Genomic DNA, 144,179 nt, shown 5'->3' on the forward strand with positions numbered 1-144,179 from the left:
CCAAACTTTACAGTTGGCACTATGCATTGGGGCAGGTAGCGTTCTCCTGGCATCCGCCAAACCCAGATTTGTCTGTCAGACTGCCAGATGGTGAAGCATGATTCATCACTCCAGAGAACGCGTTTCCACTGCTCCAGAGTCCAATGGCGGTGAGTTTTACACCAATTACAGCCGACGCTTGGCATTGCGCATGGTGATCTTAAGCTTGTGTGCGGCTACTCTGCCATGGAAACACATTTCATGAAGCTCCTGAGGAACAGTTCTTGTGCTGACGTTGCTTCCAGAGGCAGTTTGGAACTCGGTAGTGAGTGTTGCACCCGAGTACAGATGATTTTTACACGCCACGCGCTTCAGCACTCAGCGGTCCCGTTCTGTGAGCTTGTGTGGCCTACCACTTCGCAGCTGAGCCGTTGTTGCTCCTAGACGTTTCCACTTCACAATAACAGCACTTACAGTTGACCGGGGAAGCTCTAGCAGGGCAGAAATTTGACAAACTGACTTGTTGGACAGGTGGCATCCTATGACATTTTTACATTTTAGTCATTTAGCAGACGCTCTTATCCAGAGCGACTTACAGTAGTGAATGCATACATTTAATTTCATTTCATGCATTTTTATTTTATTATTTAAAAAAAGAAATTGTTCTGGCCCCCCGTGGGAATCGAACCCACAACCCTGGCGTTGCAAACACCATGCTCTACCAACGGTGCCACGTTGAATTGTTTTGAATTAATGTCTTAAATCATTTGATATTTTTTGTTGTTGTATTTTTCTCAGTTAAATGTCAGTTCTGAAAGGTCTTGGGCCAGACTAATTCAGAGGCCCAGTTAGTTAGTTACTCCACCAATCACCAGAACTAACGCTGGATTCCTTCCTTTCTATTTCTGACTCTGATCTCAGGGAGTTAGGCTGTTTCCCAAAGGGCACACTGTTCCCTACCTAGTGCACTAGTCCTATATACTGTATGAAGGGAGTAGTGCACTAGTCCTATATACTGTATGAAGGGAATAGAGCTCCATTTGGGAGGCACATCATTCTCCTCAGTGATGTGCTATATGAAGAGCATAGCATGCTGGGTATTGATCTTAGACCTCATTCTCCTCAGTGATGTGCTATCTGAAGAGCAGAGCATGCTGGGTATTGATCTTAGACCTCATTCTCCTCAGTGATGTGCTATCTGAAGAGCAGAGCATGCTGGGTATTGATCTTAGACACTCTTTGATCCGTCTGCATAAGTACAGTAAACACAAGTCCCAAATGACACCCTATTTCCTACATAGTGCACTCCTCCAGGGTATCTGGTCAAAATTAGTGCACTATGTAGGGAATAATTAATCATTTGGGACACACATGCCCTATATAAAACGGGTTTGGCTAAGCTCCCTTCCATTCTAATTGGAATGAATTGAAATAATAATTTCCCCGTGGGTCATATGAGTTTGTAAAATGAAAGGCTTGTGGGAGACGTATTGTCTTCCGTATGAATTCACCATCTGTGGGTCTTCATAGCTGGTTATCTTTCCTTTAAATGTGTTAGTGTCCTCAGGAAGTGGGGTGGTTTAGTGCCTCTACTCTACAGAGCTACGTGATCATACTGCCTGTGTCCTAAATTACACCCTATTCCATAACTAGTGGACTACTTTTGATAAGACCTTTATGGACCCTGGTCAACAGTAGTGCACTATATATAGGGAATAGGGCTCTGGTCTAAAGTAGTGCACTATATATAGGGAATAGGGCTCTGGTCTATAGTAGTGCACTATATAGGGAATAGGGCTCTGGTCTAAAGTAGTGCACTATATAGGGAATAGCATCTGGTCTATAGTAGTGCACTATATAGGGAATAGGGCTCTGGTCTAAAGTAGTGCACTATATAGGGAATAGGGCTCTGGTCAACAGTAGTGCACTATATGTGTTTCTGTTGTTAGCAGGGTTAGCGGTGAGTCTCCCTCCAGACTCACTCTGTCCCTGGGTGTTTCTGTTGTTAGCAGGGTTAGCGGTGAGTCTCCCCCCAGACTCACTCTGTCCCTGGGTGTTTCTGTTGTTAGCAGGGTTAGCGATGAGTCTCCCCTCCAGACTCACTCTGTCCGTGGGTGTTTCTGTTGTTAGCAGGGTTAGCGATGAGTCTCCCTCCAGACTCACTCTGTCCGTGGGTGTTTCTGTTAGCAGGGTTAGCGGTGAGTCTCCCTCCAGACTCACTCTGTCCGTGGGTGTTTCTGTTAGCAGGGTTAGCGATGAGTCTCCCCTCCAGACTCACTCTGTCCCTGGGTGTTTCTGTTGTTAGCAGGGTTAGCGGTGAGTCTCCCTCCAGACTCACTCTGTCCCTGGGTGTTTCTGTTGTTAGCAGGGTTAGCGGTGAGTCTCCCTCCAGACTCACTCTGTCCCTGGGTGTTTCTGTTGTTAGCAGGGTTAGCGGTGAGTCTCCCCTACAGACTCACTCTGTCCCTGGGTGTTTCTGTTGTTAGCAGGGTTAGCGGTGAGTCTCCCCCCAGACTCACTCTGTCCGTGGGTGTTTCTGTTGTTAGCAGGGTTAGCGGTGAGTCTCCCTCCAGACTCACTCTGTCCGTGGGTGTTTCTGTTAGCAGGGTTAGCGATGAGTCTCCCCTCCAGACTCACTCTGTCCCTGGGTGTTTCTGTTGTTAGCAGGGTTAGCGGTGAGTCTCCCTCCAGACTCACTCTGTCCCTGGGTGTTTCTGTTGTTAGCAGGGTTAGCGGTGAGTCTCCCTCCAGACTCACTCTGTCCCTGGGTGTTTCTTTTGTTAGCAGGGTTAGCGGTGAGTCTCCCCTACAGACTCACTCTGTCCCTGGGTGTTTCTGTTGTTAGCAGGGTTAGCGGTGAGTCTCCCCCCAGACTCACTCTGTCCGTGGGTGTTTCTGTTGTTAGCAGGGTTAGCGGTGAGTCTCCCTCCAGACTCACTCTGTCCCTGGGTGTTTCTGTTGTTAGCAGGGTTAGCGGTGAGTCTCCCCCCAGACTCACTCTGTCCCTGGGTGTTTCTGTTGTTAGCAGGGTTAGCGGCGAGTCTCCCTCCAGACTCACTCTGTCCCTGGGTGTTTCTGTTGTTAGCAGGGTTAGCGGTGAGTCTCCCTCCAGACTCACTCTGTCCGTGGGTGTTTCTGTTGTTAGCAGGGTTAGCGGTGAGTCTCCCCCCAGACTCACTCTGTCCCTGGGTGTTTCTGTTGTTAGCAGGGTTAGCGGCGAGTCTCCCTCCAGACTCACTCTGTCCCTGGGTGTTTCTGTTGTTAGCAGGGTTAGCGGCGAGTCTCCCTCCAGACTCACTCTGTCCCTGGGTGTTTCTGTTGTTAGCAGGGTTAGCGGTGAGTCTCCCTCCAGACTCACTCTGTCCCTGGGTGTTTCTGTTGTTAGCAGGGTTAGCGGCGAGTCTCCCTCCAGACTCACTCTGTCCCTGGGTGTTTCTGTTGTTAGCAGGGTTAGCGGTGAGTCTCCCCTACAGACACACTCTGTCCCTGGGTGTTTCTGTTGTTAGCAGGGTTAGCGGTGAGTCTCCCCCCAGACTCACTCTGTCCGTGGGTGTTTCTGTTGTTAGCAGGGTTAGCGGTGAGTCTCCCTCCAGACTCACTCTGTCCGTGGGTGTTTCTGTTAGCAGGGTTAGCGGTGAGTCTCCCTCCAGACTCACTCTGTCCGTGGGTGTTTCTGTTAGCAGGGTTAGCGATGAGTCTCCCCTCCAGACTCACTCTGTCCCTGGGTGTTTCTGTTGTTAGCAGGGTTAGCGGTGAGTCTCCCTCCAGACTCACTCTGTCCCTGGGTGTTTCTGTTGTTAGCAGGGTTAGCGGTGAGTCTCCCCCCAGACTCACTCTGTCCGTGGGTGTTTCTGTTGTTAGCAGGGTTAGCGGTGAGTCTCCCCCCAGACTCACTCTGTCCCTGGGTGTTTCTGTTGTTAGCAGGGTTAGCGGTGAGTCTCTCCCCAGACTCACTCTGTCCCTGGGTGTTTCTGTTGTTAGCAGGGTTAGCGGCGAGTCTCCCTCCAGACTCACTCTGTCCCTGGGTGTTTCTGTTGTTAGCAGGGTTAGCGGTGAGTCTCCCTCCAGACTCACTCTGTCCGTGGGTGTTTCTGTTGTTAGCAGGGTTAGCGGTGAGTCTCCCCCCAGACTCACTCTGTCCCTGGGTGTTTCTGTTGTTAGCAGGGTTAGCGGCGAGTCTCCCTCCAGACTCACTCTGTCCCTGGGTGTTTCTGTTGTTAGCAGGGTTAGCGGTGAGTCTCCCTCCAGACTCACTCTGTCCTTATTCTCTGAAGGCAGTGGGCAAAAGCAGTATCACACTTGCTGAACTTGCTGTGACTTTTCACAATGGTATTTACATTAGCAAGTATTCTGCTAGACCTGTCCTTGAGCTAAAAACTGTCTCCTCTCATGTTCTCTGTCCGTGTGTGTTTGTCCCCTTTCCGTCCAGACGTGCAGCATATAAAGCGCGGGGACATCATCCTGAAGAGGGAGCTGGGAGAGGGAGCGTTTGGAAAGGTCTTCCTGGCAGAGTGCTACAACCTCGTCCCCACCAAGGATAAGATGCTGGTGGCTGTCAAGGTAAGGAGGGATCCCCGAATAGACACAGTACTGTTACAGCTGTCAGTAGGAGGGATCCCCAGAACAGACACAGTACTGTTACAGCTGTCTGTAGGTGGGATCCCCCGAACAGACACAGTACTGTTACAGCTGTCAGTAGGAGGGATCCCTCGAACAGACACAGTACTGTTACAGCTGTCAGTAGGAGGGATCCCTCGAACAGACACAGTACTGTTACAGCTGTCTGTAGGAGGGATCCCCCGAACAGACGCAGTACTGTTACAGTTGTCAGTAGGTGGGATCCCCCGAACAGACACAGTACTGTTACAGCTGTCAGTAGGCGGGATCCCCCGAACAGACCAGCCCTGTGTTCCAGCTATAAGGGTCAGACCAGCCCTGTGTTCCAGCTATAAGGGGTAAGACCAGCCCTGTGTTCCAGCTATAAGGGTCAGACCAGCCCTGTGTTCCAGCTATAAGGGTCAGACCAGCCCTGTGTTCCAGCTATAAGGGGTCAGACCAGCCCTGTGTTCCAGCTATAAGGGTCAGACCAGCCTTGTGTTCCAGCTATAAGGGGTCAGACCAGCCCTGTGTTCCAGCTATAAGGGTCAGACCAGCCCTGTGTTCCAGCTATAAGGGTCAGACCAGCCCTGTGTTCCAGCTATAAGGGGTCAGACCAGCCCTGTGTTCCAGCTATAAGGGGTCAGACCAGCCCTGTGTTCCAGCTATAAGGGGTCAGACCAGTCCTGTGTTCCAGCTATAGGGGTCAGACCAGTCCTGTGTTCCAGCTATAAGGGTCAGACCAGCCCTGTGTTCCAGCTATAAGGGGTCAGACCAGTCCTGTGTTCCAGCTATAAGGGTCAGACCAGCCCTGTGTTCCAGCTATAAGGGGTCAGACCAGCCCTGTGTTCCAGCTATAAGGGGTCAGACCAGCCCTGTGTTCCAGCTATAAGGGTCAGACCAGTGTGTTCCAGCTATAAGGGGTCAGACCAGCCCTGTGTTCCAGCTATAAGGGGTCAGACCAGTCCTGTGTTCCAGCTATAAGGGTCAGACCAGCCCTGTGTTCCAGCTATAAGGGGTCAGACCAGCCCTGTGTTCCAGCTATAAGTGGTCAGACCAGTCCTGTGTTCCAGCTATAAGGGTCAGACCAGCCCTGTGTTCCAGCTATAAGGGTCAGACCAGCCCTGTGTTCCAGCTATAGGGGTCAGACCAGCCCTGTGTTCCAGCTATAAGGGTCAGACCAGCCCTGTGTTCCAGCTATAAGGGTCAGACCAGCCCTGTGAAAACTAAGTCTGTAGTTGTTGTATGATGGCTTACAGTCATGATTTGAAACCTTGTGGAACTAGACTCATTGGGGAGATGCAGGACAGTCTGGACAGCTTGCATGTCAAGGAAACCTCCCTAGAAGAAAGAAACCTTGAGAAACTAGACTCAATGGTGAGATACAGGACAGCTTGCATGTTAAGGAAAACTCCCTAGAACGAAGACACTAATCCTACTTTGTCTTAAATTGGCAGCATCCTATTTTCATATCTTCTCAAAATGACATGCTTTAGAAACAAAAATGAATGTAATTATTAAGAGAAATGACTTGCATATCTAAATTATATTACACAGCATTTAATACATGTCGTCATAACCCAATATAGCCTGTTAATATCTGAATATAGAGAGGAAGCGTGGTAACCTATAGGTCCTGTAGAGAGGAAGCATGGTAACCTATAGGTCCTGTAGAGAGGAAGCATGGTAACCTATAGGCCCTGTAGAGAGGAAGCATGGTAACCTATAGGCCCTGTAGAGAGGAAGCATGGTAACCTATAGGCCCTGTAGAGAGGAAGCATGGTAACCTATAGGCCCTGTAGAGAGGAAGCATGGTAACCTATAGGTCCCCTGGAGAGGAAGCATGGTAACCTATAGGCCCTGTAGAGAGGAAGCATGGTAACCTATAGGTCCTGTAGAGAGGAAGCATGGTAACCTATAGGTCCTGTAGAGAGGAAGCATGGTAACCTATAGGTCCTGTAGAGAGGAAGCATGGTAACCTATAGGTCCTGTAGAGAGGAAGCATGGTAACCTATAGGCCCTGTAGAGAGGAAGCATGGTAACCTATAGGTCCTGTAGAGAGGAAGCATGGTAACCTATAGGTCCTGTAGAGAGGAAGCATGGTAACCTATAGGCCCTGTAGAGAGGAAGCATGGTAACCTATAGGTCCTGTAGAGAGGAAGCATGGTAACCTATAGGTCCTGTAGAGAGGAAGCATGGTAACCTATAGGCCCTGTAGAGAGGAAGCATGGTAACCTATAGGCCCTGTAGAGAGGAAGCATGGTAACCTATAGGCCCTGTAGAGAGGAAGCATGGTAACCTATAGGTCCTGTAGAGAGGAAGCATGGTAACCTATAGGCCCTGTAGAGAGGAAGCATGGTAACCTATAGGCCCTGTAGAGAGGAAGCATGGTAACCTATAGGCCCTGTAGAGAGGAAGCATGGTAACCTATAGGCCCTGTAGAGAGGAAGCATGGTAACCTATAGGCCCTGTAGAGAGGAAGCATGGTAACCTATAGGTCCTGTAGAGAGGAAGCATGGTAACCTATAGGTCCTGTAGAGAGGAAGCATGGTAACCTATAGGCCCTGTAGAGAGGAAGCATGGTAACCTATAGGCCCTGTAGAGAGGAAGCATGGTAACCTATAGGCCCTGTAGAGAGGAAGCATGGTAACCTATAGGCCCTGTAGAGAGGAAGCATGGTAACCTATAGGTCCTGTAGAGAGGAAGCATGGTAACCTATAGGTCCTGTAGAGAGGAAGCATGGTAACCTATAGGCCCTGTAGAGAGGAAGCATGGTAACCTATAGGTCCTGTAGAGAGGAAGCATGGTAACCTATAGGTCCCCTGGAGAGGAAGCATGGTAACCTATAGGTCCTGTAGAGAGGAAGCATGGTAACCTATAGGTCCTGTAGAGAGGAAGCATGGTAACCTATAGGTCCTGTAGAGAGGAAGCATGGTAACCTATAGGTCCTGTAGAGAGGAAGCATGGTAACCTATAGGTCCTGTAGAGAGGAAGCATGGTAACCTATAGGTCCTGTAGAGAGGAAGCATGGTAACCTATAGGCCCTGTAGAGAGGAAGCATGGTAACCTATAGGTCCTGTAGAGAGGAAGCATGGTAACCTATAGGTCCTGTAGAGAGGAAGCATGGTAACCTATAGGTCCTGTAGAGAGGAAGCATGGTAACCTATAGGCCCTGTAGAGAGGAAGCATGGTAACCTATAGGTCCTGTAGAGAGGAAGCATGGTAACCTATAGGTCCCCTGGAGAGGAAGCATGGTAACCTATAGGCCCTGTAGAGAGGAAGCATGGTAACCTATAGGTCCTGTAGAGAGGAAGCATGGTAACCTATAGGCCCTGTAGAGAGGAAGCATGGTAACCTATAGGTCCTGTAGAGAGGAAGCATGGTAACCTATAGGTCCTGTAGAGAGGAAACATGGTAACCTATAGGCCCTGTAGAGAGGAAGCATGGTAACCTATAGGCCCTGTAGAGAGGAAGCATGGTAACCTATAGGTCCTGTAGAGAGGAAGCATGGTAACCTATAGGCCCTGTAGAGAGGAAGCATGGTAACCTATAGGTCCTGTAGAGAGGAAGCATGGTAACCTATAGGCCCTGTAGAGAGGAAGCATGGTAACCTATAGGTCCTGTAGAGAGGAAGCATGGTAACCTATAGGCCCTGTAGAGAGGAAGCATGGTAACCTATAGGCCCTGTAGAGAGGAAGCATGGTAACCTATAGGCCCTGTAGAGAGGAAGCATGGTAACCTATAGGCCCTGTAGAGAGGAAGCATGGTAACCTATAGGTCCTGTAGAGAGGAAGCATGGTAACCTATAGGTCCTGTAGAGAGGAAGCATGGTAACCTATAGGCCCTGTAGAGAGGAAGCATGGTAACCTATAGGTCCTGTAGAGAGGAAGCATGGTAACCTATAGGTCCCCTGGAGAGGAAGCATGGTAACCTATAGGTCCTGTAGAGAGGAAGCATGGTAACCTATAGGTCCTGTAGAGAGGAAGCATGGTAACCTATAGGTCCTGTAGAGAGGAAGCATGGTAACCTATAGGTCCTGTAGAGAGGAAGCATGGTAACCTATAGGCCCTGTAGAGAGGAAGCATGGTAACCTATAGGTCCTGTAGAGAGGAAGCATGGTAACCTATAGGTCCTGTAGAGAGGAAGCATGGTAACCTATAGGTCCCTGTAGAGAGGAAGCATGGTAACCTATAGGTCCTGTAGAGAGGAAGCATGGTAACCTATAGGTCCTGTAGAGAGGAAGCATGGTAACCTATAGGCCCTGTAGAGAGGAAGCATGGTAACCTATAGGTCCTGTAGAGAGGAAGAGGAAGCATGGTAACCTATAGGTCCTGTAGAGAGGAAGCATGGTAACCTATAGGCCCTGTAGAGAGGAAGCATGGTAACCTATAGGCCCTGTAGAGAGGAAAGCATGGTAACCTATAGGCCCTGTAGAGAGGAAGCATGGTAACCTATAGGTCCTGTAGAGAGGAAGCATGGTAACCTATAGGCCCTGTAGAGAGGAAGCATGGTAACCTATAGGCCCTGTAGAGAGGAAGCATGGTAACCTATAGGCCCTGTAGAGAGGAAGCATGGTAACCTATAGGCCCTGTAGAGAGGAAGCATGGTAACCTATAGGCCCTGTAGAGAGGAAGCATGGTAACCTATAGGTCCTGTAGAGAGGAAGCATGGTAACCTATAGGTCCTGTAGAGAGGAAGCATGGTAACCTATAGGCCCTGTAGAGAGGAAGCATGGTAACCTATAGGCCCTGTAGAGAGGAAGCATGGTAACCTATAGGCCCTGTAGAGAGGAAGCATGGTAACCTATAGGTCCCTGTAGAGAGGAAGCATGGTAACCTATAGGTCCTGTAGAGAGGAAGCATGGTAACCTATAGGTCCTGTAGAGAGGAAGCATGGTACCCTATAGGCCCGTAGAGACGAGCATGGTAACCTATAGGTCCTGTAGAGAGGAAGCATGGTAACCTATAGGTCCCTGTAGAGAGGAAGCATGGTAACCTATAGGTCCTGTAGAGAGGAAGCATGGTAACCTATAGGTCCTGTAGAGAGGAAGCATGGTAACCTATAGGTCCTGTAGAGAGGAAGCATGGTAACCTATAGGTCCTGTAGAGAGGAAGCATGGTAACCTATAGGCCCCTGTAGAGAGGAAGCATGGTAACCTATAGGTCCTGTAGAGAGGAAGCATGGTAACCTATAGGTCCTGTAGAGAGGAAGCATGGTAACCTATAGGTCCTGTAGAGAGGAAGCATGGTAACCTATAGGTCCTGTAGAGAGGAAGCATGGTAACCTATAGGTCCTGTAGAGAGGAAGCATGGTAACCTATAGGTCCTGTAGAGAGGAAGCATGGTAACCTATAGGTCCTGTAGAGAGGAAGCATGGTAACCTATAGGCCCTGTAGAGAGGAAGCATGGTAACCTATAGGTCCTGTAGAGAGGAAGCATGGTAACCTATAGGTCCTGTAGAGAGGAAGCATGGTAACCTATAGGCCCTGTAGAGAGGAAGCATGGTAACCTATAGGTCCTGTAGAGAGGAAGCATGGTAACCTATAGGTCCTGTAGAGAGGAAGCATGGTAACCTATAGGCCCTGTAGAGAGGAAGCATGGTAACCTATAGGCCCTGTAGAGAGGAAGCATGGTAACCTATAGGCCCTGTAGAGAGGAAGCATGGTAACCTATAGGTCCTGTAGAGAGGAAGCATGGTAACCTATAGGCCCTGTAGAGAGGAAGCATGGTAACCTATAGGCCCTGTAGAGAGGAAGCATGGTAACCTATAGGCCCTGTAGAGAGGAAGCATGGTAACCTATAGGTCCCCTGGAGAGGAAGCATGGTAACCTATAGGTCCTGTAGAGAGGAAGCATGGTAACCTATAGGCCCTGTAGAGAGGAAGCATGGTAACCTATAGGCCCTGTAGAGAGGAAGCATGGTAACCTATAGGTCCTGTAGAGAGGAAGCATGGTAACCTATAGGTCCTGTAGAGAGGAAGCATGGTAACCTATAGGTCCTGTAGAGAGGAAGCATGGTAACCTATAGGTCCTGTAGAGAGGAAGCATGGTAACCTATAGGCCCTGTAGAGAGGAAGCATGGTAACCTATAGGTCCTGTAGAGAGGAAGCATGGTAACCTATAGGTCCTGTAGAGAGGAAGCATGGTAACCTATAGGTCCTGTAGAGAGGAAGCATGGTAACCTATAGGTCCTGTAGAGAGGAAGCATGGTAACCTATAGGCCCTGTAGAGAGGAAGCATGGTAACCCATAGGTCCTGTAGAGAGGAAGCATGGTAACCTATAGGTCCTGTAGAGAGGAAGCATGGTAACCTATAGGCCCTGTAGAGAGGAAGCATGGTAACCTATAGGCCCTGTCTGAACCCAATGCATTTGAAAACTACACCATGTGGACATTCTGTTCGTCCCCAGAGAAAGTTAGCGTTGGACCCTGGCGTGTTTCATGCAGCCATGTGGGTAATTTCCTAGGCTTTGATTTACGTACGCAAAGCTGGACGAGTTTATAAAAGATGTCTGATTGAATAAAGTCGATCTCACAGCCAGCTGGACTAGTTTATAAAAGATGTCTGACTGAATAAAGTCGATCTCACAGCCAGCTGGACTAGTTTATAAAAGATGTCTGACTGAATAAAGTTGATCTCGTGTATCCTCTACATTCATTAATCAGACAAAGTAGCTATATGTCCATGTGGTCACATCCGGACAAGCAAACTCTAGATCTCAGATGTATTTTTGTCAATATTTAGTCCATGAGGACTTGCCAGACAGTGATGATAAAGTGAGTGCCTCGTCAGTAGCCTCCTGAATCTCATCAGTAAGAGAGATGTTCATTTCGCTCCCTAATTTGCATACTAGTATGCTTTTTTTTGGTAGAAATTATTTGCAGATTAAATGAATAAAATATCACTGCAGGATCAGTAGGTAGTCTAGTGGAGAGATAGTTTCACTGTGGTCCGTCGGCAGCGTAGCCTAGTGGTTAGAGTGTTGGACTAGGAAACGAAAGGTTGCAAGTTCAAATCCCTGAACTGACGAAGTAAAAATCTGTCATTCTGCCCCTGAACAAGGCAGTTAACCCACTGTTCCCTGGTAGGCCGTCATAGAAAATAAGAATTTGTCCTTAACTGACTTGTCTAGTTAAATAAAGGTTAAAAATAAAATATGATAAAAGAAAACAGATTAAATATCACCATCTGATGAAACTAATGCATTTATGAGAAAAAGGTTTTTAATCCCCCTGTAAGAGCTTGATAGTTTGCTGGTTGAAAATACCAACGTAGCATTACAATATCCCAGAGGACACCAAAATGGAGCTTGTTCGGCAAAACAAATCGGGGAAGGGGGAAGGGGGAAGAGGGAAGAGGGGGGGAAAGTCTGTTGTGTTGTCGGATAGGAATGGTGTCTGTTTACATTCAAACACCATCTTCCTCCGTCTCCATTGGAATAGAATATGAAACAGAATATTACTTTATGTCAACGAATTGAAACGAACCCTGCAGTTCTCATCCAGTTATTATCTGTTTCCGAGCGCTCGTAGTTATTATGTTGGAATGACGCCCAGGAAACAAACATTTACTTAATGTGTATCCACAATTCCGTCCTATTCACTATGTAGTGCACTACATTTGACCAGGGTCCATAGGGGCTCTAGGGAAAAAAAACTAGTGCACTATAAAGGGATTAGGATACCATTGTGGATACACTACACTAAGTAAAATGTTTCTCCTCTGGGTCCAGGACAGTTTGTTTAGTGGAGTCACCAGAACACTGTGACCACGCTGTCTGCAGACAGGTGACGCTTTACACTAAAGCCAGAGGGGGTGTGGTTCGTGGCCAATATACCACGGCTAAGGGTTGTTTTTAACCCCTGTGCGGCCTCCATCCCGTATGCGGGACGGACATCCAGCGAAAAATCCTATCCGCATTAGCATAACAAAATTTAATAATTATTATTTTTCAAATTTTTTTTCAAATTATATCGTTTTATAGATACACCTCTCCTGAATCGAACCACGTTGTCCGATTTCAAAAAGGCTTTACAGCAAAAGCAAAACATTAGATTATGTTAGAGGAGTATATTGTAAAAGTAGCCACATAGCCATTTTCCGACCAACCACATGCATCACAAATAACCAAAAAACAGCTAAATGCAGCACTAACCTTTTACAAACTTCATCAGATGACACACCTAGGACATCATGTTACACAATGCATGCATTCTTTTGTTCGATAAAGTTCATATTTATATATAAAAACAGCATTTTACATCGGTGCGTAACGTTGACTAACTATTTTCCCTCAAATGCATCCGATGAAACAGCGCTACAATTTACTAAATTACTATTCGAAAACATTTTTAAAATGTAATATTGTCATTCTAAGATTTATAGATGAATATCTCTTGAAAGCACCTGTCATACCAGATTTAAAAATAACTTTACTGGGTAATCACACTTTGCGATAAAAGGGGATGCGATACTCAGAAAATTAGCTGGTAAACCTAGCTCGGCGCCATCTTGGAACAATCACATATCACATCTAATCTTGTATACTATTGTCAATAATCCCTTACCTTTGATTATCTTCATCCTTAGGCACTTCCAGTAATCCCAGGTCCACAACAAATGTATTTTCGTTCGAAAAAGTTAATCCTTTATGTTCCAATAGCTTGTTGTTGTTAGCGCGTTCTGAAGGCTGCACCAAAAGTTCCGTCGTGCGCGGGACTTCTCTCTCAACAAAATGCATTTTTTTTAAATTTAAGTTCGTTCAAACATGTCAAACGTTGTATAACATAAATCTTTAGGGCCTTTTTCAACCAGAGCTCCAATAAGATTCAAGGGGGACGGTTGCATTGTCTTTCTAAACATTTCGAAAGGGGAGGGTAGCCAGGGGCGCCGGCGTCATAATGGTGATGGCCCTCCTCATGTGACCAATTTCAACAGCGTGTCATTCATTCAGTTTTAACAGTAGGAGACTCAAACCACTTTGTAAAGACTGGGGACATCTAGTGGAAGCAATAGGAAGTGCTCAAGGAACCATAGCTCATGGTGTGATTAATAGGCAACGTGATGAAGTTGAGTCCACAATTCAGAATTCCACATCCTGTTACGATCTGTCTCGGGGTTTTGACTGCCATATGAGTTCTGTTATACTCACAGACACCATTCAAACAGTTTTAGAAACTTTAGGGTGTTTTCTATCCACAAGTATTAATTATATGCATATCCTAGCTTCTGAGTTTGAGTAGGAGGCCATTTAAAATGGGCACGAATTTTTTTCTAAAATCACTGTAGCGCCCCCTATCCTAGGCGAACGCCAAGAGGTTTTAAGCACGATGCAACGTGGAGTGCCTGGACACAGCCCTTAGCCGTTGTATATTGGCCATATATCACAAACCCCAGAGGTGCCTAAATTGCCATTATAAACTGGTTGCCAACGTAATTAATTAATTACAACAGTAAACATGAATGATGTGTCTTACCAGTGGTTTACGGTCTGATATACCAACGCTGTCAGCCAATCAGCATTCAGGGCTCAAACCACCCAGTTTATAATATACTGTTTTATTACCAAATAGATTATATGGCAGCAAACTGGGCAGTTATATTACATGAAAGGCAGTACCAGTCAGAATAGATGGCAGTATATATTACATGAAAGGCAGTACCAGTCAGAATAGATGGCAGTATATATTACATGAAAGGCAGTACCAGTCAGAATAGATGGCAGTATATATTACATGAAAGGCAGTACCAGACAGAATAGATGGCAGTATATATTACATGAAAGGGAGTACCAGACAGAATAGATGGCAGTATACAGTACAGTTATATTACATGAAAGGCAGTACCAGTCAGAATAGATGGCAGTATACAGGACAGTTATATTACATGAAAGGCAGTACCAGTGAGAATAGATGGCAGTAAATATTTCATGAAAGGCAGTACCAGACAGAATAGATGGCAGTATATATTACATGAAAGGCAGTACCAGTCAGAATAGATGGCAGTATATATTACATGAAAGGCATTACCAGTCAGAATAGATGGCAGTATACAGGACAGTTATATTACATGAAAGGCAGTACCAGTCAGAATAGGTGGCAGTATACTGGTCAGTAATATTGTTGTCTATAAGCTGCAGTACCAACAGTAAACCAACCTCCTCTCTGGGTCCCAGAGCCCGAAGGAACCCAACCTGTCTGTTGTCTATAAGCCTGTCTGATATCAATGTGTTTACTACTACGGTAGTACCAGCCGTAAACAAACAGTACTTCGCTTTCTCTCGTCCACAGACCCTGAAACCGACAGCGTGTCCCTTCGGTTCCCAGAGCCCGAAGGAACCCGACCTGTCAGCCAGAAGAGACTTCCAGAGAGAAGCAGAGCTGCTCACCAACCTCCAGCACCAACACATTGTTAAGTTCTATGGGGTCTGTGTGGACGGGGATCCTCTCATCATGGTGTTTGAGTACATGAAGCATGGAGACCTCAACATGTTCCTCAGGTAATTGTAGAGGATCACATGTCGGGGTTTTATTGGGGGGAGGGGTCTAAAGCTAATTTCCTGTATTTTTTACACAATCCAACATGCCGTCTCTATTTAGAACAAAAAGAAAACAAAAATGTCCACAGTTATCAAGCAACGTAAGAGATGAAACTCCTCTGTCTCTCCTCCTCTGTCTCTCCTCCTCCTCTGTCTCTACTCCTCCTCCGTCTCTGCTCCTCCTCTGTCTCTACTCCTCTGTCTCTACTCCTCCTCTGTCTCTACTCCTCCTCTGTTTCTACTCCGCCTCTGTTTCTACTCCTCCTCTGTCTCTCCTCCTCTGTCTCTCCTCCTCTGTCTCTACTCCTCCTCTGTCTCTACTCCTCCTTCGTCTCTGCTCCTCCTCTGTCTCTACTCCTCCTCTGTCTCTACTCCTCCTCTGTTTCTACTCCGCCTCTGTTTCTACTCCTCCTCTGTCTCTCCTCCTCTGTCTCTCCTCCTCTGTCTCTACTCCTCCTCTGTCTCTACTCCTCCTTCGTCTCTGCTCCTCTTCTGTCTCTACTCCTCTGTCTCTACTCCTCCTCTGTCTCTCCTCCTCCTCTGTCTCTCCTCCTCTGTCTCCACTCCTCCTCTGTCTCTCCTCCTCCTCTGTCTCTACTCCTCCTCTGTCTCTACTCCTCCTCTGTCTCTCCTCCTCCTCTGTCTCTACTCCTCCTCTGTCTCTACTCCTCTGTCTCTCCTCCTCCTCTGTCTCTCCTCTTCTGTCTCTACTCCTCCTCTGTCTCTACTCCTCTGTCTCTACTCCTCTGTCTCTACTCCTCCTCTGTCTCTCCTCCTCCTCTGTCTCTACTCCTCCTCTGTCTCTACTCCTCTGTCTCTACTCCTCTGTCTCTACTCCTCCTCTGTCTCTCCTCTCCTCCTCCTCTGTCTCTCCTCCTCCTCTGTCTCTACTCCTCCTCTGTCTCTCCTCCTCCTCTGTCTCTACTCCTCCTCTGTCTCTACTCCTCTGTCTCTGCTCCTCCTCCGTCTCTGCTCCTCCTCTGTCTCTGCTCCTCCTCTGTCTCTACTCCTCCTCTGTCTCTGCTCCTCCTCTGTCTCTACTCCTCCTCCGTCTCTGCTCCTCTTCCGTCTCTGCTCCTCCTCTGTCTCTACTCCTCCTCTGTCTCTCCTCCTCCTCTGTCTCTACTCCTCCTCTGTCTCTCCTCCTCCTCTGTCTCTGCTCCTCCTCTGTCTCTACTCCTCCTCTGTCTCTACTCCTCCTCTGTCTCTACTCCTCTGTCTCTGCTCCTCCTCTGTCTCTGCTCCTCCTCTGTCTCTACTCCTCCTCTGTCTCTACTCCTCTGTCTCTACTCCTCCTCTGTCTCTACTCCTCCTCTGTCTCTATTCCTCTGTCTCTGCTCCTCATCTGTCTCTACTCCTCCTCTGTCTCTACTCCTCATCTGTCTCTACTCCTCATCTGTCTCTACTCCTCTGTCTCTACTCCTCCTCTGTCTCTCCTCCTCCTCTGTCTCTACTCCTCCTCTGTCTCTCCTCCTCCTCTGTCTCTGCTCCTCTGTCTCTACTCTTCCTCTGTCTCTGCTCCTCCTCTGTCTCTCCTCCTCCTCTGTCTCTACTCCTCTGTCTCTACTCTTCCTCTGTCTCTGCTCCTCCTCTGTCTCTCCTCCTCCTCTGTCTCTCCTCCTCTGTCTCTACTCTACTCCTCTTCTGTCTCTACTCCTCCTCTGTCTCTCCTCCTCTGTCTCTACTCTACTCCTCTTCTGTCTCTACTCCTCCTCTGTCTCTACTCCTCCTCTGTCTCTACTCCTCCTCTGTCTCTACTCCTCCTCTGTCTCTCCTCCTCCTCTGTCTCTGCTCCTCCTCTGTCTCTACTCTACTCCTCTGTCAAATCAAATCAAATCAAATTTATTTATATAGCCCTTCGTACATCAGCTGAAATCTCAAAGTGCTGTACAGAAACCCAGCCTAAAACCCCAAACAGCAAGCAATGCATGTGAAAGAAGCACGGTGGCTGGGAAAAACTCCCTAGGAAAAACTCCTGAGAAAGGCCAAAAACCTAGGAAGAAACCTAGAGAGGAACCAGGCTATGAGGGGTGGCCAGTCCTCTTCTGGCTGTGCCGGGTGGATATTATAACAGAACATGGTCAAGATGTTAAAATGTTCGTAAATGACCAGCATGGTCAAATAATAATAATCATAGTAGTTGTCGAGGGTGCAACAAGCACGTCCGGTGAACAGGTCAGGGTTCCGTAGCCGCAGGCAGAACAGTTGAAACTGGAGCAGCAGCATGGCCAGGTGGACTGGGGACAGCAAGGAGTCATCATGCCAGGTAGTCCTGAGGCATGGTCCTAGGGCTCAGGTCCTCCGAGAGAAAGAAAGAAAGAAAGAGAGAAAGAGAGAATTAGAGAGAGCATATTTACATTCACACAGGACACCGGATAAGACAAGAGAATACTCCAGATGTAACAGACTGACCCTAGCCCCCCGACACATAAACTACTGCAGCATAAATACTGGAGGCTGAGACAGGAGGGATCAGAAGACACTGTGGCCCCATCCGATGATACCCCCGGACAGGGCCAAACTGGCAGGATATAACCCCACCCACTATGCCAAAGCACAGCCCCCACACCACTAGAGGGATATCTACAACCACCAACTTACCGTCCGAAGACAAGGCCGAGTATAGCCCACAAAGAACTCCGCCACGGCACAACCCAAGGGGGGGGCGCCAACCCAGACAGGAAGACCACGTCAGTGAGTCAGTGACTCAGCCCCTGTAAAAGGGTTAGAGGCAGAGAATCCCAGTGGGAAGAGGGGAACCGACAAGGCAGAGACAGCAAGGGTGGTTCGTTGCTCCAGCCTTTCCGTTCACCTTCACACTTCTGGGCCAGACTATACTTAATCATAGGACCTACTGAAGAGATAAGTCTTCAGTAAAGACTTAAAGGTTGAGACTGAGTCTGCGTCTCTCACATGGGTAGGCAGACCATTTCATAAAAATGGAGCTCTATAGGAGAAAGCCCTACCTCCAGCCGTTTGCTTAGAAATTCTAGGGACAATTAGGAGGCCTGCGTCTTGTGACCGTAGCGTACGTGTAGGTATGTACGGCAGGACCAAATCGGAAAGATAGGTAGGAGCAAGCCCATGTAATGCTTTGTAGGTTAGCAGTAAAACCTTGAAATCAGCCCTTGCCTTAACAGGAAGCCAGTGTAGGGAAGCTAGCACTGGAGTAATATGATAAAACTTTTTGGTTCTAGTCAGGATTCTAGCAGCCGTATTTAGCACTAACTGAAGTTTGTTTAGTGCTTTATCCGGGTAGCCGGAAAGTAGAGCATTGCAGTAGTCGAGCCTAGAAGTAACAAAAGCATGGATTAATTTTTCTGCGTCATTTTTGGACAGAAAGTTTCTGATTTTTGCAATGTTACGTAGATGGAAAAAAGCTGTCCTTGAAGCAGTCTTGATATGTTCTTCAAAAGAGAGATCAGGGTCCAGAGTAACGCCGAGGTCCTTCACAGTTTTATTTGAGACGACTGTACAACCATCCAGATTAATTGTCAGATTCAACAGAAGATCTCTTTGTTTCTTGGGACCTAGGACAAGCATCTCTGTTTTGTCCGAGTTTAAAAGTAGAAAATTTGCAGCCATCCACTTCCTTATGTCTGAAACACAGGCTTCTAGCGAGGGCAATTTTGGGGCTTCACCATGTTTCATTGAAATGTAGAGCTGTGTGCCGTCCGCATAGCAGTGAAATTTAACATTATGTTTTCGAATGACATCCCCAAGAGGTAAAATATATAGTGAAAACAATAGTGGTCCTAGAACGGAACCTTGAGGAACACCGAAATTTACAATTGATTTGTCAGAGGATGAACCATTCACAGAGACAAACTGATATCTTTCCGACAGATAAGATCTAAACCAGGCCAGAACTTGTCCATGTAGACCAATTTGGGTTTCCAATCTCTCCAAAAGAATGTGGTGATCGATGGTATCAAAAGCGGCACTAAGATCTAGGAGCACGAGGACAGATGCAGAGCCTCGGTCTGACGTCATTAAAAGGTCATTTACCACCTTCACAAGTGCAGTCTCAGTGCTATGATGGGGTCTAAAACCAGACTGAAGCGTTTCGTATACATTGTTTGTCTTCAGGAAGGCAGTGAGTTGCTGCGCAACAACTTTTTCTAACATTTTTGAGAGGAATGGAAGATTCAATATAGGCCGATTAGTTTTTTAGAATTTCTGGGTCAAGATTCGGCTTTTTCAAGAGAGGCTTTATTACTGCCACTTTTAGTGAGCTTGGTACACATCCGGTGGATAGAGAGCCGTTTATTATGTTCAACATAGGAGGGCCAAGCACAGGAAGCAGCTCTTTCAGTAGTTTAGTTGGAATAGGGTCCAGTATGCAGCTTGAGGGTTTGGAGGCCATGATTATTTTCATCATTATTTCAAGAGATATAGTACTAAAACACTTTAGTATCTCCCTTGATCCTAGGTCCTGGCAGAGTTGTGCAGACTCAGGACAATGGAGCCCTGGAGGAATACCCAGATTTTCCCTGCTCCTCCTGTGTCTCTTCTCCTCCTCTGTCTCTTCTCCTCCTCTGTCTCTACTCCTCCTCTGTCTCTACTCCTCCTCTGTCTCTACTCCTCCTCTGTCTCTACTCCTCCTCTGTCTCTGCTCCTCCTCTGTCTCTTCTCCTCATCTGTCTCTACTCCTCTGTCTCTACTCCTCCTCTGTCTCTGCTCCTCCTCTGTCTCTTCTCCTCATCTGTCTCTACTCCTCTGTCTCTACTCCTCCTCTGTCTCTACTCCTCCTCTGTCTCTACTCCTCATCTGTCTCTACTCCTCCTCTGTCTCTGCTCCTCCTCTGTCTCTTCTCCTCATCTGTCTCTACTCCTCTGTCTCTACTCCTCCTCTGTCTCTACTCCTCCTCTGTCTCTGCTCCTCCTCTGTCTCTTCTCCTCATCTGTCTCTACTCCTCTGTCTCTACTCCTCCTCTGTCTCTGCTCCTCCTCTGTCTCTTCTCCTCATCTGTCTCTACTCCTCTGTCTCTACTCCTCCTCTGTCTCTGCTCCTCCTCTGTCTCTTCTCCTCATCTGTCTCTACTCCTCTGTCTCTACTCCTCCTCTGTCTCTGCTCCTCCTCTGTCTCTTCTCCTCATCTGTCTCTACTCCTCTGTCTCTACTCCTCCTCTGTCTCTACTCCTCCTCTGTCTCTACTCCTCATCTGTCTCTACTCCTCCTCTGTCTCTACTCCTCTGTCTCTACTCCCCAGATGGCCGTCCCCTACAGACTGTATAGATGAATGTTAATGTTTCTACGTCTCTCTCCAGAGTCCACGGTCCAGATGGCCGTCCCCTACAGACTGTATAGATGAATGTTGATGTTTCTACGTCTCTCTCCAGAGTCCACGGTCCAGATGGCCGTCCCCTACAGACTGTATAGATGAATGTTAATGTTTCTACGTCTCTCTCTCTCTCCAGAGTCCACGGTCCAGATGGCCGTCCCCTACAGACTGTATAGATGAATGTTAATGTTTCTACGTCTCTCTCTCTCTCTCCAGAGTCCACGGTCCAGATAGCCGTCCCCTACAGACTGACGGAGAGCTGAGTCTGTCCCAGATGTTACACATCGCTACCCAGATCTCAGCCGGTATTGTGTACCTTGCCTCCCAGCACTTTGTTCACAGAGACCTGGCCACCAGGAACTGTCTAGTGGGCAACGGGCTGTTGGTAAAGATAGGAGACTTCGGGATGTCCAGAGACATCTACAGCACAGACTACTACAGGGTAAGGACTCATGTATGGAGGGACTATAGCGTTGCAGAATTCAAGCAATTTTACAAACAATTCAAAGGCTGGCGGTAGCCCCTTTGGACTCAAAGATTTGATAATTTATGAACATCTGTAACTGCCATTTCCTTTAATCTAGAGCAAAAAAAAATGTCCTCATATGATAAGAGGTAAACACAGTGGGGCAGTCCACGAGGTGGCGTAGTGGCCCTCTTGGTTCTCTGTGGAGGAAGTTGCCTCAGGTCACCCATACATCTACTGTTACTGTTTCACTTTGGTGAATTTCTGTTCTTCCCAACAACCTCATGAACGCATGAGAGAGACATCTGAAATGTGTATATATTTCGGTTTTTGTTATTCCACCTTTTATTTAACCAGGTAGGCCAGTTGAGAACAAGTCCTTTATTTAACCAGGTAGGCCTGTTGAGAACAAGTCCTTTATTTAACCAGGTAGGCCTGTTGAGAGCATGTTCTCATTTCCAGCTGCGACCTGGCCAAGATAAAGCAAAGCAGTGCAGTATTCTCAGTGTGTGGTGCCGGTAACTCCTTTGCTCAAGTCATCCTTTAAATGCATCAGGACCATGAAAAGGGCATCAGGATATATACAGAGCCTTCAGAAAGTTTTCAGACCCCTTGACTTTTTCTACATTTTGTTACGTTGCAGCCTTATTCTGAATTGGATTCAGTTATGTGTTTTCCTCTTCAACTTCCACACAATACCCCTTAATGACATCACAATACCCCTTAATGACATCACAATACCCCTTAATGACATCACAATACCCCTTAATGACATCACAATACACCATAATGACATCACAATACCCCTTAATGACATCACAATACCCCTTAATGACATCACAATACCCCATAATGAGGATAATTACATCTGCAGTTATCTGGATATTTAATGATAATGTAGTTATGAGGATAATTACAACTACAGTTATATGGATATTTAATGATAATGTGTTTATGAGGATAATTACATCTGCGGTTATCTGGATATTTTATGATAATGCAGTTATCTGGATATTTAATGATACTGTGTTTATGGGGATAATTACATCTGCAGTTATCTTAATATTTAATGATAATGTAGTTATGAGGATAATTACATCTGCAGTTATCTTGATATTTAATGATAATGTAGTTATGAGGATAATTACATCTGCAGTTATCTGGATATTTAATGATAATGCAGTTCTGGATATTTAATGATAATGTGTTTATGAGGATAATTACATCTGCAGTTATCTGGATATTTAATGATAATGTGATTATGAGGATAATTACATCTGCGGTTATCTGGATATTTAATAATAATGCAGTTATCTGGATATTTAATGATAATGTGTTTATGAGGATAATTACATCTGCGGTTATCTGGATATTTTATGATAATGCAGTTATCTGGACATTTAATGATAATGTGTTTATGAGGATAATTACATCCCTCCAATGGTGCTGGAGGGAGTAGCAGAAACTATAATGGTGCTGGAGGGAGTAGCAGAAACTATAATGGTGCTGGAAGGAGTAGCATAAACTATAATGGTGCTGGAGGGAGTAGCAGAAACTATAATGGTGCTGGAGGGAGTAGCAGAAACTATAATGGTGCTGGAGGGAATAGCAGAAACTATAATGGTGCTGGAGGGAATAGCAGAAACTATAATGGTGCTGGAGGGAGTAGCAGAAACTATAATGGTGCTGGAAGTAATAGCAGAAACTATAATGGTGCTGGAGGGAATAGCAAAAACTATAATGGTGCTGGAGGGAGTAGCATAAACTATAATGGTGCTTGAGGGAATAGCAGAAACTATAATGGCGCTGGAGGGAGTAGCAGAAACTATAATGGTGCTGGAGGGAATAGCAGAAACTATAATGGTGCTGGAGGGAGTAGCAGAAACTAAAATGGTGCTGGAGGGAATAGCAGAAACTATAATGGTGCTGGAGGGAGTAGCAGAAACTATAATGGTGCTGGAAGTAATAGCAGAAACTATAATGGTGCTGGAGGGAGTAGCAGAAACTATAATGGTGCTGGAAGGAATAGCAGAAACTATAATGGTGCTGGAGGGAGTAGCAGAAACTATAATGGTGCTTGAGGGAGTAGCAGAAACTATAATGGTGCTGGAGAGAGTAGCAGAAACTATAATGGTGCTGGAGGGAGTAGCAGAAACTATAATGGTGCTTGAGGGAGTAGCAGAAACTATAATGGTGCTGGAGGGAGTAGCAGAAACTATAATGGTGCTGGAGGGAGTAGCAGAAACTATAATGGTGCTGGAGGGAGTAGCAGAAACTATAATGGTGCTGGAGGGAGTTGCAGAAACTATAATGGTGCTGGAGGGAGTAGCAGAAACTATAATGGTGCTGGAGGGAGTTGCAGAAACTATAATGGTGCTGGAGGGCGTAGCATAAACTATAATGGTGCTGGAGGGAGTAGCAGAAACTATAATGGTGCTGGAGGGCGTAGCATAAACTATAATGGTGCTGGAGGGCGTAGCATAAACTATAATGGTGCTGGAGGGCGTAGCATAAACTATAATGGTGCTAACACATAATGCACTATACTCCTCTATCATTACATCTAACCCATAACGCACTATACTCTATACACGCTATACTGTATCATTACATCTAACCCATAATGCACTATACTCTATACACACTATACTCTATCATTACATCTAACACCAGTCTTGTTAATGTCTTCCTGTTAACCTGTTTCAGGTCGTGAGTGCACACCATGCTGTACTAATGTCGTCCTGTTAACCTGTTTCAGGTCGGAGGTCACACCGTGCTGTACTAATGTCTTCCTGTTAACCTGTTTCAGGTCGTGAGGTCACACCATGCTGTACTAATGTCGTCCTGTTAACCTGTTTCAGGTCGGAGGTCACACCGTGCTGTACTAATGTTGTCCTGTTAACCTGTTTCAGGTCAGAGGTCACACCGTGCTGTACTAATGTCTTCCTGTTTCAGGTCAGAGGTCACACCGTGCTGTACTAATGTTGTCCTGTTAACCTGTTTCAGGTCAGAGGTCACACCGTGCTGTACTAATGTCTTCCTGTTAACCTGTTTCAGGTCAGAGGTCACACCGTGCTGTACTAATGTCTTCCTGTTTCAGGTCGTGAGGTCACACCGCACTGTACTAATGTCTTCCTGTTTCAGGTCGGAGGTCACACCGTGCTGTACTAATGTCTTCCTGTTAACCTGTTTCAGGTCAGAGGTCACACCGTGCTGTACTAATGTCTTCCTGTTTCAGGTCGTGAGGTCACACCGCACTGTACTAATGTCTTCCTGTTTCAGGTCGGAGGTCACACCGTGCTGTACTAATGTCTTCCTGTTAACCTGTTTCAGGTCGTGAGGTCACACCATGCTGTACTAATGTCGTCCTGTTAACCTGTTTCAGGTCGGAGGTCACACCGTGCTGTACTAATGTTGTCCTGTTAACCTGTTTCAGGTCAGAGGTCACACCGTGCTGTACTAATGTCTTCCTGTTTCAGGTCAGAGGTCACACCGTGCTGTACTAATGTCTTCCTGTTAACCTGTTTCAGGTCGGAGGTCACACCGTGCTGTACTAATGTCTTCCTGTTAACCTGTTTCAGGTCAGAGGTCACACCGTGCTGTACTAATGTCTTCCTGTTTCAGGTCAGAGGTCACACCGTGCTGTACTAATGTTGTCCTGTTAACCTGTTTCAGGTCAGAGGTCACACCGTGCTGTACTAATGTCTTCCTGTTAACCTGTTTCAGGTCAGAGGTCACACCGTGCTGTACTAATGTCTTCCTGTTTCAGGTCGTGAGGTCACACCGCGCTGTACTAATGTCTTCCTGTTTCAGGTCGGAGGTCACACCGTGCTGTACTAATGTCGTCCTGTTAACCTGTTTCAGGTCAGAGGTCACACCGTGCTGTACTAATGTCTTCCTGTTTCAGGTCGGAGGTCACACCATGCTGTACTAATGTCGTCCTGTTAACCTGTTTCAGGTCGGAGGTCACACCGTGCTGTACTAATGTTGTCCTGTTAACCTGTTTCAGGTCAGAGGTCACACCGTGCTGTACTAATGTCTTCCTGTTTCAGGTCAGAGGTCACACCGTGCTGTACTAATGTTGTCCTGTTAACCTGTTTCAGGTCAGAGGTCACACCATGCTGTACTAATGTCGTCCTGTTAACCTGTTTCAGGTCAGAGGTCACACCGTGCTGTACTAATGTCTTCCTGTTTCAGGTCGGAGATCACACCGTGCTGTACTAATGTTGTCCTGTTAACCTGTTTCAGGTCAGAGGTCACACCATGCTGTACTAATGTCGTCCTGTTAACCTGTTTCAGGTCGGAGGTCTCACCGTGCTGTACTAATGTCGTCCTGTTAACCTGTTTCAGGTCAGAGGTCTCACCGTGCTGTACTAATGTTGTCCTGTTAACCTGTTTCAGGTCGGAGTTCACACCATGTTGCCGATCCGCTGGATGCCCCCTGAGAGCATCATGTACAGAAAGTTCACAGCAGAAAGTGACGTTTGGAGCTTCGGAGTCATCCTCTGGGAGATCTTCACCTATGGGAAACAGCCGTGGTTTCAGCTGGCCAATCACGAGGTATACTGGACCACCAGCACCTTGCCTGCCTCCCATAGGGCTCTGGTCAAGAGTACTGGACCACCAGCACCTTTCCTGCCTCCCATAGGGCTCTGGTCAAGAGTACTGGACCACCAGCACCTTGCCTGCCTCCCACAGGGCTCTGGTCAAGAGTACTGGACCACCAGTACCATAGGGCTCTGGTCAAGAGTACTGGACCACCAGCACCTTGCCTGCCTCCCACAGGGCTCTGGTCAAGAGTACTGGACCACCAGTACCATAGGGCTCTGGTCAAGAGTACTGGACCACCAGCACCTTGCCTGCCTCCCACAGGGCTCTGGTCAAGAGTACTGGACCACCACCACCTTGACTGCCTCCCACAGGGCTCTGGTCAAGAGTACTGGACCACCAGCACCTTGACTGCCTCCCACAGGGCTCTGGTCAAGAGTACTGGACCACCAGCACCATAGGGCTCTGGTCAAGAGCAGTGGACTATATCGGCAATCGGACGCCATTTCAAATCACATTTGTATTGGTGTATTGATGGTCTTAACTCAAGAGAAGTGACTATATAACACCACATGTAGGAGCACCCCTAGTACCACCACTAACTACCTGTAGGAGCACCCCTAGTATCACTTCCTCTTCCTGAGGCCCGGCCCACCTCTTCCTCTTCCTGAGGCCCGGCCCACCTCTTTCTCTTCCTGAGGCCCGGCCCACCTCTTCCTCTTCCTGAGGCCCGGCCCACCTCTTCCTCTTCCTGAGGCCCGGCCCACCTCTTCCTCTTCCTGAGGCCCGGCCCACCTCTTCCTCTTCCTGAGGCCCGGCCCACCTCTTCCTCTTCCTGAGGCCCGGCCCACCTCTTCCTGAGGCCCGGCCCATCTCTTCCTCTTCCTGAGGCCCGGCCCATCTCTTCCTGAGGCCCGGCCCATCTCTTCCTCTTCCTGAGGCCCGGCCCATCTCTTCCTGAGGCCCGGCCCATCTCTTTCTCTTCCTGAGGCCCGGCCCACCTCTTTCTCTTCCTGAGGCCCGGCCCACCTCTTTCTCTTCCTGAGGCCCGGCCCACCTCTTTCTCTTCCTGAGGCCCGGCCCACCTCTTCCTGAGGCCCGGCCCAACTCTTCCTGAGGCCCGGCCCATCTCTTTCTCTTCCTGAGGCCCGGCCCACCTCTTTCTCTTCCTGAGGCCCGGCCCACCTCTTTCTCTTCCTGAGGCCCGGCCCATCTCTTTCTCTTCCTGAGGCCCGGCCCAACTCTTCCTGAGGCCCGGCCCAACTCTTCCTGAGGCCCGGCCCAACTCTTCCTGAGGCCCGGCCCACCTCTTTCTCTTCCTGAGGTCCGGTCCAGCTCTTCCTGAGGCCCGGCCCACCTCTCTGTAATGATTTATTGATGCAGTATTACAGAACTCCCAGGGGAGGGGTAATCAATGGAATTCAATTAATATTACTCTTACAAAGCAAGTGTATTAGTACAATCAAACTGCCCTTAAGAAATAACCTGTCAAGGGGTGCTCATTCCCCTCGTATTTCATGCACTTGAAGTGTAAATATTTTCTGGAAATTGATATTTTCCACATTTCTAGAAATAAATATTAACCTGTAGTCAGTGAGAACATTTTAGTGTTTTGGAACCAGAATGTATGTAGTGTTAAAACAGGTGTACAATACTCACTGCATCCTCTATCTGTCTCTCTGTTTGACTGATCCCTACACCCTAACCCCTACACCCTAACCCCTACACCCTAACCCCTACACCCTAACCCCTCCTCTCTCTGTCTCTCTGTTTGACTGACCCCTACACCCTAACCCCTACACCCTAACCCCTACACCCTAACCCTTCCTCTCTGTTTGACTGACCCCTACACCCTACACCCTAACCCCTCCTCTCTCTGTCTCTCTGTTTGACTGACCCCTACACCCTAACCCCTACACCTTAACCCCTACACCCTAACCCCTCCTCTCTCTGTCTCTCTGTTTGACTGACCCCTACACCCTAACCCCTACACCCTAACCCCTACACCCTAACCCCTCCTCTCTCTGTTTGACTGACCCCTACACCCTGACCCCTACACCGTAACCCCTACACCCTAACCCCTCCTCTCTTTTTGACTGACCCCTACACCCTAACCCCTACACCCTAACCCCTCCTCTCTCTGTCTCTCTGTTTGACTGACCCCTACACCCTAACCCCTACACCCTAACCCCTCCTCTCTCTGTTTGACTGACCCCTACACCCTACACCCTAACCCCTCCTCTCTCTGTCTCTCTGTTTGACTGACCCCTACACCCTAACCCCTACACCCTAACCCCTACACCCTAACCCCTCCTCTCTCTGTCTCTCTGTTTGACTGACCCCTACACCCTAACCCCTCCACCCTAACCCCTCCTCTCTCTGTCTCTCTGTTTGACTGACCCCTACACCCTAACCCCTACACCCTAACCCCTCCTCTCTCTGTCTCTCTGTTTGACTGACCCCTACACCCTAACCCCTACACCCTAACCCCTACACCCTAACCCCTCCTCTCTCTGTTTGACTGACCCCTACACCCTACACCCTAACCCCTCCTCTCTCTGTCTCTCTGTTTGACTGACCCCTACACCCTAACCCCTCCACCCTAACCCCTCCTCTCTCTGTTTGACTGACCCCTACACCCTAACCCCTCCACCCTAACCCCTCCACCCTAACCCCTACACCCTAACCCCTACACCCTAACCCCTCCTCTCTCTGTTTGACTGACCCCTACACCCTACACCCTAACCCCTCCTCTCTCTGTCTCTCTGTTTGACTGACCCCTCCACCCTAACCCCTACACCCTAACCCCTCCTCTCTCTGTCTCTCTGTTTGACTGACCCCTACACCCTAACCCCTACACCCTAACCCCTCCTCTCTCTGTTTGACTGACCCCTACACCCTACACCCTAACCCCCTCCTCTCTCTGTCTCTCTGTTTGACTGACCCCTCCACCCTAACCCCTACACCCTAACCCTTCCTGTCTCTGTCTCTCTGTTTGACTGACCCCTACACCCTAACCCCTACACCCTAACCCCTCCTCTCTCTGTTTGACTGACCCCTACACCCTACACCCTAACCCCTCCTCTCTCTGTCTCTCTGTTTGACTGACCCCTACACCCTAACCCCTCCACCCTAACCCCTCCACCCTAACCCCTACACCCTAACCCCTACACCCCTAACCCCTACACCCTAACCCCTCCTCTCTCTGTCTCTCTGTTTGACTGACCCCTACACCCTAACCCCTACACCCTAACCCCTACACCCTAACCCTTCCTCTCTGTTTGACTGACCCCTACACCTTAACCCCTACACCCTAACCCCTCCTCTCTCTGTCTCTCTGTTTGACTGACCCCTACACCTAACCCCTACACCCTAACCCCTACACCCTAACCCTTCCTCTCTGTTTGACTGACCCCTACACCCTAACCCCTACACCTTAACCCCTACACCCTAACCCCTCCTCTCTCTGTCTCTCTGTTTGACTGACCCCTACACCCTAACCCCTACACCGTAACCCCTACACCCTAACCCCTCCTCTCTGTTTGACTGACCCCTACACCCTAACCCCTACACCGTAACCCCTACACCCTAACCCCTCCTCTCTTTTTGACTGACCCCTACACCCTAACCCCTACACCCTAACCCCTCCTCTCTCTGTCTCTCTGTTTGACTGACCCCTACACCCTAACCCCTACACCCTAACCCCTCCTCTCTCTGTTTGACTGACCCCTACACCCTACACCCTAACCCCTCCTCTCTCTGTCTCTCTGTTTGACTGACCCCTACACCCTAACCCCTACACCCTAACCCCTCCTCTCTCTGTTTGACTGACCCCTACACCCTAACCCCTCCTCTCTCTGTCTCTCTGTTTGACTGACCCCTACACCCTAACCCCTCCACCCTAACCCCTACACCCTAACCCTTCCTGTCTCTGTCTCTCTGTTTGACTGACCCCTACACCCTAACCCCTCCACCCTAACCCCTCCACCCTAACCCCTACACCCTTACCCCTCCTGTCTCTGTTTGACTGACCCCTACACCCTAACCCCTACACCCTAACCCCTACACCCTAACCCCTCCTCTCTCTGTTTGACTGACCCCTACACCCTGACCCCTACACCCTACACCCTACACCCTAACCCCTCCTCTCTCTGTCTCTCTGTTTGACTGACCCCTACACCCTAACCCCTACACCCTAACCCCTACACCCTAACCCTTCCTCTCTGTTTGACTGACCCCTACACCCTAACCCCTACACCCTAACGCCTACACCCTAACCCCTCCTCTCTCTGTCTCTCTGTTTGACTGACCCCTACACCCTAACCCCTACACCCTAACCCCTCCTCTCTCTGTCTCTCTGTTTGACTGACCCCTACACCCTAACCCCTACACCCTAACCCCTACACCCTAACCCCTCCTCTCTCTGTTTGACTGACCCCTACACCCTACACCCTAACCCCTCCTCTCTCTGTCTCTCTGTTTGACTGACCCCTACACCCTAACCCCTCCACCCTAACCCCTCCTCTCTCTGTTTGACTGACCCCTACACCCTAACCCCTCCACCCTAACCCCTACACCCTAACCCCTACACCCTAACCCCTCCTCTCTCTGTTTGACTGACCCCTACACCCTACACCCTAACCCCTCCTCTCTCTGTCTCTCTGTTTGACTGACCCCTACACCCTAACCCCTACACCCTAACCCCTCCTCTCTCTGTCTCTCTGTTTGACTGACCCCTACACCCTAACCCCTCCTCTCTCTGTCTCTCTGTTTGACTGACCCCTACACCCTAACCCCTCCACCCTAACCCCTGCTCTCTCTGTCTCTCTGTTTGACTGACCCCTACACCCTAACCCCTCCACCCTAACCCCTCCACCCTAACCCTTCCTGTCTCTGTCTCTCTGTTTGACTGACCCCTCCACCCTAACCCCTCCACCCTAACCCCTACACCCTAACCCCCTCCTCTCTCTGTCTCTCTGTTTGACTGACCCCTACACCCTAACCCCTACACCCTAACCCCCTACACCCTAACCCTTCCTCTCTGTTTGACTGACCCCTACACCCTAACCCCTACACCTTAACCCCTACACCCTAACCCCTCCTCTCTCTGTCTCTCTGTTTGACTGACCCCTACAACCCTAACCCCTACACCCTAACCCCTACACCCTAACCCTTCCTCTCTGTTGACTGACCCCTACACCCTACACCCTACACCTTAACCCCTACACCCTAACCCCTCCTCTCTCTGTCTCTCTGTTTGACTGACCCCTACACCTTAACCCCTACACCCTAACCCCTCCTCTCTCTGTCTCTCTGTTTGACTGACCCCTACACCCTGACCCCTACACCGTAACCCCTACACCCTAACCCCTCCTCTCTTTTTGACTGACCCCTACACCCTAACCCCTACACCCTAACCCCTCCTCTCTCTGTCTCTCTGTTTGACTGACCCCTACACCCTAACCCCTACACCCTAACCCCTACACCCTAACCCCTCCTCTCTCTGTCTCTCTGTTTGACTGACCCCTACACCCTAACCCCTACACCCTAACCCCTCCTCTCTCTGTCTCTCTGTTTGACTGACCCCTACACCCTAACCCCTCCACCCTACCCCTCCTCTCTCTGTCTCTCTGTTTGACTGACCCCTACACCCTAACCCCTACACCCGAACCCCCCTCCTCTCTCTGTCTCTCTGTTTGACTGACCCCCTACCCCTAACCCCTACAACCCTAACCCCTCCTCTCTCTGTTTGACTGACCCCTACACCCTAACCCCCCACCCTAACCCCTCCACCCTAACCCTTCCTGTCTCTGTCTCTCTGTTTGACTGACCCCTACACCCTAACCCCTCCACCCTAACCCCCTCCACCCTAACCCCTACACCCTAACCCCTCCTGTCTCTGTTTGACTGACCCCTACACCCTAACCCCTACACCCTAACCCCTCCACCCTAACCCTTCCTGTCTCTGTCTCTCTGTTTTGACTGACCCCTACACCCTAACCCCTACACCCTAACCCCTCTCTCTCTGTTTGACTGACCCCTACACCCTACACCCTAACCCCTCCTCTCTCTGTCTCTCTGTTTGACTGACCCCTACACCCTAACCCCTACACCCTAACCCCTACAACCCTAACCCCTCCTCTCTCTGTCTCTCTGTTTGACTGACCCCTACACCCTAACCCCTACACCCTAACCCCTCCTCTCTCTGTCTCTCTGTTTGACTGACCCCTACACCCTAACCCCTACACCCTAACCCCTACACCCTAACCCCTCCTCTCTCTGTTTGACTGACCCCTACACCCCTACACCCTAACCCCTCCTCTCTCTGTCTCTCTGTTTGACTGACCCCTACACCCTAACCCCTCCACCCTAACCCCTCCTCTCTCTGTTTGACTGACCCCTACACCCTAACCCCTCCACCCTAACCCCTACACCCTAACCCCTCCTCTCTCTGTTTGACTGACCCCTACACCCTACACCCTAACCCCTCCTCTCTCTGTCTCTCTGTTTGACTGACCCCTCCACCCTAACCCCTACACCCTAACCCCTCCTCTCTCTGTCTCTCTGTTTGACTGACCCCTACACCCTAACCCCTACACCCTAACCCCTACACCCTAACCCCTCCTCTCTCTGTTTGACTGACCCCTACACCCTACACCCTAACCCCTCCTCTCTCTGTCTCTCTGTTTGACTGACCCCTACACCCTAACCCCTCCACCCTAACCCCTCCTCTCTCTGTCTCTCTGTTTGACTGACCCCTACACCCTAACCCCTCCACCCTAACCCCTCCACCCTAACCCTTCCTGTCTCTGTCTCTCTGTTTGACTGACCCCTCCACCCTAACCCCTCCACCCTAACCCCTACACCCTAACCCCTCCTGTCTCTGTTTGACTGACCCCTACACCCTAACCCCTACACCCTAACCCCTCCTCTCTCTGTTTGACTGACCCCTACACCCTACACCCTAACCCCTCCTCTCTCTGTCTCTCTGTTTGACTGACCCCTACACCCTACACCCTAACCCCTCCTCTCTCTGTTTGACTGACCCCTACACCCTACACCCTAACCCCTCCTGTCTCTGTCCTCTTCAGGTCATAGAGTGTTTAACACAGGGCCGGGTCCTGGACAAGCCGAGGGTTTGTCCCAAGGAGGTGTATGACCTGATGCTGGGGTGCTGGCAGAGGGATCCACAACAGAGATTAAACATCAAGAACATTCAGAAGGTCCTCTACGCCACGGGGAAAGACACACCTGCCTACCTGGATATACTCGGCTAAGACCAGCTCTACCTGGACGGAGTGAGGTGATGTTCACCCTGGACACTCACCTTCGATCCGTTTTACTTTTCTCTAACCGAAGGTTAAGGTTCAGATTGAGGACGGGAAGCTGATTGGGGACCGGGAAGCTGATTGGGGACCGGAAGCTGATTGGGGACAGGAAGCTGATTGGGGACCGGGAAGCTGATTGGGGACCGGGAAGCTGATTGGGGACGGGAAGCTGATTGGGGACGGGAAGCTGATTGGGGACGGGGAAGCTGATTGGGGACGGGGAAGCTGATTGAGGACCGGGAAGCTGATTGGGGACCGGAAGCTGATTGGGGACAGGAAGCTGATTGGGGACCGGGAAGCTGATTGGGGACCGGGAAGCTGATTGGGGACAGGAAGCTGATTGGGGACGGGAAGCTGATTGGGGACGGGGAAGCTGATTGGGGACCGGGAAGCTGATTGGGGACGGGGAAGCTGATTGGGGACGGGAAGCTGATCTTAGACCTGTACCTTAAGGGGAAACTTTACCCTGGAGTTTAACTAGGCTAAAATCGTCTGGATGTAAATGCTTGTTGGACAGACGGACTGATAGACAACCGTTACCGAGGAAATAAGCGAACTTCCTGTTCCTTCCTGTTCCTCACTGTCAACAGAACCTACACGTTTGGGAAGGACTCAAGTGCCTGATACACTTTTTTTCCATATACTGAATAAAAGTATTAAAAAAACAAACGTTTACATTTTGTTTCCTGATACAGTGGACACACCTGGTCAGTCTGCTGTAGTGGAAAGGTGTTCCTAATGTTCTGTCCACTCAGTGTATATTCTGTGCATTCAGAACCCTTGACTATTCCCACATTTTGTTACGTTACAGCTTTATTCTAAAATTGATAAAATATATATTTTTCCTCATCAATCTACACACAATACCCCATAATGACAAAGTGAAAACAGGTTTTTAGAATTTGTTGTAAATGTATTAAAAATACAAAACAGAAATAACTTATTTACATATGTATTCAGACCCTTTGCTATGAGACTCGAATAAGAGCTCAGGTTCATCCTGTCTCCATTGATCATCCTTGAGATGTTTCCACAACCTGTGGTAAATTCAATTGATTGGACATGATTTGGAAAGGCACACACCTGTCTATATAAGGTCCCACAGTTGATAGTGCATGTCAGAGCAAAAACCAAGCCATGAGGTTGAAGGAATTGTCCGTAGAGCTCCAAGACAGGATTGCGTCGAGGCACAGATCTGGGGAAGGGTACCAACACATTTCTGTAGCATTGAAGGTCCCCAAGAACACAGTGGCCTCCATCATTCTTAAATGGAAGAAGATTGGAATCACTAAGACTCTTACTAGAGCTGGCTGCCCGGCCAAACTGAGCAATCGGGGGAGAAGGGCCTTGGTCATGGAGACGACCAAGAACCTGATGGTCACTGACAGAGCTCTAGAGTTCCTCTGTGGAGAACTTTCCAGAAGGACAACCATCTCTGCAGCACTCCATCAATCAGGCCTTTATGGTAGTGGCCAGATGGAAGCCACTCCTCAGTAAACGGCACATGACAGCCCGCTTGGAGTTTGCCAAAAGCCACCTGAAGGACTCTCAGACCATGAGAAACAAGATTCTCTGGTCTGATGAAACCAAGATTGAACTCTTTGCCCTGAATGCCAAGCGTCACGTCTGGAGGAAACCTGGCACCATCCCTACGGTGAAGCATGGTGGTGGCAGCATCTTTCTGTGGGGATGTTTTTCAGTGGCAGGGACTCGGAGACTAGTCAGGATCGAGGGAAAGATGAACAGAGCAAAATACAGAGAGATCCTTGATGAAAACCTGCTCCAGAGTGCTCAGGTCCTCAGACTGGGGCGAAGGTTCACCTTCCAACAGGACAACGACCCTAAGCACACAGCCAAGACAACACAGGAGTGGCTTCGGGACAAGTCTCTGAATGTCCTTGAGTAGCCCAGCCAGAGCCCGGACTTGAACCCGATCTAACATCTCTGGAGACCTGAAAATAGCTGTGCAGCAAAACTCCCCATCCAACCTGACAGAGCTTGAGAGGATCTGCAGAGAAGAATGGGAGAAAATCCCCAAATACAGGTGTACCAAGCTTGTAGCGTCATACCCAAGAATACTCAAGGCTGTAATCGCTGCTAAAGGTGCTTCAACAAAGTACTGAGTAAAGGGTCTGAATACTTATGGAAATGTGATATTTTAGTGGTTTTTTTTATTTATAAATTTGCAATAAAAAATGAAAACATGTTTTTTGCTTTGTCATTATGGGGTATTGTGTGTAGATGATCAATTATAGAATAAGGCTGTAATGTAACATAATGTGGAAAAAGTCAAGGGGTCTGAATACTTTCTGAATGTACTGTATATTATCTATAGTTATTTAACGAACATGTTTAAAATAAACTGTAAGAAAAACACACAAAAAATACTGTAAATGAAAAGAAATCATGTCTTTTCATTAGTACATATTGATATATTACAAATCTTTTATTTATTTACTTTTAATTTGGAGATGTCAGTCTGCCATGTCTGTCGCGAAGGACACACCCTTTTTTTCGGAGAAACTGATACTGTCAAACTATTGGCAGGGACTTTGATGATGAAAGCCGTACTGCTCTCTGATTGGCTGGGTTCCGAGTTCTCATGCTAATGAGGCTCCTCATTTCTGTCCAATGAACTGGAGGAAGGAAGAACTCACCAATCAACAGCTGACAAACAACAAGTCTATTTTAATTGAAGTGAATGTACATAATATAAATGTCTGTATGTTAATTTACCTTTTCCTTGGATTCTTTATTAAGTTCCTTTTCCAACACGGTGACTATAAACGGACTAACTACATATTCTCTGACTTCTGTTTTCATCAAAGTTACGATCACAGAGGTGATCAGTGATTGTCTTCAGGACTCACATATAGGGAGGGTTAAGTTCACTGACATAACTCTTTAGAAAGAGAGATTTTTTTTACAATGTGGAGTGCACCGAAAGAGAGAGTGCTCCAAATCAGTGGAGGCTGCGGAGGGGAAGACGGCTCACAGTAATGTCTGGAACGGAGCGAATGGAACGGAATCAAACACATAGAAAACTCTGGGTTTGATGTATTTGATACTGTAACGCGCTTGTCGTATGAAGTGGACCAAGACGCAGCGGGTTGAGTGCTCATGTTAACTTTTATTAGAACACTTAATGAAACAAAAGAAAGAAAACGATCGAACGAACAGGATTGCAGGCCAACACAAAGAAATACACAACATAGACAGATCATAGAAATAAAAAAATAAAAACTAGAACATAACAGAAAAACCCCGGAATACTCTAAACAAACACCCCTCTACATAAACACATATCCCAACAAACCCCGAACCACATAAAACAAATACCCCCTGCCACGTCCTGACCGAACTACAAGAACAAATAACCCCTTTACTGGTCAGGACGTGACAGATGCCATTCCACCGATTCCGCTCCAGTCATTACCACGAGCCCGTCCTCCCCAATTAAGGAGCCACCAACCTCCTGTGCTCCAAATTATATTTCTTCAGGAGTTGAAAAAATCATAGAACTTTCCAGTTCATTTGTTTTTTTACGGCCAGAATAATGTGTTGATGTCCCACATTCCCCTCTGCCTGCCACGCTGAATAATGTGTTAAGATGTCCCACAATCCCCCTCTGCCTGCCACGCTGAATAATGTGTTACGATGTCCCACAATCCCCCTCTGCCTGCCATGCTGAATAATGTGTTACGATGTCCCACAATCCCCCTCTGCCTGCCACCAAACACACAGACACACGGGTAACTCAAGGGTAACTCAGCTACGCTAGGTTAAAGATAATATCTGGGTTAAGGGTAACTCAGCTACACTAGGTTAAAGATAGTATCTGGGTTAAGGGTAACTCAGCTACGCTAGGTTAAAGATGGTATCTGGGTTAAGGCTAACTCAGCTACACTAGGTTAAAGATGGTATCTGGGTTAAGGGTAACTCAGCTACGCTGGGTTAAAGATGGTATCTGGGTTAAGTGTAACTCAGCTACGCTAGGCTAAAGATGCTATCTGGGTTAAGGCTAACTCAGCTACGCTAGGTTAAAGATGCTATCTGGGTTAAGGGTAACTCAGGTACGCTAGGTTAAAGATAATATCTGCTGTCTTTTTCCTTTCTTTTTGATGACCAATTTACCCCTTTTACCAAAGATCACCTCCTGTCTACCAAAATCTACTATTGTGTACCTGCTGGTTAAGTGTGCCTTGAATTCTAAATAAATCACAGACAGTGTCACCAGCAAAGCACCCCTACACCATCACACCTCCTCCTCCATGCTTCACGGTGGGAACCACACATGGTGAGATCATCCGTTCACCTACTCTGTGTTTCACAAAGACACAGCAGTTGGACCAAAATTCTCAAATTTGGACTCATCAGACCAGAGGACAAGTATTATTCCAGCCCAGGTGCAATTTAGATGTTGGCCACTAGGTGGCAGCAGTGTATGTGCAAAGTTTTAGACTGATGCAATGAACCATTGCTTTTCTGTTAAAAATGTTGTATCAAGACCTGCCAAATGTGCCTAATTTGTTAATGAATTAACTTTTCATGTTCAAATTTGTGCACTCTCCTCAAACAATAGCATGGTATTCTTTCACTGTAATAGCTACTGTAAATTGGACAGTGCAGTTAGATTAACAAGAATTTAAGCTTTCTGCCCATATCAGATATGTCTATGTCCTGGGAAATGTTCTTGTTACTTACAACCTCATTCTAATCGAATTAGCCTACGTTAGCTCAACCATCCCTCGGATGGGACACCGATCCCGAAGAAAGGTGTGATGTCTATGTCACACGGTGTTGTCCCGTCCCTGCAGCTTAACGTTCAGTTGATTAAGGTGTGATGTAATGTCTGTCAAAAATACAACTGTTTCCATCTTCTCCTCATCTTCCAAAAACTCGGAAAGCTTTAACTTCCTCCTGAACGACCCAAAAGCGTTCCAGGACCCTGCCTTTGCTGAGCCACCGGACATTGTTGTACAGTAGTAAGTCATCAAAACTGGTATTGGCCTCAGTCAGAATGCCTCGTAGCAGGTGCATTGGCCTCTGGCAGAATGCCTCGTAGAGGGCGGTGTATTGGCCTCTGCAGAATGCCTCGTAGCAGGCGGTGTATTGGCCTCTGCAGAATGCCTCGTAGCAGGCGGTGTATTGGCCTCTGCAGAATGCCTCGTAGAGGGCGGTGTATTGGCCTCTGCAGAATGCCTCGTAGCAGGCGGTGTATTGGCCTCTGCAGAATGCCTCGTAGCAGGCGGTGTATTGGCCTCTGCAGAATGCCTCGTAGCAGGCGGTGTATTGGCCTCTGTCAGAATGCCTCGTAGCAGGCGGTGTATTGGCCTCTGCAGAATGCCTCGTAGCAGGCGGTGTATTGGCCTCTGCAGAATGCCTCGTAGCAGGCGGTGTATTGGCCTCTGCAGAATGCCTCGTAGAGGGCGGTGTATTGGCCTCTGCAGAATGCCTCGTAGCAGGCGGTGTATTGGCCTCTGCAGAATGCCTCGTAGCAGGCGGTGTATTGGTCTCTGCAGAATGCCTCGTAGCAGGCGGTGTATTGGCCTCTGCAGAATGCCTCGTAGCAGGCGGTGTATTGGCCTCTGCAGAATGCCTCGTAGCAGGCGGTGTATTGGCCTCTGGCAGAATGCCTCGTAGCAGGCGGTGTAGTAGGGATGATGTTACTCTCAAAAAGTTGATCAGTTTCATCGTTGTTGTCATGACCTCAGAAAACGCTTCTCCCAGACTGGCACACAGGACAGATTGATGGATGACGCAGTGATATGATGTCAGGTCAGGGACCAACCAGTCCCCTCCCTCTTCCTGTAGGGTGCAACCAGTACCCTCCCTCTTCCTGTAGGGTGTAACCAGTCCCCTCCCTCTTCCTGTAGGGTGCAACCAGTCCCCTCCCTCTTCCTGTAGGGTGCAACCAGTCCTCTCCCTCTTCCTGTAGGGTGCAACCAGTCCCCTCCCTCTTCCTGTAGGGTGCAACCAATCCCCTCCCTCTTCCTGTAGGGTGCAACCAGTCCCCTCCCTCTTCCTGTAGGGTTGCAACCAGTCCCCTCCCTCTTCCTGTAGGGTTGCAACCAGTCCCCTCCCTCTTCCTGTAGGGTGCAACCAGTCCCCTCCCTCTTCCTGTAGGGTGCAACCGGTCCCCTACATAGTGCACTACTTTTAACCAGAGCCCATTGAGTGGTACACATTGTGTTTATATTAAGTGTCACCATCCCCACTAACTAACAACAGGCTGGAACGGGGCCATTGTCTACTATATTGGTGGTATCACCATCCCCACTAACTAACAACAGGCTGGAACGGGGCCATTGTCTACTATATTGGTGGTATCACCATCCCCACTAACTAACAACAGGCTGGAACGGGGCCATTGTCTACTATATTGGTAGTGTCTCCATCCCCACTAACTAACAACAGGCTGGAACGGGGCCATTGTCTACTATATTGGTGGTATCACCATCCCCACTAACTAACAACAGGCTGGAACGGGGCCATTGTCTACTATATTGGTGGTATCACCATCCCCACTAACTAACAACAGGCTGGAACGGGGCCATTGTCTACTATATTGGTAGTGTTACCATCCCCACTAACTAACAACAGGCTGGAACGGGGCCATTGTCTACTATATTGGTGGTATCACCATCCCCACTAACTAACAACAGGCTGGAACGGGGCCATTGTCTACTATATTGGTGGTATCACCATCCCCACTAACTAACAACAGGCTGGAACGGGGCCATTGTCTACTATATTGGTGGTATCACCATCCCCACTAACTAACAACAGGCTGGAACGGGGCCATTGTCTACTATATTGGTATTGTCTCCATCCCCACTAACTAACAACAGGCTGGAACGGGGCCATTGTCTACTATATTGGTAGTGTTACCATCCCCACTAACTAACAACAGGCTGGAACGGGGCCATTGTCTACTATATTGGTAGTGTTACCATCCCCACTAACTAACAACAGGCTGGAACGGGGCCATTGTCTACTATATTGGTAGTATCACCATCCCCACTAACTAACAACAGGCTGGAACGGGGCCATTGTCTACTATGTTGGTAGTGTTGCCATCCCCACTAACTAACAACAGGCTGGAACGGGGACATTGTCTACTATATTGGTAGTAACAGGCTGGAACGGGGCCATTGTCTACTATATTGGTAGTGTCTCCATCCCCACTAACTAACAACAGGCTGGAACGGGGCCATTGTCTACTATATTGGTGGTATCACCATCCCCACTAACTAACAACAGGCTGGAACGGGGCCATTGTCTACTATATTGGTAGTATCACCATCCCCACTAACTAACAACAGGCTGGAACGGGGCCATTGTCTACTATATTGGTATTGTCTCCATCCCCACTAACTAACAACAGGCTGGAACGGGGCCATTGTCTACTATATTGGTAGTGTTGCCATCCCCACTAACTAACAACAGGCTGGAACGGGGCCATTGTCTACTATATTGGTAGTGTCTCCATCCCCACTAACTAACAACAGGCTGGAACGGGGCCATTGTCTACTATATTGGTAGTGTCACCATCCCCACTAACTAACAGTAGAAGCAGTAACTGAGTTGACATTTTAATCAGATTAACTTCCATAATAGTTCTTTATTTTGAGGGAAATATGACTTTGTGACGTTCCACCAAACAGCTGGGAATCAAAGATAAAGTCTGATCAGAAAAAGCATAAATCACAGATCAAAAACTAAAAGAAATTATTCAGTCTTTTACATCTGGCTTTTTCTTTGATAGTTTTATTATTGATAATTTTATTATTTGACATTATTCAGAAAGATAAAATTTCTGTACCTTAAATAAAAACATGTTTCCTTTTCCAAACAGACAGAAAGTAGACATTTCTGTACCTTAAATAAAAACATGTTTCCTTTCCTAACAGACAGAAAGTAGACATTTCTGTACCTTAAATAAAAACATGTTTCCTTTCCTAACAGACAGAAAGTAGGGTTCCAGAATTCCAGTAACTTTGATTTCTGTATAACCCTGATCATTTGATTAAAGCTACAGGAACAACCTTAAAACAGACGTCTGAAACCATCTGTGGATCATCCTGACAAGACGTTGGGTTGTATCCCGTGCACTTCATCTTTATATTGAAGGCTAAACAAGGGTCCCAAATGGCACCCTTTTCCCTATATAGTGCACTACTTTAGACCAGAGCCCTAAGGCACCCTATTCCCTATATATAGAGCACTACATTAGACCAGAGCCCTATGGGACCCTATTCCCTATATATTGTGCACTACTTTAGACCAGAGCCCTATGGAACCCTATTCCCTATATAGGGCACTACTTTAGACCAGAGCCCTATGGAACCCTATTCCCTATATAGTGCACTACTTTAGACCAGAGCCCGTTGAGGGTCCACATTGTGTTTATATTAAAGGATTTATTTATTTTAATAAGGAACTAACTCATTATGATGCTATTATTATATTATATTATCTTGTATTATTTCTTACTCCAGACTCAGCTTGGGGACAATGAACCCACATATGAAATAAAATCGACAGACAGACAGACAGACAGACAGACAGACAGACAGACAGACAGACAGACAGACAGACAGACAGACAGACAGACAGACATTACACAGCAGAGATAGCAGCCATGAGAAAGGTTAACAAGTCAAATATACTGTCAGGTGAAAATGATTAATTTAGCATTCATTAGCACAATTGTTTGCATTCCCAATTCAAATCAAATCTATTTATATAGCCCGTCTTACATCAGCTGATATCTCAAAGTGCTGTACAGAAACCCAGCCTAAAACCCCCACCAGCAAGCAATGCAGGTGTAGAAGCATGGTGGCTAGGAAAAACTCCCTAGAAAGGCCAGAACCTAGGAAGAAACCTAGAGAGGAACCAGGCTCTGAGGGGTGGCCAGTCCTCTTCTGGCTGTGCCGGGTAGAGAGGAACCAGGCTATGAGGGGTGACCAGTCCTCTTCTGGCTGTACTGGGTAGACCAGAGGAACCAGGCTCTGAGGGGTGGCCAGTCCTCTTCTGGTTGTACTGGGTAGACCAGAGGAACCAGGCTATGAGGGGTGGCCAGTCCTCTTCTGGCTGTGCCGGGTGGAGAATCAATTCTGACGGACATCATGATTGGAGCTGTTGGGGATTAATATAAAGTACCAGTCAAAAGTTTGGACACACCTACGCATTCAAGGGGTTTTATTTATTTTTACTATTTTCTACATTGTAGAATAATAGTGAAGACATCAAAAATATGAAATAACACATATGGAATCATGTAGTAACCAAAAAAGTGTTAAACAAATCAAAGTATATTTCATATTTTATATTCTTCAAAGTAGCCACCCTTTGCCTTGATGACGGCTTTGCACACTCTTGACATTCTCTCAACCAGCTTCATGAGGAAATCACCTGGAATGCTTTTCCAACAGTCTTGAAGGAGTTCCCACATATGCCGAACACTTGTTGGCTGCTTTTCCTTCACTTTGCGGTCCAACTCATCCCAAATAACCTCAAATTGGGTTGAGGTTGGGTGATTGTGGAGGCCAGGTCATCTGATGCAGCACTCCATCACTCTCCTTGGTCAAATAGCTCTTACACAGCCTGGAGGTGTGTTTTGATGATGAAAATAATCATGGCCTCCAAACCCTCAAGCTGCATACTGGACCCTATTCCAACTAAACTACTGAAAGACCTGCTTCCTGTGCTTGGCCCTCCTATGTTGAACATAATAAACGGCTCTCTATCCACCGGATGTGTACCAAGCTCACTAAAAGTGGCAGTAATAAAGCCTCTCTTGAAAAAGCCGAATCTTGACCCAGAAATTATAAAAAACTATCGGCCTATATCGAATCTTCCATTCCTCTCAAAAATTTTAGAAAAAGTTGTTGCGCAGCAACTCACTGCCTTCCTGAAGACAAACAATGTATACGAAACGCTTCAGTTTGGTTTTAGACCCCATCATAGCACTGAGACTGCACTTGTGAAGGTGGTAAATGACCTTTTAATGACGTCAGACCGAGGCTCTGCATCTGTCCTCGTGCTCCTAGATCTTAGTGCCGCTTTTGATACCATCGATCACCACATTCTTTTGGAGAGATTGGAAACCCAAATTGGTCTACATGGACAAGTTCTGGCCTGGTTTAGATCTTATCTGTCGGAAAGATATCAGTTTGTCTCTGTGAATGGTTCGTCCTCTGACAAATCAATTGTAAATTTCGGTGTTCCTCAAGGTTCCGTTCTAGGACCACTATTGTTTTCACTATATATTTTACCTCTTGGGGATGTCATTCGAAAACATAATGTTAAATTTCACTGCTATGCGGACGACACACAGCTGTACATTTCAATGAAACATGGTGAAGCCCCAAAATTGCCCTCGCTAGAAGCCTGTGTTTCAGACATAAGGAAGTGGATGGCTGCAAATTTTCTACTTTTAAACTCGGACAAAACAGAGATGCTTGTCCTAGGTCCCAAGAAACAAAGAGATCTTCTGTTGAATCTGACAATTAATCTGGATGGTTGTACAGTCGTCTCAAATAAAACTGTGAAGGACCTCGGCGTTACTCTGGACCCTGATCTCTCTTTTGAAGAACATATCAAGACTGCTTCAAGGACAGCTTTTTTCCATCTACGTAACATTGCAAAAATCAGAAACTTTCTGTCCAAAAATGACGCAGAAAAATTAATCCATGCTTTTGTTACTTCTAGGCTCGACTACTGCAATGCTCTACTTTCCGGCTACCCGGATAAAGCACTAAACAAACTTCAGTTAGTGCTAAATACGGCTGCTAGAATCCTGACTAGAACCAAAAAAATTTGATCATATTACTCCAGTGCTAGCTTCCCTACACTGGCTTCCTGTTAAGGCAAGGGCTGATTTCAAGGTTTTAATGCTAACCTACAAAGCATTACATGGGCTTGCTCCTACCTATCTTTCCGATTTGGTCCTGCCGTACATACCTACACGTACGCTACGGTCACAAGACGCAGGCCTCCTAATTGTCCCTAGAATTTCTAAGCAAACGGCTGGAGGTAGGGCTTTCTCCTATAGAGCTCCATTTTTATGGAATGGTCTGCCTACCCATGTGAGAGACGCAGACTCAGTCTCAACCTTTAAGTCTTTACTGAAGACTTATCTCTTCAGTAGGTCCTATGATTAAGTATAGTCTGGCCCAGAAGTGTGAAGGTGAACGGAAAGGCTGGAGCAACGAACCGCCCTTGCTGTCTCTGCCTTGTCGGTTCCCCTCTTCCCACTGGGATTCTCTGCCTCTAACCCTTTTACAGGGGCTGAGTCACTGACTTACTGGTGTTCTTCCATGCCGTCCATGGGAGGGGTGCGTCACTTGAGTAGGTTGAGCCACTGACGTGGTCTTCCTGTCTGGGTTGGCGCCCCCCCCTTGGGTTGTGCCGTGGCGGACATCTTTGTGGGCTATACTCGGCCTTGTCTTCGGACGGTAAGTTGGTGGTTGTAGATATCCCTCTAGTGGTGTGGGGGCTGTGCTTTGGCAAAGTGGGTGGGGTTATATCCTGCCTGTTTGGCCCTGTCCGGGGGTATCATCGGATGGGGCCACAGTGTCTTCTGATCCCTCCTGTCTCAGCCTCCAGTATTTATGCTGCAGTAGTTTATGTGTCGGGGGGCTAAGGTCAGTCTGTTACATCTGGAGTATTCTCTTGTCTTATCCAGTGTCCTGTGTGAATGTAAATATGCTCTCTCTAATTCTCTTTCTTTCTTTCTTTCTTTCTCTCCTTCTCTCGGAGGACCTGAGCCCTAGGACTACCTGGCATGATGACTCCTTGCTGTCCCCAGTCCACCTGGCCATGCTGCTGCTCCAGTTTCAACTGTTCTGCCTGCGGCTACGGAACCCTGACCTGTTCACCGGACGTGCTTGTTGCACCCTCGACAATTACTATGATTATTATTATTTGACCATGCTGGTCATTTACGAACATTTTAACATCTTGACCATGTTCTGTTATAATATCCACCCGGCACAGCCAGAAGAGGACTGGCCACCCCTCATAGCCTGGTTCCTCTCTAGGTTTCTTCCTAGGGTTTTGGCCTTTCTCAGGAGTTTTTCCTAGGGAGTTTTTCCAAGCCACCGTGCTTCTTTCACATGCATTGCTTGCTGTTTGGGGTTTTAGGCTGGGTTTCTGTACAGCACTTTGAGATTTCAGCTGATGTACGAAGGGCTATATAAATAAATTTGATTTGATTTGATTTGATGTTGGGTCATTGTCCTGTTGAAAAACAAATGATAGTCCCACTAAGAGTACGCCAGATGGGATGGTGTATCGCTGCAGAATGCTGTGGTAGCCATGCTGGTTAAGTGTGCCTTGAATTTTAAGTAAATCACCAACAGTGTCACCAGCAAAGCACCCCCACACCATCACACCTCCTCCTCCATGCTTCACAATGGGAATCACACATGCGGAGATCATCCGTTCACCTACTCTGCGTCTCACAAAGAGATGGCGGTTGGAACCAAACATTTAAAATTTGGACTCATCAGACCAAAAGGACAGATTTCCACCGGTCTAATGTCCAATTCTGTCCAATGTCCATTGCTCGTGTTTCTTGGCCCAAGCAAATCTATTATTTTTATTATTGGTGTCCTTTAGTAGTGGTTTCTTTGCAGTATTCCACCACGAAGGCCTGATTCACACAGTCTCCTCTGAACAGTTGGTGTTGAGATGTGTCTGTTACTTGAACTCTGTGAAGCATTTATTTGGGCTGCAATCTGAGGTGCAATGAACTCTAATGAACTGATCCTCTGCAGCAGAGGTAACTCTGGGTCTTCCTTTCTTGTGGCGGTCCTCACGAGAGCCAGTTTCATCATAGTGCTTGATGGTTTTTGCGACTGCACTTTCAAAGTTCTTGACATTTTCTGGACGGACTGACCTTCATGATGGGCTGTCGTTTCTCTTTGCTTATTTGAGCTGTTCTTGCCATAATATGGATTTGGTAATTTACCAAATAGGGCTATCTTCTGTACACCATTCCTAAGAAGGAAAGAAATTCCACAAATGTACTTTAAACAAGGCACACCTATAAATACATTTTTTTTTCTCTCCAGGTGACTACCTCACGAAGCTGGTTGAGAGAATGCCAAGAGTGTGCAAAGCTGCCATCAAGGCAAAGGGTGGCTACTTTGAAGAATCTGAAATATAAAATATATTTTTGATTTGTTTAACGTATTTTTGGTTACTACATGGTTCCATAAGTGTTCTCTGGTTCTTCAGGTATTAGTAACAAGTGGCTCTTTTAAACGTTTAACCACAACAACGATCAACTGGCATCAGTATAAGTCTTTGAGTATTGTCCAGTTCTTCTGGGACTATATAGTAACAATATTGTGTAGATTGATCTGTATAAACAACATATTGATTATTGATGATCAATTCATAGCAATCTTGCACCAGCAAATATGGTTAATAATGTGATCAATAGCATCACATGTAAAATGTATTGAGATTATTGCAACGGGTCAAGCACATCAGGAGCTGTGTTTTCCCCCCAATCTAAACAGTATAACCTGGTTTTATTAGGAGCTGTGTTTCCCCCCCAATCTACACAGTATAACCTGGTTTTATTAGGAGCTGTGTTTCCCCCCCAATCTACACAGTATAACCTGGTTTCATCAGGAGCTGTGTTTCCCCCCAATCTACACAGCATAACCTGGTTTCATCAGGAGCTGTGTTTCCCCCAATCTACACAGTATAACCTGGTTTTATCAGGAGCTGTGTTTCCCCCCCCAATCTACACAGTATAACCTGGTTTCATTAGGAGCTGTGTTTCCCCCCAATCTACACAGTATAACCTGGTTTCATCAGGAGCTGTGTTTCCCCCCAATCTACACAGTATAACCTGGTTTTATCAGGAGCTGTGTTTCCCCCCAATCTACACAGTATAACCTGGTTTTATCAGGAGCTGTGTTTCCCCCCAATCTACACAGTATAACCTGGTTTTATCAGGAGCTGTGTTTCCCCCCAATCTACACAGTATAACCTGGTTTTATCAGGAGCTGTGTTTCCCCCCCCAATCTACACAGTATAACCTGGTTTCATCAGGAGCTGTGTTTCCCCCCCAATCTACACAGTATAACCTGGTTTCATTAGGAGCTGTGTTTCCCCCCAATCTACACAGTTTAACCTGGTTTCATCAGGAGCTGTGTTTCCCCCCAATCTACACAGTATAACCTGGTTTCATCAGGAGCTGTGTTTCCCCCCAATCTACACAGTTTAACCTGGTTTCATCAGGAGCTGTGTTTCCCCCCAATCTACACAGCATAACCTGGTTTCATCAGGAGCTGTGTTTCCCCCCAATCTACACAGTATAACCTGGTTTCTCTTCTTCTCTGTATACCCAGATTATATCCCTAAATGTAGCTCTTCTCTGTATCCCTAGATTATATCCCTAAATGTAGTTATTCTCTGTGTACCTAGATTATATCCCTAAGTGTAGTTCTTCTTCTCTGTATACCCAGATTATATCACCAAATGTAGTTATTTTCTGTGTACCCAGATTATATCCCTAAATGTAGCTCTTCTTCTCTGTATACCTAGATTATATCCCTAAATGTAGTTCTTCTTCTCTGTATACCCAGATTATATCCCTAAATGTAGTTATTTTTCTCTGTATCCCCAGATTATATCCCTAAATGTAGTTATTTTTCTCTGTGTACCTAGATTATATCCCTAAATGTTGTTCTTCTCTGTATACCCAGATTATATCCCTAAATGTAGCTCTTCTCTGTATCCCTAGATTATATCCCTAAATGTAGTTATTCTCTGTGTACCTAGATTATATCCCTAAGTGTAGTTCTTCTTCTCTGTATACCCAGATTATATCACTAAATGTAGTTATTCTCTGTGTACCTAGATTATATCCCTAAGTGTAGTTCTTCTTCTCTGTATACCCAGATTATATCCCTAAATGTAGGTCTTCTTCCCTGTATACCCAGATTATATCCCTAAATGTAGTTATTCTTCTCTGTATACCCAGATTATATCACTAAATGTAGGTCTTCTTCTCTGTATACCCAGATTATATCACTAAATGTAGTTATTCTCTGTGTACCTAGATTATATCCCTAAATGTAGTTATTATTCTCTGTATACCTAGATTTTATCCCTAAGTGTAGTTATTCTTCTCTGTATACCCAGATTATATCACCAAATGTAGTTCTTCTCTGTGTACCCAGATTATATCCCTAAATGTAGTTCTTCTTCTCTGTATACCCAGATTATATCACCAAATGTAGTTCTTCTCTGTGTACCCAGATTATATCACTAAATGTAGTTCTTCTCTGTATACCTATATTATATCCCTAAGTGTAGTTCTTCTTCTCTGTATACCCAGATTATATCCCTAAATGTAGGTCTTCTTCCCTGTATACCCAGATTATATCCCTAAATGTAGTTATTCTTCTCTGTATACCCAGATTATATCACTAAATGTAGGTCTTCTTCTCTGTATACCCAGATTATATCACTAAATGTAGTTATTCTCTGTGTACCTAGATTATATACCTAAATGTAGTTATTATTCTCTGTATACCTAGATTATATCCCTAAGTGTAGTTATTCTTCTCTGTATACCCAGATTATATCACCAAATGTAGTTCTTCTCTGTGTACCCAGATTATATCCCTAAATGTAGTTCTTCTTCTCTGTATACCCAGATTATATCACCAAATGTAGTTCTTCTCTGTGTACCCAGATTATATCACTAAATGTAGTTCTTCTCTGTATACCTAGATTATATCCCTAAATGTAGCTCTTCTTCTCTGTATACCTAGATTATATCCCTAAATGTAGTTCTTCTTCTCTGTATACCCAGATTATATCCCTAAATGTAGTTCTTTTTCTCTGTATCCCCAGATTATATCCCTAAATGTAGTTATTTTTCTCTGTGTACCTAGATTATATCCCTAAATGTTGTTCTTCTCTGTATACCCAGATTATATCCCTAAATGTAGCTCTTCTCTGTATCCCTAGATTATATCCCTAAATGTAGTTATTCTCTGTGTACCTAGATTATATCCCTAAGTGTAGTTCTTCTTCTCTGTATACCCAGATTATATCACTAAATGTAGTTATTCTCTGTGTACCTAGATTATATCCCTAAGTGTAGTTCTTCTTCTCTGTATACCCAGATTATATCCCTAAATGTAGGTCTTCTTCCCTGTATACCCAGATTATATCCCTAAATGTAGTTATTCTTCTCTGTATACCCAGATTATATCACTAAATGTAGGTCTTCTTCTCTGTATACCCAGATTATATCACTAAATGTAGTTATTCTCTGTGTACCTAGATTATATCCCTAAATGTAGTTATTATTCTCTGTATACCTAGATTATATCCCTAAGTGTAGTTATTCTTCTCTGTATACCCAGATTATATCACCAAATGTAGTTCTTCTCTGTGTACCCAGATTATATCCCTAAATGTAGTTCTTCTTCTCTGTATACCCAGATTATATCACCAAATGTAGTTCTTCTCTGTCTACCCAGATTATATCACTAAATGTAGTTCTTCTCTGTATACCTAGATTATATCCCTAAGTGTAGTTCTTCTTCTCTGTATACCCAGATTATATCCCTAAATGTAGGTCTTCTTCCCTGTATACCCAGATTAAATCCCTAAATGTAGTTATTCTTCTCTGTATACCCAGATTATATCACTAAATGTAGGTCTTCTTCTCTGTATACCCAGATTATATCACTAAATGTAGTTATTCTCTGTGTACTTAGATTATATCCCTAAATGTAGTTATTATTCTCTGTATACCTAGATTATATCCCTAAGTGTAGTTATTCTTCTCTGTATACCCAGATTATATCACCAAATGTAGTTCTTCTCTGTGTACCCAGATTATATCCCTAAATGTAGTTATTCTTCTCTGTATACCCAGATTATATCACCAAATGTAGTTCTTCTCTGTGTACCCAGATTATATCACTAAATGTAGTTCTTCTCTATATACCTAGATTATATCCCTAAATGTAGCTCTTCTTCTCTGTATATCTAGATTATATCCCTAAATGTAGTTCTTCTTCTCTGTATACCCAGATTATATCCCTAAATGTAGTTCTTTTTCTCTGTATCCCTAGATTATATCCCTAAATGTAGTTCTTTTTCTCTGTGTACCTAGATTATATCCCTAAATGTAGTTCTTCTTCTCTGTATACCTAGATTATATCCCTAAATGTAGGTCTTCTTCTCTGTATCCCTAGATTATATCCCTAAATGTAGCTCTTCTTCTCTGTATACCTAGATTATATCCCTAAATGTAGCTCTTCTTCTCTGTCTACCCAGATTATATCCCTAAATGTAGTTATTCTCTGTGTACCCAGATTATATCCCTAAATGTAGTTATTCTCTGTGTACCCAGATTATATCCCTAAATGTAGTTCTTCTTCTCTGTGTACCCAGATTATATCCCTAAATGTAGGTCTTCTTCTCTGTGTACCCAGATTATATCCCTAAATGTAGGTCTTCTTCTCTGTGTACCTATGTCATTCCGTACCCAGATTATATCCCTAAATGTAGGTATTCTCTGTGTACCCAGATTATATCCCTAAATGTAGTTCTTCTTTTCTGTGTACCCAGATTATATCCCTAAATGTAGGTCTTCTTCTCTGTGTACCCAGATTATATCCCTAAATGTAGGTCTTCTTCTCTGTGTACCTATGTCATTCCGTACCCAGATTATATCCCTAAATGTAGTTATTCTCTGTGTACCCAGATTATATCCCTAAATGTAGCTCTTCTTCTCTGTATACCTAGATTATATCCCTAAATGTAGTTCTTCTTCTCTGTGTACCCAGATTATATCCCTAAATGTAGTTCTTCTTTGTATACCCAGATTATATCACTAAATGTAGGTCATCTTCTCTGTGTACCCAGATTATATCACTAAATGTAGGTCATCTTCTCTGTGTACCTATGTCATTCCGTACCCAGATTATATCACTAAATGTAGGTCATCTTCTCTGTGTACCTATGTCATTCCGTACCCAGATTATATCCCTAAATGTAGTTCTTCTCTGTACACCCAGATTATATCCCTAAAAAAAGGTCTTCTTCTCTGTGTACCCAGATTATATCCCTAAATGAAGGTCTTCTTCTCTGTGTACCCAGATTATATCCCTAAATGAAGGTCTTCTTCTCTGTGTACCCAGATTATATCCCTAATTGTAGTTATCTTCCTATAATCTTCAACAATTTGTTATAGAACACACAAAGCATTTACGAACAAGTTTTTCAACTTTAGAAAACAAAAAGTATAGTAAGAGTGTAGTATTCTGCATGAGTAGTAAGATTCTATGTCATTCCATACAGAGGATAGACAGACTCCATAGACCTGCTCGTTTAAAACCCATTCAGATTCTATGTCATTCCATACAGAGGATAGACAGACTCCTTACACCTGCTCGTTTAAAAACCATTCAGAGACGATTACTCTGTAGCTCAAATCACTCTCCGTCATCACTGGTTAGGATAATGGTATCATCTTCATTTAGTCCATCACATACCTACAGTATCTAACATAGAAACAGAGTCCTTATTGTTATAGACAATCTCTAACCTACAGTATCTAACATAGAAACAGATTCCTTATTGTTATAGACAATCTCTAACCTACAGTATCTAACATAGAAACAGAGTCCTTATTGTTATAGACGATCTCTAACCTACAGTATCTAACATAGAAACAGATTCCTTATTGTTATATATTTTTAGCAGGTCAGGAGCCAATCTGTAGCGAGCACTGAGACAGAACATTGCAGTTGGAGCTTATGCCATGATGAGAGACCTTCCACTTCCTATTGGGTGTCAGTCGGGAGTGTTTGTGAGGACGTAGAGGGTTTGACGATGGGGCACGTTGGCCTTACATTCAGCTGGTGAGAGGGACGTTGCATTGCCATCGGAGGAGATGAAGACGGGGGGTCTCCTCAGCAGAAGTAGATCTCTCCGTCTATAGGAGGCTCTAGGTGCTGCGTATCTACGGAGACAGAGAAACAGACTTCCAATCAATCCACTGTTGTTTTTACACACCCCTTGTACAGTCTTCACATTTTGCTGCACAACAAAAAATGTAAATAATAATTTGATTAAAACATTTGATTAAATTGGACTATATTTTCAAGTATTGTGTTGGCAGCATCATGTTATGGGTATGCTTGTCATCGGAAAGGACTGGGGAGTTTGTCAGGATCAGAAAAATAAGAAGGGAGCAGTCTTCTGAAACCTAACTCTGGGATAGAGTTGCTGAGCGTTCCTGATGGGTCCAGTCTCAGTCCTGCTTTAAATTTGAATGAAAATCAGGGACAATGTCTGAATATTGCTATCCATCAATCGACTCCCAAATAAATGTACTGAGCTTGAGTAATAATGACAAAAACGATGTATAAATGTTGCTTTAAGAGTAGCGCACAGATGGAGGAATCGTATTCAAATTGTTGCCAATGGTGATCACACCAAGTCATAACTCTCGGTGTGAAGACATACGCAATAAAGACAAGAGCTTTTTTTATGTGTAATTAATTTGGGAAACCCTCAGATCCCAGCCACAGGACATAAAGATATGGCACTGTAGTAGAGTTGCCCAGGCAACAGACCCAACAACCAATAACTGGACTGGATTGTGGTCTCAACACCATTTTAACTGTAGTGTAGTTATACCTGGTGACTGTCCTCCCTGTCTCAACACTGTAGTGTAGTTATACCTGGTGACTGTCCTCCCTGTCTCAACACTGTAGTTATACCTGGTGACTGTCCTCCCTGTCTCAACACTGTAGTTATACCTGCTGACTGTCCTCCCTGTCTCATCACTGTAGTTATACCTGCTGACTGTCCTCCCTGTCTCAACACTGTAGTGTAGTTACACCTGGTGACTGTCCTCCCTGTCTCAACACTGTAGTTATACCTGCTGACTGTCCTCCCTGTCTCAACACTGTAGTTATACCTGGTGACTGTCCTCCCTGTCTCAACACTGTAGTTATACCTGCTGACTGTCCTCCCTGTCTCAACACTGTAGTGTAGTTATACCTGGTGACTGTCCTCCCTGTCTCAACACTGTAGTGTAGTTATACCTGGTGACTGTCCTCCCTGTCTCAACACTGTAGTTATACCTGGTGACTGTCCTCCCTGTCTCAACACTGTAGTTATACCTGCTGACTGTCCTCCCTGTCTCAACACTGTAGTTATACCTGCTGACTGTCCTCCCTGTCTCAACACTGTAGTTATACCTGGTGACTGTCCTCCCTGTCTCAACACTGTAGTTATACCTGCTGACTGTCCTCCCTGTCTCAACACTGTAGTGTAGTTATACCTGGTGACTGTCCTCCCTGTCTCAACACTGTAGTGTAGTTATACCTGGTGACTGTCCTCCCTGTCTCAACACTGTAGTTATACCTGGTGACTGTCCTCCCTGTCTCAACACTGTAGTTATACCTGCTGACTGTCCTCCCTGTCTCAACACTGTAGTTATACCTGCTGACTGTCCTCCCTGTCTCAACACTGTAGTTATACCTGGTGACTGTCCTCCCTGTCTCAACACTGTAGTTATACCTGGTGACTGTCCTCCCTGTCCTCCCTGTCTCAACACTGTAGTTATACCTGCTGACTGTCCTCCCTGTCTCAACACTGTAGTGTAGTTATACCTGGTGACTGTCCTCCCTGTCTCAACACTGTAGTGTAGTTATACCTGGTGACTGTCCTCCCTGTCGCAACACTGTAGTTATACCTGGAGACAGGGAGGACAGTCACAACACTGTAGTTATACCTGCTGACTGTCCTCCCTGTCTCAACACTGTAGTTATACCTGGTGACTGTCCTCCCTGTCTCAACACTGTAGTGTAGTTATACCTGGTGACTGTCCTCCCTGTCGCAACACTGTAGTTATACCTGGTGACTGTCCTCCCTGTCTCAACACTGTAGTTATACCTGCTGACTGTCCTCCCTGTCTCAACACTGTAGTTATACCTGGTGACTGTCCTCCCTGTCTCAACACTGTAGTGTAGTTATACCTGGTGACTGTCCTCCCTGTCTCAACACTGTAGTTATACCTGGTGACTGTCCTCCCTGTCTCAACACTGTAGTGTAGTTATACCTGGTGACTGTCCTCCCTGTCTCATCACTGTAGTGTAGTTATACCTGCTGACTGTCCTCCCTGTCTCAACACTGTAGTGTAGTAATACCTGCTGACTGCGTATCCTGTTCCTTCTTGTCCTTCTTGTCCTTACTCCTGTCTTTAGCCAGTTGCAGCAGTCTGTTCGGTATCTGATTCTGACTGTCTCCACTAGGGGCCTTTAGTGCCGGGGCCTCAGAGAAAGGGTTTAGGCTCTTCCCTTTTGACGAGGTCAGGGAGTCTTTCCTGGGAGAGGAGGAGAGCTCAGTGGGGTCCGTTGGATCTTTCTCCAGGGAGGTAGAGGAGGAGAAGTGTGGGGAGTCGTCTGAGGAGGAGGAGGGAGTTCTCTGTATCCACCTCTGTTGAAGATGACAGGAGGAGGGGTTATGAATATGATATTATATTAAACATTATTATGATGTTGTCTGTGTCGGTACAGCCACCGGGTTTCTTCACGCATCGTGCCAACAGAAACAGACATCTCCCTGGTAAGAAGAAGGGCGGGGATGTATGTTTAATGATTAACGACTCATGGTGTAATCATAACAACATACAGGAACTCAAATCCTTTTGTTCACCTGACCTAGAATTCCAAACAATCGAATGTCGACCACATTATCTCCCGAGAGAATTCTCTTCGATCATAGTCACAGCCGTGTATATCACCCCCAAGCAGATACCTCGACGGCCCTCAAGGAAATTCGCTGGAAACTAAACTGAAGACCATATTTCCTGAGGCTGCATTTATTGTAGCTGGAGATTTTAACAAAGCTAATTTGAGAACAAGGCTACCTAAATTCTACCATCACACTGACTGTAGCGCGCGGGCAATACACTGGACCGCTGCTACACTAACTTCCACGACACATACAAGGTCCTCCCCCGCCCTCCCTTCGGCAAATTCAACCACGACTCCATCTTGCTCCTACCGTCCTATAGGCAGAAACTCAAACAGGATGTACCCGTGACTACAACCATTCAATGCTGGTCTGACCAATGGGAATCCACGCTTCAAGATTTTGGGGCAGCAGGTAGCCTAGTGGTTAGAGCGTTGGGCCAGTAACCAAAAGGTTGCTAGATCGAATCCCCGAGCTGAAAAGGTAAAAATCTGTTGTTCTGCCCCTGAACAAAGCAGTTAACCTACTGTTCCTAGGCCGTCATTGTAAATAAGAATTTGTTTCTTATCTGACTTGCCTAGTTAACTTCTTAGGGCTAGGCCCCTTTTTTCTCCATTTCCTGTCTGAATGACGTGCCCAAAGTAAACTGAATGTAGCTCAGGCCCTGAAGCCAGGATATGCATATAATTGGAACCATTCGAAATAAAACACTTTGAAGTTTGTAGAAATGTTAAAACAATGTAGGAGAATATAACACAAAAGATATGGAAGGAAAAAATCTAAAGAAAAAGTATAGACAATACATTATAAATATAATAAAGATAGCATTACATATGTAGTACAGTATAGATAATATATTATAAAAATGATATTATAGATATTATAGTATAGATAATATAGATCGTATAGTCAGTATTGATAATATATTATAAAAATGATATTTATTATAGTATAGATTATATAATAAATTATTAATATAACAGATTTTATAGTACAGATATTATAGTAATATATAATATAGATAGTTTAGATAATATATTATAAATATGATATTACAGTACAGATATTATAGTACAAATATTATATAGTGTAGTATAGATAAGATATTACTAATATGACAGATATCATAGTACAGATAGTGTAGAATAAAGTTGATGGATATAAAAGTATAGCTAGTATAGTGTAGATAATATAGATAGTATGGTATATATAATATAGATAGTATGGTATAGATAGATAATATATTCTAAATATAACAGATCGTATAGTATAGATAATATAGATAGTATGGTATAGATAGATAATATATTATAAATATGATAGATAATATAGTATAGATATTATAGTATTGATAGTATAGTACATATAATATACTATAAATATGATACAATACTATAGTATAGATAATATGGTACATATAGTATAGATAGTATGGTATAGATAATACATTAGAAATATGATAGATATTATAGTATAGATATTATATGGATTTTATAGTATGGATAGTATAGTTAGATACAACATTAGAAATATGATAGATATTATAGTATAGATATAATATGGATTTTATAGTATGGATAGTATAGTTAGATACAACATTATAAATATGATACGATAATATAGTATAGATATTTTAGTATAGATAGTTAGTTTCAAATAAATATCCTAGATATTCTATTATAGATATTATAGCATCTTACCTTAGCCATTCTCATATGTTCTACCCTCTCCATTTCTCTGTGTATGTTTTCTCTGTCTCGGTCCAGTTTCCTCTGAGCGTCTCTCAGTCTCTCTAGATCTATCAGATAGTCCTTCTTCTTCCTCTGTAGCGCCACCCTCTCCGTATCTAACTCCCTGCTCTTCCTCCCGGTCTCCTCTTCCTGTACCAGGAGCTGCACCTCCCTGTCCGTCAACTGCTGCTCCCGCACCTCCCACTCCCTCTCCCTCCTTCTCTTCTCCTGGTCGTGCGTGGCCTGCTGGCGCTGCAGCGTGGCCATCTCCTGCCTGTGTTTCTCCAGGCTGCGTTGTTTCTCCTGCTCGATCAGGGAGTTGTGGCGGGAGGAGGGCCTGGAGGAAGAGGAGGAGGAGGAGAAGGAGGTGAGGCGTTCGGGGCGGTTGGTGAGAGCCTGGCGCTGATCCTCAATGAAGCTGTCCTGCTGGACCACCACTGCCTGCAGGGACACAGAGACAGATATACCACTGTCTGCAGGGACACAGAGACAGATATACCACTGCCTGCGGGGACACAGAGACAGATATACCACTGCCTGCGGGGACACAGAGACAGATATACCACTGCCTGCGGGGACACAGAGACAGATATACCACTGCCTGCGGGGACACAGAGACAGATATACCACTGCGGGGACACAGAGACAGATATACCAGGGACACAGAGACAGATATACCACTGTCTGCAGGGACACAGAGACAGATATACCACTGTCTGCAGGGACACAGAGACAGATATACCACTGTCTGTGGGACACAGAGACAGATATTCCACTGTCTGCAGGGACACAGAGACAGATATTCCACTGTCTGCAGGGACACAGAGACAGATATACCACTGTCTGTAGGGACACAGAGACAGATATACCACTGTCTGTATGGACACAGAGACAGATACACTGCATATAAACCCATTCAGTTTCCTCTGGTTAAGTACAATACAGCCAAGTCATCAGGAGAGAGGACAGGTGTGGACACTGACCTGCAGGGTGCTGAGCAGGTCATGGAGATGGATCACACTATGGAGCACCTGCTGGAAGACAACAGAGATGGATCACACTATGGAGGGTTGGAGGAACCTCCTAGAAGATAACAGAGATGGATCACACTATGAAGGGTTGGAGGAACCTCCTAGAAGATAACAGAGATATTTATATTCTGGTGTGTATATTTATATTCTGGTGTGTATATTTATATTCTGGTGTGTATATTTATGTTCTGGGGTGTACATTTATGTTCTGGGGTGTATATTCATGTTCTGGGGTCTGGGGTGTATATTTATGTTCTGGGTTCTGGGGTGTATATTTATGTTCTGGGGTGTATGTTTATGTTCTGGGTTCTGGGGTGTATGTTTATGTTCTGGGGTCTGGGGTGTATATTTATGTTCTGGGGTCTGGGGTGTATATTTATGTTCTGGGGTGTATGTTTATGTTCTGGGGTCTGGGGTGTATATTTATGTTCTGGGGTCTGGGGTGTATATTTATGTTCTGGGTCTGGGGTGTATATTTATGTTCTGGGGTCTGGGGTGAATATTTATGTTCTGGGGTCTGGGGTGAATATTTATGTTCTGGGGTCTATATTTATGTTCTGGGGTCTGTATATTTATGTTCCTGGTTGTATATTTATGTTCTTGGGTCTGGGGTGTATATTTATGCTCTGGGTCTGGGGTTCTGGGGTGTATATTTATGTTCTGGGGTCTGGATTTTTATGTTCTGGGGTCTGGGGGGTGTATATTTATGTTCTGGGGTCTGGGGGGTGTATATTTATGTTCTGGGGTCTGGGGGGGTGTATATTTATGTTCTGGGGTCTGGGGGGTGTATATTTATGTTCTGGGTTCTGAGGTGTACATTTATGTTCTGGGGTCTGGGGGTGTATATTTATGTTCTGGGGTCTCTGGGGTGTATATTTATGTTCTGGGGTCTCTGGGGTGTATATTTCTGTTCTGGGGTCTAGGGGGGGTGTATATTTCTGTTCTGGGGTCTGGGGGGGGTGTATATTTCTGTTCTGGGGGGTGTATATTTCTGTTCTGGGGTCTGGGGTGTATATTTCTGTTCTGGGAACTGGGGTGTATATTTATGTTCTGGGGTCTGGGGTGTATATTTATGTTCTGGGGTGTATATTTATGTTCTGGGTCTGGGGTGTATATTTATGTTCTGGGGTCTGGGGTGTATATTTATGTTCTGGGTCTGGGGTGTATATTTATGTTCTTGGGTCTGGTGTGTATATTTATGTTCTTGGGTCTGGGGTGTATATTTATGTTCTGGGTCTGGGGTGTATTTTTATGTTCTGGGGTCTGGGGTGTATATTTATGTTCTGGGGTCTGGGGTGTATATTTATGTTTGGGGTGTATATTTGGGGGTCTGGGGTTTATATTTGGGGGTCTGGGGTGTATGTTTATGTGGTTGTCTGGACAGATATCTTTCTTACCTCAGTGTTCCTCTTCAGTAACAGCATCATGGTAGGATTCTCCCCCTGACAACACAAAGTTCCAGCATTACTGAACACAGGAGAGGATTGTGTGTGTGTGTGTGTGTGTGTATTGGAGCAATCCCATCATTATATTAGGTCCCATTATTACACCACTAACGTCCTGTGGTATTATAGATAATGTACTGTGTTATTCAGGGTTCTGTATTGGATATAGATATTGTACTGTGTTATTCAGGGTTCTGTATTAGATATAGATAATGTACTGTGTTATTAAGGGTTCTGTATTGGATATAGATATTGTACTGTGTTATTCAGGGTTCTGTATTGGATATAGATATTGTACTGTGTTATTCAGGGTTCTGTATTAGATATAGATAATGTACTGTGTTATTCAGGGTTCTGTATTAGATATAGATAATGTACTGTGTTATTCAGGGTTCTGTATTAGATATAGATAATGTACTGTGTTATTAAGGGTTCTGTATTGGATATAGATAATGTACTGTGTTATTAAGGGTTCTGTATTGGATATAGATAATGTACTGTGTTATTAAGGGTTCTGTATTGGATATAGATATTGTACTGTGCTATTCAGGGTTCTGTATTAGATATAGATAATGTACTGTGTTATTCAGGGTTCTGTATTAGATATAGATAATGTACTGTGTTATTAAGGGTTCTGTATTGGGTATAGATAATGTACTGTGTTATTAAGGGCTCTGTATTAGATATAGATTATGTACTGTGTTATTCAGGGTTCTGTATTAGATATAGATAATGTACTGTATTATTAAGGGTTCTGTATTAGATATAGATTATGTACTGTGTTATTAAGGGTTCTGTGTTAGATATGGGCTCGGCAGGAAGAGACCCATGGCTAATTCATAGCAGAGACAGATTAATGCATCCAACTGTTCATGTACAATACTTCACTTCGATGTACAGAACTGTAACGACACAACCACTTCCTGGTCAGCCACATTGCCTCAGAGCCTCATCCGCACGCACGCACAAATATATACTGTCAGATATAGCTTGGTATATATTGAACCTCCAGCTGGTATACTGTCAGATATAGCTTGGTATATATTGAACCTCCAGCTGGTATAGTGTCAGATATAGCTTGGTATGTATTGAACCTCCAGCTGGTATAGTGTCAGATATAGCTTGGTATATATTGAACCTCCAGCTGGTATACTGTCAGATATAGCTTGGTATGTATTGAACCTCCAGCTGGTATAGTGTCAGATATAGCTTGGTATATATTGAACCTCCAGCTGGTACACTGTCAGATATAGCTTGGTATATATTGAACCTCCAGCTGGTATAGTGTCAGATATAGCTTGGTATATATTGAACCTCCAGCTGGTATAGTGTCAGATATAGCTTGGTATATATTGAACCTCCAGCTGGTATACTGTCAGATATAGCTTGGTATGTATTGAACCTCCAGCTGGTATACTGTCAGATATAGCTTGGTATATATTGAACCTCCAGCTGGTACACTGTCAGATATAGCTTGGTATATATTGAACCTCCAGCTGGTATACTGTCAGATATAGCTTGGTATATATTGAACCTCCAGCTGGTATAGTGTCAGATATAGCTTGGTATATATTGAACCTCCAGCTGGTATACTGTCAGATATAGCTTGGTATATATTGAACCTCCAGCTGGTATACTGTCAGATATAGCTTGGTATATATTGAACCTCCAGCTGGTATACTGTCAGATATAGCTTGGTGCATTGTGGGTAACCTTCTTCAGTACACCGTCTGACTCTGTCCTGCGAAGGTCTGCTCTGTCCTCTCCATCTTCTTTGTCCCCATCTATACAACACAAGACACTCATCAGATATGTACAAGACATGTAGCACGGCATTAAAACCCAGTCACACAAAACACCAAGGCTTGAGAATGAGGTCAAACCAAAGCTGGAGAATGAGGTCAAACCAAGGCTTGAGAATGAGGTGAAACCAAGGCTTGAGAATGAGGTCAAACCACGGCTTGAGAATGAGGTGAAACCAAGGCTTGAGAATGAGGTGAAACCACGGCTTGAGAATGAGGTCAAACCACGGCTTGAGAATGAGGTCAAACCACGGCTTGAGAATGAGGTCAAACCAAGGCTTGAGAATGAGGTCAAACCAAGGCTTGAGAATGAGGTCAAACCAAAGCTTGAGAATGAGGTCAAACCAAAGCTTGAGAATGAGGTCAAACCAAGGCTTGAGAATGAGGTCAAACGACGGCTTGAGAATGAGGTCAAACCAAAGCTGGAGAATGAGGTCAAACTGATCAAAAGGAAGCTCTTAGTTAAAGGGATCCATCTTTAAATCTTAAACTCCATTATTGACATGATAAACAAGGAGGCCCACCTGAGGCTCTCAAGGCTTCTCAACCCTTAATGATAATGAACACTTATTACGTATTTCTGACAGGGAGGTGTCTTACTCTTAGAGATGTCTATCTGGTGAGAGTCAAATCCTCCGAAGGTCTCAGCCCTGCGAAGGAGACATACAGGGCCCGGGCCCACCACTCCTCCTCCTCCTCCTCCTCTTCCTGTCTCTGGGACACACACCACCTGCTGCCCCCCCATCATTCCTCCCAGAGTACCGTTCACCAGCGCCTGCAACGTCTCCACTGTGTGTGTGTGTGTGTGAGTGAGTGATTGAGTGAGATATAAGGGGGAGAGAGAAAGTGCAGAAGAGCAGAGAGAGAATTTCACTAACCAAATGAAAATAACTGTGTTACTGACCATACTGTACCATAGATAATAACACTTTCTAATCTTTGCACCAATATATTCTAATCTAAATCAAACATTCATTACAATCAACCTTCCCAGTACGCCCTTACATCAGAGGAGAACATCTGATAGATTCAGAAGACAGTGAAAGTTAATGCGGCATTGGAAGCCACTGTTAGGTCTAACACACCATGTCTACAGTCTGTCTTCCACCCCTGGTTCCCATTAGATGGGGCTGCTGTTACGTTCACGGTGAGAGACTAGTCCGTCTACTAACCTTCCTGTAGTGCTCCCTTGATGATGGGTTCTCCTTTAGGTACGTCCTCAGAGCCCGCTCCGCTCCCAGCCCTGAACAGCCCCTTGGCCCTGGTGACCTGGCTGGGGCCTTGGCCCTGCTCTTTTCCTGTTCCTGGGGGGGTTCCAGGGCTCCTGACGTCACACATCTCCCTAAACACGGCCATCTTCTCCTCCAGCACACACATGATCTGCTCATCCTTCTTCCTCAGCATCTCTGGAAGGGGAGATGAGGTATTGTTAGGTGTTGATGAGTGTATCCTTCACAGAATTATCTCTGGAAGGGGAGATGAGGTATTGTTAGGTGTTGATGAGTGTTGCCTTCACAGAATCATCTCTGGAAGGGGAGATGAGGTATTGATGAGTGTATCCTTCACAGAGCATCTCTGGAAGGGAGATGAGGTATTGTTAGGTGTTGAGTGTACCCTTCACAGAAGCATCTCTGGAAGGGGAGATGAGGTATTGTTAAGTGTTGATGAGTGTATCCTTCACAGAATCATCCATGTTTTATAGAATATACGTCGTCTCTAACCCACATCGTCTCCATCTCATCCGATGGCTATAAAACTGCTGTGGCTATGATTGTAGCTAACATTGATATATACTGTAGTTAGGTATTTGAACAGAATTTAAATAAATAAATGTCCTCTCTTTGGTATTTCTACCAGCATGTTAAATGTGTAACTAGAGGGAGAAAAAAACCTCCAGATCACTCCACACAGAGACGCAGATAAAGCTCTTCCTCGTCCTCCATCTGACCATAACTCTATCCTTCCTGCTTACAAGCAAGAACTCAAAACAGAAGTAGCAGTGACGCGCTCAGTACAGAAGTGATCCGACGAAGCGGACGCTAAGCTACAGGACTGTTTCGCTAGCACAGACTGGAATATATGTCGCCGGGATTCATCCGATAACATTGAGGAGTTTTACCACATCAGTTACTGTTTTTTTATGAATAAGTGCATCGAAGACGTCATCCCCACAGTGACCGTGCGTGCGTATCCCAACCAGAAGCCATGGATTAAAAGGCAACATCCGCACTGAGCTAAAGGCTTGAGCTGCCGATTTCAAGGAGCGGGACACCGATCCAGATCCTTATAAGAAATCCAGCTACAACATCCGACAGTCAAAATGTCAATACAGGACTAAGATCGAATCCTACTAGATGCAGCAGGGTTAATCAAACTGTCATGGATTACAAAGGGAAACCCAGCCTGAGCTGCCCAGTGACGCAAGCCTACCGGACCCTTCAATGTTGTGATGAGAAAATCCTGGCGAAATGCATATTACAAAGAAAGAAAAAATGTTTTACGAGATATTATTGTTCATCTTGATCAGACAGGTTTTTTACACGGATGATACATTGGAGATAATATAATTACTTGAACCATTAGAACATTACGAAACATCAAAGATAACTGGCCTGGTCTTCATTGCAGATTTTGAAAAGGTGTTTGATAAAGAACGACTAGAATTTATATAAAAATGCCTGAATTACTTTAATTTTGGTGAATCTCTTACACAATGGGTTAAAGTTATGTATAGCAACCACAGGTGTAAAATAGTAAATAATGGCTACTTCTTTTAAGAGGAGTAAAACAGGGCTGTCCGCTGTCTCCATAAGTATTTACTATGGCCATTGAAATGCTGGCTATTAAAATTAGATCCATCAAGAAAATCAAGGGGTTAGAAATCCAGGAGTTAAAGAGAGACCATTGAGTTCTTGGTCACCTCCCTGACCAAGGTCCTTCTCCCCCGATTGCTCAGTTTTGCCAGGCGGCCAGCTCTAGGAAGAGTCTTGGTGGTTTCAAACTTTTTCCATTTAAGAATGATGGAGGGACCTTCAATGTTGCAGACATTTTCTGGTACCCTTCCCCAGATATGTGACTCGACATAATCCTGTCTCGGTGCTCTACGGACATTTCCTTCGACCTCATGTCTTGGTTTTTGCTCTGACATGCACTGTCAACTGAGGGACTTTATATAGACAGGTGTGTGCCTTTCCAAATCATGTCCAATCATTTGAATTTACCACAGGTGGACTCCAATCAAGCTGTAGAAACATGTCAAGTATGATCAATGGAAACAGGATTCACCTGAGCTCAATTTCAAGTCTCATAGCAAAGGGTCTGAATATTTATGTAAATAAGGTATCTGTTTTTTTATACATTTGCAAACATTTATAAAAGCCTGTTTTTGCTTTGTCATTACGGGGTATTGGGATGTCATTATCACGGGGTATTGGGATGTCATTATCACGGGGTATTGGGATGTCATTATCACGGGGTATTGGGATGTCATTATCACGGGGTATTGGGATGTCATTATCACGGGGTATTGTGTGTAGATTGATCAGGGAAAAAATGAATTTATACATTTTAGCATCAGTAAAATAATTAGGAGAAAGTCAAGGGGTCTGAATACTTTGCAAATAGATTTTGACAGCTGAGCCATACAGGTTGCAAAATAAATGGGAAGAGATTTCCCGATGTACCGATTCCATGGCACATGGTGAATGCACTGACAAAAAACAACACTTTCAGTTATTGAATTTAAATTATGATACAACATTTCTGTGTGCTAGGTAGGTAGGTGTTGTCTAGGAAGCATGTGACTTAGTCTCCACCTGTTGTCTAGGAAGCAGGTCACTGTTAGTCTCCACCTGTTGTCTAGGAAGCATGTGACTGTTAGTCTCAACCTGTTGTCTAGGAAGCAGGTCACTGTTAGTCTCCACCTGTTGTCCAGGAAGCACGTCACTGTTAGTCTCCACCTGTTGTCCAGGAAGCACGTCACTGTTAGTCTCCACCTGTTGTCTAGGAAGCACGTCACTGTTAGTCTCCACCTGTTGTCTAGGAAGCATGTCACTGTTAGTCTCCACCTGTTGTCTAGGAAGCATGTCACTGTTAGTCTCCAACTGTTGTCTAGGAAGCATGTGACAGATAACATTTGATTTGAACGCCTCTCCAAGGGAGTCTCCTCACCTCTCATCTCCTTAGCTTTGGTCTCCAGCAGTCTCTTATCTTCCTCCTCTGTTTCACTGGTGTTCTCCTCTTCCTCATCTTTCTCTCTGTAAAGCGACATCATTAGTACAAACCAGAGTCATGATTACAACTCCCATTTCCAGCCATTCACGTGTCCTTTTAGTATCGTACAGAAGCCTGTTTACAGCGCTAGAGTCTCCTCTCTACCGCTGAGAAAGCCAAGGGTAGAGTAGCCTACTAGAGTCTCCTCTTTACCGCTGAGAAAGCCAAGGGTAGAGTAGCCTACTAGAGTCTCCTCTCTACTGCTGGGAAAGCCTAGGGTAGAGGAGCCTACTAGAGTCTCCTCTCTACCGCTGAGAAAGCCTAGGGTAGAGTAGCCTACGGTGGCAGCCTGTTTCCAGGGCTAGAGTCTCCCCTCTACTGCTGAGAAAGCCTAGGGTAGAGTAGCCTACTAGAGTCTCCTCTCTACCGCTGAGAAAGCTTAGGGTAGAGGAGCCTACGGGGCCAGAGTCTCCTCTCTACTGCTGAGAAAGCCTAGGGTAGAGGAGCCTACGGTGGCAGCCTGACCGTGAGGTGATGAAGCCAGACAGAGAACAGTCAATACTCCAATAGAGCATTACAACATCCTGTACGTCCCTCCATCCCTAGGTACAGAACGGTAGCAAATCCTCTCTCTCTCTCTCCCCCCTCTCTCTCTCTATGTCTCTCTCCCCTCTGTCTCTCTCTCCGACCCTCTGTCTCTCTAATCTCTATCACTCTTCCCTCTGTCTCTCTCTCCCACCCTCTCTCACTCCCCTCTCTCTCTCTCCCACCTTCTCTGTCTCCCACCCTCTCTCACTCCCCTCTGTTTCTCTCCCCTCTCTCTCTTGGTCCATGGTTCAGACCTACATGGACTGCATGGCATCCTGTATGATTTGCATCCAGTTGTTGCGTTCCTCCTTGGTAGCAGTGTGGACCTCCACCATCTCTGGTTTCTCCATCCCTGCTGTTATCAGGAAGAGACCCCTCTCCTCGTTAGCCACCTCTCTAACGATCAGCTTCTGGAGGGAGAGGACCGTGGAGCGCTGGTCCTACGGGGGGAGGGGGAGAGAGGGAGGGATGATTAAAGGATGGGTTAAAGGTAGGAAGAGGGGAGAGTCACAAGAACAGAGGGAGAGAGAGAAGAGAGGGAGAAAGAGAGGTGGGAGAGAGAGAGGGGAGAGAGAAGAGAGGGAGAAAGAGAGGTGGGAGAGAGAGAGGGGAGAGTGAGGTGGAGAAAGAGAAAGAGAGAGAAAGAGGTGGGAGAGAGAGAAGAAGAGAGGGAGAAAGAGGTGGGAGAGAGCGAGGGGAGAGAGGTGAGACATGGAGAGAGAGAGATAATGAGAGAGAGAGGGGGGGAGAGAGAGGGATAGAGGGGAGAAAGAGAGCAAGGGAAGAAATAGATGACAGAGAGAGAGAGAGAGAGAGAGAGAGAGAGAGAGAGAGAGAGAAAGAGATGTGGGAGAGAGAGAGAAGAAGAGAGGGAGAAAGAGAAAGAGGTGGGAGAGAGCGAGGGGAGAGAGCGAGGGGAGAGAGGTGAGACATGGAGAGAGAGAGAGATAATGAGAGAGAGAGGGGGGAGAGAGAGAGAGGGATAGAGGGGAGAAAGAGAGCAAGGGAAGAAATAGATGACAGAGAGAGAGAGAAGGATAGGGGAGAGAGAGAGAGAAAGAGAGAGAGGGATAGAGGGGAGAAAGAAGAAGAGAGAGAGAGAGAGAAGAAGACAGAGAATATACAAGAAAGATGAAGGGAGGGAAAGGGGCGAGGCAGAATGAGAGAGGGAGATGGAAAGGGAGCGAGAGAGAGAGAGATTAAGCCTTATATGAGTCTGCATTAGATCATCCACCTCGACATGCAGCTCAGTGTCCATATCAGAATCACCTCTCTGGGCGTCAATATTGCTTAGTCATTGAGCTATTTAAAGAGTTATATGCAAATCAAAGTTTATTTGTCACGTTCACAGAATAGAGCAGGTGTACAATGAAATGTTTACTTGCAAGCTCTTCCTCAACAATGCAGTATTCAATGTAGGTTCACTTGAGTTGCTCAAACAAATGTTAGTTACCACAGCCTCAAAGTCACACCATCTGGACTTGTCCCCGTGCTGGTGTGCTGTGTGTTGTTACTTGGCTACCTGACAAACTTTTCGTTTTTACTTTTAATAACCATTTAATCAAAAAAAAATCTGCATTTAACACGTTTACCAACGTCGTTTTTTTTCTTTGCTAGACTTTTTTCATTCAACTTTTCCCCCCCCGGATGCTTTACATGTTTCTCCAGGACCTCCACCAGCCGACGCTAAGTAGTAACAATAACACACAGCCATTTAATTACAGTCACTGTTCTCATAATATACAGGAGAACTATCGCCTTATGGTGAGGATAGACGTGTTGCAAGCCCAGCTTCAGATGCAATCGTTATGTAAGGGTGATTTCAGTGTAGGGAAGGATGAAACAGCGTCTGTGCCACCAGTAAGTACAGATAGTAATGTTAGTATAAATCCCCCTCGCACGGTCCCCGCAGCCGGACAACTTTCTCATGGCTTCTGGAGGGAAACGCTGTAGGAATGCTCAACCGGTGTCGCTCATTCAGCCGACAGAAACTTTCAACCGGTTCTCCCCGTTAAGCAACGAGTCTGAGACCGAGCCATCTCAGGTCTCTCCTCCTCCCGTTACGGGGTCTGAGGCCGATCCTTCTCAGGTCTCTCCTCCTCCCGTTACGGGGTCTGAGGCCGAGCCTTCTCAGGTCTCTCCTCCACCCGTTACGGGGTCAGAGGCCGAGCCTTCTCAGGCCTCTACTCCTCCCGTTACGGGGTCTGAGACCGAGCCTTCTCAGGTCTCTCCTCCACCCGTTACGGGGTCTGAGGCCGAGCCTTCTCAGGTCCCTCCTCCTCCCGTTACGGGGTCAGAGGCCGAGCCTTCTCTGGTCTCTCCTCCACCCGTTACGGGGTCAGAGGCCGAGCCTTCTCTGGGCTCTACTCCACCCGTTACGGGGTCAGAGGCCGAGCCTTCTCAGGGCTCTACTCCTCCCGTTACGGGGTCAGAGGCCGATCCTTCTCTGTCTCTACTCCTCCCGTTACGGGGTCAGAGGCCGATCCTTCTCTGGTCTTTAATCCTCCCGTTATGGGGTCAGAGGCCGAGCCGTTCTGTTAAGAAGGTAGAAACTAGGGCCTGTAGGACCTGCCTTGTTGATAGTGTTGTTAAGAAGGTAGAAACTAGGGCCTGTAGGACCTGCCTTGTTGATAGTGTTGTTAAGAAGGTAGAAACTAGGGCCTGTAGGACCTGCCTTGTTGATAGTGTTGAGCGTTTTACTATCATTCTTTGTAATTTATCTTTGTTTCATGGTGTGGTACTTCTTTTTGTTTAGTTTATTCACATGAGTTCTCAATTTGCAGTATGTTTGCCAATTGGTTGTACAGCCAGACTTATTTGCCGTTTAAGACCGACCGCAAAATTTGAAATTGTGTTTTTTACTTTGGATAAAAGCAGAGACACAGACCTACGTACAAAACAGTATATCATACACTGCATTTGGGGAACAATGGGAAAGACAGACAGACTACATGACAGGGAACAGTATTCACCATCTACAGACAGACTACACGACAGGGAACATTATAGGGACAGGAAACTAACAGTTTGACCATCCAACAGTACCCACTTCCACTGCCACTATGAATAGACCCATTTTATTACTACTGAGTGGAATAGACCCATTATTATTACTACAGAGTGGAATAGACCCATTATTATTACAGAGTGGAATAGACCCATTATTATTATTACTACAGAGTGGAATAGACCCATTATTATTATTATTATTATTATTACAGAGTGGAATAGACCCATTATTATTATTATTATTATTACAGAGTGGAATAGACCCATTATTATTATTATTACAGAGTGGAATAGACCCATTATTATTATTATTATTATTATTATTATTATTATTATTATTATTATTACAGAGTGGAATAGACCCATTATTATTATTATTATTACTATTACAGAGTGGAATAGACCCATTATTATTATTATTATTATTATTATTATTACAGAGTGGAATAGACCCATTATTATTATTATTATTACAGAGTGGAATAAACCCATTATTATTATTATTATTATTACAGAGTGGAATAGACCCATTATTATTATTATTATTATTACAGAGTGGAATAGACCCATTATTATTATTATTATTATTATTATTATTATTATTATTATTATTATTATTATTATTACAGAGTGGAATAGACCCATTATTATTACAGAGTGGAATAGACCCATTATTATTATTATTATTACAGAGTGGAATAGACCCATTATTATTATTATTATTATTATTATTATTATTACAGAGTGGAATAGACCCATTATTATTATTATTATTATTACAGAGTGGAATAGACCCATTATTATTATTATTATTATTACAGAGTGGAATAGACCCATTATTATTACTACTGAGTGGAATAGACCCATTATTATTATTACAGAGTGGAATAGACCCATTATTATTATTACAGAGTGGAATAGACCCATTATTATTATTACAGAGTGGAATAGACCCATTATTATTATTATTATTATTACAGAGTGGAATAGACCCATTATTATTATTATTACTACAGAGTGGAATAGACCCATTATTATTACTACAGAGTGGAATAGACCCATTATTATTACTACAGAGTGGAATAGACCCATTATTATTACTACAGAGTGGAATAGACCCATTATTATTACTACAGAGTGGAATAGACCCATTATTATTACTACAGAGTGGAATAGACCCATTATTATTACTACAGAGTGGAATAGACCCATTATTATTACTACTGAGTGGAATAGACCCATTATTATTATTGAGTGGTCGGATCAACCAATCACACACCAGAGATGTAATGATGTTTTTCTGATGACTGTAAGTTAGTCTGGATAAGAGCGTCTGCTAAATGACTCAAATGTAAAAATTGACTAACATGCCAAAGAGCCAAAGAGATATTTACATATTTCTGGTCTGAACCAATCACCTACCAGAGAGGCAAAGACATATTTCTGGTCTTTCTCCTGCAGGAAGACGACGATATCAGAGAGAAGCATGGCCGTTACGTCTGGAGAGAGAGGAGAAAGTCCAGAGGTTATAGAGGTCAGGGTCAGATATCAGAGAGAGGAGAAAGACCAGAGGTTAAAGGTCAGGGTTAGATATCAGAGAGAGAGAGAGGAGAAAGACCAGAGGTTAAAGGTCAGGGTTAGATATCAGAGAGAGAGAGAGAGGAGAAAGACCAGAGGTTAAAGGTCAGGGTTAGATATCAGAGAGAGAGAGAGAGGAGAAAGACCAGAGGTTAAAGGTCAGGGTTAGATATCAGAGAGAGAGAGAGAGGAGAAAGACCAGAGGTTAAAGGTCAGGGTTAGATATCAGAGAGAGAGAGAGAGGAGAAAGACCAGAGGTTAAAGGTCAGGGTTAGATATCAGAGAGAGAGAGAGAGAGGAGAAAGACCAGAGGTTAAAGGTCAGGGTTAGATATCAGAGAGAGAGAGAGGAGAAAGACCAGAGGTCAGAGGTCAGGGTTAGATATCAGAGAGAGAGGAGAAAGACCAGAGGTTATAGAGGTCAGGGTTAGATATCAGAGAGAGGAGAAAGACCAGAGGTTAAAGGTCAGGGAAAATACACTTTAAAAGTTGCAAATTAAAGCCGTTCAAAGGAACGGCAATGCAAATTCCTTATTGCAGTGGCTATCACGCAGAAAGAGAGAGCTTAAGATACCATTTAAATAAATGGATACTCGATTACGAGAGTCAGAAAATGAGAAAACAGATTGGTGTTTTTCTTTGTGTTCCACACAGCGGAGAACAACAGAAGGTCTGACTGTAGGGACAGAAGGAGATCGGTTGGTGTCCTCCTCACCCTTGAGTCTCCCCTGTGAGTTCTTCAGCTGCAGAGGTCCATCATACAGCAATCTTCTCCCTCTGAGCAGGTCCTCTCTAGCAAACATCTGACCGCTCTTCATCCTCGTAATGGACTTGCTGTCTGTCCGGCCGTAGATGTCCTTCAGCCTCCTCTTCTTCTCATGCTCGTTCACCTAGCAACACGACAATTATTACCATAGGTCAGTTCACCTAGCAACACAACAATTATTACCATAGGTCAGTTCACCTAGCAACACGACAATTATTACCATAGGTCAGTTCACCTAGCAACACAACAATTATTACCATAGGTCAGTTCACCTAGCAACACGACAATTATTACCATAGGTTATGTCTCCTAGCAACACGACAATTGTTACCATAGGTCAGTGTACCTAGCAACACGACAATTATTACCATAGGTCATTTCACCTAGCAACACGACAATTATTACCATAGGTCAGTTCACCTAGCAACACGACAATTATTACCATAGGTCAGTTTTCCGAATATATGATCATATTTCAGTTTACCTTTTAATAATATATTATTATCATATGTAAACTATTATATTATTATTTTGTATTATTATACTACCTTGTTGTCCACTGATGTGATGACCTTCTTGACCTGGTATAGAGCATCACTCAGGTCCTCATGGTCCTCCTCATTCTCTGTGGGGAGGGGAGGGTCCACACACACACACACACACACACACACACAAGGGTAACGTCATTCTAGGTGAAGCTCCCCCATATGGTCAGTATAACAGACAATCTTCTCCTCCTTTCATTGCAACTGGCAGGAAAACTCACACACACTTAAAGCACCGCTAAGAAGGACTGAGTCCCAAATAGCACCCTATTCCAAATATATAGTGCACTACATTTCACCAGGGCCAAGTTTTCACACCCCTTGCCTTAGTCCACATTTTATTGTTACACCCTGAATTAAAAAATGATTAATTAAGATTTATTTTTTTTATCACTGGCCTACACACAATACCCCATAATGTCAAATTTGAATCATGTTTTTTAGAAATGAATTAAACATAAAGCTGAAATGAATTAAGTCAATAAGTATTCAATCCCTTTGTTGTGGTAATAAATGTATTATCAAGTCACATAATAAGTGTCATGGACTCACTCTGTGTGCAGTAAGAGTGTTTTTCATGTTTTTAGAATGACTACCTCATCTCTGTACTCCACACATCATATTATCTATAAGGTCCCTCAGTCGAGAAGTGAATTTCAAACACAGATTCAACCACAAAGACCAGGGAGAATTTCCAATGCCTTGTGAAGAACGACACCTATTGGTAGATGGGTAACAATCTAAAAGCAGAAATTGAATATCCCTTTGAGCATGGTGAAGTTATTAATTACTCTTTAGATGGTGTATAAATACACCCAGTCACTACAAAGATACAGGCATCCTTCCTAACAGAGTTGCTGGAGAGGAAGGAAACTGCTCAGGGATTTCACCATGAGGCTAAAAAGTTAAAGTGTAGTGGTTGTGATAGGAGAAAACTGAGGATGGATCAACAACATTGTAGTTACTCCACAATACTAACCTAAACACATATTTTTTGCAACAAGGCACTTCAGTAATAGTGCAAAAAATGTGGCAAAGAACTGAACTTTTTGTCTTGAATACAAAATGTTATGTTTGGGGCAAATCCAACACATCACTGAGTACCACTTCATATTTTCAATCATAGTGGTGGCTGCATCACGTTATGGCTATGCTTGTCATCGGCAAGGACTACAGGAAGTCCAGGATCCAGTTGCAGAGGGAGATGTTGAAATTGGAGTGGGTCCTGGGTGTCCGGAATGATGAAGTTGTGTGTGCCTTGACCAGTGTCTGTGTGCATGTGTGTGTGTGTGTGTCTGTCTGTGTGTGTATACAGAGACCACCTCATCTGTCCAGCAGAGGGCAGGACAGAGCTGGGGGCAGTGTGTGTGTGTGTGTGTGTGTGTGTGTGTGTGTGTGTGAGCAGAGAGCAGGACAGAGCTGGGGGGGGCAGCAGACAAACCTTTGGTGTGCTGTAGTATTCTCTGCATCAGGACGGGGTACTTGGTGATCCTCTGGGTGACTAACAGAATGCACTCTGGGATTCCTAACCTCCGGACGATACTGCTGCTCATCTTCCTCTTGAAAAAGGACACGTAACAGGAAGACAGAATGATGTAACAGGAAGACAGAATGGATTAGATGGAACAGAATGACGTAACAGGAAGACAGAATGGATTAGATGGAACAGAATGACGTAACAGTCAGATGACTAGATACAGAGATGATGTGATATATTGTTTGAGGTGATGTCTAAGGATAATGGATGCTGTAAATGAGTGGTGGACGGTAAGCGCTTACCCTGATGAAGGCCTGGAAGCGTTTGTCTTTGGAGTGCAGCTCCTTGTAGATGTTTACGGCCTCGTTGTGGCGGCTGCAGAACTTCCCGTAAACTCTCTTCATGATTTCTGCGTTGGACCCTGAGAACTGGAAAAACAGAAACGGGTATGATATTTGTTACGTTTCCCAAGTTCCTGTGTTGTGTGTGTGTGTGTGTGTGTGTGTTTTTCAGGAAATGGCTTCCCTGGATTCCAAGCAGCTGATTGGTCAGCCCCATTGCTAATTGGTGCTCTGACCCCGCCCTCTCGTTAGGAGATACAGCTGTTTCCAATGACCGACTCCTTCTGCAGATTTAAAAGCCAGTGTTCCCTTTGTTAGGAAGGGTGAGAGTCTTGGATGTGCTGTGTTTGGTTGGTATAAGTATTTTGTAGCCAGTCCTGCAGAGGTATGTGTTTGCTATAGGACTTAGTGTTTTTGGTTTATTTAAATTGTTCACTTTACGTTGGTAATTATTCTGTTTTTGTTCCCGGGGGAAGGCACCTTGGGAGTGTTTAGGCAAGAGGCCTGTGGACATACATATACCTGTAGTACGTACTGTCGTACGTACACTAGGTAAGACCTGGGCGGACCAACTCCTGTATTTTAGTTATTGCGCCAGGTGGTGCTAAAGTAGGTAAGTAGTAGGCAGGTACGGTAGGAGAGGGGGCTCTGATATTTAGTGGTATAGGTAAACAGTGGGTAGGCAGGTACGGTAGGAGAGGGGGCTCTTTAACTTTAACTTTCTATGCTTTGGTTCCGTCCAGCCCCTTTTCCCCAAATTACCGTGTGAAGGAATAAATTCCCTGTAATGCAAATATTCTCTGCCTCCGTCATCATTACCTCCACCTACAGTCCCATACCTCTATACCTCCACCTACAGTCCCATACCTCTATACCTCCACCTACAGACCCATACCTCTATACCTCCACCTGCAGTCCCATACCTCTATACCTCCACCTACAGTCCCATACCTCTATACCTCCACCTACAGTCCCATACCTCTATACCTCCACCTACAGTCCCATACCTCTATACCTCCACCTACAGTCACATACCTCTATACCTACAGTCCCATACCTCTATACCTCCACCTACAGTCCCATACCCTATACCTCCACCTACAGACCCATACCTCTATACCTCCACCTGCAGTCCCATACCTCTATACCTCCACCTGCAGTCCCATACCTCTATACCTCCACCTACAGTCCCATACCTCTATACCTCCACATACAGTCCCATACCTCTATACCTCCACCTACAGTCCCATACCTCTATACCTCCACCTACAGTCCCATACCTCCACCTATAGACCCATACCTCTATACCTCCACCTGCAGTCCCATACCTCTATACCTCCACCTGCAGTCCCATACCTCTATACCTCCACCTACAGTCCCATACCTCCAACTACAGTCCCATACCTCTATACCTCCACCTACAGACCCATACCCTATACCTCCACCTACAGTCCCATACCTCTATACCTCCACCTACAGTCCCATACCTCTATACCTCCACCTACAGTCCCATACCTCTATACCTCCACCTACAGTCCCATACCTCTATACCTCCACCTACAGTCCCATACCTCTATACCTACAGTCCCATACCTCTATACCTCCACCTACAGTCCCATACCTCCACCTACAGTCCCATACCTCTATACCTCCACCTACAGTCCCATACCTCTATACCTCCACCTACAGTCCCATACCGCTATACCTCCACGGGGAGTTGAGTGTAGGAGGGTGTTTCATTCCCTCCAAGAGGTGTGCGTAACAATATGAATGTACAACTCAAATGAATACATCTGTTTAGGTCATTATTATTGAATCTGATATGTTTAGTTTAAAACATAAGGGGGAAGTGTAACTTTGATTCTAGGGGAAAGGTGTCACAGATTGACCACTGAGTCTGTGGTGAATAGAGACAACATGCTCTCCTTCAAGGAGCTCCTGGCTGCAGCTTGACCCTGTCCTCCTCTCAGCTGTCTCTATGATGTGGGGGGAGGAGGGTGGTGTTCTGTGGTTCTGTGGTGTTCCGTGGTGGGGTTCTGTGGTGTTCCGTGGTGGTGTTCTGTGGTGGTGTTCCGTGGTGGTGTGGTGGTGTTCGGTGGTGTTCTGTGGTTCGGTGGTGTTCTGTGGTGGTGTTCTGTGGTTCGGTGGTGTTCTGTGGTGGTGTTCTGTGGTGGTGTTCCGTGGTGGTGTGGTGTGGTGTTCCGTGGTGGTGTTCTGTGGTTCGGTGGTGTTCCGTGGTGGTGTTCTGTGGTGGTGGTGTTCTGTGGTGGTGGTGTTCTGTGGTGGTGGTCTGTGGTTCGGTGGTGTTCCGTGGTGGTGTTCTGTGGTGGGGGTGTTCCGTGGTGGTGTTCTGTGGTGGGGGTGTTCCGTGGTGGTGTTCTGTGGTGGGGGTGTTCCGTGGTGGTGTTCTGTGGTGGGGGTGTTCTGTGGTGGTGTTCTGTGGTTCGGTGGTGTTCCGTGGTGGTGTTCTGTGGTTCGGTGGTGTTCCGTGGTGGTGTTCTGTGGTTCGGTGGTGTTCTGTGGTGGTGGTGTTCCGTGGTGGTGTTCTGTGGTTCGGTGGTGTTCTGTGGTGGTGGTGTTCCGTGGTGGTGTTCTGTGGTGGTGGTGTTCTGTGGTGGTGGTGTTCTGTGGTGGTGGTCTGTGGTTCGGTGGTGGTCTGTGGTTCGGTGGTGTTCCGTGGTTGGGGTGTTCCGTGGTGGTGTTCTGTGGTGGGGGTGTTCCGTGGTGGTGTTCTGTGGTGGGGGTGTTCCGTGGTGGTGTTCTGTGGTGGGGGTGTTCCGTGGTGGTGTTCTGTGGTGGGGGTGTTCTGTGGTGGTGTTCTGTGGTTCGGTGGTGTTCCGTGGTGGTGTTCTGTGGTTCGGTGGTGTTCCGTGGTGGTGTTCTGTGGTTCGGTGGTGTTCTGTGGTGGTGGTGTTCCGTGGTGGTGTTCTGTGGTTCGGTGGTGTTCTGTGGTGGTGGTGTTCTGTGGTGGTGTTCTGTGGTTCGATGGTGTTCCGTGGTGGTGTTCTGTGGTGGTGGTGTTCCGTGGTGGTGTTTTGTGGTGGGGGTGTTCCGTGGTGGTATTCTGTGGTGGGGGTGTTCCGTGGTGGTGTTCTGTGGTGGGGGTGTTCCGTGGTGGTGTTCTGTGGTGGGGGTGTTCCGTGGTGGTGTTCTGTGGTGGTGTTCTGTGGTTCGGTGGTGTTCCGTGGTGGTGTTCTGTGGTTCGGTGGTGTTCCGTGGTGGTGTGGTGTTCTGTGGTGGTGTGGTGTCTGTAGTGTAGTGTGGGCTCTCTCCCTCCTCTAACCTGCATCTCCAGGATGTCTCCTATCTTGTTGATGATGAATCCTCCGTCCTCCCCCTCCTGCTGGCTCTCTCTCTTCTCCCCCTCCTGCTGGCTCTCTCTCTTCCTCTCCAGGAGGCGCGTCAGGAAGGAGGTGTGGAGGTCCAGGAGCTCCTCCAGGGCAGGGAACAGCCTGTCTACTGTCTGAGGCTCCAGCTGCAGCTCCTTCACCAGACCCTTACTGTACACCTCCACCATGATCAGCAGGGTCCGAACGTGGTGCATCTCTGTCTGCATCAACTCTGGAGGGGGACAACAATGGGGTTCGGGGGAGATACATGAAGGGGGTTAAGGTTAGGAGAGGGAGATACAGGTTATGCAGGGGGATAAGGTTAGGTTAGGAGTGGGAGATACAGGGAGAGAAGTGGGTTAAGATTAGGAGGGGGAGAAACTTGGGGAGATAAAGGTTTGTCCAGCTCTAGATAGAGGGGTAGTAGTCCCCCGGGAACTCTAGATAGAGGGGTAGTAGTGGCCTGGTAACTCTAGATAGAGGGGTAGTAGTGCCCTGGGAACTCTAGATAGAGGGGTAGTAGTGCCCGGTAACTCTAGATAGAGGGGTAGTAGTGCCCGGTAACTCTAGATAGAGGGGTAGTAGTGCCCGGTAACCCTAGATAGAGGGGTAGTAGTGCCCTGGAAACCCTAGATAGAGGGGTAGTAGTGCCCTGGGAACCCTAGATAGAGGGGTAGTAGTGCCCGGTAACTCTAGATATAGGGGTAGTAGTGCCTGGTAACTCTAGATAGAGGGGTAGTAGTGCCTTGGAACTCTAGATAGAGCGGTAGTAGTGGGGTAGTAGTGCCCTGGGAACTCTAGGTAGAGGGGTAGTAGTGCCTGGTAACTCTAGATAGAGGGGTAGTAGTGCCCGGTAACTCTAGATATAGGGGTAGTAGTGCCTGGTAACTCTAGATAGAGGGGTAGTAGTGCCTGGGAACTCTAGATAGAGGGGTAGTAGTGGGGTAGTAGTGCCCTGGGAACTCTAGGTAGAGGGGTAGTAGTGCCTGGTAACTCTAGATAGAGGGTTAGTAGTGCCCGGTAACTCTAGATAGAGGGGTAGTAGTGCCTGGTAACTCTAGATAGAGGGGTAGTAGTGCCTGGTAACTCTAGATAGAGGGGTAGTAGTGCCTGGTAACTCTAGATAGAGGGGTAGTAGTGGCCTGGGAACCCTAGATAGAGGGGTAGTAGTGCCCCGGGAACTCTAGATAGAGGGGTAGTAGTGCCCCGGGAACTCTAGATAGAGGGGTAGTAGTGCCCCGGGAACTCTAGATAGAGGGGTAGTAGTGCCCGGGGAACTCTAGATAGAGGGGTAGTAGTGCCCGGGGAACTCTAGATAGAGGGGTAGTAGTGCCCTGGGAACTCTAGATAGAGGGGTAGTAGTGCCTGGGAACTCTAGATAGAGGGGTAGTAGTGGCCTGGTAACCCTTCACTGTTTTGCACCATATTTTGTCATCTCAGCAAAGCCCACCCTTGAGTTTTCAATCAGTTTAGATTTTCAATACTGTGTATTATCCCATCTTTCTGTCTCGATCCAGTCTGGATCAGTCTGGATTTACAATATCATGTGTATTTTCCCCTCTGTCTTTCTGTATCCAGTCTGGATCCAGTCTGGATATGCCAGACGAGACAGGGATGTGTGTAGATTATGTCATGTTTATTGATGGAGAGAAGAGGAGGGGGTATAACTCAAGGCAGGTGCTGTAGCAGTGGGAGGTACAGTAGATGTCCTGTTTATTGATGGAGAGAGGAGGAGGGGTGGTATAACTCAAGGCAGGTACTGTAGCAGTGGTAGGTACAGTAGATGTCCTGTTTATTGATGGAGAGAGGAGGGGTGGTATAACTCAAGGCAGGTGCTGTAGCAGTGGGAGGTACAGTAGATGTCCTGTTTATTGATGGAGAGAGGAGGGGTGGTATAACTCAAGGCAGTTGCTGTAGCAGTGGGAGGTACAGTAGATGTCCTGTTTATTGATGGAGAGAGGAGGGGGTATAACTCAAGGCAGGTACCGTAGATTACATCCTGTCTCTTGATGACGTCCTTCTTCAGATGTTTGAGGAAGTTGCTGTCCGTAACGTCGCTCCAGGAGTCTGCTTCTAGCTCTTTCAGGTCTGCCTCAAACTCTCCCATCAGCTGGCTGTCGATCATCTCCGTGCCTAGATGATAAAACACACCGCTCAGATAACGTTCACATGTATTTATCTAGACTGTTACGGTCGTCGTATGTAGTGGACCAAGGCGCAGCGGGTTGAGTGCTCATTTTAAAGTTTATTAGAACACTGAAAAAACAAAACAAGAAAACGAACGAACGCACAGTAATGCAGGCTACACACAGCTATGCAAAAACAACTTCCCACAAAGGGACAGGTGAAAACAGGGCTACCTAAGTATGACTCCCAATCAGCAACAACGATGTACAGCTGTTCCTGATTGAGAGCCATACCAGGGCAACACAAAGAAATACACAACATAGAAAACCATAGAAATACAAAACATAGAACAATAACCAAAAACCCCGGAACACTCTAAACAAACACCCCTCTTACATAAACACATATCCCAACAAACCCCGAGACACTCTAAACAAATACCCCCTGCCACGTCCTGACCAAACTACAATAACAAATAACCCCTATTATTGGTCAGAACGTGACATAGACGTTAGAGTAGACACTATAATACAGACACATTTACAGGACCGATTAGGATTAAGTGCCTTGCTCAGCTCGGGTATTCGAACCAGCGACCTTTCGGTTACTGGCACAACACTAACCGCTAGGCTACCTGCTGGTTACTGGTCCAACACTAACCGCTAGGCTACCTGCTGGTTACTGGCACAACACTAACCGCTAGGCTACCTGCTGGTTACTGGCACAACACTAACCGCTAGGCTACCTGCTGGTTACTGGTCCAACGCTAACCGCTAGGCTACCTGCTGGTTACTGGCACAACGCTAACCGCTAGGCTACCTGCTGGTTACTGGCACAACGCTAACCGCTAGGCTACCTGCTGGTTACTGGTCCAACGCTAACCGCTAGGCTACCTGCTGGTTACTGGTCCAACGCTAACCGCTAGGCTACCTGTCATTTTACCTTCACTGTGGGTAACGTGTGTTTACTATCGACTGTGGGTAATGTGTGTTTACTATCGACTGTGGGTAATGTGTGTTTACTATCGACTGTGGGTAATGTGTGTTTACTATCGACTGTGGGTAATGTGTGTTTACTATCGACTGTGTGATGGTGATTGTGGGTAACGTGTGTGTGTGTGTTTGTGTGTGCGTTTACTATCGACTGTGTGATGGTGACTGTGGGTAATGTGTGTTTACTATCGACTGTGGGTAATGTGTGTTTACTATCGACTGTGGGTAATGTGTGTTTACTATCGACTGTGGGTAATGTGTGTTTACTATTGACTGTGTGATGTTGACTGTGGGTAAAGTGTGTTTACTATCGACTGTGTGATGGTGACTGTGGGTAATGTGTGTTTACTATCGACTGTGGGTAACGTGTGTTTACTATCGACTGTGGGTAACGTGTGTTTACTATCGACTGTGGGTAACGTGTGTTTACTATCGACTGTGGGTAATGTGTGTTTACTATCGACTGTGGGTAATGTGTGTTTACTATCGACTGTGGGTAATGTGTGTTTACTATCGACTGTGGGTAATGTGTGTTTACTATCGACTGTGGGTAATGTGTGTTTACTATCGACTGTGTGATGGTGACTGTGGGTAACGTGTGTGTTTACTATCGACTGTGGATAACGTGTGTTTACTATCGACTGTGTGATGGTGACTGTGGGTAATGTGTGTTTACTATCGACTGTGGGTAATGTGTGTTTACTATCGACTGTGGGTAATGTGTGTTTACTATCGACTGTAGGTAAAGTGTGTTTACTATTGACTGTGTTATGGTGACTGTGGGTAATGTGTGTTTACTATGGACTGTGTGATGGTGACTATGGGTAATGTGTGTTTACTGTGGACTGTGTGATGGTGACTGTGGGTAATGTGTGTTTACTGTGGACTGTGTGATGGTGACTGTGGGTAACGTGTGTTTACTATCGACTGTGTGATGGTGACTGTGGGTAAAGTGTGTTTACCATCGACTGTGTGATGGTGACTGTGGGTAACGTGTGTTTACTATCGACTGTGTGATGGTGACTGTGGGTAAAGTGTGTTTACCATCGACTGTGTGATGGTGACTGTGGGTAACGTGTGTGTGTTTACTATGGTAGTGAACTAAACAGGAAATAGAGTGCCATTTGAGATGCATTTAAAGACACAAAGCATGTCAGTCATTCTATCCAGGTGGTAGTAGCTGTTCACCAGCTGTTTAGGGCTGATAGGGTAGAGAGAGAGAGAGCGAGAGGACAGGTGGAAAGGACGGACACGTGGAGAGGAGAGGACAGACAGGTGGAGAGGAGAGGACAGACAGGTGGAGAGGACGGACAGGACGGACGGACAGAGGTAGAGAGAGTCAGAGAGTAGTAACCTACTAACCTTCATCTGTGAGTGACTCTGTGGATTCATTGACCAGGTTGGTCTTGCACAGAGAGTCAGAAGAATGGGACAGGTACCGCAGACCTTTGATAGGCATGTCATCAAACACCTGGTGACTGGAGAGAGAGAGAGAGAGAGAGAGAGAGAGAGAGAGAGAGAGAGAGAGAGAGAGAGAGAGAGAGAGAGAGAGAGAGAGAGAGAGAGAGAGAGAGAGAGAGAGAGAGAGAGAGAGAGAGAGAGAGAGAGAGAGAGAGAGAGAGAGAGAGAGAGAGAGAGAGAGAGAGAGAGAGAGAGAGAGAGAGAGAGAGAGAGAGAGAGAGAGAGAGAGAGAGAGAGAGAGAGAGAGAGAGAGAGAGAGAGAGAGAGAGAGAGAGAGAGAGAGAGAGAGAGAGAGAGAGAGAGAGAGAGAGAGAGAGAGGAGAGAGAGAGAGAGAGAAATAGGTACCGCAGACCCTTGATAGGTTAGGGTTGGGGTCAGAGTAAGGGTTAGGTGTTAGGGTCAGAGTAAGGGGTAGGGGTTAGGGTCAGAGTAAGGGTGGGGTTAGGTGTTAGGTGTTAGGGTCAGAGTAAGGGCTAGGGGTCAGGGTCAGAGTAAGGGTTAGGGTAGGGGTTAGGGTCAGAGTAAGGGTTAGGGTTAAGGGTCAGGGTTTCTCACCCAGCGATGTTGCATATGGAGATGCTCTTTGACAGGTTGGAGCCATGGAAGGGTATGATGGAGGTGTGTCTTCGGGAGGGAACAACCAATGAGGAGTAGTCTTCTGGAGACAAGATGGCTGACCAGGGCCGCTCCCGCGATGCACCCGCTGTGATGTCATAAGAGAGGGCCAGCGTTAAGAGAGGAATGTGGTTGGTTGGTATTGAGTTACATCCCACATGGCACCCTAATCCTTACATAGTGCACTAATGTTGACCAAAGCCCTGTAGGAATCTATAGGGAACAGAGGACCTGTAGGACTGTATAGGGAACAGTTGACCTGTAGGACTCTATAGGGAACAGATGACCTGTAGGACTCCATAGAGAACAGATGACCTGCAGTCCTGTAGGACTCTATAGGGAACAGTTGACCTGTAGGACTCTATAGGGAACAGATGATCTGTAGGACTCTATAGGGAACAGATGACCTGTAGGACTCTATAGGGAACAGATGGCCTGTAGGACTCTATAGGGAACAGATGATCTGTAGGACTCTATAGGGAACAGATGACCTGTAGGACTCTATAGGGAACAGATGACCTGTAGGACTCTATAGGGAACAGATGACCTGTAGGACTCTATAGGGAACAGATGACCTGTAGGACTCTATAGGGAACAGATGACCTGTAGGACTCTATAGGGAACAGATGACCTGTAGGACTCTATAGGGAACAGATGACCTGTAGGACTCTATAGGGAACAGATGACCTGTAGGACTCTATGGGGAACAGAGGACCTGTAGGACTCTATAGGGAACAGAGGACCTGTAGGACTCTATAGGGAACAGATGACCTGTAGGACTCTATAGGGAACAGATTACATACTGTGATGGTTATTACCAACAGATCTGGGACCAGGACAGGGCTGTGATGGTTAACACCAACAGATCTGGGACCAGGACAGGGCTGTTTTGAGTATATTTAAGATGGACTTACGGTTTAACCCTCGTTTTGTTCTCCGGGTGACAACAGGAACGGCGGCTGAATCTGGAACTGCAAACTGCTGTCTGGGCGTCTAGGGGGGGAAAACAATCCAGGACATCAGTAGTGTAAATAAATTCATGACCTTGGTGTTCTCTAGGCTATTCATTTTATAGGTTGACAAAATGGGCTGAAAATTGTTTTAAATGCTGTTCTTTCCTTACCTTCATCTTCACCTTGGCACAGACAGGCAGGCTTTCTCTACAACCCTTATGAACATGTGCATTGCAATCTGAAAAATACAAAATAAAATGCAACTTTAAATCTTAAAGTAAGAATTTTATCAGAATAATCTTCCAGGGGGGTTCTTTACATGTGTTATGAACTGTGGCAGGAGAGTTGGACTGGCTACAGAACCAGGGAGTTGGACTGGTCTACAGAACCAGAGAGTTGGACTGGTCTACAGAACCAGAGAATTGGACTGGGCTACAGAACCAGAGAGTTGGACTGGTCTACAGAACCAGAGAATTGGACTGGTCTACAGAACCAGGGAGTTGGACTGGTCTACAGAACCAGAGAGTTGGACTGGTCTACAGAACCAGGGAGTTGGACTGGTCTACAGAACCAGAGAATTGGACTGGTCTACAGAACCAGAGAGTTGGACTGGTCTACAGAACCAGAGAGTTGGACTGGTCTACAGAGCCAGAGAGTTGGACTGGTCTACAGAGCCAGAGAGTTGGACTGGTCTACAGAACCAGGGAGTTGGACTGGTCTACAGAACCAGGGAGTTGGACTGGTCTACAGAACCAGAGAGCTGGACTGGGCTACAGAACCAGGGAGTTGGACTGGGCTACAGAACCAGGGAGCTGGACTGGCTACAGAACCAGGGAGTAGGACTGGGCTACAGAACCAGGGAGTTGGACTGGTCTACAGAACCAGAGAGTTGGACTGGTCTACAGAACCAGGGAGTTGGACTGGGCTACAGAACCAGGGAGTAGGACTGGGCTACAGAACCAGGGAGTAGGACTGGGCTACAGAACCAGAGAATTGGACTGGTCTACAGAACCAGAGAGTTGGACTGGTCTACAGAACCAGAGAGCTGGACTGGGCTACAGAACCAGGGAGTTGGACTGGGCTACAGAACCAGGGAGTTGGACTGGGCTACAGAACCAGAGAGTTGGACTGGGCTACAGAACCAGAGAGTTGGACTGATCTACAGAACCAGAGAGTTGGACTGGTCTACAGAACCAGAGATTTGTCTGGAGAAAATTATATCAAATTTCAATCTCCAATTATACTTTATTCATTCTAAAAACCGACAATAATGTTTTTATAGTTTTAAAATAAATATGTAGTTGTTTCTTTGTTCAAGCCCTCTCTGACTTTGAACTCTGTCAGATTAGTCTTAAATCCTAAATGAATCAGGGATGAGCAGGGACAGCTATACCATAAGGACCCCTTCTTCATGTCCTCATTTATATGTAGTACAACGACCACTCGTGGTCTGGAAAGTTCTCTACTTTTAATAGATGATAAACAAAAAAAATATTGAAATCACTGTTGTCACAACCATGAACTGTCAACTCCATCTCCCTGACAGAATATTCATTTTGGTTTAAATATGTTTATTTTGATTAGGTTTTAGAGTCATAAAGCAACTGAAGGAAAACTAAATTGCTACCTCCGTAAAACATAGACAACAATCTGACTGAGTTTAACGTCAACTCCGTAAGTCATCCGAATACATAGACACTCTGGCTTTACTCAAAGTCAGTGGCATGTCGTTTAGTAAAGGCTGAAAAAAGCAAGGGGCCTAAACAGCTATACTGGGTCACTTCCCTGTGGCTCAGTTGGTAGAGCATGGTGTTTGCAACGCCAGCATGGTGTGTGCAACGCCAGGGTTGTGGGTTTGATTCCCACGGGGGCCAGTACAAAAGAAAAATATAAAAAATTACAAAAAAACAAAAAAATTGCATGAAATGAAATGTATGCACTCACTACTGTAAATCGCTCTGGATAAGAGCGTCTGCTAAAATGACTAAAATGTAAAAAAAAAAAATGTAAATTGTATTCCCGATTCTACCTGGATTATGTTGGAGAGATTTCCATTAAAGAACACCCTCTGTGTTCTGTTAGACAAGTAACTCTTTGTCCACATTATAGCAGGGGGTGTAAAGCCATTATAGCAGGGGGTGTGAAGCCATTATAGCAGGGGGTGTAAAGCCATTATAGCAGGGGGTGTAAAGCCATTATAGCAGGGGGTGTAAAGCCATTATAGCAGGGGGTGTGAAGCCATTATAGCAGGGGGTGTAAAGCCATAACACATACGTTTCTCCAGCAGCAGACTGCGATCGATAATGTCAAAAGCTGCACTGGAGCACTAACTTTACAGAATTCAAATGTACAATTCTTGTCTTTTAATAATTTGTTCCGATATACTTGGAGGTGTAGCGTCAGCGTTTGTTGCTGGCATGTCATCCTTTAGTTTTCTTATTTTGCCAATTATCATTAAAGTCATAAAAGTCAATAGTCATTAAAGTAGTTGGCAATATCAGATTCTTTCTTTTCATTTAAGGTGCCCCAAAGCTTTTTACTATCATTCTAAATATAATTTATCTTTGTTTCAAAGTATAGTTTATTTTTATTTTTATTTAGTTTAGTCACATGATTTCTTCATTTGCAGTACGTTTGCCAGTCAGTTGTGCAGCCAGACTTATTTGCCATTCCTTTAACCTCGTCCCTCTCAACCATACAATTTTTCAATTCCTCATCAATCCAAGGGGATTTAACAGTTTTTACAGTCATTTTCTTAATGGGTGTCTGTGCTTATTAGTAACTGGAATAAGCAATTTCATAAATGTGTCAAGCGCAGCGTCTGGTTGCTCCTCATTACTCACCAACAAATATTATTTGCATCGTCAACATATGAATCACTACGAAACTTCTTGTATGACCTCTTATACACCATATTAGGCCCAGCCTTTGGAACTTTGGTTTTCCTACATATGGCTACTATATTGTGATCACTACATCCTATGGATTTGGATACTGCTTTAAAGCAAATTTCTGCAGCATTAGTAAAGATGTGATCAATACATGTTGATGATTTCATTCCTGTGCCGTTTGTAAATACCCTGGTAGGTTGATTGATAACCTGAACCAGGTTCCAGGCACTAGTTACAGTTTGACGTTTTTTCCTGAGTGGTCAGCCTGATGAAAACCAATCAATATTTAAATCACCCAGAAAATATACTTCTCTGTTGATATCACATACATTATCAAGCATTTCACAGACATTATCCAGATACTGACTGTTAACAGTTGGTGGTCTATAGCAGCTTCCCACCAGAATGGGCTTTTAGGTGAGGCAGATGGACCTGTAGCCATATTACTTCAACAGTATTTAACATGAGATCCTCTCTAATCTTTACAGGAATGTGGTTCTGAACATAAAACAGCAACACCTCCGCCATTGGTATTTCTGTCTTTTCAGGTCAACATGACTAAACACAGTAACAGTATGTTGTGTAACCACTCAAAGAGGAAGTTAGAAGGTCATTGATCCGTTGCTTCACAGTTACCTCTTTCTTAGTGTAAATCCCAAATAGCACCCTATTCCCTACATAGTGCGTTATAAAGTAGTGTGTAGTGTAACTATAGTAGTATGTAGAGAATACAGTGCCATTTGGGACCAACATCTGTTTTCTGAGGCTGTTCCAGGACTTGTGCAATAAAGGACATCCTCTTTAGCAGACAGATACAGGGTATGGTAGTACTGTCCACTGTAACAGATACAGGGTATGGTAGTACTGTCCACTGTAACAGATACAGGGTATGGTAGTACTGTCCACTGTAACAGATACAGGGTATGGTAGTACTGTCCACTGTAACAGATACAGGGTATGGTAGTACTGTCCACTGTAACAGATACAGGGTATGGTAGTACTGTCCACTGTAACAGATACAGGGTATGGTAGTACTGTCCACTGTAAAACAATAGTATAGCGTATACACCTAACACAGGGTGACCCCTCAGAGTTCAATAGGATAGTATAGTATAGTGCAGGACTCCGTTGTCCTGAGTCTGCACAACCCTGCCAGGACCTAGGATCAAGGGACACACTAAAGTGTTTTAGTATTATATTTCTTGACACAATGATGAAAATAATCATGGCCTCTAAACCTTCAAGCTGCATACTGGACCCTATTCCAACTAAACTACTGAAAGAGCTGCTTCCTGTGCTTGGCCCTCCTATGTTGAACATAATAAACGGCTCTCTATCCACGGGATGTGTACCAAGCTCACTAAAAGTGGCAGTAATAAAGCCTCTCTTGAAAAAGACAAATCTTGACCCAGAAATTTTAAAAAACTAATCGGCCTATATCGAATCTTCCATTCCTCTCAAAAATTGTAGAAAAAGCTGTTGCGCAGCAACTCACTGCCTTCCTGAAGACAAACAATGTACACGAAACGCTTCAGTCTGGTTTTAGACCCCATCATAGCACTGGGACTGTACTTGTGAAGGTGGTAAATGACCTTTTAATGACGTCAGACCGAGGCTCTGCATCTGTCCTCGTGCTACTAGATCTTAGTGCTGCTTTTGATACCATCGATCACCACATTCTTTTGGAGAGATTGGAAACCCAAATTGGTCTAAATGGACAAGTTCTGGCCTGGTTTAGGTCTTATCTGTCGGAAAGATATCAGTTTGTCTCTGTGAATGGTTTGTCCTCTGACAAATCAACTGTAAATTTCGGTGTTCCTCAAGGTTCCGTTTTAGGACCACTATTGTTTTCACTATATATTTTACCTCTTGGGGATGTCATTCGAAAACATAATGTTAAATTTCACTGCTATGCAGATGACACACAGCTGTACATGTCAATGAAACATGGTGAAGCCCCAAAATTGCCCTCGCTGGAAGCCTGTGTTTCAGACATAAGGAAGTGGATGGCTGCAAACTTTCAAATACACATGGTTAGCAGATGTTATTGGTCACATGGTTGGCAGATGTTATTGGTCCATACACATTGTTAGCAGATGTTATTGGTCACATGGTTAGCAGATGTTATTGGTCACATGGTTAGCAGATGTTACTGGTCACATGATTAGCAGATGTTATTGGTCACATGGTTAGCAGATGTTATTGGTCACATGGTTAGCAGATGTTATTGGTCACATGGTCAGCAGATGTTATTGGTCACATGGTCAGCAGATGTTATTGGTCACATGGTTAGCAGATGGTATTGGTCCATACACATGGTTAGCAGATGTTATTGGTCACATGGTTAGCAGATGTTATTGGTCACATGGTTAGCAGATGTTATTGGTCCATTCACATGGTCAGCAGATGTTATTGGTCACATGGTTAGCAGATGGTATTGGTCCATACACATGGTTAGCAGATGTTATTGGTCACATGGTTAGCAGATGTTATTGGTCCATACACATGGTTAGCAGATGTTATTGGTCACATGGTTAGCAGATGTTATTGGTCCATTCACATGGTTAGCAGATGTTATTGCGAGAGTTGCGAAATGCTTGTGCTTCTAGTTCCGACAGTGTAGCAATATCTAACAGGTAAAATATATTTTATTTATTTATATATATTTTTTTACTCCTTTTTCTCCCCAATTTCTTGGTTTCCAATTGGTAGTTACAGTTTTGTCCCATCGCTGCAACTCCCGTACGGACTCGGGAGAGGCGAAGGTCGAGAGCCATGCGTCCTCCGAAACACAACCCAACCAAGCCGCACTGCTTCTTGACACAACGCCCACTTAAACCAGGAAGCCAGTCGCACCAACGTGTCGGAGGAAACACTGTACACCTGGCGACCGTGTCAGCGTGCACTGCACCCGGCCCGCCTGAAGAGTTGCAAGTGCGCGATTGGACAAGGACATCCCTGCCGGTCAAACCCTCCCCTAACCCGGATGACACTGGGCCAGTTGTGGCCGGCTGCGACAGAGCCTGGACTCGAACCCAGAATCTCTGGTGGCACCACTAGCGCTGTGATGCAATGCCTTAGACCACTGCGCCACTCGGGAGGCCAACAAGTAATATCTAACAACTCCACAACAAATACCTAATGGGAAAAGGAATGGAATAAGAATATATAAATATATGGATGAGCAATGACAGAGCGGCATATACTAAGATACAGTAGAGTGTAATTGAATACAGTATATACATATGAGATGAGCAATGCAAAATATGTAAACATTATTAAAGTGACTAGTGTTCTATTTATTAAAGTGGCCAGTGATTTCAAGTCTGTATGTCGGCTGCAGCCTCTCTGTGCTAGTGGTGGCTGTTTAACAGTCTGATGGCCTTGAGATTGAAAAATAGCTTCAGTCTCAGCTTTGATGCACCTGTACTGAGCTCGCTTTCTGGATGGTAGTGGGGTGAACAGGCAGTGACTCAGGTGGTTATTGTCCTTGATGGTCTTTTTTGGCCTTCCTGTGACATCGGGTGCTGTAGGTGTCCTAAAGGGCTGATAGTTTGCCCCCGGTGATGCGTTGTGCAGACCTCACTACCCTCTGGAGAGCCTTGCGGTTGTGGGCGTTGCAGTTGCTGTTCCAGGCTGTGATACAGCCCGACAGGATGCTCTCGATTGTGCGTGTGTAAAAGTTTGGGAGGGTTTTAGGTGACAAGCCAAATTTCTTCAGCCTCCTGAGATTGAAGAGGCGCTGTTGCACCTTCTTACCCACACTGTCTGAGTGGATGGACCATTTCAGATTGTCAGTGATGTGTACGCAGAGGAACTTAAAAGGTTCCACCTTCTCCACTGCCGTCCCATCGATGTGGATAGGGCGGTGTTCCCTCTGCTATTTCCTGAAGTCCACGATCATCTCCTTTTGTTTTGTTGACATTGAGTGTGAGGTTATTTTCCTGACACCACACTCCGAGGGCCCTCACCTCCTCCCTGTAGGCCGTCTCGTCGTTGTTGGTAATCAAGCCTACCACTGTTGTGTCGTCTGCAACTTTGATTATTGTGTTGGAGGCGTACATGGCCACGCAGTCACGGTGAACAAGGAGTACAGGAGGGGGCTGAGCACACACCCTTGTGGGGCCCCCAGTGTTGAGGATCAGCGAAGTGAAGATGTTGTTTCCTACCTTCACCACCTGGGGGCGGCCCTTCAGGAAATTCTTGACCCAGTTGCACAGGGCGGGGTTGAGACCCAGGGCCTCCAGCTTAATGATGAGCTTGAAGGGTACTATGGTGGTAAATGCTGAGCTGTAGTTAATGAACAGCATTCTTACATAGGTATATCTCGTTTCCAGATGGGATAGGGCAGTTTGCAGTGTGATGGCGATTGCATCGTCTGTGGACCTGTGGGGGTGGTAAGCAAATAGAAGTGGGTGGAGGTGGTATGAGGTAGGGTGGAGGTGGTATGACCCTTGACTAGTCTCTAAATCTCTTCATGATGACAGAAGTGAGTGCTATGGGGCAATAGTCATTTCATTCAGTTACCTTTGCCTTTTTGGGTACAGAAACAATGGTGGCCATCATGAAGCATGTCGGGACAGCAAACTGGGATAAGGATAAATTGATTTTAGTCCGTAAACACACACCAGCCAGCTGGTCTGCGCATGCTCTGAGGACGTGGCTAGGGATGCCGTCTGGGCCTGTGGCTAGGGATGCCGTCTGGGCCTGTGGCTAGGGATGCCGTCTGGGCCTGTGGCTAGGGATGCCGTCTGGGCCTGTGGCTAGGGATGCCGTCTGGGCCTGCAGCCTTGCGGGGGTTAACACGTTTAAATGTCTTACTCACATCGGCTGCGGAGAAGGAGATTCCACAGTCTTTGGTAGCGGGCCGCATTGGTGGCACTGTTATATCCTCAAAGTGGGAAAAGAAGTCCGTGACGAGGCTGGTTTTCTTTTTGTAGTCTGTAATTGTCTGTAGACCCTGCCACATACGTCTCGTGTCTGAGCCGTTGAATTGCGACTCCACTTTATCGACATTTGGATGGTTTGATTTAATTAAAAACATTTAACCTTTATCTAGGCAAGTCAGTTAAGAACAAATTCTCATTTACAATGACGGTCTACCCCGGCCAAACCCGGACGACGCTGGGCCAATTGTGCACCGCCCTATGGTGTTATTCTCTGAGGCTACCCGGGACATATCCCAGTCCCCGTGATCAAAACAATCTTGAAACGTGGATTCCGATTGGTCAGACCGGCGTTAAATAGTCTTTAGCATGGGTACTTCCTGTTTAAGTTTCTGCCTATAGGAATGGAGGAGCAAAATAGAGACGTGGTCAGATTTGACGAAAGGAGGGCGGGGGAGGGCCTTGTAAGCATCGCGGAAGTTAGAGTAGCAGTGATCCAGTGTAGTGCTATAGTCAGTATGCTGATAGAATTTAGGTAGCCTTGTTCTCAAATGTTCTTTGTTAAAATCCCCAGCGACAATAAATTCAGACTCAGGATATATGGTTTCCAGTTTGCATAAAGTCCATTGAAGTTCCTTGAGGGCCGTCGTGGTATCGGCTTGGGGGGGAATATACATGGCTGTGACAATAACCAAAGATAATTATCTTGGGAGATAATATGGTCGGCATTTGATTGTGAGGAATTCTATGTCAGGTGAACAAAAAGACTTGAGTTCCTGTTGTTACAATTACACCATGAGTCGATAATCATGCAACATACACCTCCGCCAATCTCCTTCCCAGAGAGATGTTTATTTCTGTCGGCGCGACACACTGAGAAAGCAGGTAGTTGTACCGACTCCGACAGCATATCCCGAGAGAGCCATGGTTCCGTGAAACAGAGTATATTACAATCCCTGATGTCTCTCTGGAAATCAACTCTTGCCCTGATTTCGTCTACCTTGTTATCTGGGGACTGGACATTAGCGAGTAATATACTCGGGAGCGGTGTGTGGTGTGTGCGCCTCCGAAGTCTGACCAGAAGACTGCTCTGTCTTCCTCTTCTCTGGCGGCGTTGTTTTGGATCGGCCTCTGGAATCAGTTAAATTGCCCTGAGTGGTGCGGACAAAGGATCCGCTTCGGGAAAGACGTATTCCTGGTCGTAAGTTGACGTTTCTCTGATATCCAATAGTTCTTCCCTGCTGTATGTAATAAAACTTGAGACTTTTTGGGCTAACAATGTAGGAAATAATACATTTAAAAAAAAAACGAAATAGTGAAAAGTTTCCTAAGGATTAGAAGCAAGGCAGCCCTCTCTGTCGGCGCCATCTTGAGCGATATGCTGTGTATGTACTGTACTAGAGTTGTATTGACTGATGCTGTCTTACTGGTGCAGAAAAAGGCATCCTTAGTGTTGATGCTTTTGCTGCATTGGTGGCAGGAGGAGGATTGTGTCTGGGAGGAGACCACGCTGAAGTGATGTCCGTTCAGTGTACATCTCTCTCTGGCCTTCGCCTCTCTCCTCTCGTCTTTGTCTCGACTCTTCTCTCCGTCCTTTTCCTGCAGGTGGAAGAACGGCGATTAGGAATAGAAACAGAATGAGGTCAGACAGTACAGCTACCCTCTCTCTCTGTTCCTCCTTTCCCTGCCTAGAAACAGAATGAGGTCAGACAGTACAGCTACCCTCTCTCTCTCTGTTCCTCCTTTCCCTGCCTAGAAACAGAATGAGGTCAGACAGTACAGCTACCCTCTCTCTCTCCGTTCCTCCTTTCCCTGCCTAGAAACAGAATGAGGTCAGTGTTGCTGCTAGGTTAATGACATGGTGGTGACCTGCTTCAGTCTATACAGTGTTGCAGCTGCTAGTTAATGACATGGTGGTGACCTGCTTCAGTCTATACAGTGTTGGTGCTAAGTTAATGACATGGTGACCTGCTTCAGTCTAAACAGTGTTGCTGCTAGGTTAATGACATGGTGGTGACCTGCTTCAGTCTATACAGTGTTGCTGCTAGGTTAATGACATGGTGGTGACCTGCTTCAGTCTATACAGTGTTGCTGCTAGGTTAATGACAGTGGTGACCTGCTTCAGTCTATACAGTGTTGCTGCTAGGTAAGACACTACTGACCGCTACTGACCACTACTGACCACTACTGACCACTACAGACCACTACAGACCACTACAGACCACTACTGACTACTACTGACCACTACTGACTACTACTGACTACTACTGACTACTACTGACTACTACTGACCACTACTGACTACTACTGACTACTACTGACCACTACTGACTACTACAGACCACTACTGACTACTACTGACCACTAAAGACCACTACTGACCACTACAGACCACTACAGACCACTACAGACCACTACTGACCACTACAGCCCACTACAGCCCACTACTGACCACTACAGACCACTACAGACCACTACTGACCACTGCTGACCAGGGGCTGTTCCTCTGTATGGTTTCTAGCCCTGATATAGACCACTACTGACCACTACAGACCACTACTGGCCACTACAGACCACTACAGACCACTACTGACCACTACTGACCACTACTGACCACTACAGACCACTACTGACCACTGCAAACCACTACTGACCACTACAGACCACTACAGACCACCACTGACCACTACAGACCACCACTGACCACTACAGACCACTACTGACCACTACAGACCACTACTGACCACTACTGACCGCTACTGACCGCTACTGACCGCTACTGACCACTACTGACAAGGAGCTGTTCCTCTGTATGGTTACTAGTCCTGATATAGACCACTACAGACCACTACTGACCACTACAGACCACCACTGACCACTACAGACCACTACTGACCACTACTGACCACGACTGACCACGACATACCACTACTGACCACTACAGACCACTACATGCCACTACTGACCACTACTGACCACTACTGACCACTACTTACCACTACTGACCACTACTGACCACTACTGACAAGGAGCTGTTCCTCTGTATGGTTACTAGTCCTGATATAGACCACTACAGACCACTACTGACCACTACTGACCACTACAGACCACTACTGACCACTACAGGCCACTACTGACCCCTACTGACCACTACTGACCACTACAGACCACTACTGACCACTACTGACTACTACTGACCACTACAGACCACTACTGACCACTACTGACCACTACTGACCACCACAGACCACCACAGACCACTACAGACCACTACAGACCACTACTAACCACTACTGACCACTACTGACCACTACAGACCACTACAGACCACTACTGACCAGGAGCTGTTCCTCTACATGGTTACTAGTCCTGATATAGACCACTACTGACTACTACAGACCACTACTGACCACTACAGACCACTACAGACCACTACTGACCACTACAGACCACTACAGACCACTACTGACCAGGAGCTGTTCCTCTGTATGGTTACTAGTCCTGATATAGACCACTACAGACCACTACAGACCACTACAGACCGCTACTGACCACTACTGACCACCACAGACCACTACAGACCACCACAGACCACTACAGAACACTACAGACAGCTACTGACCACTACTGACCACTACAGACCGCTACTGACCACTACTGACCACTACTGACCACTACTGACCAGGAGCTGTTCCTCTGTATGGTTACTAGCCCTGATATAGACCACTACAGACCACTACTGACCACTACTGACCACTACAGACCACTATTGACCACTACTGACCACTACTGACCACCACAGACCACTACAGACCACTACAGACCACTACTGACCACTACTGACCAGGAGCTATTCCTCTGTATGGTTACTAGCCCTGATATAGACCACTACTGACCACTACAGACCACTACTGACCGCCTACTGACCACTACAGACCACTACAGACCACTACAGACCAGGAGCTGTCCCTCTGTATGGTTACTAGCCCTGATATAGACCACAACTGACCACTACTGACCACTACAGACCACTACTGACCACTACTGACCACTACAGACCACTACTGACCACTACAGTCCCTCTGTATGGTTACTAGCCCTGATATAGACCACTACAGACCACTACTGACCACTACTGACCACTACTGACCACGACATACCACTACTGACCACTACAGACCACTACAGACCACTACATGCCACTACTGACAACTACTGACCACTACAGACCGCTACTGACCACTACTTACCACTACTGACCACTACAGACCAGGAGCTGTTCCTCTGTATGGTTACTAGTCCTGATATAGACCACTACTGACTACTACAGACCACTACTGACCACTACAGACCACTACAGACCACTACAGACCACTACTGACCACTACAGACCACTACAGACCACTACTGACCAGGAGCTGTTCCTCTGTATGGTTACTAGTCCTGATATAGACCACTACTGACCACTACAGACCACTACAGACCGCTACTGACCACTACTGACCACCACAGACCACTACAGACAACCACTGACCACTACAGACCACTACTGACCACTACTGACCACTACTGACCACCACGGACCACCACAGACCACTACAGACCACTACAGACCACTACAGACCACTACTAACCACTACTGACCACTACTGACCACTACAGACCACTACAGACCACTACTGACCAGGAGCTGTTCCTCTACATGGTTACTAGTCCTGATATAGACCACTACTGACTACTACAGACCACTACTGACCACTACAGACCACTACAGACCACTACTGACCACTACAGACCACTACAGACCACTACTGACCAGGAGCTGTTCCTCTGTATGGTTACTAGTCCTGATATAGACCACTACAGACCACTACAGACCACTACAGACCGCTACTGACCACTACTGACCACCACAGACCACTACAGACCACCACAGACCACTACAGAACACTACAGACAGCTACTGACCACTACTGACCACTACAGACCGCTACTGACCACTACTGACCACTACTGACCACTACTGACCAGGAGCTGTTCCTCTGTATGGTTACTAGCCCTGATATAGACCACTACAGACCACTACTGACCACTACTGACCACTACAGACCACTATTGACCACTACTGACCACTACTGACCACCACAGACCACTACAGACCACTACAGACCACTACTGACCACTACTGACCAGGAGCTATTCCTCTGTATGGTTACTAGCCCTGATATAGACCACTACTGACCACTACAGACCACTACTGACCGCCTACTGACCACTACAGACCACTACAGACCACTACAGACCAGGAGCTGTCCCTCTGTATGGTTACTAGCCCTGATATAGACCACAACTGACCACTACTGACCACTACAGACCACTACTGACCACTACTGACCACTACAGACCACTACTGACCACTACAGTCCCTCTGTATGGTTACTAGCCCTGATATAGACCACTACAGACCACTACTGACCACTACTGACCACTACTGACCACGACATACCACTACTGACCACTACAGACCACTACAGACCACTACATGCCACTACTGACCACTACTGACCACTACAGACCGCTACTGACCACTACTTACCACTACTGACCACTACAGACCAGGAGCTGTTCCTCTGTATGGTTACTAGTCCTGATATAGACCACTACTGACTACTACAGACCACTACTGACCACTACAGACCACTACAGACCACTACAGACCACTACTGACCACTACAGACCACTACAGACCACTACTGACCAGGAGCTGTTCCTCTGTATGGTTACTAGTCCTGATATAGACCACTACTGACCACTACAGACCACTACAGACCGCTACTGACGACTACTGACCACCACAGACCACTACAGACAACCACTGACCACTACAGACCACTACAGACCACTACAGACAGCTACTGACCACCACTGACCACTACAGACCGCTACTGACCACTACTGACCACTACTGACCACTACTGACCACTACTGACCACTACAGACCACTACTGACCAGGAGCTGTTCCTCTGTATGGTTACTAGCCCTGATATAGACCACTACTGACCACTACTGACCACTATAGACCACTACTGACCGCCTACTGACCACTACAGACCACTACAGACCACTACAGACCAGGAGCTGTCCCTCTGTATGGTTACTAGCCCTGATATAGACCACAACTGACCACTACTGACCACTACTGACCACTACTGACCACTACAGACCACTACTGACCACTACAGTCCCTCTGTATGGTTACTAGCCCTGATATAGACCACTACAGACCACTACTGACCACTACTGACCACTACTGACCACCACAGACCACCACAGACCACTACAGACCACTACAGACCACTACAGACCACTACTGACCACTACTAACCACTACTGACCACTACTGACCACTACAGACCACTACTGACCACTACAGACCACTACTGACCAGGAGCTGTTCCTCTACATGGTTACTAGCCCTGATATAATCTGACGTCTGCGTTGACCGTGCAGCGTTTACAGTCCTACGTCCTCTGCAGAAGTCAGGGCCTTTTCATACATCCTGAGCTTCGCAGAGCAGCGCAGAGCTGTTGTGAAGGAAGTTGTCAAGGAAGTGAATTTGTGTTTACACAAGACCTCCCGCCCCCACCTACCCCGTCGACCAATCATGTCAATGTGGATGCCATAGGAAGCCGTCCACGTTCGTTACACAATGTAACAGTATTGCATCCCCTCCTTACAGCACCTCCCCGACCACACGTTGGCATCTAGCCCTTCACGCTGCATTTCCCCTTTATTTAGATTCAGAACGTTGCAAGCAGCGGAAATAGCAACAACAACAAAAAACTCTCTCCTAATACAGAATAACAACTTTGTCATCTCAATTTTTCACAGAAAATCATGTTTCAAACAACGACTTCTAGTAGCTGTTAGTCAAAAACAGAGCAGCCAATAACATGGGAAATCCTCTGAGAAAACCTGCTCTTTAAACAACGCAGAGGCCAGAGGCATTTTGATTTCTTATTAATAAACACGAGATCAAAAATAGAGAAACAGCTGAAAACAGGCTGAATTAATAACAGGATATATTTTACACCTAGTGGAAATGGAGATGCTAACTGGACCAGAATCACACTGTTAATTCCTACCCCTATCCTCTACCCCTGTACCTACCCCTGTCCTCTACCCCTGTCCTCCTGCTGTATCTACCCCTGTCCTCTACCCCTGTCCTCCTGCTGTATCTAACCCTGTCCTACTGTACCTACCCCTGTCCTCTACCCCTGTCCTCCTGCTGTATCTACCCCTGTCCTACTGTACCTACCCCTGTCATCTACCCCAGTCCTTCTACTTTATCTACCCCTGTCCTCCTACTGTACCTACCTCTAGTCCTCGCCGACACTTTAACTTCATGGAGAGGCCTCGGACATCAAAGAACCTTCGATGCAACATCTCTGTTACTTTCAGTGAGTGTGAGCCCCAGACAGGCTGATATCTAGCCTTCCAACGCTACGACCATCTAAACCACAGCCTCCACGGACTGAACACCACAGCACCACAGCCTCCACTGACTGAACACCACAGCACCACAGCACTTCACAACACCAGTTCCTATCAGAGTAGGGAGAGAGACAGAGAGCACCAGGAAGTGGTGTAACAGTGTACAGGGGGTGACCAGTTCCTATCAGAGTAGGGAGAGAGACAGTGAGCACCAGGAAGTGGTGCAACAGTGTACAGGAAGTGGTGCTGTTTCTGACTTAACCCCCATCTCCAGTGGTAAGAGACAGGTATTCATAGAATGACATAGAACTCTGGCGGTCTACCTTAGCTGCTGGTCTTGGCTGAGGTCCGTCTTAGCTGCTGGTCTTGGCTGAGGTCCGTCTTAGCTGCTGGTCGTGGCTGAGGTCTGTCTTAGCTGCTGGTCGTGGCTGAGGTCTGTCTTAGCTGCTGGTCGTGGCTGAGGTCTACCTTAGCTGCTGGTCGTGGCTGAGGTCTGTCTTAGCTGCTGGTCGTGGCTGAGGTCTGTCTTAGCTGCTGGTCTTGGCTGAGGTCCGTCTTAGCTGCTGGTCTTGGCTGAGGTCTGTCTTAGCTGCTGGTCGTGGCTGAGGTCTGTCTTAGCTGCTGGTCGTGGCTGAGGTCTACCTTAGCTGCTGGTCGTGGCTGAGGTCTGTCTTAGCTGCTGGTCGTGGCTGAGGTCCGTCTTAGCTGCTGGTCTTGGCTGAGGTCCGTCTTAGCTGCTGGTCTTGGCTGAGGTCTGTCTTAGCTGCTGGTCGTGGCTGAGGTCTACCTTAGCTGCTGGTCGTGGCTGAGGTCTACCTTAGCTGCTGGTCGTGGCTGAGGTCTGTCTTAGCTGCTGGTCGTGGCTGAGGTCTGTCTTAGCTGCTGGTCGTGGCTGAGGTCTACCTTAGATGCTGGTCGTGGCTGAGGTCTGTCTTAGCTGCTGGTCGTGGCTGAGGTCCGTCTTTAAAGCTATTGGCCCTTTAAAGTGACTGGCTAGCTGCAGTGGTGACAGAGAGAGAGAGAGAGCTGGAGTCCGTAGGGAGAGTGTCCTCTTCCTGTTCTACTTCTCTTACCGCTCAGCGCTGCTGCTACTAATACTACTCTGTGTCTCTGGTATCGATCTCACATCTCTTCACTTCTCTCTGGCTCTCTGCAACACCACCACACCACTCACTGTAACATTAGCACGACGTCATCAACTGAGTCAGATCAAATTAGGGTCATGTCACGGTGAAACGTGAAAACAGACCTCTTTGGTGTAACACCACCAAATCTCTTAATAATAATAATAATATACCAAAGTGATTAAAAACCCATTTATAACAATGGGTCAATTTATAACCTTCACCGAAGTTTTTCAGAGTTGAAATATGTTTATTTGTGAAAACAGATTGGGGTTCCTCTGAAACGCGATCTGAACAGGGACAGTGAAAACAGATTGGGGTTCCTCTGAAACGCGATCTGAACAGGGACAGTGAAAACAGATTGGGGTTCCTCTGAAACGCGATCTGAACAGGGACAGTGAAAACAGATTGGGGTTCCTCTGAAACGCGATCTGAACAGGGACAGTGAAAACAGATTGGGGTTCCTCTGAAACGCGATCTGAACAGGGACAGTGAAAACAGATTGGGGTTCCTCTGAAACACGATCTGAACAGGGACAGTGAAAACAGATTGGGGTTCCTCTGAAACACGATCTGAACAGGGACAGTGAAAACAGATTGGGGTTCCTCTGAAACACGATCTGAACAGGGACAGTGAAAACAGATTGGGGTTCCTCTGAAACGCGATCTGAACAGGGACAGTGAAAACAGATTGGGGTTCCTCTGAAACACGATCTGAACAGGGACAGTGAAAACAGATTGGGGTTCCTCTGAAACGCGATCTGAACAGGGACAGTGAAAACAGATTGGGGTTCCTCTGAAACGCGATCTGAACAGGGACAGTGAAAACAGATTGGGGTTCCTCTGAAACGCGATCTGAACAGGGACAGTGAAAACAGATTGGGGTTCCTCTGAAACGCGATCTGAACAGGGACAGTGAAAACAGATTGGGGTTCCTCTGAAACACGATCTGAACAGGGACAGTGAAAACAGATTGGGGTTCCTCTGAAACACGATCTGAACAGGGACAGTGAAAACAGATTGGGGTTCCTCTGAAACACGATCTGAACAGGGACAGTGAAAACAGATTGGGGTTCCTCTGAAACGCGATCTGAACAGGGACAGTGAAAACAGATTGGGGTTCCTCTGAAACACGATCTGAACAGGGACAGTGAAAACAGATTGGGGTTCCTCTGAAACGCGATCTGAACAGGGACAGTGAAAATGGGAAGAAGTCAAGTACAGATGTCGTATCTTCATTTGAGACAGTTTCACACAACAGCAAAAATAATCCTGCAGCAACAGGAAATGTGAATTGTTATGTGGATTATAATTAATGGAGAAAACAAATTGTAGGGGTTGATACATATTTTGTTAGGGAAAATCGAGTCTGAAATGGGAAATTACAAACTTTTTAAACCTACAATACACACAGGAAAATTCCAGCAACAACAGGATGATTAAGATATGACTTCTGTATTCCAGCAGAGGACTGCAAACAGCTTGGGTTAATCCTGAAACATGACCTTGTGATTAATAGTGATGATGAGATCAATTGGATGATAATGGTCACCCTGGTCTTCTTGTACATCTTGCTCGAGGTAACCTATAATAGTAGTAGTAGAAACTCAGCAAGAAAAGAAACATCCCTTTTTCAGGACCCTCTCTTTCAAAGATAATTTGAAAAAATCCAAATAACTTCACAGATCTTCATTGTAAAGGGTTTAAACACTGTTTCCCCATGCTTGTTCAATGAACTGTAAACAATTAATGAACATGCACAACGGTCGTTAATCTGTACATTTTGGTCATTTAGCAGACGCTCTTATCCAGAGCGACTTACAGTAGTGAATGCATAATTTTTTTCCCCATACTGGTCCCCCATGGGAATCGAACCCACAACCCTGGCGTTGCAAACAATATGCTCTATCAACTGAGCCACACTAAGACACTAACAGCTTACAGATGGTAGGCAATTAAGGTCACGGTTATGAAAACTTAGGACACTAAAGAGGCCTTCTACTGACTCTGAAAAACACCAAAAGAAAGATGCCCAGGGTCCCTGCTCATCTGGGTGAACGTGCCTTAGGCACGATGCAAGGAGGCACAAGGACTGCAGATGTGGCCAGGGCAATAAATTGCAATGTCTGTACTGTGTGACGCCTAAGACAGCGCTACAGGGAGACAGGACGGACAGCTGATCGTCCTCGCAGTGGCAGACCACGTGTAACAACACCTGCACAGGATCGGTACATCCGATCACCACACCTGCTGGACAGGTACAGGATGGCAATAACAACTGCCCGAGTTACTCCAGGAACGCACAATCCCTCTATCAGTGCTCAGACTGTCCGCAATAGGCTGAGAGAGGCTGGACTGAGGGCTTGTAGGCCTGTTGTAAGGCAGGTCCTCACCGGACATCACCGGCAACAACGTCGCCTATGGGCACAAACCCACCGTCGCTGGACCAGACAGGACTGGCAAAAAGTGCTCTTCACTGACGAGTCGCGGTTTTATCTCACCAGGGGTGATGGTTGGAGTCGCGTTTATCATCGAAGGAATGAGCGTTACACAGAAGCCTGTACTCTGGAGTGGGATCGATTTGGAGGTGGAGGGTCCGTCATGGTCTGGGGCGGTGTGTCACAGCATCATCGGACTGAGCTTGTTGTCATTGCAAGCAATCTCAATGCTGTGCGTTACAGGGAAGACATCCTCCTCCCTCATGTGGTACCCTTCCTGCAGGCTCATCCTTACATGACCCTCCAGCATGACAATGCCACCAGCCATACTGCTCGTTATGTGCGTGATTTCCTGCAAGACAGGAATGTCAGTGTTCTGCCATGGCCAGCAAAGAGCCCGGATCTCAATCCCATTGAGCACATCTGGGACCTGTTGGATTGGAGGGTGAGGGCTAGGGCCATTCCCCCCAGAAATGTCTTGGAACTTGCAGGTGCCTTGGTGGAAGAGTGGGGTAACATCTCACAGCAAGAACTGGCAAATCTGGTGCAGTCCATGAGGAGGAGATGCAATGCAGTGGCCACACCAGATACTGACTGTTACTTTTGATTTTGACCCCCCCCTCCCCCTTTGTTCAGGGACACATTATTCCATTTCTGTTAGTCACATGTCTGTGGAACTTGTTCAGTTTATGTCTCAGTTGTTGAATCTTGTTGTGTTCATACAAATTTTTAAGCATGTTAAGTTTGCTGAAAATAAACACAGTTGACAGTGAGATGACATACATTTTTTTGCTGAGTTCAGTATTAGTGTAGTAGTAGTGTTCCCGCTCAGCCCAGTCAAAACTGTTCGCTGCTCTGGCACCCCAATGGTGGAACAAGCTCCCTCACGACGCCAGGACAGCGGAGTCAATCACCACCTTCCGGAGACACCTGAAACCCCACCTCTTTAAGGAATACCTGGGATAGGATATAGGTTCCTTCTAACCCCCCCCCCCTAAAAAGATGTAGATGTACTATTGTAAAGTGGTTGTTCCACTGGATATCATAAGGTGAATGCACCAATTTGTAAGTCGCTCTGGATAAAAGCGTCTGCTAAATGACATAAATGTAATGTAAACGTAATGAAGTAGTATAGGTTTTCAAACAGCAAAATAATATTTTAAGTTCCTACTGTATTTAAAAAAAAAATTAAAATGTGGTTTTCGTGCCAACTACAGCATTCAGACAGCCTTAGTTAAAGTGGTAAATTATCTTTGAGCCAACACAGATGCCAAACAACTCTCTGTCCTTGTACTCTTGTACTAAAGTACTGTGTTCAACACTGTTGACCATGATGTCCTTCTGGAAAGACTGAAAGCTGGGTTTGCCTCTCTGGTCCAGTTTTAAATTGTTTTTTTGTTACCCTTGGTGAACATAAATCAGAGAACATAGATATAACGTGTGGCGTTCCACAAGGTTCGATTTTGGGTGCGGTGCTGTTCAGTTAAGTCCGGGAACACTCCAGGGCTGGATGGCATACCAGAGGTAGGTTGTCTGTCAACAATGACAAGCCACCGGGGTCTGACAATCTGGATGGAAAATTACCGAGGATAATAGCAGACGATTTTGCTACTCCTATTTGCCACATCTTCAATTTAAGCCTACTAGAGAGCGTGTGCCCTCAGGCCTGGAGGGAAGCTAAAGTCATTCTGCTACCTAAGAATAGTAAAGCCTCCTTTACTGGGTGAAATAGCCGACCAATCAGCCTGTTACCAACCCTTAGTAAACTTCTGGGAAAAATGGTGTTTGACCAGATACAATGCTATTTCATGGTAAACAAATTGACAACAGAATTTAAGCATGCTTATAGGGAAGGACACTCAACAAGCACAGCACTTACACAAATGACTGATGATTGGCTGAGAGAAATTGATGATAAAATGATTATGGGGGCTGTCTTGTTAGACTTCAGTGCAACTTCTGACATTATCGATCATAGTCTGCTGCTGGAGAAATGTATGTGTTATGGCTTTACACCCCCTGCTATAATGTTGATAAAGAGTTACTTGTCTAACAGAACACAGAGGTCTTTAATGGAATCCTCTCATACATAATCCTGTTAGAATCAGAAATTCCCCAGGGTAGCTGTTTAGGCCCCTTGCTTTTTTACATTTTTACTAATGACATGCCACTGGCTTTGAGTAAAGCCAGAGTTTCTATGTATGCGGATGACTCAACACTATACACGTCAGCTACCACAGCGACTGAAATGACTGCAACACTTAACAAAGAGCTGCAGTTCGTTTCAGAGTGGTTGGCAAGGAATAAGTTAGTCCTAAATATTTCTGAAACTAAAAGCATTGTATTTGGAACAAAACACTCACTAAACCCTAAACCTCAACTAAATCTTGTAATACATAATGTGGACATTTAGCAAGTTAAGGTGACTGAACTGCTTGGAGTAACCTTGGATTGTAAACTGTCCTGGTCAAAACATATTGATACAACAGTAGCTAAGATGGGGAGAAGTCTGTCTATAATAAAGCACTGCTCTGCCTTCTTAACAACACTATCAACAAGGCAGGTCCTACAGGCCCTAGTGTCTACCTTCTTAACAACACTATCAACAAGGCAGGTCCAACAGGCCCTAGTTTCTACCTTCTTAACAACACTATCAACAAGGCAGGTCCTACAGGCCCTAGTTTCTACCTTCTTAACAACACTATCAACAAGGCAGGTCCAACAGGCCCTAGTTTCTACCTTCTTAACAACACTATGAACAAGGCAGGTCCTACAGGCCCTAGTCTCTACCTTCTTAACAACACTATCAACAAGGCAGGCCCTAGTTTCTACCTTCTTAACAACACTATCAACAAGGCAGGTCCTACAGGCCCTAGTTTCTACCTTCTTAACAGCACTATCAACAAGGCAGGTCCTACAGGCCCTAGTTTCTACCTTCTTAACAACACTATCAACAAGGCAGGTCCTACAGGCCCTAGTTTCTACCTTCTTAACAGCACTATCAACAAGGCAGGTCCTACAGGCCCTAGTTTCTACCTTAACAACACTATCAACAAGGCAGGTCCTACAGGCCCTAGTTTCTACCTTCTTAACAACACTATCAACAAGGCAAGTCCTACAGGCTCTAGTTTTGTCTCACCTGGACTACTGTTCAGTAATGTGGTCAGGTGCCACGAAAAAGGACTTAGGAAAGATGCATTTGTCTCAGAACAGGGCAGCACGACTGGCTCTTGGATGTACACATAGAGCTAATATTAATAATATGCATGTCAATCTCTCCTGGCTCAAAGTGGAGGAGAGATTGACTTCATCACTACTTGTATTTATGAGAGGTATTGACATGTTGAGTACATCGAGCTGTCTGTCTAAACTACTGGTACACAGCTCAGACACTCATCCATACCCCACAAGACATGCCACCAGAGGTCTCTTCACAGTCCCCAAGTCCAGAACAGACTATGGGAGGTGCACAGTACTACATAGAGCCATGACTACATGGAACTCTATTCCACATCAGGTAACTGATGCAGCAGTAGAATTCGATTTAATAAACAGATAAAAAACACCTTATGGAACAGTGGGGACTGTGAAGCAACACAAACATAGGCAGAGACACACGCATACACACACACACACACACACACACACACACACACACACACAACACACACACACACACACACACACACACACACACACACACACACACACACACACACACACACACACACACACACTATACATACACATGGATTTAGTACTGTAGATCTGTGGTAGTGGTGGAGTAGGGGCCTGAGGGCACACAGTGTGTTGTGAAATCTGTGAATGTATTGTAATGTTTTTGAAATTGTATAAACTGCCTTAATTTTGCTTTGGCAACAGCTAGTGAGGATCCATAATAAATACAACTACCAAACTGTTTTTGATATACTGTTTATATAGCATGTTTGATATGTCTCATCCCCATATTGTTATTATTTTATTTATCTTGCTCCTTTGCACCCCAGTATCTCTACTTGCACATTCATCTTCTGCACATCTATCACTCCAGTGTTTAATTGCTAAATTGTAATGATTTCGCCACTATGGCCTATTTATTGCCTTACCTCCCTAATCTTACCTCATTTGCACTCACTGTATATAAACGTTTCTATTGCGTTATTGACTGTATATTTTGTTTATTCCATGTGTAACTCTGTGTCATTGTATGTTGTCGAACTGCTTTGCTTTATCTTGGCCAGGTCGCAATTGTAAATGAGAACTTGTTCTCAACTTGCCTACCTGGTTAAATAAAGGTGAAATAAAAATAAAATAAATAAAACAAATTATTCATTCTAATCAGACAGGTTTTTTACATAGACAATACATTGGAGATAATATAAGACAAGTACTGGAAACAATAGAACACTATGAAAAATCTGGGTAACCAGGCCTGCTATTCAAAGCTGACTTTGAAAAGGCTTTTGATAAAGTACGACTGGAGTTTATATATAAATACCTGGAACATTTCAATTTTGGAGGATATCTTATAAAATGGGTTAAAATCATGTATAGTAACCAAAGGTGTAAAATAGTAAATAATGGCTACATCTCAGAAGGTTTTAAATTGTCAAGAGGAGTAAAACAAGGTTGTCCACTATCAGCATATCTATTTGTTATGGCCATCGAAATGTTAGCTATTAAAATCAAATCCAATAATAATATCAAGGGATTAGAAATCCAGGGCTGAAAAACTAAGGTGTCATTGTACTCTGATGATTCATGTTTTCTTTTTAAATCCACAACTTGGATCCACAGCCTCAGAGGATTTAGATACCTTTTCTAACCTCTCTGGATTAAAACATTTTTTTACATTAGCATGTAGTTTACCAATAAAATGGTATAATGTGGATGTACTCGGTATATACATATCCCAAAATAAATAAATGATCTCACTCCAATACATTTTTATAGAAAGTTAGCAAAAATAGATCTTGCTACCATGGAAAGGTAAATACCTGTCTATTTGTGGAAAAAAATCACCCTAATTAACTCTTTAGTCATATCCCAGTTTACCCTGATTAACTCTTTACTCATATCCCAGTTTACCCTGATTAACTCTTTAGTCATATCCCAGTTTACCTATGGTCTTGCCTACACCTAGCAAACAGTTTTTTAAATTATTTTAGAAATAAATATTCCATTTTATTTGGAACGGTAAGCCAGACAAAATTAAACTGGCCTATTTATATAATGAATAGGAATTCGGAGGGCAGAAATGATTAAATAGCATTAGACCTCTCACTAAAGTATTCAGTCATACAAAAGTTGTACTTAAATCCAAACTGGTTCTTAAGATTGTCTCACCCCATGTTAAAGAATTACCTTTTTCCCTTTACTCAGATTACAAATAACTGAAAGTTATCTCCCCAAAATACAACCAACTAATTGCAGCTTTACCACAAAAATGGAAGAGGAAAGTGGAAGGGGGAAAAAGTAAGGAACTTGTCTGTCGGCATTAAAGACCATTTTTTTGTCACGTCCTGGCCAGTATAAGGGTTAATTGTTATTGTAGTTTGGTCAGGACGTGGCGGAGGGTATTTGTTTTATGTGGTTCGGGGTGGTGTTTTTCTAGAAGGGCATTTGATTTATGTATTCCGGGGTTTCTGGGCACTGTTTGATATTCATGTAATTCTGTTTAGTCTAGTGAGTCTGGTTCTATGTTTAGGTAATTGGGGTGGAGACTCAATTGAAGGCAGGTGTGGTCTATTTGCCTTTGATTGAGAGTCCCATATATTAGGGTGTGTTTGTATTTTGTGGGAGATTGTTCTGTGTTTAGCCGTGTGCCTTGCCAGACTGTTATTTTGTCGTAGTGTTTCAGTGTACGTGTTTGTTGTTTTCAGTTTTCCTTCTTTATTTAATAAAGAGGATGAGTACACTTATTTCTGCTGCATTTTGGTCCTCCTTTCCCAACGACAACCGTGACATTTTTAAAGACAATTGTGATGAATAAAAAAGTAGAACAGTTTCATTTAAGGACCGAAACACTGACAGCTCTGCCATATAGATTGCAAAATAGTTGGGAAGAGATTTGTGACGTACCGATTACATGGCACATCGTTTATGAACTGATATGCAAAACGATGCCGGATTCAAAACAGAATTTTTCAATTATTATACAAAATTCTTGCAACCAATAGAATTAGAATAACAGTGAAGACATCAAAACTATGAAATAACACATATGGAATCATGTAGTAACAATTAAAAAGTGTTAAACAATTCAAAATACAATTTCAAATAGCCACCCTTTGCCTTGATAACAACTTTGCACAATCTTGGCATTCTCTCAAGCGGTTTCATGAAGTAGTCACCTGGAATGCATTTCAATTAACAGGTGTGCCTAATTTCTTTCCTTCTTAATGCGTTTGAGCCAATCAGTTGTGTTGTGTCAAGGTATGGGGAGTATACAGAAGATAGCCCTATTTGGTAAAAGACCAAGTCCATATTATGGCAAGAACAGCTCAAAAAGCAAAGAGAAACAACAGTCCATAATTACTTTAAGACATGAAGATCAGTCAATACGGAACATTTCAAGAACTTTGAAAGTTTCTTCAAGTGCAGTCGCAAAAACCATCATGCACTATGATGAAACTGGCTCTCATGAGGACTGCCACAGGAAAGGAAGACCTAGAGTTACCTCTGCTGCAGAGGATAAGTTCATTAGAGTTACCAGCCTCAGAAATTGCTGCCCAAATAAATGCTTCACTGATTCAAGTAAGAGACACATCTCAACATCAACTGTTCAGAGGAAACCATGTGAATCAGGCCTTTATGGTCAAATTGCTGCAAAGAAAGAACTACTAAAGAACACCAATAAAAACAAGAGACTTGCTTGGGCCAAGAAACAAGATCAATGGATATTAGACAGATGGAAACTTGTCCTTTGGTCTGGAGTCCAAATAGGAGATTTTTGGTTCCAACCTCTGTGTCTTTGTGAGATGCGGTGTGGGTGAACGGATGATCTCCGCATGTATATTTCCCACCGTGAAGCATGGAGGAGGAGGTGTGATGGTGTGGGGATGCTTTACTGGTGACACTGTCTGTGATTTATTTAGAATTCAAGGCACATTTAACCAGCATGGCTACCACAGCATTCTGCAGTGATACGCCATCCCATCTGGTTTGCGCTTAGTGTGACTATCATTTGTTTTTCATCAGGACAATGACCCAAAACACCTCTAGGCTGTGTAAGGGCTATTTTACCAAGAAGGAGAGTGATGGAGTGCTGCATCAGATGACCTGGCCTCCACAATCACCCGACCTCAACCCAATTGAGAGGGTTTGGGTTGAGTTGGACCGCAGAGTGAAGGAAAAGCAGCTAACAAGTGCTCAGCATATGTGGGAACTCCTTCAAGACGAAAACCATTCCAGGTTGAGAGAATGTTGAGAGAATGTCAAGATTGTGCAAAGCTGTCATCAAGGCAAAGGGTGGCTATTTGAAGAATCTCAAATATAAAATATATTTTGATTTGTTTAACACTTTTTTGGTTGCTACGTGATTCCATATGTGTAATTTCATAGTTTTGATGTCTTCACTATTATTCTACAAATGTAGAAAATAGTAAACATTAAAGAAAAACCCTTGAATGAGTAGGTGTGTCCAAACCTTTGACTGATAATGTTAACCAGAAACCTTCCTGAACAACGGACTTGTGTTTTATATATAAAGGTAGCTGGGCCTAAAGGAATACATCGAAAACCACCGTTGTTCAGGTCATTCTAAAACTTTGACCTGTAGTATATGTGTATATACGTATATGTATGTATATATCGGGGATTGAAAGTGATGCAGACAATTACATTGATGGAAACTACATTCTATATGTCATATTGAAGCTAAACTACACCCTAAAAAAATCTGCAATAAAAAGTTATGTAGTATTAATGTAGTAGTAATGTAGTGGTAGTAGTAGTAGTTTAGTAGTAATGTGGTAGTAGTGTTGTAGTAGCAGTAACAGTAGTAGTAGTAGTAGTAGTAGTAATGTAGTAGTAGTGTTGTAGTAGCAGTAACAGTAGTAGCAGTAGTAGTAGTAATGTAGTAGTAGTGTTGTAGTAGCAGTAGCAGTAGTAGTAGTAGTAGTCGTAGTAATGTAGTAGTAACGTAGTAGCAGTTTAGTAGTTATGTAGTAGTAGTAGTTTAGTAGTAATGTAGTAGTAGTAATTTAGTAGTTATGTAGTAGTAGTAGTTTAGTAGTAATGTAGTAGTAGTGTTGTAGTTGTAGTAGTAATGTAGTGGAAATGAAGTAGTACTAGTAGTAGTAGTTATGTAGTAGTAGTAATGTAGTAGTAGTTTAGTAGTAATGTAGTAGTGATGTAGTAGTAGTAGTAGCATTAGTATTATAATGGTAATGTAGTATTACTAGTAGTAACATAGTAGTAGTTTAGTAGTAATGCAGTAGTAGTGTTGTAGAAGTAGTAGTAGTAGTAGTAGTAGTAGTAATGTGGTTTTAGTGGTAGTAGTAACGTAGTAGTAGTTTAGTAGCAGTGTAGTAGTAATGTAGTAATGTAGTAATGTAGTAGTAGTAGTAGCATTAGTATTATAATGGTAATGTAGTATTAGTAGTAGTAACATAGTAGTAGTTTAGTAGTAATGCAGTAGTAGTGTTGTAGAAGTAGTAGTAGTAGTAGTAGTAGTAATGTGGTTTTAGTGGTAGTAGTAACGTAGTAGTAGTTTAGTAGCAGTGTAGTAGTAGTGTAGTGCAATGCATTAGTGGTTTAGTGGTAATGTGGTAGTAGTGGTGTGGTAGCAGTAGTAGTTATGTAGTAGTAATGTAGTAGTAGTAGTAGTAGTAGTAGTAGTTATAGTACTAGTAATGTAGTAGTAGTGTTGTTGTAGTAGTAATGTAGTAGTAATGTAGTAGTAGTAGTAGTAATGTAGTAGTAATATAATAGTGGTTTAGTAGTAGTTTAGTAGTAATGTAGTTGTAATGTATTTTTTAGTGTAGTAGTAATGTAGTTGTAGTTTAGTAGTAATGTGGTAGTGTAGTAGTAATGTAGTAGTAGTTTAGTAGTAATGTAGTAGTAATGTATTATTAGTGTAGTAGTAATATTGTAGTAGTATAGTAATAATGCAGTAGTGTAGTAGTAATGTAGTAGTAGTTTAGTAGTAATGTAGTAGTAATGTATTATTGGTGTAGTAGTAATGTTGTAGTAGTTTAGTAATAGTAGTAGTAGTAGTAGTAGTAGTTATAGTACTAGTAATGTAGTAGTAGTGTTGTTGTAGTAGTAATGTAGTAGTAATGTAGTAGTAGTAGTAGTAATGTAGTAGTAATATAATAGTGGTTTAGTAGTAGTTTAGTAGTAATGTAGTTGTAATGTATTTTTTAGTGTAGTAGTAATGTAGTTGTAGTTTAGTAGTAATGTGGTAGTGTAGTAGTAATGTAGTAGTAGTTTAGTAGTAATGTAGTAGCAATGTTGTAGTAGTTTAGTAGTAATGTAGTAGTAGTTTAGTAGTAATGTTGTAGTAGTTTAGTAATAATGCAGTAGTGTAGTAGTAGTTTAGTAGTAATGTAGTAGTAATGTAGTAGTAATGTAGTAGTAATGTAGCAGTAGTTTAGTAGTAATGTAGTAGTAATGTATTATTAGTGTAGTAGTAATGTTGTGGTAGTTTAGTAATAATGCAGTAGTTTAGTAGTAATGTTGTAGTAGTTTAGTAATAATGCAGTAGTGTAGTAGTAATGTTGTAGTAGTTTAGTAATAATGCAGTATTGTTGTAGTAATATTGTAGTAGTTTAGTAATAATGCAGTAGTGTAGCAGTACTCACCCTGGTCTTCTTGTATATCTTGTTCTTGAGGTAGCTGAAGGTTCGGCTAACCTTCGTTCCACTCTTCCCCTCGAAGTCCGTCCTCAGGGGACCCGCAATGTCTTCCTCAGATATACTGACACACACACACGCACACGCGCACACACACACACACACACACACACACACACACACACACACACACACAGGGGACAGAGAGGTTCATACACACACACACACACACACACACACACGGGACAAAGTTTCATACACACACACACACACACACACACACACACACACACACACACACACACACACACACACACACACACACACACACACACACACACACACACACACACACACAGGGGACAGAGGTTCATACACACAGGGTTTCTGTATACCTCTGGCCCTTCGTAAGGGTTTTCTAATGATCAATTAGCCTTTTAAAATGATAAACTTGGATTAGCTAACACAACGTGCCATTGCAACACAGGAGTGATGGTTGCTGATAATGGGCCTCTGTACGCCTATGGAGATATTCCATAAAAAACTCAACTGTTTCCAGCTACAATAGTCATTAACAACATTAACAATGTCTACACTGTTTTCTGGTCAATTTGCTGTTATTTTTAATGGACCAAAAAATGTGTTTTTCTTTCAGAAACAAGAACATTTCTAAGTCACCCCAAACTTTTGAACTGTAGTGTATATATATATATATATATATATATACACACAGAGAGAAGTAATATAACCCTATTATATATATATATATATATTAATGGTGGTGTCACTTCTCTCTGTGTGTGTATGTATGTATATATATATATATATATATATATATATATATATATACTATACATATATATATATATACTGTATATATATATATATACACACAGAGAGAAGTAATATAACCCTAATATATATATATATATATTAATGGTGGTGTCCCTTCTCTCTGTGTGTGTCTATATATATATATATATATGTATATACATATATATGTGTGTATGTATATACACATACATACACACAGACATACACACACGTTTGGTTACTATCCTTGTGGGGAGCTAAAATGGATTTCTATTCTATTTTCCCTCATTTCTAACCCCAACCCCAACCCTAACCCTAAACCTAACCCCTAAACCCTAACCCTAACCCTAACCCTAACCCTAACCCTAACCCTAAACCTAACCCCTAAACCCTAACCCTAACCCTAACCCCAACCCTAACCCCAACCCTAACCCTAACCCCAACCCTAACCCTAACCCCAACCCTAAACCTAACCCTAACCCTAACCCTAACCCTAAACCTAACCCTAACCCCAACCCTAACCCCAACCCCAACCCTAACCCCAACCCTAACCCCAACCCTAACCCCAACCCTAAACCTAACCCCTAAACCCAAAAATAGAACTTGTCCTCATGGGGACGTCCTTGTTTTACTGTCCTTGTGGGGATTTCCAGGTACCCACGAGACATGCTACACACACTACACCCCACACACACACTACACACCACATGTGCTGTAACCCTGTAATGAGTAATGGAGTAGTCCTTCCTCACCTGTAAGCCAGAGAGCCAGAAGTGCTGGAGAAAGACCTGGTACCTGTAGAAGAACAGATGAAGATGAAGAGGAAGAGGAAGATGGCCAGGACTAGCTATAACCCCCAGGGGTCAGATGGATCAACCTATCAGGAGATGGGCAGGACTAGCTATAACCCCCAGGGGTCAGATGGATCAACCTATCAGGAGATGGGCAGGACTAGCTATAACCCCCAGGGGTCAGATGGATCAACCTATCAAGCCTCTCAGGGTAGGAGTGGTGGTCTAGGATCAGGTCTCAGGGTAGGAGTGGTGGTCTAGGATCAGGTCTCAGGGTAGGATGGTGGTCTAGGATCAGGTCTCAGGGTAGGAGTCATGGTCTAGGATCATGTCTCAGAGTAGTAGTGGTGGTCTAGGATCAGGTCTAGGATCAGGTCTCATAGTAGGAGTGTTGATATAGGATCAGGTCTCAGGGTAGGAGTCTTCTCCTAATCACACAGCCTCAAGTTAACAAGCCAAGTTAACAAACAGATTACGGACCATTTTGAATCTCCCCGTACCTTCTCCGCTAAGCAATCTGGTTTCAGGGTGCACCTCAGCCACGCTCAAGGTCCTAAACGATATCATAACCGCCATTGATAAGAGACATTACTGTGCAGTCGTATTCATTGACCTGGCCAAGGCTTTCGACTCTGTCAATCACAACATTCTTATTGGCAGACTCAACATCCTTGGTTTCTCAAATGATTGCCTCGCCTGGTTCACCAACTACTTCTCTGATAGACTTCAGTGTGTCAAATCGGAGGGTCTGTTGTCCGGACCTCTGGCAGTCTCTATGGGGGTGCCACAGGGTTCAATTCTCGGGCCGACTCTCTTCTCTGTATACATCAATGATATCGCTCTTGCTGCTGGTGATTCTCTGATCCACCTCTACGCAGACGACACCATTCTGTATACCTCTGGCCCTTCGTTGGACACTGTGTTAACTAACCTCCAGATGAGCTTCAATGCCATACAACTCTCCTTCCGTGGCCTCCAACTGCTCTTAAATGCAAGTAAAACTAAATGCATGCTCTTCAACCGATCGCTGCCCGCACCTGCCCAGCATCACTACTCTGGACTGTTCTGAATATGTGGACAACTACAAATACCTGGGTGTCTGGTTAGACTGTAAACTCTCCTTCCAGACTCACATCAAACATCTCCAATTCAAAATTAAATCTAGAATTGGCTTCCTATTTCACAACAAAGCATCCTTCACTCATGCTGCCAAACATACCCTCATAAAACTGACTATCCTACCGATCCTCGACTTCGGCGATGTCATTTACAAAATAGCCTCCAACACTCTACTCAACAAATTGGATGCAGTCTATCACAGTGCCATCCGTTTTGTCACCAAAGCCCCATATACTACCCACCACTGCGACCTGTACGCTCTCGTTGGCTGGCCTTCGCTTCACACTCGTCGCCAAACCCACTGGTCTTCTCCTAATCACACAGCCTCAAGTCTTCTCATAATCAGGGATCAAAGCAGATCATCTCCTTTAAAGCATAGGGGTGTAGGAGAGAACATGTTGGTGTTAAATACTGTATGTAGCTGAGTCAGTGACCCACAGCTGGTGAACGAGAGTATACCAACGGCTATAGTAACAACATTATCGTTTCTCCCAGAGGAAGGCCTTTGTGGTGGTCAATTTCTTTACTGTCAAATAAGGAGAGACGAACTTATCACACCAGTCAGAGTTATACTTAAACTACATCTTTAATAATAAGAGCTTTGCAATAGCAACGACTTGTCAACGATTCACCATTTTCTAATGATCCGTTGAGAGTGGCGAGACAGAAGTACAAAGATATTTTATAACCAAGATACACCCCTTTCAGCCTACATGACGAACAACAGACACATAGAATATGTCCCAAGGTTAAGATTCCATACTGGAGCCGTCTCTCCCTGGTACGGTAGAGAGCAGAAACATTAACTCATGTCCTCTGGAATACTCTTTAGGTTTTATCACCCAAAAGACATCGTAAATCTCCTCAGTCAGTATTATCTCCCAGAGGCCCCATCCTCAGTAGAACACAAACACACACAATAGTTGAAAGAATACTCTATTCTGTCGAATAAAACAACCATTATAATGCAATACAAAAGCATTATAACATAATCTTGCAATTTCCCTGACAGCCATGCACTATTATTGTATTATTACCTTTCAGTATCCACAGGTTGATTCCTAGGATGCTAGCTATGACCTGCTAAGAGGATGGGTCAACACCAGGCTTTTATACTTCAGCTGTCTAGCTCACTGAAGGACCCGTTAGCAGCTACAGTGAGGGGAAAAAGTATTTGATCCCCTGATGATTTTGTACGTTTTGCCCACTGACAAAGAAATGATCTGTCTATAATTTTAATGGTAGGTTTATTTGAACAGTGAGAGACAGAATAACAACAAAAATATCCAGAAAAACGCATGTAAAAAATGTTATAAAATGATTTGCATTTTAATGAGGGAAATAAGTATACTGGGTATACAGTCTACTGGGGCTAGCTACCTAGCTCCAAGTGCCCTCTATCCTAGTGTACTTACTCTAAGCGCCCTATATCTAAGGGCACTTACTGAAAGAGACCTCATCATCACTAGATGACGAGGCCAGAGAAAGGATAGATTTATATTTGGGGAGAATGGGAGAGAGGTTGAAAGAGAAGGAGATTCTCCTCCTATGTCTGGTCCGTCCATTGGCTGAAGGAGGGATACGGAGGAAGGTAGGAAGAAATGCATCAAAACTCACACACTTCAACACACTTCAACACACTTCAACACACTTCAACACACTTCAACACACTTCAACACACTTCAACACACTTCAACACCACTGACAGTTCAGGAGGATTGAAGGCTCAGAGCACCTGGTAAACTCATGGACCGACTGACATTACCTACATGCACATCTGGTAGAGAACCCTACACCTGGTAGAGAACCCTACACCTGGTAGAGAACCCTACTACTGACATTACCTACATGCACACCTGGTAGAGAACCCTACACCTGGTAGAGAACCCTACTACTGACATTACCTACATGCACACCTGGTAGAGAACCCTACTACTGACATTACCTACATGCACACCTGGTAGAGAACCCTACACCTGATAGAGAACCCTACACCTGGTAGAGAACCCTACACCTGGTAGAGAACCCTACTACTGACATTACCTACATGCACATCTGACAGAGAACCCTACACCTGATAGAGAACCCTACACCTGATAGAGAACCCTACACCTGGTAGAGAACCCTACACCTGATAGAGAACCCGACACCTGGTAGAGAACCCTACACCTGATAGAGAACCCTAAACCTGGTAGAGAACCATACACCTGGTAGAGAACCCTACACCTGATAGAGAACCCTACACCTGGTAGAGAACCCTACTACTGACATTACCTACATGCACATCTGACAGAGAACCCTACACCTGGTAGAGAACCCTACTACTGACATTACCTACATGCACACCTGATAGAGAACCCTACACCTGGTAGAGAACCCTACTACTGACATTACCTACATGCACATCTGACAGAGAACCCTACACCTGGTAGAGAACCCTACACCTGGTAGAGAACACTACACCTGATAGAGAACCCTACTACTGACATTACCTACATGCACATCTGACAGAGAACCCTACACCTGATAGAGAACCCTACTACTGACATTACCTACATGCACACCTGATAGAGAACCCTACACCTGGTAGAGAACCCTACTACTGACATTACCTACATGCACATCTGACAGAGAACCCTACACCTGGTAGAGAACCCTACTACTGATAGAGAACCCTACTACTGACATTACCTACATGCACACCTGGTAGAGAACCCTACACCTGGTAGAGAACCCTACTACTGACATTACCTACATGCACACTTGGTAGAGAACCCTACACCTGGTAGAGAACCCTACACCTGATAGAGAACCCTAAACCTGGTAGAGAACCATACACCTGGTAGAGAACCCTACACCTGATAGAGAACCCTACACCTGGTAGAGAACCCTACTACTGACATTACCTACATGCACATCTGACAGAGAACCCTACACCTGGTAGAGAACCCTACTACTGACATTACCTACATGCACATCTGACAGAGAACCCTACACCTGGTAGAGAACCCTACACCTGGTAGAGAACCCTACTACTGACATTACCTACATGCACATCTGACAGAGAACCCTACACCTGGTAGAGAACCCTACACCTGGTAGAGAACCCTACACCTGATAGAGAACCCTACACCTGGTAGAGAACCCTACTACTGACATTACCTACATGCACATCTGACAGAGAACCCTACACCTGGTAGAGAACCCTACTACTGACATTACCTACATGCACATCTGACAGAGAACCCTACACCTGATAGAGAACCCTACACCTGGTAGAGAACCCTACACCTGATAGAGAACCCTAAACCTGGTAGAGAACCCTACACCTGGTAGAGAACCCTACACCTGATAGAGAACCCTACACCTGGTAGAGAACCCTACTACTGACATTACCTACATGCACATCTGACAGAGAACCCTACACCTGATAGAGAACCCTACACCTGGTAGAGAACCCTACACCTGATAGAGAACCCTACACCTGGTAGAGAACCCTACACCTGATAGAGAACCCTACACTGGGTAGTGAAACCTTGACCTGTTAGAGAACCCTACACCTGGTAGAGAACCCTACACCTGATAGAGAACCCTACACCTGATAGAGAACCCTACATATCACAGGACCTAGACCTGATCAGGAGGAGGGTTAGGGTCAGGTTCAGGGTCAAGGTCAGGGTCAAGGTCAGGAGTAGGGTCAGGGTTAAGGTCAGGGTTAGGGTTAGGGGGAGGGTCGGGTCGGGTCAGGAGGAGGGTTAGGGTTAGGGTTAGGGTCAGGGTCAAGGTCAGGGGTCAGGGTTAGGGTTAGGGTTAGGGGGAGGGTCGGGTCAGGAGGAGGATCAGGGTTAGGGTAAGGTTCAGGTTCAGGGTCAAGGTCAGGGCTCAGGGTTAGACTAAGAGGTATACTGTACTGACTATCCATTTCTCTCCGGTTGATGCTGAGCGTGGACACTGACTTGGTCAGGGGGAGGGTCATGGGAGGACAGCTGTGTCTCAACAGACGATACCTCCTGGACTTCTAATATAGAAAAACAAAAACAATCAACATCTTCAACCAACCACATTATTTTTTTTATTTTTTTTAAATTTATTTAACTAGGTAAGTCAGGTTAAGAACATTTTTTTTTCAATGATGGCATAGGAACACTGGGTTAACTGCCTTGTTCAGGGGCAGAACAACAGATTTGTACCTTGTCAGCTCGGGAATTTAATCTTGCAACCTTTCAGTTACTAGTCCAACGCTCTAACCACTAGGCTACCCGCCTCCACTAACCACCAGGCTACCTGCCTCCTCTAACCACTAGGCTACCTGCCTCCTCTAACCACTAGGCTACCTGCCTCCTCTAACCACCAGGCTACCTGCCTCCTCTAACCACAAGGCTACCTGCCTCCTCTAACCGCTAGGCTACCTGCCTCCTCTAACCACTAGGCGACCTGCCTCCTCTAACCACTAGGCTACCCGCCTCCTCTAACCACTAGGCTACCCGCCTCCTCTAACCACTAGGCTACCCGCCTCCTCTAACCACTAGGCTACCTGCCTCCTCTAACCACTAGGCTACCTGCCTCCTCTAACCACTAGGCTACCTGCTTCCTCTAACCACTAGGCTACCTGCCTCCTCTAACCACTAGGCTACCTGCCTCCTCTAACCACTAGGCTACCTGCCTCCTCTAACCACTAAGCTACCTGCCTCCTCTAACCACTAGGCTACCTGCCTCCTCTAACCACTAGGCTACCTGCCTCCTCTAACCACTAGGCTACCTGCCTCCTCTAACCACTAGGCTACCTGCCTCCTCTAACCACCAGGCTACCTGCCTCCTCTAACCACAAGGCTACCTGCCTCCTCTAACCGCTAGGCTACCTGCCTCCTCTAACCACTAGGCGACCTGCCTCCTCTAACCACTAGGCTACCCGCCTCCTCTAACCACTAGGCTACCCGCCTCCTCTAACCACCAGGCTACCTGCCTCCTCTAACCACAAGGCTACCTGCCTCCTCTAACCGCTAGGCTACCTGCCTCCTCTAACCACTAGGCGACCTGCCTCCTCTAACCACTAGGCTACCCGCCTCCTCTAACCACTAGGCTACCCGCCTCCTCTAACCACTAGGCTACCCGCCTCCTCTAACCACTAGGCTACCTGCCTCCTCTAACCACTAGGCTACCTGCCTCCTCTAACCACTAGGCTACCTGCTTCCTCTAACCACTAGGCTACCTGCCTCCTCTAACCACTAGGCTACCTGCCTCCTCTAACCACTAGGCTACCTGCCTCCTCTAACCACTAAGCTACCTGCCTCCTCTAACCACTAGGCTACCTGCCTCCTCTAACCACTAGGCTACCTGCCTCCTCTAACCACTAGGCTACCTGCCTCCTCTAACCACTAGGCTACCTGCCTCCTCTAACCACTAGGCTACCTGCCTCCTCTAACCACTAGGCTACCTGCCTCCTCTAACCACTAGGCTACCTGCCTCCTCTAACCACTAGTTTACCTGCCTCCTCTAACCACTAGGCTACCTGCCTCCTCTAACCACTAGGCTACCTGCCTCCTCTAACCACTAGGCTACCCGCCTCCTCTAACCACTAGGCTACCCGCCTCCTCTAACCACTAGGCTACCCCGCCTCCTCTAACCACTAGTCTACCTGCCTCCTCTAACCACTAGGCTACCCCGCCGCCCCACAAAAACCGAACTATTTGAATGTTAAATTGAGACTGTATAACAGATCCATACCGACTTACCGGTCCGTGCTCTGTGGTGCGAACGCCTAACTCAGATTGGTGTTCTTCTGTCAGAGATACTAGAGACCTGACCCTCTCCTCGCTGCTGCCCTGGTGACAGACCACCCCACGCAGCCTAGCCTCCTGGGTAATGGCGCCCAGGGCCGACGGGCCCTTCCCATCGTCACTTACTTCACTCAGACCCTCCAGGCTGTAGCTGGAGAGAGAGAAGAAGAACAAGTCAATCTGCTGGACTGCACATAAGACATATGACAGATTGTGGTGTACCGTACTATAAATTACCCTAATAATGTGCTGTATCGTACACACTGAGTATCAATGTAGCTGAAGACACAGAACATCACAGAGCTACTGGACTGGCAGGAGATAGTATAGACTGAGCCTTTTACTGCACTGAGAGACACAGAACATCACAGAGCTACTGGACTGGCAGGAGATAGTATAGACTGAGCCTTTTACTGCACTGAGAGACACAGAACATCACAGAGCTACTGGACTGGCAGGAGATAGTATAGACTGAGCCTTTTACTGCACTGAGAGACACAGAACATCACAGAGCTACTGGACTGGCAGGAGATAGTATAGACTGAGCCTTTTACTGTACTGAGAGACACAGAACATCACAGAGCTGCTGGACTCGCAGGAGATCAGGAGATAGTATAGACTGAGCCTTTTACTGCACTGAGGGACAATTAGCAGATTGCGTGTTTTAAGCGACTGTAGTGTACAGAGAGGAAATGACTGAGCCCTTCTCCAGAGCAGAATTACATTACTGTTCTCTCGCCGTGGCCGAATACCCATACCTGCGTCCTAAACAGTAGGCCGTTTGAGTACTCGGGGAAAAATAACGTTTCATAGTACAGCGTGTGACATTTTGAAAATCGTGTAAACTTTAAATGACATGATGTCATACGCATGTCGGCATTGATAACAGCTGATCAATTAGATATATATACTGCTCAAAAAAATAAAGGGAACACTTAAACAACACATCCTAGATCTGAATGAAATAAATAATCTTATTAAATACTTTTTTCTTTACATAGTTGAATGTGCTGACAACAAAATCACACAAAAATAATCAATGGAAATCCAATTTATCAACTCATGGAGGTCTGGATTTGGAGTCACACTCAAAATTAAAGTGGAAAACCACACCACAGGCTGATCCAACTTTGATGTAATGTCCTTAAAACAAGTCAAAATGAGGCTCAGTAGTGTGTGTGGCCTCCACGTGCCTGTATGACCTCCCTACAACGCCTGGGCATGCTCCTGATGAGGTGGCGGATGGTCTCCTGAGGGATCTCCTCCCAGACCTGGACTAAAGCATCCGCAAACTCCTGGACAGTCTGTGGTGCAACGTGGCGTTGGTGGATGGAGCGAGACATGATGTCCCAGATGTGCTCAATTGGATTCAGGTCTGGGGAACGGGCGAGCCAGTCCATAGCATCAATGCCTTCCTCTTGCAGGAACTGCTGACACACTCCAGCCACATGAGGTCTAGCATTGTCTTGCATTAGGAGGAACCCAGGGCCAAGCGCACCAGCATATGGTCTCACAAGGGGTCTGAGGATCTCATCTCGGTACCTAATGGCAGTCAGGCTACCTCTGGCGAGCACATGGAGGGCTGTGCGGCCCCCCAAAGAAATGCCACCCCACACCATGACTGACCCACCGCCAAACCGGTCATGCTGGAGGATGTTGCAGGCAGCAAAACGTTCTCCACGGCGTCTCCAGACACTGTCACGTCTGTCACGTGCTCAGTGTGAACCTGCTTTCATCTGTGAAGAGCACAGGGCGCCAGTGGCGAATTTGCCAATCTTGGTGTTCTCTGGCAAATGCCAAACGTCCTGCACGGTGTTGGGCTGTAAGCACAACCCCCACCTGTGGACGTCGGGCCCTCATACCACCCTCATGGAGTCTGTTTCTGACCGTTTGAGCAGACACATGCACATTTGTGACCTGCTGGAGGTCATTTTGCAGGGCTCTGGCAGTGCTTCTCCTGCTCCTCCTTGCACAAAGGAGGAGGTAGCGGTCCTGCTGCTGGGTTGTTGCCCTCCTACGGCCTCCTCCACGTCTCCTGATGTACTGGCCTGTCTCCTGGTAGCGCCTCCATGCTCTGGACACTACACTGACAGACACAGCAAACCTTCTTGCCACAGCTCGCATTGATGTGTCATCCTGGATGAGCTGCACTACCTGAGCCACTTGTGTGGGTTGTAGACTCCGTCTCATGCTACCACTAGAGTGAAAGCACAGCCAGCATTCAAAAGTGACCAAAACATCAACCAGGAAGCATAGGAACTGAGAAGTGGTCTGTGGTCCCCACCTGCAGAAACACTCCTTTATTGGGGGTGTCTTGCTAATTGCCTATAATTTCCACCTGTTGTCTATTCCATTTGCACAACAGCATGTAAAATTTATTGTCAATCAGTGTTGCTTCCTAAGTGGACAGTTTGATTTCACAGAAGTGTGATTGACTTGGAGTTACATTGTGTTGTTTAAGTGTTCCCTTTATTTTTTTGAGCAGTGTATACATATATATATTTATTGAACGTTTATTTTACTCGGCGAGTCAGTTAAAGAACACATTCTTATTTACAATGACGGCCTACACCGGCCAAACCCAGACGACGCTGGGCCAATTGTGCACCGCCCTATGGGACTCATGATTCATAGTGAAGACTGGGTTCGTGCAGATAACCAAACATTTACGACGTTTGGAATGAGACTAACGTGAGGTAAAGAATAATTCATTAATTAGAAGACTAATTGATCAGACATTAAAATATCTGAAGAGTTAAATTAGGAAAATTATAACTTTGTAATCTGAAGATTTTCCTTGGTCCCCCGACTTCCTAGTTAATTACATTTACATGATTAGTTTAATCACGTAATAATAATTACAGAGAAATGATTTGATAAAATAACAGTCTTCACTATGATTGATGCCAAAGACACGACAGGTAGATGAAGAGGGACAGTTCATGTCTTGATCAGAGGAAGGTGGACAGACAGATGGACAGGGACAGTTCATGTCTTGATCAGAGGAAGGTGGACAGACAGATGGAGAGGGACAGTTCATGTCTTGATCAGAGGAAGGTGGACAGAGAGATGGAGAGGGACAGTTTATGTCTTGATCAGAGGAAGGTGGACAGAGAGATGGACAGGGACAGTTCATGTCTTGATCAGAGGAAGGTGGACAGAGAGATGAAGAGGGACAGTTCATGTCTTGATCAGAGGAAGGTGGACAGAGAGATGAAGAGGGACAGTTCATGTCTTGATCAGAGGAAGGTGGACAGAGAGATGAAGGGGACAGTTCATGTCCTGATCAGAGGAAGGTGGACAGGGAGATGGAGTGGGACAGTTCATGTCTTGATCAGAGGAAGGTGGACAGGGAGATGGACAGTTCATGTCTTGATTAGAGGAAGGTGGACAGAGAGATGGAGAGGGACAGTTCATGTCTTGATCAGAGGAAGGTGGACAGGGAGAGGGACAGTTCATGACTTGATCAGAGGAAGGTGGACAGGGAGAGGGACAGTTCATGACTTGATCAGAGGAAGGTGGACAGGGAGAGGGACAGTTCATGTCTTGATCAGAGGAAGGTGGACAGGGAGAGGGACAGTTCATGTCCTGATCAGAGGAAGGTGGACAGACATATGGAGAGGGACAGTTCATGTCTTGATCAGAGGAAGGTGGACAGAGAGATGGACAGGGACAGTTCATGTCTTGATCAGAGGAAGGTGGACAGACAGATGGAGAGGGACAGTTCATGTCTTGATCAGAGGAAGGTGGACAGAGAGATGGAGAGGACAGTTCATGTCTTGATCAGAGGAAGGTGGACAGACAGATGGAGAGGGACAGTTCATGTCTTGATCAGAGGAAGGTGGACAGAGAGATGGGGAGGGACAGTTCATGTCTTGATCAGAGGAAGGTGGACAGGGAGATGAAGAGGGACATTTCATGTCTTGATCAGAGGAAGGTGGACAGAGAGATGGAGTGGGACAGTTCATGTCTTGATCAGAGGAAGGTGGACAGGGAGATGGACAGTTCATGTCTTGATCAGAGGAAGGTGGACAGAGAGATGGAGAGGGACAGTTCATGTCTTGATCAGAGGAAGGTGGACAGGGAGAGGGACAGTTCATGACTTGATCAGAGGAAGGTGGACAGGGAGAGGGACAGTTCATGACTTGATCAGAGGAAGGTGGACAGGGAGAGGGACAGTTCATGTCTTGATCAGAGGAAGGTGGACAGGGAGAGGGACAGTTCATGTCCTGATCAGAGGAAGGTGGACAGACAGATGGAGAGGGACAGTTCATGTCTTGATCAGAGGAAGGTGGACAGAGAGATGGAGAGGACAGTTCATGTCTTGATCAGAGGAAGGTGGACAGACAGATGGAGAGGGACAGTTCATGTCTTGATCAGAGGAAGGTGGACAGAGAGATGGAGAGGACAGTTCATGTCTTGATCAGAGGAAGGTGGACAGACAGGGAGATGGAGAGGGACAGTTCGTGTCTTGATCAGAGGAAGGTGGACAGGGAGATGAAGAGGGACAGTTCATGTCTTGATCAGAGGAAGGTGGACAGAGAGATGGACAGGGACAGTTCATGTCTTGATCAGAGGAAGGTGGACAGACAGATGGAGAGGGACAGTTCATGTCTTGATCAGAGGAAGGTGGACAGAGAGATGGAGAGGACAGTTCATGTCTTGATCAGAGGAAGGTGGACAGACAGATGGAGAGGGACAGTTCATGTCTTGATCAGAGGAAGGTGGACAGAGAGATGGGGAGGGACAGTTCATGTCTTGATCAGAGGAAGGTGGACAGGGAGATGGACAGGGACAGTTCATGTCTTGATCAGAGGAAGGTGGACAGAGAGATGGTTGAGGAAGATGGAGTCTGGTGAAGATATTGTAGAAGGCCACTCTGGGAACCAGTCTGAGTCATGGACAGTGGTTCTTACTATAAAAGTTGTGTTGTAGCACAGCTTGGGGGGTGCTGCAAAATGGGACGGCACTTTGGAAAAACCACAGCAGAACCACTCAGACACACAATACCTTAGAACCACGGCAGAACCACTCAGACACAGTACCTTAGAACCACGGCAGAACCACTCAGACACACAGTACCTTATTACTATGGCAGAACCACTCAGACACACAGTACCTTAGAACCACTGCTGAACCACTCAGACACAGTACCTTAGAACCACAGCAGAACCACTCAGACACAGTACCTTAGAACCACAGCAGAACCACTCACACACAGTACCTTAGAACCACGGCAGAACCACTCAGACACACAGTACCTTAGAACCCCGGCAGAACCACTCAGACACAGTACCTTAGAACCACTCAGACACAGTACCTTAGAACCACAGTACCTTAGAACCACTCAGACACAGTACCTTAGAACCACGGCAGAACCACTCAGACACACAGTACCTTAGAACCACTCAGACACAGTACCTCAGAACCACTCAGACACAGTACCTTAGAACCACTGCAGAACCACTCAGACACAGTACCTTAGAACCACGGTAGTACCACTCAGACACAGTACCTTAGAACCACAGGACCTCAGACAACCACAGGACTTTAGACAAGTAAGCATATGCAGACCAGGACTGAGAAGAGTTTCAGGGGGACACCAGCTCATACTGACATACTGGGTAGAAAGTCAGGGGGTGAGGTGGGGGAGAGGTAGGGGAGAGGGAGAGGTGAAGAGGGGAGAGGTAGGGGAGAGGGAGAGCTTGTCGAGGGGAGCGGCAGGGGAGAGGGAGAGGGGAGAGTTAGGAGAGGTGGAGGGGGGAGAGGGGAGAGGGGAGAGGTAGGAGAGGGGAGAGGGGAGAGGGGAGAGGTAGGAGAGAGGGAGAGGGGAGAGGTGGGAGAGAGGGAGAGGGGAGAAGTAGGAGAGAGGGAGAGGGGAGAGGTGGGAGAGAGGGAGAGGGGAGAGGTGGGAGAGAGGGAGAGGGGAGAGGTGGGAGAGAGGGAGAGGGGAGAGAGGGAGAGGGGAGAAGTAGGAGAGAGGGAGAGGGGAGAAGTAGGAGAGAGGGAGAGGGGAGAGGGGAGAGAGAGGGAGAGGGGAGAGGTGGGAGAGAGGGAGAGGGGAGAAGTAGGAGAGAGGGAGAGGGGAGAGGTAATGAAGGAGTTACTGGGCTGTGTTTAAGTCAATGGTTTGGTCTGAGTGTAGAGAGATGGATTGAGCATCAATGTTCAGTATGAGGACGCAGTACTTTGGGGCGTTGTAATGCTGCCAGTACTAAATGTTCAGTATGAGGACGCAGTACTTTGGGGCGTTGTAACGCTTCCAGTACTAAATGTTCAGTATGAGGACGCAGTACTTTGGGGCGTTGTAATGCTGCCAGTACTAAATGTTCAGTATGAGGATGCAGTACTTTGGGGCGTTGTAATGCTGCCAGTACTAAATGTTCAGTATGAGGACGCAGTACTTTGGGGCGTTGTGACGCTTCCAGTACTAAATGTTCAGTATGAGGACGCAGTACTTTGGGGCGTTGTAATGCTGCCAGTACTAAATGTTCAGTATGAGGACGCAGTACTTTGGGGCGTTGTAATGCTGCCAGTACTAAATGTTCAGTATGAGGACGCAGTACTTTGGGGCGTTGTAACGCTTCCAGTACTAAATGTTCAGTATGAGGACGCAGTACTTTGGGGCGTTGTAATGCTTCCAGTACTAAATGTTCAGTATGAGGACGCAGTACTTTGGGGCGTTGTAATGCTGCCAGTACTAAATGTTCAGTATGAGGATGCAGTACTTTGGGGCGTTGTAATGCTGCCAGTACTAAATGTTCAGTATGAGGACGCAGTACTTTGGGGCGTTGTAATGCTGCCAGTACTAAATGTTCAGTATGAGGACGCAGTACTTTGGGGCGTTGTAATGCTGCCAGTACTAAATGTTCAGTATGAGGACGCAGTACTTTGGGGCGTTGTAACGCTTCCAGTACTAAATGTTCAGTATGAGGACGCAGTACTTTGGGCCGTTGTGATGCTGCCAGTACTAAATGTTCAGTATGAGGACGCAGTACTTTAGGGTGTTGTAACGCTTCCAGTACTAAATGTTCAGTATGAGGACGCAGTACTTTGGGGCGTTGTAATGCTGCCAGTACTAAATGTTCAGTATGAGGACGCAGTACTTTGGGGCGTTGTAATGCTGCCAGTACTAAATGTTCAGTATGAGGACGCAGTACTTTGGGGCGTTGTAATGCTGCCAGTACTAAATGTTCAGTATGAGGACGCAGTACTTTGGGGCGTTGTAATGCTGCCAGTACTAAATGTTCAGTATGAGGACGCAGTACTTTGGGGCGTTGTAATGCTGCCAGTACTAAATGTTCAGTATGAGGACGCAGTACTTTGGGGCGTTGTAATGCTGCCAGTACTAAATGTTCAGTATGAGGACGCAGTACTTTGGGGCGTTGTAACACTTCCAGTACTAAATGTTCAGTATGAGGACGCAGTACTTTGGGGCGTTGTAACGCTGCCAGTACTAAATGTTCAGTATGAGGACGCAGTACTTTGGGGCGTTGTAATGCTGCCAGTACTAAATGTTCAGTATGAGGACGCAGTACTTTGGGGCATTGTAATGCTGCCAGTACTAAATGTTCAGTATGAGGACGCAGTACTTTGGGGCGTTGTAATGCTGCCAGTACTAAATGTTCAGTATGAGGACGCAGTACTTTGGGGCGTTGTAACACTTCCAGTACTAAATGTTCAGTATGAGGACGCAGTACTTTGGGGCGTTGTAATGCTGCCAGTACTAAATGTTCAGTATGAGGACGCAGTACTTTGGGGCGTTGTAATGCTGCCAGTACTAAATGTTCAGTATGAGGACGCAGTACTTTGGGGCGTTGTAACACTTCCAGTACTAAATGTTCCATTAGTACCTTCTCCTGTGAAATGTTGGCTTTCCTTCCGCGGGACTTTGTGTGGCCCTGAAGGAGATGAGGGATGAGAGGAACGATAGAGAGATTAAATGGATTTCTACACGCATCAAGATGACAGCCTTGCATGTTATGATCAGAACTGATGGATTAGTGTGGAAAGTACAGTAAATTACAGTAAATTACAGTAAAGTACAGTAACGTACAGTAAATTACAGTAAAGTACAGTAACGTACAGTAACGTACAGTAAATTACAGTAAAGTACAGTAACGTACAGTAATGTATGTTAAAGTACAGTACCGTACAGTAACGTACAGTAAAGTACAGTAACGTACAGTAACCTACAGTAACCTACAGTAACCTACAGTAACGTACAGTAACCTACAGTAACCTACAGTAACCTACAGTAACGTACAGTAACCTACAGTAACGTACAGTAACCTACAGTAACCTACAGTAACGTACAGTAAAGTACAGTAACGTACAGTACCGTACAGTAAAGTGTAACCACATGACTGCAACTGTTGTGCTGGTAAAAGTTGTGCCTCAACAGACCCTCCTCAGACCCTCCTGCTCAGTTCAGCTCCCGTCTCCAGGATCTGTACCTGCATTGGTTCATGTCTCCGTTTCCTGCTGTGTTCTTCCCTGCTCCCCAGCTGTGGCGTCTGAACGGGGACAGAGACCTGACGCTGGGTGGATGTTTAGCTGGACGCCGTGGCTCCGTCAGTCTGTCCTTCACCTCCGCCGCTGCCTCTCCTCCACCTCCTCCTCCTGGACCTTCTCTTGCGGTGGGCCCTTGTGTGTGGCCCTCTACAGGGCTCCAGCTGAGGCCATGGACCCTGCCCCCCTGGTCCCCCTGGTCCCCCTGGTCCCCATGGTCCCCCTGGCCCCCCTGGTCCCCCTGGTCCCCCTGGTCCCTGCACACCCTCTCCCCTAGGCCCCCCTCCACACAGCTCTCTGGGCTGGAGCTGGTCGGACCCACACTGGCCGTGTCGTCTGTCGAGGAACAGGATACAGACACCTCACTGGTGCTGTCCCCCATCATCGTATCGTCCCCCTGGAAACAGAGAGCAGTTAGATTCATTCCTACAGAGCAGGAGAAGCTTAGTTTACCACAGAGAGAGAGAGAGAGAGAGAGAGAGAGAGAGAGTCAGAGACAGAGACAGAGACAGAGACAGAGACAGAGAGAGAGAGAGAGACAGAGAGAGACAGAGAGAGACAGAGACAGAGACGGTAATGGAATATTTTGAAATCGTTTGTCACGAAATGCGCCGGCACGTCACCCTTCGGATAGTGTCTTGAACGCACGAACAAAACGGAGCTATTTGGATATAACTATGGATTATTTGGAACCAAAACAACATTTGTTGTTGAAGTAGAAGTCCTGGGAGTGCATTCTGACGAAGAACATCAAACTTTTCGAATAGTAAATCGGAGTTTGGTGAGTACCACACTTGGTGGGTGTCAAAATAGCTAGCCTGTGATGGCCGGGCTATGTACTCAGAATATTGCAAAATGTGCTTTCACCGAAAAGCTATTTTAAAATCTGACACCGCGATTGCATAAAGGAGTTCTGTATCTATCATTCTTAAAATAATTGTTATGTATTTTGTGAACGTTAATCGTGAGTAATTTAGTAAATTCACCGGAAGTTTGCGGTGGGTATGCTAGTTCTGAACAAAACATGCTAATGTAAAAAAACTGGTTTTTGATATAAATATGAACTTGATTGAACAAAACATGCATGTATTGTATAACATAATGTCCTAGGAGTGTCATCTGATGAAGATCATCAAAGGTTAGTGCTGCATTAAGCTTCCTAGGGAGTTTTTCCTAGCCACCATGCTTCTTTCACATGCATTGCTTGCTGTTTGGGGTTTTAGGCTGGGTTTCTGTACAGCACTTTGAGATATCAGCTGATGTACGAAGGGCTATATAAATACATTTGATTTGATTTGATTTGAAGCTGTGGTTTGGGTTTTTGTGACATATATGCTAGCTTGAAAAATGGCTGTGTGATTATTTTTGGAAGGGTACTCTCCTGACATAATCTAATGTTTTGCTTTCGTTGTAAAGCCTTTTTGAAATCGGACAATGTGGTTAGATTAACGAGAGTCTTATCTTTCAAATGATGTAAAATAGTCATATGTTTGAGAAATTGAAAATATAGCATTTTTAAGGTTTTTTGTATTTCGCGCCAGGCGCTACCATTGGATATTGGTGAGGCGTTCCGCTAGCGGAACGTCTGTCCTTAAAGAAAAGTCTTGCCTTGCTGAAAACACTGTCCTCTCCTGTGCTGAAGAAGCTCTCGGTGTCGCTGTCTGAGTCTTTGAGAAGAGTAGAGCTGAAACTGCTCACACTCTGACAGTCTGCAACCAGAACAACACAACAAGGATGACAGGTTAGAGACGGGAACAGACGAACGGCATCAGAAGGTCGTATCGCTACCCTGGTAAGAGGAACACCTAACACAGTCATACTCTTTCCTGTGTACTGTAAAGGAGGAGATCATCTGAGCTTATTTATTTTGTGTTCTTTTCTACGTCTGTTTCTGTCATAAAGAAGAACTCGTTGTTTTTGTTTTTCCAATTGGAACAAGAGTTTTAGTTTATCTTTCCCTTCTCATGTCACCCAGTGGAAGTGATTTATCTAGTCTGCCTAGAGGACTGAGGTCTGTCTAGAGGACTGAGGTCTGTCTAGAGGACTGAGGTCTGTCTAGAGGACTGGGGTCCGTCTAGAGGACTGAGGTCTGTCTAGAGGACTGAGGTCTGTCTAGAGGACTGAGGTCTGCCTAGAGGACTGAGGTCTGCCTAGAGGACTGGCGTCTGTCTAGAGGACTGAGGTCTGCCTAGAGGACTGAGGTCTGCCTAGAGGACTGGGGTCTGCCTAGAGGACTGGGGTCTGCCTAGAGGACTGAGGTCTGTCTAGAGGACTGAGGTCTGTCTAGAGGACTGGGGTCTGCCTAGAGGACTGAGGTCTGCCTAGAGGACTGGGGTCTGCCTAGAGGACTGGGGTCTGCCTAGAGGACTGGGGTCTGCCTAGAGGACTGAGGTCTGCCTAGAGGACTGAGGTCTGTCTAGAGGACTGAGGTCTTCCTAGAGGACTGAGGTCTGTCTAGAGGACTGAGGTCTGCCTAGAGGACTGGGGTCTGTCTAGAGGACTGGGGTCTGTCTAGTCTGTCTAGAGGACTGGGGTCTGTCTAGAGGACTGAGGTCTGCCTAGAGGACTGGGGTCTGCCTAGAGGCCTGGGGTCTGTCTAGAGGCCTGGGGTCTGTCTAGAGGACTGAGGTCTGCCTAGAGGCCTGGGGTCTGCCTAGAGGCCTGGGGTCTGTCTAGAGGACTGAGGTCTGTCTGGAGGCCTGGGGTCTGTCTAGAGGACTGAGGTCTGTCTAGAGGCCTGGGGTCTGTCAAGAGGACTGGGGTCTGCCTAGAGGACTGGGGTCTGCCTAGAGGACTGGGGTCTGTCTAGAGGCCTGGGGTCTGTCTAGAGGCCTGGGGTCTGTCTAGAGGCCTGAGGTCTGTCTAGAGGACTGGGGTCTGTCTAGAGGACTGAGGTCTGCCTAGAGGACTGAGGTCTGTCAAGAGGATGTATTAAATGTAAACCCACTTATACCCACCGTACCGAATAGACCTTCAGTCCGTCTTACCTGTTTGGTTGTTGCTGTGTCTGTGGTCAGTGCTGCTGCGTGTCTGTGTGTCGGGAAAACAACAGGGCTCAGGATAGACATCCTCTTCCTCTTTGTGGATCTGGCATTAGACAGAGGACGACAGACAATAAGACACTGGTTTAGACACTCATTCATGTGATTTACTGTCCACTGTCTCCTCCTGCTCACATATAGGACTATTATGATGATAATGAGCTCTAGTGACACACGCCACTATTACAGTTAGCAGGGAGACCTTCTCATTTAAACCAGCTCATCTCTGTCTCTCACACATACAGCCCTCTATTGGTGACAAGACTCAGCTTCAATAGGCACGTCAAGGGTCTATCGCCCTCTATTGGTGACAAGACTCAGCTTCAATAGACACGTCAAGGGTCTATCGCCCTCTATTGGTGACAAGACTCAGCTTCAATAGACACGTCAAGGGTCTATCGCCCTCTATTGGTGACAAGACTCAGCTTCAATAGACACGTCAAGGGTCTATCGCCCTCTATTGGTGACAAGACTCAGCTTCAATAGACACGTCAAGGGTCTATCGCCCTCTATTGGTGACAATACTCAGCTTCAATAGACACGTCAAGGCTCTATCGCCCTCTATTGGTGACAAGACTCAGCTTCAATAGACACGTCAAGGCTCTATCGCCCTCTATTGGTGACAATACTCAGCTTCAATAGACACGTCAAGGCTCTATCGCCCTCTATTGGTGACAATACTCAGCTTTAATAGGCACGTCAAGGCTCTATCGCCCTCTATTGGTGACAATAGGCACGGCAAGGCTCTATCGCCCTCTATTGGTGACAAGACTCAGCTTCAATAGGCACGTCAAGGCTCTATCGCCCTCTATTGGAGACAATAGGCATGTCAAGGCTCTATCGCCCTCTATTGGTGACAATACTCAGCTTTAATAGGCACGTCAAGGCTCTATCGCCCTCTATTGGAGACAATAGACATGTCAAGGCTCTATCGCCCTCTATTGGTGACAATACTCAGCTTTAATAGGCACGTCAAGGCTCTATTGCCCTCTATTGGTGACAAGACTCAGCTTCAATAGGCACGTCAAGGCTCTATCGCCCTCTATTGGTGACAATACTCAGCTTCAATAGGCATGTCAAGGCTCTATCGCCCTCTATTGGTGACAATACTCAGCTTCAATAGGCATGTCAAGGCTCTATCGCCCTCTATTGGTGACAATAGGCACGTCAAGGCTCTATCGCCCTCTATTGGTGACAATACTCAGCTTCAATAGGCACGTCAAGGCTCTATCGCCCTCTATTGGAGACAATAGACATGTCAAGGCTCTATCGCCCTCTATTGGTGACAAGACAGTGTTTGGGTCTATATAGAGGGTAGTGGGGGTGATATATGGTGTGGGTTGAGGGTCTATATAGAGGGTAGTGGGTTGAGGGTCTATATAGAGGGTAGTGGGGGAGATATATTGTGAGTTGAGGGTCTATATAGAGGGTAGTGGGGAGATATATTGTGAGTTGAGGGTCTATATAGAGGGTAGTGGGGGTGATATATTGTGTGGGTTGAGGGTCTATATAGAGGGTAGTGGGGGTGATATATTGTGTGGGTTGAGGGTCTATATAGAGGGTAGTGGGGGAGATATATTGTATGGGTTGAGGGTCTATATAGAGGGTAGTGGGGGTGATATATTGTGTGGGTTGAGGGTCTATATAGAGGGTAGTGGGGTTATATATTGTGTGGGTTGAGGGTCTATATAGAGGGTAGTGGGGGTGATATATTGTGTGGGTTGAGGGTCTATATAGAGGGTAGTGGGGTTATATATTGTGTGGGTTGAGGGTCTATATAGAGGGTAGTGGGGGAGATATATTGTGAGTTGAGGGTCTATATAGAGGGTAGTGGGGTGATATATTGTGTGGGTTGAGGGTCTATATAGAGGGTAGTGGGGGTGATATATTGTGTGGGTTGAGGGTCTATATAGAGGGTAGTGGGTTGAGGGTCTATATAGAGGGTAGTGGGGTTATATATTGTGTGGGTTGAGGGTCTATATAGAGGGTAGTGGGGTTATATATTGTGTGGGTTGAGGGTCTATATAGAGGGTAGTGGGGGTGATATATTGTGTGGGTTGAGGGTCTATATAGAGGGTAGTGGGGGGTGATATATTGTGTGGGTTGAGGGTCTATATAGAGGGTAGTGGGGGCGATATATTGTGTGGGTTGAGGGTCTATATAGAGGGTAGTGGGGGTGATATATTGTGTGGGTTGAGGGTCTATATAGAGGGTAGTGGGGTGATATATTGTGTGGGTTGAGGGTCTATATAGAGGGTAGTGGGGGTGATATATTGTGTGGGTTGAGGGTCTATATAGAGGGTAGTGGGTTGAGGGTCTATATAGAGGGTAGTGGGGTTATATATTGTGTGGGTTGAGGGTCTATATAGAGGGTAGTGGGGTTATATATTGTGTGGGTTGAGGGTCTATATAGAGGTCAGTGGGGGTGATATATTGTGTGGGTTGAGGGTCTATATAGAGGGTAGTGGGGGTGATATATTGTGTGGGTTGAGGGTCTATATAGAGGGTAGTGGGGTGATATATTGTGTGGGTTGAGGGTCTATATAGAGGGTAGTGGGGGTGATATATTGTGTGGGTTGAGGGTCTATATAGAGGGTAGTGGGGTTATATATTGTGTGGGTTGAGGGTCTATATAGAGGGTAGTGGGGGTGATATATTGTTTGGGTTGAGGGTCTATATAGAGGGTAATGGGGGTGATATATTGTGTGGGCTGAGGGTCTATATAGAGGGTAGTGGGGGTGATATATTGTGTGGGTTGAGGGTCTATATAGAGGGTAGTGGGGGTTATATATTGTGTGGGTTGAGGGTCTATATAGAGGGTAGTGGGGGAGATATATTGTGTGGGTTGAGGGTCTATATAGAGGGTAGTGGGGTTATATATTGTGTGGGGTGAGGGTCTATATAGAGGGTAGTGGGGTGATATATTGTATGGGTTGAGGGTCTATATAGAGGGTAGTGGGGGAGATATATTGTGTGGGTTGAGGGTCTATATAGAGGGTAGTGGGGGTGATATATTGTGTGGGTTGAGGGTCTATATAGAGGGTAGTGGGGGGAGATATATTGTGTGGGTTGAGGGTCTATATAGAGGGTAGTGGGGTTATATATTGTGTGGGGTGAGGGTCTATATAGAGGGTAGTGGGGTGATATATTGTATGGGTTGAGGGTCTACATAGAGGGTAGTGGGGGAGATATATTGTGTGGGTTGAGGGTCTATATAGAGGGTAGTGGGGGTGATATATTGTGTGGGTTGAGGGTCTATATAGAGGGTAGTGGGGTTATATATTGTGTGGGGTGAGGGTCTATATAGAGGGTAGTGGGGTGATATATTGTATGGGTTGAGGGTCTATATAGAGGGTAGTGGGGGAGATATATTGTGTGGGTTGAGGGTCTATATAGAGGGTAGTGGGGGTGATATATTGTGTGGGTTGAGGGTCTATATAGAGGGTAGTGGGTTGAGGGTCTATATAGAGGGTAGTGGGGTTATATATTGTGTGGGTTGAGGGTCTATATAGAGGGTAGTGGGGTTATATATTGTGTGGGTTGAGGGTCTATATAGAGGTCAGTGGGGGTGATATATTGTGTGGGTTGAGGGTCTATATAGAGGGTAGTGGGGGTGATATATTGTGTGGGTTGAGGGTCTATATAGAGGGTAGTGGGGTGATATATTGTGTGGGTTGAGGGTCTATATAGAGGGTAGTGGGGTGATATATTGTGTGGGTTGAGGGTCTATATAGAGGGTAGTGGGGTTATATATTGTGTGGGTTGAGGGTCTATATAGAGGGTAGTGGGGGGTGATATATTGTTTGGGTTGAGGGTCTATATAGAGGGTAGTGGGGGTGATATATTGTGTGGGCTGAGGGTCTATATAGAGGGTAGTGGGGGTGATATATTGTGTGGGTTGAGGGTCTATATAGAGGGTAGTGGGGGTTATATATTGTGTGGGTTGAGGGTCTATATAGAGGGTAGTGGGGGAGATATATTGTGTGGGTTGAGGGTCTATATAGAGGGTAGTGGGGGAGATATATTGTGTGGGGTGAGGGTCTATATAGAGGGTAGTGGGGTGATATATTGTATGGGTTGAGGGTCTATATAGAGGGTAGTGGGGGAGATATATTGTGTGGGTTGAGGGTCTATATAGAGGGTAGTGGGGGTGATATATTGTGTGGGTTGAGGGTCTATATAGAGGGTAGTGGGGGAGATATATTGTGTGGGTTGAGGGTCTATATAGAGGGTAGTGGGGTTATATATTGTGTGGGGTGAGGGTCTATATAGAGGGTAGTGGGGTGATATATTGTATGGGTTGAGGGTCTACATAGAGGGTAGTGGGGGAGATATATTGTGTGGGTTGAGGGTCTATATAGAGGGTAGTGGGGGTGATATATTGTGTGGGTTGAGGGTCTATATAGAGGGTAGTGGGGTTATATATTGTGTGGGGTGAGGGTCTATATAGAGGGTAGTGGGGTGATATATTGTATGGGTTGAGGGTCTATATAGAGGGTAGTGGGGGAGATATATTGTGTGGGTTGAGGGTCTATATAGAGGGTAGTGGGGGTGATATATTGTGTGGGTTGAGGGTCTATATAGAGGGTAGTGGGTTGAGGGTCTATATAGAGGGTAGTGGGGTTATATATTGTGTGGGTTGAGGGTCTATATAGAGGGTAGTGGGGGTGATATATTGTGTGGGTTGAGGGTCTATATAGAGGGTAGTGGGGTTATATATTGTGTGGGTTGAGGGTCTATATAGAGGGTAGTGGGGGTGATATATTGTGTGGGTTGAGGGTCTATATAGAGGGTAGTGGGGGTGATATATTGTGTGGGTTGAGGGTCTATATAGAGGGTAGTGGGGGGTGATATATTGTGTGGGTTGAGGGTCTATATAGAGGGTAGTGGGGTTATATATTGTGTGGGTTGAGGGTCTATATAGAGGGTAGTGGGGGTGATATATTGTGTGGGTTGAGGGTCTATATAGAGGGTAGTGGGGTTATATATTGTGTGGGTTGAGGGTCTATATAGAGGGTAGTGGGGGTGATATATTGTTTGGGTTGAGGGTCTATATAGAGGGTAGTGGGGGTGATATATTGTGTGGGCTGAGGGTCTATATAGAGGGTAGTGGGGGTGATATATTGTGTGGGTTGAGGGTCTATATAGAGGGTAGTGGGGGTTATATATTGTGTGGGTTGAGGGTCTATATAGAGGGTAGTGGGGGAGATATATTGTGTGGGTTGAGGGTCTATATAGAGGGTAGTGGGGTTATATATTGTGTGGGGTGAGGGTCTATATAGAGGGTAGTGGGGTGATATATTGTATGGGTTGAGGGTCTATATAGAGGGTAGTGGGGGAGATATATTGTGTGGGTTGAGGGTCTATATAGAGGGTAGTGGGGGTGATATATTGTGTGGGTTGAGGGTCTATATAGAGGGTAGTGGGGGAGATATATTGTGTGGGTTGAGGGTCTATATAGAGGGTAGTGGGGTTATATATTGTGTGGGGTGAGGGTCTATATAGAGGGTAGTGGGGTGATATATTGTATGGGTTGAGGGTCTACATAGTGGGGGAGATATATTGTGTGGGTTGAGGGTCTATATAGAGGGTAGTGGGGGTGATATATTGTGTGGGTTGAGGGTCTATATAGAGGGTAGTGGGGTTATATATTGTGTGGGGTGAGGGTCTATATAGAGGGTAGTGGGGTGATATATTGTATGGGTTGAGGGTCTATATAGAGGGTAGTGGGGGAGATATATTGTGTGGGTTGAGGGTCTATATAGAGGGTAGTGGGGGTGATATATTGTGTGGGTTGAGGGTCTATATAGAGGGTAGTGGGTTGAGGGTCTATATAGAGGGTAGTGGGGTTATATATTGTGTGGGTTGAGGGTCTATATAGAGGGTAGTGGGGGTGATATATTGTGTGGGTGAGGGTCTATATAGAGGGTAGTGGGGTTATATATTGTGTGGGTTGAGGGTCTATATAGAGGGTAGTGGGGGTGATATATTGTGTGGGTTGAGGGTCTATATAGAGGGTAGTGGGGGTGATATATTGTGTGGGTTGAGGGTCTATATAGAGGGTAGTGGGGGTGATATATTGTGTGGGTTGAGGGTCTATATAGAGGGTAGTGGGGTTATATATTGTGTGGGTTGAGGGTCTATATAGAGGGTAGTGGGGGTGATATATTGTGTGGGTTGAGGGTCTATATAGAGGGTAGTGGGGGAGATATATTGTGTGGGTTGAGGGTCTATATAGAGGGTAGTGGGGTGATATATTGTGTGGGTTGAGGGTCTATATAGAGGGTAGTGGGGGTGATATATTGTGTGGGTTGAGGGTCTATATAGAGGGTAGTGGGGTGATATATTGTGTGGGTTGAGGGTCTATATAGAGGGTAGTGGGGGTGATATATTGTGTGGGTTGAGGGTCTATATAGAGGGTAGTGGGGGTGATATATTGTGTGGGTTGAGGGTCTATATAGAGGGTAGTGGGGGTGATATATTGTGTGGGTTGAGGGTCTATATAGAGGGTAGTGGGGGTGATATATTGTGTGGGTTGAGGGTCTATATAGAGGGTAGTGGGGGTGATATATTGTGTGGGTTGAGGGTCTATATAGAGGGTAGTGGGGTGATATATTGTGTGGGTTGAGGGTCTATATAGAGGGTAGTGGGGGTGATATATTGTGTGGGTTGAGGGTCTATATAGAGGGTAGTGGGGGTGATATATTGTGTGGGTTGAGGGTCTATATAGAGGGTAGTGGGGTGATATATTGTGTGGGTTGAGGGTCTATATAGAGGGTAGTGGGGTTATATATTGTGTGGGTTGAGGGTCTATATAGAGGGTAGTGGGGTGATATATTGGCTGCAGTGTTGGAAAGAACTGACCGTAGATGGATTCTCTGTTGATTGGTCTTCCTGACAAGCTGCCGTGTCGTCTGCTGCTGGAACATCCAGGTCTGTAGGACAACACCACACACAACCAATCAGAACACAACACACTAAACACACAACCAATCAGAACACACCACACACAACCAATCAGAACACACCACACTAAACACACACACAACCAATCACAACACACTAAACACACACAACCAATCACAACACACTAAACACACACAACCAATCACGACACACTAAACACACACAACCAATCAGAACACAACACACTAAACACACACACACAACCAATCACAACACAACACACTAAACACACACACACACAACCAATCACAACACAACACACTAAACACACACACAACCAATCACAACACACTAAACACACACAACCAATCACAACACACTAAACACACACAACCAATCACAACACACTAAACACACACAACCAATCACAACACACTAAACACACACAACCAATCACAACACACTAAACAAAACACACCAATCACCACACACTAAAGAAAACACACCAATCAGAACACATTAAACACAACACACCAATCAGAACACAACACACTAAACACAACCAATCAGGACACACACAACCAATCAGAACACACCACACACAACCAATCAGTTGGAACTAATCCATACTGTCATCTGAAATGGAACTAATCCGTACTGTCATCTCATCTGAAATGGAACTAATCCATACTGTCATCTCATCTGAAATGGAACTAATCCATACTGTCATCTCATCTGAAATGGAACTAATCCATACTGTCATCTCATCTGAAATGGAACTAATCCATACTGTCATCTCATCTGAAATGGAACTAATCCATACTGTCATCTCATCTGAAATGGAACTAATCCATACTGTCATCTCATCTGAAATGGAACTAATCCATACTGTCTTCTCATCTGAAATGGAACTAATCCATACTGTCATCTCATCTGAAATGGAACTAATCCATACTGTCATCTCATCTGAAATGGAACTAATCCATACTGTCATCTCATCTGAAATGGAACTAATCCATACTGTCATCTCATCTGAAATGGAACTAATCCATACTGTCATCTCATCTGAAATGGAACTAATCCATACTGTCATCTCATCTGAAATGGAACTAATCCATACTGTCATCTCATCTGAAATGGAACTAATCCATACTGTCATCTCATCTGAAATGGAACTAATCCATACTGTCATCTCATCTGAAATGGAACTAATCCATACTGTAATCTCATCTGAAATGGAACTAATCCATACTGTCATCTCATCTGAAATGGAACTAATCCATACTGTCATCTCATCTGAAATGGAACTAATCCATACTGTCATCTCATCTGAAATGGAACTAATCCATACTGTCATCTCATCTGAAATGGAACTAATCCATACTGTCATCTCATCTGAAATGGAACTAATCCATACTGTCATCTCATCTGAAATGGAACTAATCCATACTGTCATCTCATCTGAAATGGAACTAATCCATACTGTCTTCTCATCTGAAATGGAACTAATCCATACTGTCATCTCATCTGAAATGGAACTAATCCATACTGTCATCTCATCTGAAATGGAACTAATCCATACTGTCATCTCATCTGAAATGGATCTAATAAGAAGGTAAGAAGCCTTACATACATAACCTTACTCTGACCCTGAGCCCTAACCCCTAGCCCTTACCTTCAACAGGGACTGTAAGGTGACTTGATAAAAGAAGCCTTACCTTCAACAGGGACTGTAAGGTGACTTGATAAAAGAAGCCTTACCTTCAACAGGGACTGTAAGGTGACTTGATATAAGAAGCCTTACCTTCAACAGGGACTGTAAGGTGACTTGATATAAGAAGCCTTACCTTCAACAGGGACTGTAAGGTGACTTGATAAAAGAAGCCTTACCTTCAACAGGGACAGTAAGGTGACTTGCAGAACAGACAGCATCTGTTAGGTTCTCAGGTAGGATCTCAGGTAGGTTCCCAGGTAGGTTCCCAGGTAGAATCGCAGGTAGGTTCGCAGGTAGGTTCCCAGGTAGAATCTCAGGTAGGTTTTCAGGTAGGTTCCCAGGCAGGATCTCAGGCAGGTTCTCAGGTGCGTTCTCAGGTGCATTCTCAGGTGCGTTCTCAGGTAGGTTCGCAGGTGCATTCTCAGGTAGGTTCTCTGGTAGGTTCTCTGCTAGGGTCTCTGGTAGGGTCTCTGGTAGATTCTCAGGTAGGTTCACAGGTGCGCTCTCAGGTAGGATCTCAGGTAGGATCTCAGGTAGGATCTCAGGTAGGATCTCAGGTAGGATCTCTGGTAGGTTATCTGGTAGGTTCTCAGGTGCGTTCTCAGGTGCGTTCTCAGGTAGGTTCTCAAGTAGGTTTTCAGGTAGGTTCTCAGGTGACGCTGGACTGTTAGGTGGGACATCCCCTGTATATGTGGACACCACTACAGCAGTGACATCATCTCCATCTCCACAGTCTGACCACGTCACAGAGGGGTCGAGTGTCAGGGTTAGGGTTACAGAGGGGTCAAGGGTTACAGAGGGGTTGAGGTGGAGGGCTTGTTCTGTAGCAGGTTGACTGTCTGAGTGTCCTGACCCCTCCTCTGTTCTGGTGCCACAGGATCCCTGATCCACTGTCCTGTCAGAGGGGTCTCCGCTGTGTTCCCCTAGAACCAAGGGGGCCTCACTCGGTCTCCGTAGGACCTCTGTTATCTCCATCTCTACACCCTCTCCACCCTCCATCTCTCCACCTGCCCCACCAGACGCTCCCACAGAGCATGTTTCTGGGGGCGGGAGGTCTCTATCCATGGGGGTAGTCCAATCCCTGGTCTCTGGAGGGAGCTCACTGTCCTGCAGGTCTGACTGGAGGTCAATCTGGTGGTCTTTCTGGAGATCTGCAGGTACAGGCACTATCCCCTCTGTTACCTCTGAACCTAACACACCCTCCTTAGTCTCAGCTCTGAGGCCAGAGTCACCAGCCTCTATGGGCTTACCCTGTCTGGCACCCTGTCTGGCACCCTGTCTCTCACCTTCTCTGTCACCCTGTCTGGCACCCTGTCTGGCACCCTGTCTCTCACCTTCTCTGTCACCTTGTCTGGCACTGCCCTCTAGTGGCAGATCCCCAACGGACACCTGCTCTGACTGAGGCTCTGATGAGGACTCTGAGTGATGCTCTATTGCGGGCTCGAGTGTCGGCTCTAACAGGGGTTCTGGTGGTGTAGGCTCTAACATGGGTTCTGGTGGTGTAGGCTCTAACAGGTGTTCAGGCTCTAACAGGGGTTCCGGGGGTCCAGGCTCTAACAGGGGTTCTGGTGGTGTAGGCTCTAACAGGGGTTCTGGTGGTGTAGGCTCTAACATGGGTTCTGGTGGTGTAGGCTCTAACAGGGGTTCAGGCTCTAACAGGGGTTCCGGGGGTCCAGGCTCTAACAGGTGTTCTGGTGGTGTAGGCTCTAAGAGGGGTTCAGGCTCTAACAGGGGTTCTGGGGGTTCAGGCTCTAACTGGGGTTCAGGCTCTAACAGGGGTTCTGGTGGTGTAGGCTCTAACAGGGGTTCAGGCTCTAACAGGGGTTCTGGGGGTTTAGGCTCTAACAGGGGTTCAGGCTCTAACAGGGGTTCTGGGGGTGTAGGCTCTAACAGGGGTTCAGGCTCTAACAGGGGTTCAGGCTCTAACAGGGGTTCAGGCTCTAACAGGGGTTCTGGAGGTGTAGGCTCTAACAGGGGTTCAGGCTCTAACAGGGGTTCTGGTGGTGTAGGCTCTAACAGGGGTTCTGGAGGTGTAGGCTCTAACAGGGGTTCTGGTGGTGTAGGCTCTAACAGGGGTTCTGGGGGTGTAGGCTCTAACAAGGGTTCTGGGGGTGTAGCCTCTAACAGCGGTTCAGGCTCTAACAGGGGTTCTGGTGGTTCAGGCTCTAACAGGGGTTCTGGGGGTTCAGGCTCTAACAGGGGTTCAGGCTCTAACAGGGGTTCAGGCTCTAACAGGGGTTCAGGCTCTAACAGGGGTTCTGGTGGTGTAGGCTCTAACAGGGGTTCTGGTGGTGTAGGCTCTAACAGGGGTTCTGGTGGTGTAGGCTCTAACAGGGGTTCTGGTGGTGTAGGCTCTAAGAGGGGTTCTGGTGGTGTAGGCTCTAACAGGGGTTCTGGTGGTGTAGGCTCTAACAGGGGTTCTGGTGGTGTAGGCTCTAACAGGGGTTCTGGAGGTGTATTAGCAGGTTTTCTATCAGTAGGTCCACTACCTGAGAACAGCAGCGCTCCACAGTTTGATACTGCTGTTGCTGTAATGTCCACAGAGCCACTGATAGCTGAGACCTCAGCTGCATGATCCATAGATGTTTCATCAGGGTCGTAGGCATCTCCCATTTCTCTATCATCACAGTCCCCAGAATGGAGTCCAGTTTCCTGAGTCCCATGGCTGCCCTTCTCAGAGGGGTGAAACTGTTCCTCTGTGGAGCCACCAGAGCCCTCTCCAGCCATAGCAGAAGCTGTTTTCTTACTTTGTTCCAATTGAGGTTCACCCTCACTGAGGACCTCTATTCCAACAGGACATGATCTCACAGAGTCCGCTGTTCCCTCCTGCATCTCCTGACCGTTGTCCGGCGTAGAAGGTTCTGACACGGGAGAGGGGTCAGCGTCTGACAGACCCTTAGTGGTGGGGATAGAGTCTGTTGTGATTAACCATTCACTGTCTTCGGGTTGGTCCTCTGGGTGAACGGTGTCGCAGCCCTCCGAGCAGCTGTCTGCTTCCTTCCCCACGTAGCTCGTACCTTCCTGGAGACACTCCTTCAGGTCTGTGTCTGAGCGATCCGAGTTAGCCACGTCTTCCAGGGACTGAGTGTGTCCCACGTCTTCTGTTGTTGCTGTGTCTCCACTGAGGACAAATGGATCTCTGTGATCTGTGTCTTTCTCCTCCTCACCACTTCCAACTGTGCTTTCCTCCTCTCCTTCCTGGTTCTGCTGTTCCTGGTAAGGTACCAGGGGTAGAGTAGTGTTAGGGTGGTACCAGGGGTAGAGTAGTGTTAGGGTGGTAAGGTACCAGGGGTAGAGTAGTGTTAGGGTGGTAAGGTACCAGGGGTAGAGTAGTGTTAGGGTGGTAAGGTACCAGGGGTAGAGTAGTGTTAGGGTGGTACCAGGGGTAGAGTAGTGTTAGGGTGGTAAGGTACCAGGGGTAGTGTAGTGTTAGGGTGGTAAGGTACCAGGGGTAGAGTAGTGTTAGGGTGGTAAGGTACCAGGGGTAGAGTAGTGTTAGGGTGGTAAGGTACCAGGGGTAGAGTAGTGTTAGGGTGGTAAGGTACCAGGGGTAGAGTAGTGTTAGGGTGGTAAGGTACCAGTGGTAGAGGTAGAGTAGTGATAGGGTGGTACCTGGGGTAGAGTAGTGTTAGGGTGGTAAGGTACCAGGGGTAGAGTAGTGTTAGGGTGGTAAGGTACCAGGGGTAGAGTAGTGTTAGGGTGGTACCAGGGGTAGAGTAGTGTTAGGGTGGTAAGGTACCAGGGGTAGAGTAGTGTTAGGGTGGTAAGGTACCAGGGTAGAGTAGTGTTAGGGTGGTAAGGTACCAGGGGTAGAGTAGTGTTAGGGTGGTACCAGGGGTAGAGTAGTGTTAGGGTGGTAAGGTACCAGGGGTAGAGTAGTGTTAGGGTGGTAAGGTACCAGGGGTAGAGTAGTGTTAGGGTGGTAAGGTACCAGGGGAAGGTAGAGTAGTGTTAGGGTGGTAAGGTACCAGGGGTAGAGTAGTGTTAGGGTGGTAAGGTACCAGGGGTAGAGTAGTGTTAGGGTGGTAAGGTACCAGGGGTAGAGTAGTGTTAGGGTGGTAAGGTACCAGGGGTAGAGTAGTGTTAGGGTGGTAAGGTACCAGGGGTAGAGTAGTGTTAGGGTGGTACCAGGGGTAGAGTAGTGTTAGGGTGGTAAGGTACCAGGGGAAGGTAGAGTAGTGTTAGGGTGGTAAGGTACCAGGGGTAGAGGTAGAGTAGTGATAGGTTGGTACCTGGGGTAGAGTAGTGTTAGGGTGGTAAGGTACCAGGGGTAGAGTAGGGTTAGGGTGGTAAGGTACCAAGGGTAGTGTAGTGTTAGGGTGGTAAGGTACCAGGGGTAGAGTAGTGTTAGGGTGGTAAGGTACCAGGGATAGAGTAGT

At 45.9% G+C, this 144,179-nt stretch overlaps 2 protein-coding genes across 3 annotated transcripts; one reads left to right on the top strand and one right to left on the bottom strand.

The window, feature by feature from the left end:
* Window positions 1-4,408: 4,408 nt before the first annotated feature.
* On the top strand, window positions 4,409-33,500 carry LOC115182693 (NT-3 growth factor receptor; the record flags this gene model as incomplete). The annotated part of the gene is given in 5 exon segments (XM_029744193.1): window positions 4,409-4,539; window positions 14,863-15,071; window positions 20,610-20,835; window positions 25,261-25,419; window positions 32,499-33,500. Coding segments are annotated over 5 exon segments (911 nt in total), but the record flags the coding sequence as incomplete, so codon positions are not given.
* A 17,495-nt stretch (window positions 33,501-50,995) lies between these two features.
* Window positions 50,996-119,623, bottom strand: LOC115182687 (A-kinase anchor protein 13). Of its 2 annotated transcripts, XM_029744185.1 has the most exons (26): window positions 119,584-119,623; window positions 117,767-117,869; window positions 112,694-112,736; window positions 111,138-111,252; window positions 91,703-91,874; window positions 82,669-82,736; window positions 82,460-82,538; window positions 81,486-81,633; window positions 80,831-80,946; window positions 78,336-78,482; window positions 76,304-76,581; window positions 72,982-73,107; window positions 72,644-72,761; window positions 71,206-71,282; window positions 70,607-70,781; window positions 69,737-69,813; window positions 65,564-65,745; window positions 64,676-64,761; window positions 61,678-61,911; window positions 61,106-61,294; window positions 60,417-60,487; window positions 58,656-58,700; window positions 57,211-57,261; window positions 56,198-56,668; window positions 53,951-54,239; window positions 50,996-51,753 (listed from the first exon to the last, which is right to left on the bottom strand). In XM_029744185.1, the coding sequence occupies exons 2-26, from the start codon at window positions 117,825-117,827 to the stop codon at window positions 51,704-51,706; spliced, it is 3,468 nt and encodes a 1,155-aa protein (XP_029600045.1). In that variant the 5' UTR covers window positions 117,828-117,869; window positions 119,584-119,623; the 3' UTR covers window positions 50,996-51,703. The 2 variants fall into 2 exon arrangements, with proteins under 2 accessions (XP_029600045.1, XP_029600046.1); XM_029744186.1 differs by lacking the exons at window positions 111,138-111,252; window positions 112,694-112,736; window positions 117,767-117,869; window positions 119,584-119,623 and adding an exon at window positions 97,654-97,873.
* Between the last annotated feature and the right edge of the window lie 24,556 nt (window positions 119,624-144,179).

This window comes from Salmo trutta, unplaced genomic scaffold, assembly GCF_901001165.1.
Source record: "Salmo trutta unplaced genomic scaffold, fSalTru1.1, whole genome shotgun sequence".
NCBI classification, from domain to species: domain Eukaryota; kingdom Metazoa; phylum Chordata; class Actinopteri; order Salmoniformes; family Salmonidae; genus Salmo; species Salmo trutta.

Excerpts from the sequence above, each read along its gene's own strand:
- LOC115182687 (XM_029744185.1), bottom strand. The coding sequence starts at position 117,827 with ATGACCCTCCCCCTGACCAAGTCAGTGTCCACGCTCAGCATCAACCGG. Across the intron at positions 60,488-61,105 it reads CCAGATAGACATCTCTAAGA|ATGGGGACAAAGAAGATGGA; the intron begins GTAAGACACCTC and ends TGTGTTGTATAG. Across the intron at positions 56,669-57,210 it reads ACCTGCTCAGCACCCTGCAG|GCAGTGGTGGTCCAGCAGGA; the intron begins GTCAGTGTCCAC and ends GTGTCCCTGCAG.